This window comes from Mobula hypostoma, chromosome 5 (assembly GCF_963921235.1).
Source record: "Mobula hypostoma chromosome 5, sMobHyp1.1, whole genome shotgun sequence".
Taxonomy (NCBI): domain Eukaryota; kingdom Metazoa; phylum Chordata; class Chondrichthyes; order Myliobatiformes; family Myliobatidae; genus Mobula; species Mobula hypostoma.
The window spans coordinates 115,698,696-115,842,874 of NC_086101.1; the positions used below are offsets into that span (position 1 = coordinate 115,698,696).

General features: G+C 49.1%; 1 protein-coding gene across 1 annotated transcript; it reads right to left on the reverse strand.

The window, feature by feature from the left end:
- Positions 1-36,869: 36,869 nt before the first annotated feature.
- LOC134346950 (ephrin type-B receptor 3-like) lies at positions 36,870-104,213 on the reverse strand. The gene is made up of 16 exons (XM_063048843.1): positions 104,014-104,213; positions 72,048-72,112; positions 69,518-70,190; positions 61,226-61,381; positions 59,945-60,277; positions 59,229-59,356; positions 58,254-58,416; positions 55,501-55,600; positions 54,401-54,453; positions 53,253-53,372; positions 50,220-50,467; positions 49,226-49,441; positions 43,997-44,146; positions 42,921-43,114; positions 39,265-39,420; positions 36,870-38,655 (listed from the first exon to the last, which is right to left on the reverse strand). Exons 1-16 carry the CDS (start codon positions 104,063-104,065, stop codon positions 38,547-38,549), a joined length of 2,916 nt encoding a protein of 971 aa, XP_062904913.1. The 5' UTR covers positions 104,066-104,213; the 3' UTR covers positions 36,870-38,546.
- Between the last annotated feature and the right edge of the window lie 39,966 nt (positions 104,214-144,179).

Genomic DNA, 144,179 nt, shown 5'->3' on the forward strand with positions numbered 1-144,179 from the left:
GTCCTGTCCAGGGTAAAACTCTCCCTACCATCTGTCCTGTCCAGGGTAACACTCTCCCTACCATCTGTGCTGTCCAGGGTAACACTCTCCCTACCATCTGTCCTGTCCAGGGTAACACCCTCCCTACCATTTTGTCCTGTCCAGGGTAACACTCTCCCTACCATCTGTCCTGTCCAGGGTAACACTCTCCCTACCATCTGTCCTGTCCAGGGTAACACTCTCCCTACCATCTGTCCTGTCCAGGGTAACACTCTCCCTACCATCTGTCCTGTCCAGGGTAACACTCTCCAGCCATCTGTCCTGTCCAGGGTAACACTCTCCCTACCATCTGTCCTGTCCAGGGTAAAACAGTCCCAAACATCTGTCCTGTCCAGGGTAAAACCCTCCCTACCATCTGTTCCGTCCAGGGTAAAACTCTCCTACCATCTGTCCTGTCCAGGGTAACACCCTCCCTACCATCTGTCCTGTCCAGGGTAACACTCTCCCTACCATCTGTCCTGTCCAGGGTAAAACAGTCCCAACCATCTGTCCTGTCCAGGGTAACACCCTCCCTACCATCTGTCCTGTCCAGGGTAACACCCTACTACCATCTGTCCTGTCCAGGGTAACACTCTCCCTACCATCTGTCCTGTCCAGGGTAACACTCTCCCTACCATCTGTCCTGTCCAGGGTAACACTCTCCCTACCATCTGTCCTGTCCAGGGTAAAACTCTCCCTACCATCTGTCCTGTCCAGGGTAACACTCTCCCTACCATCTGTCCTGTCCAGGGTAACACTCTCCCTACCATCTGTCCTGTCCAGGGTAACACTCTCCCTACCATCTGTCCTGTCCAGGGTAACACTCTCCCTACCATCTGTCCTGTCCAGGGTAACACTCTCCCTACCATCTGTCCTGTCCAGGGTAACACTCTCCCTACCATCTGTCCTGTCCAGGGTAACACTCTCCCTACCATCTGTCCTGTCCAGGGTAACACTCCCTACCATCTGTCCTGTCCAGGGTAACACTCTCCCTACCATCTGTCCTGTCCAGGGTAACACTCTCCCTACCATCTGTCCTGTCCAGGGTAACACTCTCCCTACCATCTGTCCTGTCCAGGGTAACACTCTCCCTACCATCTGTCCTGTCCAGGGTAACACTCTCCCTACCATCTGTCCTGTCCACGGTAACACTCTCCCTACCATGTGTCCTGTCCAGGCTAACATTCTCCCTACCATCTGTCCTGTCCAGGGTAACACCATGCTACCATCTGTCCTGTCCAGGCTAACACTCTCCCTACCATCTGTCCTGTCCAGGGTAAAACCCTCCAACCATCTGTCCTGTCCAGGGTAACACTCTCCCTACCATCTGTCCTGTCCAGGGTAAAACTCTCCCTACCATCTGTCCTGTCCAGGGTAACACCCTCCCTACCATCTGTCCTCTCCAGGGTAACACCCTACTACCACCTGTCCTGTCCAGGGTAACACTCTCCCTACCATCTGTCCTGTCCAGGGTAACACTCTCCCTACCATCTGTCCTGTCCAGGGTAAAACTCTCCCCACCATCTGTCCTGTCCAGGGTAACACTCTCCCTACCATCTGTCCTATCCAGGGTAACACTCTCCCCACCATCCGTCCTGTCCAGGGTAACACTCTCCCTACCATCTGTCCTGTCCAGGGTAACACTCTCCCTACCATCTGTCCTGTTCAGGGTAAAACTCTCCCCACCATCTGTCCTGTCCAGGGTAACACTCTCCCTACCATCTGTCCTGTCCAGGGTAACACTCTCCACACAATCTGTCCTGTCCAGGGTAACACTCTCCCTACCATCTGTCCTGTCCAGGGTAACACTCTCCCTACCATCTGTCCTGTCCAGGGTAACACTCTCCCTACCATCTGTCCTGTCCAGGGTAACACTCTCCCTACCATCTGTCCTGTCCAGGGTAACACTCTCCCTACCATCTGTCCTGTCCAGGGTAACACTCTCCCTACCATCTGTCATGTCCAGGGTAACACTCTCCCTACCATCTGTCCTGTCCAGGGTAACACTCTCCTACCATCTGTCCTGCCCAGGGTAACACTCTCCCTACCATCTGTCCTGTCCAGGGTAACACTCTCCCTACCATCTGTCCTGTCCAGGGTAACACTCTCCCTACCATCTGTCCTGTCCAGGGTAACACTCTCCCTACCATCTGTCCTGTCCAGGGTAACACTCACCTACCATCTGTCCTGTCCAGGGTAACACTCTCCCTACCATCTGTCCTGTCCAGGGTAACACTCTCCCTACCATCTGTCCTGTCCAGGGTAACACTCTCCCTACCATCTGTCCTGTCCAGGGTAACATTCTCCTACCATCCGTCTTGCAAAGAGTAACACTCTACTACCATCTGTCCAGTCCAGGGTAACACTCTCCCTACCATCTGTCCTGTCCAGGGTAACACTCTCCCTACCATCTGTCCTGTCCAGGGTAACACTCTCCTACCATCTGTCCTGTCCAGGGTAACACTCTCCCTACCATCTGTCCTGTCCAGGGTAACACTCTCCCTACCATCTGTCCTGTCCAGGGTAACACTCTCCCTACCATCTGTCCTGTATAGGGTAACACTCTCCCCACCATCTGTCCTGTCCAGGGTAACACTCTCCCTACCATCTGTCCTGTCCAGGGTAAAACTCTCCCTACCATCTGTCCTGTCCAGGGTAAAACTCTCCCAACCATCTGTCCTGTCCAGGGTAACACTCTCCCTACCATCTGTCCTGTCCAGGGTAACACCCTCCTACCATCTGTCCTGTCCAGGGTAACACTCTCCCTACCATCTGTCCTGTCCAGGGTAACACTCTCCCTACCATCTGTCCTGTCCAGGGTAAAACAGTCCCAACCATCTGTCCTGTCCAGGGTAACACCCTCCTACCATTTGTCCTCTCCAGGGTAACACCCTACTACCACCTGTCCTGTCCAGGGTAACACCCTCCCTACCATATGTCCCGTCCAGGGTAACACTCTCCCTACCATCTGTCCTGTCCAGGGTAACACTCTCCTACCATCTGTCCTGCCCAGGGTAACACTCTCCCCACCATCCGACCTGTACAGGGTAAAAATCTCCCTACAATCTGTCCTGTCCAGTGTAACACTCTCCTTACCATCTGTACTTTCCAGGCTAAATCTCCCCTACAATCTGTCCTGTTCAGGGAAAATCTCTCCCCACAACCTGCCCTGTCCAGGGTAACACTCGCCCTACCATCTGTCCTATCCAGGATAACACTCTCCCCACCATCCGTCCTGTCCAGGGTAACACTCTCCCTACCATCTGTCCTGTCCAGGGTAACACTCTCCCTACCATCTGTCCTGTCCAGGGTAACACTCTCCCTACCATCTGTCCTGTCCAGGGTAACACTCTCCCCACCATCTGTCCTGTCCAGGGTAACACTCTCCCTACCATCTGTCCTGTCCAGGGTAACACTCTCCCTACCATCTGTCCTGTCCAGGGTAACACTCTCCCTACCATCTGTCCTGTCCAGGGTAACACTCTGCTACCATCTGTCCTGTCCAGGCTAACACTCTCCCTACCATCTGTCCTGTCCAGGGTAAAACTCTCCCCACCATCTGTCCTGTCCAGGGTAACACTCTCCCTACCATCTGTCCTGTCCAGGGTAACACTCTCCCTACCATCTGTCCTGTCCAGGGTAACACTCTCCTACCATCTGTCCTGTCCAGGCTAACACTATTCCTACCATCTGTCCTGTCCAGGGTAACACTCTCCCCACCATCTGTCCTGTCCAGGGTAACACTCTCCCTACCATCTGTCCTGTCCAGGGTAACACTCTCCCTACCATCTGTCCTGTCCAGGGTAACACTCTCCCTACCATCTGTCCTGTCCAGTGTAACACTCTCCTACCATCTGTCCTGTCCAGGCTAACACTATTCCTACCATCTGTCCTGTCCAGGGTAACACTCTCCCCATCATCCATCCTGTCCAGGGTAACACTTTCCCTACCATCTGTCCTGTACAGTGTAACACTCTCCTTACCATCTGTCCTTTCCAGGGTAACACTCTCCCTACAATCTGTCCTGTTAAATATAAAACAGTCCCCACCATCTGTCCTGTCCAGGGTAACACTCTGCTACCATTTGTCCTGTCCTGGCTAACACTATTCCTACGATCTGCCCTGTCCAGGGTAAAACTCTCCCCACTATCTGTCCTGTCCAGGGTAACACTCTCCCTACCATCTGTCCTGTCCAGGGTAACACTCTCCACACAATCTGTCCTGTCCAGGGTAACACTCTCCCTACCATCTGTCCTGTCCAGGGTAACACTCTCCCTACCATCTGTCCTGTCCAGGGTAACACTCTCCCCACCATCCGTCCTGTCCAGGGTAACACTTTCCCTACCAACTGTCCTGTCCAGTGTAACACGTTCCTTACCATCTGTCCTTTCCAGGGTAACACTCTCCCTACAATCTGTCCTGTTACGGAAAAAACTCTCCCCACCATCTCTCCTGTCCAGGTTAACATTCTCCCTACCATCTGTCCTATCCAGGGTAACACTCTCCCCACCAACCGGTCTGTCCAGGGTAACACTCTCCCTACCATCTGTCCTGTCCAGGGTAACACTCTCCCTACCATCTGTCCTGTCCAGGGTAACACTCTCCCTACCATCTGTCCTGTCCAGGGTAACACACTCCCTACCATCTGTCCTGTCCAGGGTAACACTCTCCCCACCATCTGTCCTGTCCAGGGTAACACTCTCCACACCATCTGTCCTGTCCAGGGTAACACTCTCCCTACCATCTGTCCTGTCCAGGGTAACACTCTCCCTACCATCTGTCCTGTCCAGGGTAACACTCTCCTACCATCTGTCCTGTCCAGGGTAACACTCTCCCTACCATCTGTCCTGTCCAGGCTAACACTCATACTACCATCTGTCCTGTCCAGGCTAACACTCTCCCTACAAACTGTCCTGTTCAGGATAAAACTCTCCCCACCATCTGTCCTTTCCAGGGTAACACTCTCCCCACAATCTGTCCTGTTCAGGATAAAACTCTCCCCACCATCTGTCCTGTCTAGCATAACACACTCCCTACCATCTGTCCTATCCAGGGTAACAATCTCCGTACCATCCGTCCTGTCCAGTGTAACACTCTCCTACCATCTGTCCTGTCCAGGCTAACAATATTCCTACCATCTGTCCTATCCAGGGTAACTCTCTCCCCACCATCCGTCCTGTCCAGGGTAACACTTTCCCTACCATCTGTCCTGTACAGTGTAACACTCTCCTTACCATCTGTCCTTTCCAGGGTAACACTCCCCTTACCATCTGTCCTGTTCAGGGTAACACTCTGCCTACCATCTGTCCTGTTCAGGGTAAAACTCTCCTTACCATCCGTCCTGTCCAGTGTAACACTCTCCTTACCATCTGTACTTTCCAGGGTAACACTCCCCCTACCATCTGTCCTTTCTAGGGTAACACTCTCCCTACCATCTGTCCTGTCCAGGGTAACACTCTGCTACCATTTGTCCTGTCCAGGCTAACACTATTCGTACGATCTGCCCTGTCCAGGGTAAAACTCTCCCCACCATCTGTCCTGTCCAGGGTAACACTCTCCCTACCATCTGTCCTGTCCAGGGTAACACTCTCCTACCATCTGTCCTGTCCAGGCTAACACTATTCCTACCATCTGTCCTGTCCAGGGTAACACTCTCCCCACCATCCGTCCTGTCCAGGGTAACACTCTCCCTACCATCTGTCCTGTCCAGTGTAACACTCTCCTACCATCTGTCCTGTCCAGGCTAACACTATTCCTACCATCGGTCCTGTGCAGGGTAACACTCTCCCCATCATCCGTCCTGTCCAGGGTAACACTTTCCCTACCATCTGTCCTGTACAGTGTAACACTCTCCTTACCATCTGTCCTTTCCAGGGTAACACTCTCCCTACAATCTGTCCTGTTAAAGATAAAACTCTCCCCACCATCTCTCCTGTCCAGGGTAACACTCTGCCTACCATCTGTCCTGTCCAGGGTAACACTCTGCTACCATTTGTCCTGTCCTGGCTAACACTATTCCTACGATCTGCCCTGTCCAGGGTAAAACTCTCCCCACCATCTGTCCTGTCCAGGGTAACACTCTCCCTACCATCTGTCCTGTCCAGGGTAACACTCTCCACACAATCCGTCCTGTCCAGGGTAACACTCTCCCTACCATCTGTCCTGTCCAGGGTAACACTCTCCCTACCATCTTTCCTATCCAGGGTAACACTCTCCCCACCATCCGTCCTGTCCAGGGTAACACTTTCCCTACCAACTGTCCTGTCCAGTGTAACACGTTCCTTACCATCTGTCCTTTCCAGGGTAACACTCTCCCTACAATCTGTCCTGTTAAGGATAAAACTCTCCCCACCATCTCTCCTGTCCAGGTTAACATTCTCCCTACCATCTGTCCTATCCAGGGTAACACTCTCCCCACCAACCGGTCTGTCCAGGGCAACACTCTCTCTACCATCTGTCCAGTCGAGGGTAACACTCTCCCTAACATCTGTCCTGTCCAGGGTAACACACTCCCTGCTATCTGTCCTGTCCAGGGTAACACTCTCCCCACCATCTGTCCAGTCCAGGGTAACACTCTCCACACAATCCTTCCTGTCCAGGGTAACACTCTCCCTACCATCTGTCCTCTCTAGGGTAACACTCTCCCTACCATCTGTCCTGTCCAGGGTAACATCCTCCTACTATCTGTCCTGTGAATGGTAACACTCTTCCTACCATCTGTCCTGTCCGGGGTAACACTCTCCCCACCATCTGTCCTGTCCAGGCTAACACTCATACTACCATCTGTCCTGTCCAGGGTAAAACCCTCCCTACCATCTGTTCCGTCCAGGGTAAAACTCTCCTTACCATCTGTCCTGTCCAGGGTAAAACTCTCCCTTCCATCTGTCCTGTCCATTGTAACACCCTCCTACCATCTGTCCTGTCCAGGGTTTCACCATGCTACCATATGTCCTGTCCAGGCTAACACTCTCCCTACCATCTGCCCTGTACAGGGTAAAACCCTCCAACCATCTGTCCTGTCCAGGGTAACACTCTCCCTAACATCTGTCCTGTCCAGGATAAAACAGTCCCAACCATCTGCCTGTCCAGGGTAACCCCCTCCTATCATTTGTCCTCTCCAGGGTAACACCCTACTACCACCTGTCCTGTCCAGGGTAACACCCTCCCTACCATATGTCCCGTCCAGGGTAACACTCTCCCTACCATCTGTCCTGACCAGGGTAAAACAGTCCCAACCATCTGCCTGTCCAGGGTAACCCCCTCCTACCATTTGTCCTCTCCAGGGTAACACCCTATTACCATCTGTCCTGTCCAGTGTAACAGTCTCCCTACCATCTGTCATGTCCAGGGTAAAACTCTCCCTACCATCTGTCCTGCCCAGGGTAACACTCTCCCTACCATCTGTCCTGTCCAGGGTAACACTCTCCCTACCATATGTCCTGTCCAGGGTAACACTCTCCCTACAATCTGTCCTGTCCAGGGTAAAACCCTCCAACCATCTGTCCTGTCCAGGGTAACACTCTCCGTACCATCTGTCCTGTCCAGGGTAAAACAGTCCCAACCATCTGTCCTGTCAGGCGTAACCCCCTCCTACCATTTGTCCTCTCCAGGGTAACACCCTACTACCACCTGTCCTGTCCAGGGTAACACCCTCCCTACCATATGTCACGTCCAGGGTAACACTCTCCGTACCATCTGTCCTGTCCAGGGTAAAACAGTCCCAACCATCTGTCCTGTCAGGCGTAACCCCCTCCTACCATTTGTCCTCTCCAGGGTAACACCCTATTACCACCTGTCCTGTCCAGTGTAACAGTCTCCCTACCATCTGTCATGTCCAGGGTAAAACTCTCCTACCATCTGTCCTGCCCAGGGTAACACTCTCCCTACCATCTGTCCTGTCCAGGGTAACACTCTCCCTACCATCTGTCATGTCCAGGGTAAACTCTCCCTACCATCTGTCCTGTCCAGGGTAAAACTCTCCCTACCATCTCTCCTGCCCAGGGTAAAACTCTCCCTACCATCTGTCCTGTCCAGGATAAAACTCTCCCTACCATCTGTACTCTCCAGGGTAACACCCTGCTACTATCTGTCCTGTCCAGTGTAACAGTCTCCCTACCATCAGTCCTGTCCAGGGTAACAGTCTCCCTACCACCTGTCCTTCCAGCATAATATAACTCCCAACCATCTGTCCTGTCCAGTGTAACACTCTTCCTACCATCTGTCCTGTCCAGGGTAACACTCTCCCTACCATCTGTCCTGTCCAGGGTAAAACCCTCCCTACCATCTGTTCCGTCCAGAGTAAAACTCTCTTTACCATCTGTCCTGTACAGGGTAAAACTCTCCCTACCATCTGTCCTGTCCAGGATAAAACTCTCCCTTCCATCTGTCCTGTCCAGTGTAACACCCTCCTACCATCTGTCCTGTCCAGGGTAACACCATGCTACCATCTGTCCTTTCCAGGGTCACACTCTCCCTACCATCTGTCCTGTCCTGGGTAAAACCCTCCAACCATTTGTCCAGTCCTGGGTAACCCTCTCCGTACCATCTGTCCTGTCCAGGGTAAAACAGTCCCAACCATCTGTCCTGTCAGGCGTAACCCCCTCCTACCATTTGTCCTCTCCAGGGTAACACCCTACTACCATCTGTCCTGTCCAGGGTAACACCCTCCCTACCATCTGTCCCGTCCAGTGTAACACTCTCCCTACCATCTGTCCTGTTAAGGATAAAACTCTCCCCACCATCTCTCCTGTCCAGGGTAACACTCTCCCTACCATCTGTCCTATCCAGGGTAACACTCTCCCCACCAACCGGTCTGTCCAGGGTAACACTCTCTCTACCATCTGTCCTGTCCAGGGTAACACTCTCCCTAACATCTGTCCTGTTCAGGGTAAAACTCTCCCCACCATCTATCCTGTCCAGGGTAACACACTCCCTACCATCTGTCCTGTCCAGGGTAACACTCTCCACACAATCCGTCCTGTCCAGGGTAACACTCTCCCTACCATCTGTCCTGTCTAGGGTAACACTCTCCCTACCACCTGTCCTGTCCAGGGTAACACCCTCCCTACCATCTGTCCTGTCCAGGGTAACACTCTCCCCACCATCTGTCCAGTCCAGGGTAACACTCTCCACACAATCCTTCCTGTCCAGGGTAACACTCTCCCTAACATCTGTCCTCTCTAGGGTAACACTCTCCCTACCATCTGTCCTGTCCAGGGTAACATCATCCTACTATCTGTCCTGTGAATGGTAACAATCTTCCTACCATCTGTCCTGTCCGGGGTAACACTCTCCCCACCATCTGTCCTGTCCAGGGTAACACTCTCACTAATATCAATCCTGTCCAGGCTAACACTCTCCCTACCATCTGTCTTGTCCAGGGTAACACTCACCTACCATCTGTCCTGTCCAGGGTAACACTCTCCCTAACATCTGTCCTGTCCAGGGAAACACCCTCCCTGCCATCTGTCCTGTCCAGGGTAAAACAGTCCCAACCATCTGCCTGTCCAGGGTAACCCCCTCCTACCATCTGTCCTCTCCAGGGTAACACCCTATTACCATCTGTCCTGTCCAGTGTAACACTCTCCCTACCATCTGTCATGTCCAGGGTAAAACTCTCCCTACCATCTGTCCTGTCCAGGATAACACTCTCCTACCATCTGTCCTGCCCAGGGTAACACTCTCCCTAACATCTGTCCTGTCCAGGGTAAACTCTCCCTACCATCTGTCCTGTCCTGTGTAATACTCTGCCTACCATCTGTCCTGTGCAGGGTAACACCCTCCTTATCATTTTGTCCTGTCCAGGGTAACACTCTACCTACCATCTGTCCTGTCCAGGGTAACACTCTCCCTACCATCTGTCCTGTCCAGGATAAAACAGTCCCAACCATCTGCCTGTCCAGGGTAACCCCCTCCTACCATTTGTCCTCCCCAGTGTAACACCCTACTACCATCTGTCCTGTCCAGGGTAACACCCTCCCTACCATCTGTCCCGTCCAGGGTAATACTCTCCCTACCATCTGTCCTGTCCAGGGTAAAACAGTCCCAACCATCTGCCTGTCCAGGGTAACCCCCTCCTACCATTTGTCCTCTCCAAGGTAACACCCTATTACTATCTGTCCTGTCCAGTGTAACACTCTCCCTACCATCTGTCATGTCCGGGGTAAAACTCTCCCTACCATCTGTCCTGTCCAGGATAACACTCTACTACCATCTGTCCTGCCCAGGGTAACACTCTCCCTAACATCTGTCCTGTCCAGGGTAAACTCTCCCTACCATCTGTCCTGTCCAGGGTAAAACTCTCCAGACCAGCTCTCCTGTCCAGCGTAAAACTCTCCTTATCATCTGTCCTGTCCAGGATAAAACTCTCCCTACCATCTGTACTACCCAGGGTAACACCCTCCTACTAACTGTCCTGTCCAGTGTAACAGTCTCCCTACCATCTGTCCTTCCAGCATAATATTCTCCCAAGCATCTGTCCTGTCCAGTGTAACACTCTCCCTGCCATTTCACCTGTCCAGGGTAACACTCTCCCTACCATCTGTCCTGTCCAGGGTAACACTCTCCCTACCATCTGTCCTGTCCAGGGTAACACTCTCCCTACCATCTGTCCTGTCCAGGGTAAAACTCTCCCTACCAGCTCTCCTGTCCAGGGTAAAACTCTCCTTACCATCTGTCCTGTCCAGGATAAAACTCTCCCTACCATCTGTACTCTCCAGGGTAACACCCTGCTACTATCTGTCCTGTCCAGTGTAACAGTCTCCCTACCATCAGTCCTGTCCAGGGTAACAGTCTCCCTACCACCTGTCCTTCCAGCATAATATAACTCCCAACCATCTGTCCTGTCCAGTGTAACACTCTTCCTAACATCTGTCCTGTCCAGCGTAACACTCTCCTACCATCTGTCCTGTCCAGGGTAAAACCCTCCCGACCATCTGTTCCGTCCAGGGTAACACTCTCCTTACCATCTGTCCTCTCAAGGGTAAAACTCTCCCGACCATCTGTCCTGTCCAGGATAAAACGCTCCCTTGCATCTGTCCTGTCCAGTGTAACACCCTCCTACCATCTATCCTGTCCAGGGTGACACCATGCTACAATCTGTCCTTTCCAGGCTCACACTCTCCCTACCATCTGTCCTGTCCTGGGTAAAACCCTCCAACCATTTGTCCAGTCCTGGGTAACCCTCTCCGTACCATCTGTCCTGTCCAGGGTAAAACAGTCCCTACCATCTGTCCTGTCCAGGGTAACCCCTTCCTACCATTTGTCCTCTCCAGGGTAACACCCTACTACCATCTGTCCTGTCCAGGGTAACACCCTCCCTACCATCTGTCCCGTCCAGTGTAACACTCTCCCTACCATCTGTCCTGTTAAGGATAAAACTCTCCCCACCATCTCTCCTGTCCAGGGTAACACTCTCCCTACCATCTGTCCTATCCAGGGTAACACTCTCCCCACCAACCGGTCTGTCCAGGGTAACACTCTCTCTACCATCTGTCCTGTCCAGGGTAACACTCTCCCTAACATCTGTCCTGTTCAGGGTAAAACTCTCCCCACCATCTATCCTGTCCAGGGTAACACACTCCCTACCATCTGTCCTGTCCAGGGTAACACTCTCCACACAATCCGTCCTGTCCAGGGTAACACTCTCCCTACCATCTGTCCTGTCTAGGGTAACACTCTCCCTACCACCTGTCCTGTCCAGGGTAACAACCTCCTACTATCTGTCCTGTCCAGGGTAACACTCTCCCCACCATCTGTCCAGTCCAGGGTAACACTCTCCACACAATCCTTCCTGTCCAGGGTAACACTCTCCCTAACATCTGTCCTCTCTAGGGTAACACTCTCCCTACCATCTGTCCTGTCCAGGGTAACATCATCCTACTATCTGTCCTGTGAATGGTAACAATCTTCCTACCATCTGTCCTGTCCGGGGTAACACTCTCCCCACCATCTGTCCTGTCCAGGGTAACACTCTCACTAATATCAATCCTGTCCAGGCTAACACTCTCCCTACCATCTGTCTTGTCCAGGGTAACACTCACCTACCATCTGTCCTGTCCAGGGTAACACTCTCCCTAACATCTGTCCTGTCCAGGGAAACACCCTCCCTGCCATCTGTCCTGTCCAGGGTAAAACAGTCCCAACCATCTGCCTGTCCAGGGTAACCCCCTCCTACCATCTGTCCTCTCCAGGGTAACACCCTATTACCATCTGTCCTGTCCAGTGTAACACTCTCCCTACCATCTGTCATGTCCAGGGTAAAACTCTCCCTACCATCTGTCCTGTCCAGGATAACACTCTCCTACCATCTGTCCTGCCCAGGGTAACACTCTCCCTAACATCTGTCCTGTCCAGGGTAAACTCTCCCTACCATCTGTCCTGTCCTGTGTAATACTCTGCCTACCATCTGTCCTGTGCAGGGTAACACCCTCCTTATCATTTTGTCCTGTCCAGGGTAACACTCATACCACCATCTGTCCTGTCCAGGGTAACACTCTCCCTACCATCTGTCCTGTCCAGGATAAAACAGTCCCAACCATCTGCCTGTCCAGGGTAACCCCCTCCTACCATTTGTCCTCCCCAGTGTAACACCCTACTACCATCTGTCCTGTCCAGGGTAACACCCTCCCTACCATCTGTCCCATCGAGGGTAATACTCTCCCTACCATCTGTCCTGTCCAGGGTAAAACAGTCCCAACCATCTGCCTGTCCAGGGTAACCCCCTCCTACCATTTGTCCTCTCCAAGGTAACACCCTATTACTATCTGTCCTGTCCAGTGTAACACTCTCCCTACCATCTGTCATGTCCGGGGTAAAACTCTCCCTACCATCTGTCCTGTCCAGGATAACACTCTACTACCATCTGTCCTGCCCAGGGTAACACTCTCCCTAACATCTGTCCTGTCCAGGGTAAACTCTCCCTACCATCTGTCCTGTCCAGGGTAAAACTCTCCAGACCAGCTCTCCTGTCCAGCGTAAAACTCTCCTTATCATCTGTCCTGTCCAGGATAAAACTCTCCCTACCATCTGTACTCTCCAGGGTAACACCCTCCTACTATCTGTCCTGTCCAGTGTAACAGTCTCCCTACCATCTGTCCTTCCAGCATAATATTCTCCCAAGCATCTGTCCTGTCAAGTGTAACACTCTCCCTGCCATCTGACCAGTCCAGGGTAACAATCTCCCTACCATCTGTCCTGTCCAGGGTAACTTTCTCCCTCTCCTCTGTCCTGTCCAGGGTAACACTCTACCTATCATCTGTCCTGTCCAGGGTAACACCCTTCCTACCATTTTGACCTGTCCAGGGTAACACTCTCCCTACAATCTGTCCTGTCCAGGGTAACACTCTCCCTACCATCTGTCCTTTCCAGGTTAAAATCCTCCCTACCATCTGTCCCGTCAAGGATAACACCATCCCTACCATCTGTTCTGTAAAGGGTAACACCCTCCTACTATCTGTCCTGTCCAGTGTACCACTGTCCCTACCATCAGTCCTGTCCAGGGTAACACTCTCCCTACCATCTGTCCTGTCTAGGGTAACACTCTCCCTACAATCTGTCCTGTCCAGGGTAAAACCCTCCCGACCATCTGTTCCGTCCAGGGTAAAACTCTCCCGACCATCTGTCCTGTCCAGGATAAAACGCTCCCTTGCATCTGTCCTGTCCAGTGTAACCCCCTCCTACCATCTATCCTGTCCAGGGTAACAGCATGCTACAATCTGTCCTGTCCAGGCTAACACTCTCCCTACCATCTGTCCTGTCCTGGGTGATACCCTCCAACCATCTGTCCAGTCCTGGGTAACACTCTCCGTACCATCTGTCCTGTCCAGGGTAAAACAGTCCCAACCATCTGCCCTGTCCAGGGTAACCCCTTCCTACCATTTGTCCTCTCCAGGGTAACACCCTACTACCATCTGTCCTGTCCAGGGTAACACCCTCCCTACCATCTGTCCCGTCCAGTGTAACACTCTCCCTACCATCTGTCCTGTCCAGTAAAACACCATCCTGCCATATGTCCTGTCCAGTGTAACACTCTCCCTACCATCTGTCATGTCCAGGGTAAAACTCTCCCTACCATCTGCCCTGTCCAGTGTAACACTCTCCTTACCATCTGTACTTTCCAGGGTAACACTCTCCCTACAATCTGTCCTGTTAAGGATAAAACTCTCCCCACCATCTCTCGCGTGCAGGGTAACACTCTCCCTACCATCTGTCCTATCCAGGGTAACACTCTCCCCACCAACCGGTCTGTCCAGGATAACACTCTCTGTCCCATCTGTCCTGTCCAGGGTAACACTCTCGCTAACATCTGTCCTGTTCAGGGTAAAACTCTCCCCACCATCTGTCCTGTCCAGGGTAACACACTCCCTACCATCTGTCCAGTCCAGGGTAACACTCTCCACACAATCCTTCCTGTCCAGGGTAACACTCTCCCTACCATCTGTCCTCTTTAGGGTAACACTCTCCCTACCATCTGTCCTGTCCAGGATAACATCCTCCTACCATCTGTCCTGTGAATGGTAACACTCTTCCTACCATCTGTCCTGTCCGGAGTAACACTCTCCCCACCATCCATCCTGCACAGGGTAACACTCTCCCTACCATCTGTCTTTTCCCGGGTAACACTCTCCCTACCATGGGTCTTGTTCAGGGTAAAACTCTTCCTACCATCTATCCTGTCCAGGCTAACACTCTCCCTACCATCTGTCTTGTCCAGGGTAACACTCTCCCTAACATCTGTCCTGTCCAGGGAAACACCCTCCCTACCTTTTTGTTCTGTCCAGGGTAACACTCTCCCTACCATCTGAACTGTCCAGGGTAACACTCTCCCTACCATCTGTCCTGTCCAGGGTAACACCCTCCCTATCATTTCGTCCTGTCCAGGGTAACAATCTCCCAACCATCTGTCCTGTCCAGGGTAACACTCTCCCTACCATTTGTCCTGTCCAGGGTAAAACCCTCCTGCCATCCGTCCTTTCCAGAGAAATACCCTCTTGTCAGCTGTCCTGTGAAGGCTTGGAAGTATTTTGTATGTTTCTCCATGATCACGCCTCTCTCTCGGAAGGGAAGGGGTTTCAGATTCTTTCCCATTCATGGAGCAACTTCGCCAATCAGGCTTTCTGTCTCGTATTGCAATCCTGATGTATGTTTAATGATCTGATCTGTATGAGCACTGCACAATGAGCTTTTCACTGTTTCTTGGTGCATGTGACAGTGTACCAGTGTGTGCAAACCAGTTCCTGTATTCAAAGATGCATTTTCTGTTTCACGTGTGCATTGACACCTGCAGTGAGATGCTTCATTTCAGGCAGCTGTGAAGCGTCACCACATTTCAGCACCAACATAGCATGCCCACAATTTACTAAGCCTAATCCCTATTTCTGTGTTCTCAGTTAGTTATATATTGATTGATTTATTGATTGACAAACACTGCCGAATAGGCACTTCTGGCCCTCGAGCCGTGCCACCCAGCAAACTCCGATTTAATCGAATGGAGAACAGTGGGTGTGCAGGAGTGAGATATACCAGCTAGTTGAGTGGTGTCACAGCATCAACCTTGCACTCAGTGTCAGTAAGACCAAAGCGATGTCTGTGGACTGCAGAAAGGGGAGGGTGAAGCACATGAACCAATCCTCATAGAGGGATCAGAAGTGGAGAGAGTGAGCAGTTTCAAGTTATTGGGTGTCAAGATCTCTGAGGATCTAACCCGGTCCCAACATATCGATGCAGTTATAAAGAAGGCGAGACAGTGGCTATATTTCATTGGGAGTTTGTGGAGATTTGGTTTGTCACTCAAAAACTTCTACAGATGTACCACGGAGAGCATTCTAACTGGTCCCAACACCATCTCGTATGGGGTTGGAGGTTGCTGCTGCACAGGATCGAAATAATATATAGAAAGTTGTCAAATTAGTCAGCTCCATCTTGGGTACTCGCCTCCATTGTATCCAAGAGATCTTCAAGGAGCAGTGTCTCAGAAAGGCAGCATCTACTATTAAGGAGCCCCATCACCCAGGACATGCCCTCTTCTCATGGTTACTGTCAGGAAGGAGGTACAGGATCAATCCTATTTGTGACAGATGTAATACCGAGCTGGCCACTTTGACTCATATGTATTGGTCTTGAATAAAGCTGGATAACTTTTGGAGAGATGTTTTTAAAATACTATCAGAAATTTTGGATCTGGATCTACAATCTAATTTGCTTAAGGCAATTTTTGGGATTATCCCATTGGAAGCAGGAAATATTCCTGTTTCCCCTCAATGTATAGTAGCCTTTTCCACTTTACTGGCTAGGAGAGCCATTTTATTGAAGTGGAAGGATTCTAATCCACCTACAGTCTTTTATTGGCTTTCCTCCATTTTGTCCTGTTTAAGTTTAGAGAAAATAAGAAGTCGGACATTTGATACATCCTTTAAATTTGAGGAAATCTGGCAACCTTTTATCCAATATTTTCATTTAATTTTAACTCTTTCAATCTTTTTTTTTCAAAGTTTTAGATTTGATCAGAAAGTCCTTTTTTTTGGTCGTATCCTCAAAATGGACTGCCAAGTTCCTTTTTTTTGTTTTTTTTTATATATAGTGTAGTAGGTTTTTTCCTCTTCATTTAAAACTCAATGTTTTTTCTTTTCTCTTCATTATCTGATAAGAGGAGAATTTCGATGATTTTAAGTTCCCCGGCCCCCACTGCTTTATTTTCACCATGGATGTCCAGTCCCTATATACTTCCATCCCCCACCAGGAAGATCTTAAAGCTCTCCGTTTCTATTTGGATTCCAGAGCTAACCAATTCCCCTCTACCACCACTCTGCTCCGTCTAGCGGAATTAGTCCTTACTCTTAATAATTTCTCCTTTGGCTCCTCCCACTTCCTCCAAACTAAAGGTGTAGCCATAGGTCCCAGCTATGCCTGCCTTTTTGTTGGCTTTGTGGAACAATCCATGTTCCAAGCCTATACTGGTATCTGTCCCCTACTTTTCCTTCGCTACATCAACGACTGCATTGGCGCTGCTTCCTGCACGCATGCTGAGCTCGTTGACTTTATTAACTTTGCCTCCAACTTTCACCCTGCCCTCAAGTTTATCTGGTCCATTTCCGACACTTCTCTCCCCTTTCTTGATCTTTCTATCTCTATCTCTGGAGACAGCTTATCTACTGATGTCTACTATAAACCCACGGACTCTCACAGCTACCTGGACTATTCCTCTTCTCACCCTGTCTCTTGCAAAAATGCCATCCCCTTCTCGCAATTCCTCCGTCTCCGCCGCATCTGCTCTCAGGATGAGGCTTTTCATTCCAGGACGAGGGAGATGTCCTCCTTTTTTAAAGAAAGGGGCTTCCCTTCCTCCACCATCAACTCTGCTCTCAAACACATCTCTCCCATTTCACGCACATCTGCTCTCACTCCATCCTCCTGCCGCCCCACTAGGAATAGAGTTCCCCTGGTCCTCACCTACCACCCCACCAGTCTCCGGGTCCAACATATTATTCTCCGTAACTTCCGCCACCTCCAACGGGATCTCACCACTAAGCACATCTTTCCCTCCCCCCCGCTTTCCACAAGGAACGCTCCCTACGCGACCCCCTTGTCCATTCGTTCCCCCCCACCCCTTCCCACCGATCTCCCTCCCGGCACTTATCCTTGTAAGCGGAACAAGTGCTACACATGGCCTTATACTTCCTCCCTCACCACCATTCAGGGCCCCAGACAGTCCTTCCAGATGAGGCAACACTTCACCTGTGAGTCGGCTGGGGTGATATACTGTGTCCAGTGCTCCCGATGTGGCCTTCTATACAGTATATTGGCGAGACCTGACGCAGGCTGGGAGACCATTTTGCTGAACACCTACGCTCTGTCCGCCAGAGAAAGCAGGATCTCCCAGTGGCCACACATTTTAATTCCACGTTCCATTCCCATTCTGACATGTCTATCCACGGCCTCCTCTACTGTCAAGATAAAGCCACACTCAGGTTGGAGGAACAACACCTTATATTCTGTCTGGGTAGCCTCCAACCTGATGGCATGAACATTGACTTCTCTAACTTCCGCTAATGCCCTCCACTTTGTACCCCATCTGTTATTTATTTATTTCTCTCTCTCTCTCTCTCTCTCTCTCTCTGTCCCTCTCACTATACCCCTTGCCCATCATCTGGGCTTCCCCCTCCCCCTTTCTTTCTCCCTAGGCCTCCTGTTCCATGATCCTCTCATATCTCTTTTGCCAATCACCTGTCCAGCTCTTGGCTCCATCCCTCCCCCTCCTGTCTTCTCCTATCATTTTGGATCTCCCCTCCCCCTCCCACTTTCAAATCTCTTTCTAGCTCTTCCTTCAGTTAGTCCTGACGAAGGGTCTCGGCCCAAAACGTCGACTGTACCTCTTCCTATAGATGCTGCCCGGCCTGCTGCTTTCACCAGCAATTTGTATGTGTGTTGCTTGAAATTCCAGCATCTGCAGATTTCCTCGTATGAGGAGAATTGCTATTTTCATTTTTTAATTATGTATTTTATACTAGTTTAACAATATCTATGATTTTGACAATGTCTATTTAATCTCAGTTTATATTGTTACTGATATATATATTTGAGATAATTCTCCTCTTGATTGTATTTACGCTCCTTTTAAATCAATAAAAAGATTAATAAAGAAGTACAGGAGCCTGAAGGCACACACTCTCAGTGATTCAGGAACATCTTCTTCCCCTCTGCCATCTGATTTCTGAATGGACATTGAACCCATGACTCTACCTCCCTTTTTTTATATTATTTCTGTTTTGGACTATTTTTAATTTAACTGTTTAATATACATGTATATACTTACCATAATTGATTTACATTTTTTTCCCTAAATTTTCAGGTATTGCATTGTACTACTGCTGCTAAGTTAACAAATTTCATGACGTGTTTCGGTGAAATTAAACCCGATTCTGATCCTGAACCCACGGGACAACTCACAATGACCAATTAACCAACCAACTGGTACATCTTTGGGAACTGGAGAACCTGGAGGAAACCCACACACAGGGAGAACTCCTTACAGGCAGTGCAGGAATGAAGTCTGGTCACTTGATACTGTAAAGCATCGAGCTAACCACTATGGTAATGTGGGAGGAAACAGCAGCACCCGGGGGAAACCCATGCAGTCATGGGGAGAACATACGAACAGCTTACAGGCAGTGGCGGGAGTTAAACCCTGCTCGCTGGCACTGTAAAGCATTATGCCAACCACTAGATTAGATTAGATTAGATTAGATTATGAGGTCACTCAGTCCTCGTTTATTGTCATTTAGTAATGCATGCATTAAGAAATGATACAATGTTCCTCCAGAATGTTATCACAGAAACACAGGACAAATCAAGACTAAAACTAACCAAACCACATAATTATAACATATAGTTACAACAGTGCAAAGCAATACTGTAATTTGATAAAGACCAGACCATGGGCATGGTAAAAAAAAAGTCTCACGTCCCGATAGACTCATCATCTCACCCAGACGGAAGCACCGCAAACTTGCCGATGCATTGGAAGCACCCGACTGCAGCCGATTCTGAGTCTGTCCAAAAACTTTGAGCCTCCGACCAGCCCTCCGACGCCGAGCACTGAGACCCATCTCTGCCGAGCGCTTCGACCCCATTCCGGCCGCCGAGCAACAAGCAAAGCCGAGGACTCGGGGCCTTCCCTTCCTGGAGATTCCGGATCAACACAGTATTTGCGGCAGCGAAGCAGGCATTTCAGAAGTTTCACCAGATGTTCCTCCGTGCTCTCATGTCTGTCTCCGTCAAATCAGGATTGTGCACGGCATCCTACTTGACAGATAACGCATATCATTCACCGGAGTGGTCGCTGCGCGCTGCGTCGCGCCGCCATCTTCTCCTCCTCCTACTATGCTACCATGCCACCCTTTTATCAGCGGTGTCCCTCTATCCAAAGTCCGTCCACAGACCTCGCTGAGGGTTCACTGGCAAGGTTGAGTGGGTGCTGAGGAATGTTAGCATTCACTTCATGAGGACTAGAATATAATAGTAAGGATGTAATGACGCAGATGCATACAGCAATGGTTCCACTGTACTGGGAACGGCAATCAGTTTTGAGCCCCTAATAGACAATAGGTGCAGGAGTAGGCCATTTGGCCCTTCGAGCCAGCACCGACATTCACTGCGATCATGGCTGATCATCCACAATCAGTACCCTGTTCCTGCCTTATCCCCGTATCCCTTGACTCCGCTATCATTAAGAGCTCCATCTAACTCTTTCTTGAAAGAATCCAGAGAATTGGTCTCCACTGCCTTCTGAGTCAGAGCATTCCACAGAACCACAACCCTCTGTGTGAAAAAGTTTTTCCTCAACTCTGTTCTAAATGGTCTACCCCTTATTCTTAACCTGTGGCCTCTGGTTCTGGACTCCCCCAACATCGGGAACATGTTTCCTGCCTCTAGCGTGTCCAATTCCTTAATAATCTTATATGTTTCAATCAGATCCCCTCTCATCCTTCTAAATTCCAGTGTATACAAGCCCAGTCACTCCAATCTTTCAACATATGACATTCCTGCCATCCCTGGTATTAACCCAGTGAAGCTACGCTGCACTCCCTCCATAGCAAGAATGTCCCTAATCTAAGAAAGGATGTGCTGGCATTGGAGAGGGTCCAGAGGAGGTTCACAAAACTAATCCAGGGAATTAAAGGGTTAATGTACGAGGAGCGTTTGATGGCTCTGGGTCTGTCCTTGCTGCAGTTTAAAAGAATGAGGTTGGGAACCTCATTGAAACCTATTGAATATTGAATGTGGATGTGGAGAGGATGTTTCCTATAGTGGGGGATTCTCAATGAACATTACCTCACTAGTTCTCTCTTTTTTGGCACTATTTATTTAATTTTTTTAGATATACTTATTATTGTAATTTATAGCTTTTTATTGTATGTTGTAATGTACTGCTGCCACAAAGCAACAAATTTCATGACATATGCCAATGATATTAAACCAGATTCTGATTCTGACCAGAGAGCACAGCCTCAGGATACAAGCACATCCTGGTCGCCCCACTACAGGAAGGATGTCGAGTCTTTGGAGAGGGTGCAGAGGAGGTTTACCAGGATGCTGCCTGGTTTAGAGGACATCTGCTATCAGGAGAGGCTGGATAAACTTGGGTTGGTTTTACTGGAGTGTCGGAGGCTGAGGGGAGATCTGACAGAGGTTTATAAGATTATGAGAAGAGTAGGTAGAGTGGACAGAGAGTATCTGTTTTCCAGGGTCGGAATGTCTAATACCAGGGGGCATGTATTGAAGGTCAGAGGGGGTAGGTTCAAGTGGGATGTGAGGGGTAAGTTTTTTTTTTACTCAGAGAGTGGTGGATGCCTGGAATGTGCTGCCTGGTATGGTGGGAGAGGAAAATATATGAGAGGCTTTTAAGAGACATTTGCATAGGCACATGGGTGTGAGGAAGATGGACAGATATGCACATTGTGTAGGCAGAAGGGATTAGTGTTTGGGTGTTTCTGATTTGCCTTTTAGTCAGTTCAGCACAACATTCTGGGCCAAATACCCTGCTCTTCTGTGCTGTACTCTTCCAGGTTCTATGTTCTTCAGAGAAGATGATGAGGAATTTCTGTATGAGTCTGTGGAATTTATTGCCACTGATGACTGTGGAGGCCAAGTCATTGGGTATATACAAAATGGAAGTTGAAAGGATCTTGACTAGTGAGGGCATCAAAGGATATGGGGAGAAGACAGGAGAGTGGGGTTGAGAGGGATAATAAATCAGGCTTGATGGAATGGCGGAGTAAACTCAATTGGCCAAATGGCCTAACTTTTCTCCTATGTCTTATGGTCTTAGAATCACAAAGACTAAGTGAGGAGGGGCTCGTGGGTTGTTGTGGTTGAGTTCACAATGAATAAACATCTGATGTAATTCAAACAGCCCGTGACAGGGACTGCTGGCCAGGGAATTCAAGTTCAGCGGCCGTACTGCCGGTATTTTGATGTGGTCCAGCCAAGGGAAATGCCAGATGAGCCACTTAAGGCCTGGAATGCATCACAGCCTTAACTCCAAATCACAGCCATTTCCCTGAGCAAACATTCGCAGCTGCCAACATCTGGTGCTCCGAGGAACTCCACTCCGGTTCGCTGCCTGAAGAGGCTCGGGAATAACGATCCACAGATGTTCCCAGCTTTCCCGGTGTCCCAATCCATGCTTCAGAATTCTTTCCCTTGAGACCAATTGTGAATTAGCACTCATTGGTACACTTGCTTCTGTCAGGAAATTCCAGGATACTTTAAGCAAGCGATAGCAGGCTCTAATGCTCCAGGATTTTAAGGGAACGTCAGGGGAGTTGAAAATAAAAAAAATTGTCGCATTGCTTTGAGGATTACATTCAGTTTTGGCTACCCTGTTGCAGGAAGACATCAGTAAACTGGAAAGAGTGCAGAGAAAATTTACAAGGATGTTGCCTGATCTCAAGATACAGTGCGTAGTGGTCAGCGTAATGCTATTACAACACCCACAACCTGCGGTCAATTCTGCCGCGATCTGTAAGGAGTTTGTATGCTCTCCCCATGACCTCATGGGGTTTCCTCCGGGTGCCCTGGTTTCCTCCCACTGCTCAAAGACGTACCGGTTGGTAGGTTAATTGGTCATTGTAAATTGTCCTGTGATTAGGCTAGGGTTAAACTGGGGGGGTGCTGGTCAGCGTGGCTCGAAGAGCTGGAAGGGCCTATTCTGTGCTGAGGGTGAGAGGGAAGGAGAGAGGGAGTGGGGGAGGAAGAGGGAGAGAGAGAAAGAGAGAGGGGGAGAGGGAGTGGGAATGGGAGAGGGAAAGGGAGAGAGGGAGAGGAAGTGGGAGAGGGAAAAGGAGAGAGGGAGAGGAAGTGAGAGAGGGAAAAGGAGAGAGGGAGAGGAAGTGGGAGACGGAAAGGGAGAGAGGGAGAGGAAGTGGGAGAGGGAAAGGGAGAGAGGGAGAGGAAGTGGGAGAGGGAAAAGGAGAGAGGGAGAGGAAGTGGGAGAGGGAAAAGGAGAGAGGGAGAGGAAGTGAGAGAGGGAGAGGAAGTGGGAGACGGAAAGGGAGAGAGGAAGAGGAAGTGGGAGACGGAAAGGGAGAGAGGGAGAGGAAGTGGGAGAGGGAAAGGGAGAGAGGGAGAGGAAGTGGGAGAGGGAAAAGGAGAGAGGGAGAGGAAGTGGGAGAGGGAAAAGGAGAGAGGGAGAGGAAGTGAGAGAGGGAGAGGAAGTGGGAGAGGGAAAAGGAGAGAGGGAGAGGAAGTGAGAGAGGGAGAGGAAGTGGGAGACGGAAAGGGAGAGAGGGAGAGGAAGTGGGAGAGGGAAAGGGAGAGAGGGAATGAGCGGGAGAAAGGAAGTGGCAGACGAATAATGAAGGGCACAGACCAGGTGAATACACTCAGTCTTTTACTCCAGGGTTGGGGAATCAAGAACTAGAAGGCATAGGTTTAAGGTGAGAGGGGAGCGATTAAAGAGAGATTAAAGAGATTTAAAGATTAGCTTGATTTGTCACACATACATCAAAACATAGAGTGAAATGTCTTATTTGCATCGAGGATGTGCTGAAGGTAGCCGCAAGCATCACAGAGCTTCTGGCACCAACATAGCATGTCCACAAGTCACTAACCCTAACTCGTACATCCTGGGAATGTGGAACCCCGAAGGAAACCCACGCGGTCATGAGGGAAACATACAAACTCCTTACAGACAGCGGCAGAAATTGAACACCAATCTTACAGCCGGTGCTGTAACGGTTACAAAGACCTTTTCCACTTCAAGGTGGTCAGTACATGGAGCTGGCAGAGACTTTGTGGGCCAAGTTTGCAGATGATACCAAGATAGGTAGAGGGCCAGGTAGTTTTGAGGAAGCAGGAATCTGCAGAAGGATTTAGGTAGATTAGGAAAATCGGAAAAGAAGTGGCAGATGGAATATAGAGTAGGGAAGTGTATGACCATGCACTTTGGTAGAAGGAATAAAGAAGTAGACTATTTTCTAAATGGGTGAAAATTCAGAAATCAGAGGCGCTGAGGAACTTGGGAGCCCTCGTGAAGGATGAGTCAGAGGTAATGAAGGTAAATGTTAGCATTCATTTCGAGAGAATATTAAAGCAAGGCTGTAACACTGAGACTATAAGGCACTGGTCAGACTGCACTTGGAGTATTGTGAGCAGTTTTGGGCCTTATTTCTAAGAAAGGATATGCTCACATTGGAGAGGGTCCAGAAAAGGTTTATGAGTATAACCCTGGGAATAAAAAGGGTTAACGTATGAGGAGATTCTTATGGCTGTGGACCTGTACTCGCTGGGGTTTAGAAGGATGAGAAGGGGATCTCATTGAAACCTATGAAATATTGAAAGCATGTTTGTGGAGAGGATGCTTTCTACAGTAGGGGAGACTAGGACCAGAGGACACAGCCTCAGAATAGAAGGATATCCATTTAGAACAGAGATGAGGAAAATTCTTTTAGCCAGAGAGTGGTGAATTTGTGGAATTCATTGCCACAATGACTATGGAGGCCAAGTGATTGGGTATATTTAAAGTGGAGGCTAATAGGTTCTTGATTAGTAAGGGTGGCAAAGGTTAAAGGAAGAAAGCAAGGGAATGGGGTTGAGAGGGATAATAAATCAGCCATGATGAAATGGCAGAGCAGACTTGATGGGCCGAATGGCCTAATTTTGTTCCTATGTCTTGTGGCCTTATAGTCTAACATTTAAAAGACATTTGGGTAAGTACAAGGATAGCAGAGATTTATAGGTATATGAGCCAAACGTTGAAAATGGGACTAGATTGGTCAGCATAGATGAGATGGGCTGAAGGGCCTGTTTCTGGGCTGTGTGACTCCATGACGCTACCAGGGAGGGTGAAATAAACTCTACCATGGCTTCAGCAGATAGGTGAGATTTGGGGAGGAGATGGGGAAAGGAATGAATGGGTTTCAAACCATCCTGTTGGCTTTTCTTCCCAGGAAACATCTTCCAGGCCGCGACCCACATCAGCTCCAGACATGAGGACCTCAGTCACGCTGAAGGAGAGTTTGAGAATCTCTTCGAAGGTCCCACGCCAGAGTAAGGGTGGGCATCACCCCCAAACCTCCACGGCCAATTTTATTCTATTGAGATACAGCACAGAATAGGCTCTTCCAGTCCTTCGAGCTGCACTGCAGACCAATCTCCCAAATTAATGCCAGTCTAAACACAGGACAATTTACAATGACCAATTAACCTCTGGACTGTGGGAGGAAACCTATATGGTCATGGGGGTGCGGGAAGGAATGTACAAACTCCTTACAGTCAGTGACAGGACACCCCCCCCCCGCCGGCAGGGTGTATCTGGAACTAAAGGGGGGGGTCACCATAAGGGGTCTGCCATTCAGGAGAGAGGTGGGAAGAAGTTTCCTCCCCCAGAAAGTGGGAGAGGTTTGGAATTCTCTGCTGGAGACTCGGTGAATTCAAGGCACGAGTTTGGGATGTTAAGGAGCTTGATGAAAATGGCACTGAGGTCAAAGATCAGCCAAGTATGAAAAGACCACCACCACTATCTCCTCCTCCTCAACCTCCTCCTCCTCTTCTTCTTCTTCTTGTTTCCAGTGTCCTCAGTAACGTGTGATGCTTGCTGATGTAATTAAGTTGGCGAAGGAGGCAGCCAATCAGCTGACCCCCACGGTGACCTAGAAGTACCTGTGGTGTGCCAAACACCCCTAGTTGGTGAGTGATGCCAATCTGTCATAGTTATAGAATCATAGCAGAAAGTCCCCTTCACTCTCTGTCACCTATGACTGTGCGGCTAAGTAGAGCTCCAGTACCATATTCAAGTTTGCTGATGACGCCATTCTTGTGGGCTGTATCAAAGGTGGTGATGAGTCAGCGTACAGGAGGGAGATTGAAAGTTTGACGGAATAGTGTCATAACAACAACCTCTCACTCAGTGTTAGCAACACCAGGGAACTGATCATAGACTTCGGGGGTTGGACACCAGAGGTCCATGAGCCAGTCCTCATCAGAGGATCAGAGGTGGAGAGGGTCAGCAGCTTTAATTTCCTGGGTGTCACTATTTCAGAGGACCTATCCTGGACACATAAGTGCAATTGCAAGGAAAGTACGGCAGCGCCTCTACTTCCTTAGGAGTTTGCAGAGTTTTGGCACGACATCTAAAACTTTGACAAACTTGTATTGACTGGCTGCATCATGGCCTGGTATGGAAACACCAATGCCCTTGAATGGAAAATTCTACTAAAAGTAGTGGATTCAGCGCAGTCCATCATGGGAAAAGCCCTCCCAACCATTGAGCAGATCTACATGAAACATTGCCATAGGAAAGCAGCATCCATCGTCAGAGATCCTCACCACCCAGGCCATGCTCTTTTCTTGCTGTTGCCATCAGGTAGAAGGTACAAGAGCCTCAGGACTCACACCACCAGGTTCAGGAACAGTTATTACCCCTCAACCATCAGGCTCTTGAACAAAAGGAGATAACTACACTCACTTGTCCATCCATTGAGTTGTTCCCACAAGTGATCTCACTTTAAGGACTTGATTAACATGGTAACGGGATCTGAAGTGGGAAGAGAAGTGTCAGTGGATGGAGCCACTTCCTCACAGTTCCAGAGATCCTGACTTCTGGTACTATGTGCTTGTGGGCTTGTGTGTTTGTGGAGGTTGCATGTTCTCCCTGTGACTGCATGGGTTTCTCCCACGTGCTCCAGTTTCCTCCCACATTCCAACAATGTGCATGGTCAGTGAGTCAACTGAATCTCCAAAGAAGGATATCTCTTTACTCCACTCTGTCTCTCTAAATCTCCTGCCTCACTCTTTCTCTTTTTTCTACCTCACTCTCTCTCATGCCTCCCTATCTGTCTCTCCTGTCTCACCTTCTCCTCTTCCAGGCCATCTTCAAGGAGTGATGCCTTAAAAAGACAGTGTCCATCATTACTTTCATTCCAGGATGTTGTAGTGCACTGTGCTGTTTCTACAGACGTACTGTGGAGAGCATTCTAACTGGCTGCATCACCATCTGGTATTGGTGGGGGGTGTGGGGGTCTACTGCACAGGATCGAAGTAAGCTGCAGAGCGTTGTAATCATAGTCAGCTCCATCAAGGGCACTAGCCTCCATAGTATTCAAGACATCTTCAAAGAGCGACGCCTCAAAACGGGGGCATCCATCATTAAGGACCCACATATGCCGGTGATATTAAACCTGAATCTGATTCTCTCTCTCTCTCTCTTCCCCTATCTTTACCCCCCCCCACCTCAATCTCTCTCCTGCCTGCTCTATTTCTCTCTCATCTTCCCCCTCCCTTTTCTACCTCATTCTCACTCCTGTTCCTCTCCTGCCTGTATCCCCCCCACCTCTTTCTCTACTCTCTCTCTGTTACCTCTGCCACCTCTCTGTCTTTGCCATGGAGGAGTCAGTGATGAAGATGAGCAGCTTGTAGGAACTGGTGGGCTGCCTGGTGTTGACAGGACCCAATGGCCTTACAAATGGAATGGTGATGGGAGTGTTGTTGGGAGTGAAATGACTGTGTGGCTAGGCACAGCTCAAATGCCATCTATAAATTTACTAACAACACAACTACCCTTGGTGGAATTTCAGATATGACAAGAGGGTGTCTAGGAATGAGAAATATCAGCTAGTTGAGTGGTTTCATAGCAACAACCTTGCACTTAATGTCAGTAAGACCAAAGGACTGATTGTGGATTTTAAAAAGGATAAGATGAGGGAACTCACACCAGTCCTTACAGACGGATTGGAAGTGGAGAGAGTGAGCAATTTCAAGTTCCTGTGTGTCAATATCTCTGAGGGTCTACCCTGGACCCAACGTATCAATGCGGCTACAAAGAAGACATGACAGTGACTGTATTACATTAGGAGTTTGAGGAGACTCCATAGGTCACCAAGGACACTCGAAAATTTCTACAGATGTACTGTGGAGAGCATTCTGATTGTCTACCTCACCGTCTGGTAGGGAGGGGTAGGGGCTACTGCAGAGGATTGAAATAAGCGGCAGAGAGTTCTGAACTTGGTCAGCTCCATCATGGCCACTAGCCTCCGTAGTGTCCAGGACATCTTCACGGAGCGATGCCTCAGAAAGACGGCGTCCATCATTAAGGCCCCCATCACCCAGGACATGCCCTCTTCTCATTGCTACCATCAGGGAGGAGGTACAGGAGCCTGAAGACACACACTCAGCGATTCAGGAACAGCTTCTTCCCCTCTGCCATCCAATCTCTGAATAAACATTGAACCCATGAACACTACCTCACTACTTTTTAATTTCTATTTTTGCACTACTTAGTTAATTTAATGTACTTATTTAATATACAGTTTAATATTATATACTTACTGTAATTCACATTTTCTCTATTATTATGCATTGCATTGTACTGCTGCCACAAAGACAACAAATTTCACAACATGTGCTGGTGATATTAAACCTGATTCTGATGGCATCATAGATGGTTAATGGTCAAAACAGACATGATGGGCCAAAGGGCCTGTTTCTTACACATGAGCTAGTGGTGGAAAATGGGGAGCAAGGGATTCTTCGGGAGAGGGAAGGCCGGCATAATTAAACGAGCCTTCAGATCAAAAGACGGGCTTATCCTGCCTATTGTGTGTGGGGCTTTCCCTGGCTGTGTGAGAGGAACAAGACTGACAGATCCCGTCAGTCACACATCTCTCTGTACCTCATCAATCACTCCTCGGCTCATACGTATTGAGATAAGCCACATTGTCTCATTATCACTAGAAGGGGGAATTAGAGAACAACGGTTGCTGTTATTAATAAGAGCACAACAGGCGTTCTTTGTGAGGAGAATGGGTTATTACAGCCTGCTTTTCAATCACTTTGGTTTTAGGCCTCAGGCACTGGCAACACCACTGACTAATTAAACACTGGGTAAAGTAGCTCTCTCCTACCTCGCTTTCTCTCCTGCCCCCTCTCTCTTTCTGTCTCTTCCCTACCTCTCTCTCTTTATATGTCTCTCCTACCATGCTTTCTCTCCTGCTCTCCTCTCATTCTCCCCACAACCCCCTACCTCATTCTTTCTCTCCATCTTTCTCTTGCTACGTCTCTCCTACCACACTTTCTCTCGTTTCCTTCTCACCTTCCCCACATCTCTCCCTCCTGCTCCCATCTCTCTCCCCTCCCTATCTCTCTCCCCTCTACCCCACTCTCTTCCCTGCTCCCCTCTCTCTCTCCCCATTTCTTTCTCTCTCTCTCTTCCCTACCTCTCTCACTCTTTCTCCCCACCTCTCTCTCTTGCTATCCCTCTTCCCTTCTTGCTATATCTTTCCCCTCTATTTCTCTCTTCTACCTCACTCTCTCCTGCTCCCCCTCTTTCTCCCCTACCTCTCTCTCATATATCTCTCCCCTCTATTTCTCTCTCTTCTCCTCCTCTCCCCAATTTACTTTCTCCCCCTCTCTATCTCTCTACCCCACTTGGTTTCTCTTTCTTTCTCTCTCACTCTCCTGCCTCACTCTTTCTCCCTTTCCTACCTCACTTTTCCTCATGCATTCCCATCTGCTGCCTGGCCTTATCCCCTTCTCCCCTACCTACCCATCTTGCTCTTTTCTACCTTGCTGTCTTTCCTGCCCCTCTCTTTCATCCCTGCCTCACTCTCTCTTCTGCCCCCTCTCTCTCTCCCACTACCTATTAAATGCTCTCAATGGCGAGAGTCTGAAGTAGCCTCTGACTATCATGTCCAGCTCCTGGCCTTTAAAAATGAGAAAATCGGCAGACCTACATCGAGTTCAGTGGTAACGGGCAACCCTTGCAACACCACTGACGCCAAATTGTATCTATCCCCTACCATTAACCAAGGGAGCCGACCACTTACAAAGGTTGGGAAGCCAGCTTTGGATTCATCAGCTCTGTGGAGATGGAGAGCCTGCTTTATGGGCAACAGCTGCCCTCCTTCGTACAGCCCTGCTTCATGTATCACATTAGACGATTAAATCACAATATCAATGATCAACCATGTTTATATAGATGCAACATAACGTCCCAACTCTCCTATGCTAAACCCAGACCTAGGGAGGCAACCATGACATCGCCACTGTGTCAATCTGTGCCGCCCTTTCCAGGGAACTATCAAACCCCCGTGAATCTCATCTGCCCTCTCTCTAAACCCCTTGCCTACATCCAGAAATGGTACAATACTCTAGCAGTGTGTGAACCAGTATTTTACAAACTTTCTTCATGACTTCTCGTTCCAATATCTTATTTATATATATAAGAATACAGAGTACAGGAAAAATATGTCAATTCATTAAACTAAATTGCATATAAAGACTCCTTACCCTATATTCGTACAAGTCAATTAGTTCGTAACATTGAAAAATAATTTTATTATATAAAAAAATCTAACCCACTACCAAGACCGAAGCTGATTAGTAGAAAGAAAACAGATTGTTAATCATCATCTGTGCTTTAACAGCAAATCAAAGGTTTTGAAAATAATTCAGAAAATGACTTCTTTACGACTGTACTCCCATTTTTAAAAATTCCTTAAATCCCAAGACCCTAACCACTTTTAATTAACCGTACACACATCCTCAGCCCTCAGTTATTTTAGAACCAGGAATTTAAATCTCCAGATTTAAAAAATTTAACTTTACTAGCAGCTGTGTGCGATTTGAATTCACGACCACTGCCCCTCAAGGTGATGAATCAGAAATGTGGCTACTATCGCCACATCCCTGAACGTGAGCAATTAAAATAACACTGGACAACAAGCATTTTGGATCTATGTCATGGATTTTGGGCTGCTGACCATGAAAATCACCAGGAAATTTCCCTTATCATGCACTATTTTTTGTAATCCTCTATATTTGTTATTTCAATTCATAATTCAAGTCAGAATAACTGATGCCAAGATTAAGAAAAGCATTTTTGGTGGTCCACTAATCAAACAGGTCCTCAATGACAGGCAATTCGAAGAACTTCTAGTGGGACCAGAGAAAATCACATGGAAGGCATTAAAGGATATTGTTGAAAAATTTCTTGGCAACTACAGAGCACCGAACTACGTGCAGCTGGTTGAGAACATGCTTCAAGCACACAAAACCATGACGTGCAACATGTCACTAAAGATTCATTTTCTGCATTCCCATTTAGATGTCTTCCCTGCAAATCTTGACTCTGTCAGTGACGAGCATGGTGAAAGGTTTCACCAGGACATTGCAGTCATGGAGAAAAGATACCAGGGCAACTGGAATCCATCAATGCTGGCTGATTGTTGTTGGACACTTAAGCGAGAAGCCTCAGACACTGAGTACAAATGAAAATCATCAACAAAATATTTTTATCCTAGTTGAACTATTGCAATGTGTAAGCACCATTATGCAATTAAACACATTATATTCAATAAAAGTTAATTTCTTTTTCACCAAATTTCTACATGATAAAAATAGCCTGAAATTATATTTGTGTTCAGCTTCAAGTGGTCTACCATAAACAACAAAACAAATTCTGAGCAAGCAACATTTTTGAAAAAACCTGTTGTCCAGTGTAATTTTAAAAATGCTTGCTCCCCCAGGCAATGGCTAGAGCAATGTGTAGAGGTACCTTAAAGGGGATGACAGGAGAGAGAGAAGGTCAACAAAGACTGACAGCTGGTCGTCCCGGTATCACCTGGGGCAACGCCTGTGGAGGGATAGAGTGGGACACAAGTCGCTGAGGAGGCCATTGTGCCCATTTTATTTGTTCTAGCCACTCGGGAAAGTTCTGACAGGGCCTGGTAGATACAATTGCGATGCTTGAGAGGGGTTAGGAGGGTTATGGGCCTAACGAGGGCAGCTGGGGTTAGCAAGAAAGATGCTGTTGTCGGCCAAAGGGCCTGTTTCTGTGTTGTACTGATCTATGACTAGGTTGGTAACACAGACATAGATCACCCACACGCATAACCTTTGAGGCAAGGGAACATAAGAATGAAAGAGCTAGGAGCTCTCCATTCAGCCCATCGAACCTGTTCCACGTTGAGTGTGAACACTTGGATCTCCTGGTTGCCAACCGTCTCCATTCCCACAGCCACACCAATCTGTCTGTCCTCGGCTTCCTCCACTGCCAGGATGAGGAACAGCACTGCACAATTCACCTAGCTGCTCCACAGCCCGACGGCGCTGACACTCAATTCTCCAGCTTCTGGTCACCCTTGTTACAAGTGCGTATATTCCCTTCTTCAATCCCCCTCCCCAACACTCTTTCCTACCTTTCCCATCCTCCTCAGTCCTCCTTGTGTCTTCCCCTTCCCCATCCCCATAACCCCTCCGCTACTACACCCTCATCCTTGTCCTTTTCCCCCATTGGTTCCACCCAACCACATCTCACACAATCCCCCCACCACCCCCCGCCCTGGTTTGGCTTCTCTCTCCCCTCAACTAGAGTAACTTCTGCTGGCCTACTGACCCATCCCCATGAACCAATCTCCTCCACCTCAGACACAACAACCCCTGGCTTCTCCGGTCTGAGCTAAAAAGCTCTCAGTAAACCTCTGCTCAGCCTTTTCAGGTCATTCTGCTCCTTCCTCAGGCAGGGAGCCAGAACTGGACACGATCTACCCTCATGGTCTGACTGATGTTCTGCATAACCTCCCTACTTTTGCTTCTATTCCTGAAGCCACATAAGAGCTGGTTATTGAACCGAGGAAGCAGGGAAGGATACACACCCCTGTCAATGGTGCCAAGGAGGAGATCGTCAAGAGCTTTGTCTCTATATGCAAATATCGCCAGCAACTTGTATTGGTCCAGCCACTGAGACGCTGTGACAAAGAAAGGCTCCACTTCCTCAGAAATCCAGCATGTCCACAACAACTCTCGCCTCTATAACAAATATTGGATAGTGAAGTGGAGATACGTCTCTACCAAATGAGGTGTAAGGTGCTCCTTCGCTCCGCAAGCCTGCAGGTCACCTTTGAGCAAGGTGTAGCACCTGCTTAGACCCTCGGATCAGGGTCATATGAAGCTGTGGGATCAGGTGGTGGATGGTCATACGAGCAGCCAGTGCACATCACAAGTCCTGGTTATGTGACCACTGACGCCAGGCAGACAATCTCTGGAGAGTATTGATCATGGCTGGGGTCATCCGTCTTGTAAAGACACTGCCCAGAAGAAGGCAATGGCAAACCACTTGGGTGGAATGGTAGCACCATGCCTTACCTTACCAGCGACCCGGTTTCAATTCCCATTGTTGCCTATAAGGAGCTTGTACGTTCCCCATGACCGTGTGCTCAGTCCAAAGACCTACCGAATGGTAGGTTAATTGGTCATTGTAAATTGTCCCATGATTAAATCGGGGAGGGATTGCTGGGTAGTGTGGCTTAAAGGGCCAGAAGGGTCTATTGCACCCTGTATGCAATGAATAAAACCAGTTCTGTAGAAAAATTAGGCAAGTACGATCATGGTCATAGATAGACCATGATCGCCCACATCGTGCGACATGGCACATACCATGCGTCAGTGTCTCTACTTCCTCGGGAGGCCGAGGAAATTTGGCAGTTCCCTGTGGACGCTTAATCATTTTTACCGACTCGCCACAGAAAGCATCCTATCGGGATGCATCACAGCTCAGAATGGCAACGGCTCTTCCCATGTCCGTAAGAAATAGCAGATTGTTGCGATCGCAGCTCAGCACATCACGAAAACCAGCTTCCCTCTCAGGACTCCATCCACACTGCCCTCTGACAACCGACACATCATGGATCCCTGCCTCCCTGGACATACCCTCCTCTCCACACACCCATCTAGGAGAGGATACAGATGTTTGGGAATGCAGGGACACCTTCTACCCTGCTGTTATCACAATCAAGTTTCATATCAGTGGCATATGTGGGTCCTTAATAATGGATGCCACCTTTTTGAGGCATCACTCCTTGAAGATGTCCTGGATACTACGGAGGCTAGTGGCCATGATGGAGCTGACTGAGTTCACAACTCTCTGCAGCTTATTTCGATCCTCTGCAGTAGCACCCCACCCCACTCCCCATACCAGACAGTGATGCAGCCAGTTAGAACGCTCTCCACGGTCCATCTGTAGAAATTTGCAAGTGGTTTTTGGAGACGTACCAAATCTCTTCAAACTCCTAATGAAATACAGCCGCTGTCGTGCCCTCTTTGTGGCTGCATTGATATATTGATATCAAGATTCTTGAATGGACCTCCCGTACACTAACAGAAACATTCTTGATCACCAATCTACCTCATAGCACTCTTATCTTTCTTTTCCTGCACTGCACATTCTTAGTAACTGTAACACAATATTCCGCATTCTTTTAATCACGGCGTTGTATTTATGTGTGGAATGATCTGTCTGCATGGCACCCAATCTAAATCTTCTCGCTCTATTGCAGGACAGGGACAGCAATAAACAAATTAACCCCTCCCTCTCCACTTCCAGGATTCGTGTACACACACACACCTACCATAAGATATAGGAGCAGAATTAGGCCATTTGGCCCATCGAGTCTGCTCCTCCATTTCATCAAGGCTGATCCAGTTTTCTTCTCAGCCCCAATCTCCTGCCCTCTCCCCGTATCCCTTCATGCCCTGATTAATTGAGAATCTATCAATCTCTGCCTTAAATGTGCCCAATGACTTGGCCTCCACTGGGAATGAATTCCACCAATTCACCTCTCTCTGGCCAAATAAATTTCTCCTCATCTCCATTCTAAATGGACGTCCCTCTACTTTGAGGCTGTCCTCTGGTCTTAGACTCCCCCACCACAGGAAGCATGCAGGGCACTCATGCATTTAAATTAGCTGACCTTTCCTATTCCTCCTTCATACCTCGACCCATTGGGGCAGGGGTAGAAGTGCTCCAGAAGACTAGTTCAATCCTGACAATGAAAGACCACACAAAGTGGATGCAATCTTTCACTGATTCTGCATGGTTATTATTCTAGAGATTTATTGAGTATGCCCACAAGAAAATGAATCTCAGGGCTGTATATGGTGACATATATGTACTCTGATAATAAATTTACTTTGAATTTTTCCAAGAGACAGAGAGAGTGCGAGTGCGTGTTTTGCACCTTCTCTCTGTGACCACAAGGGTTTTCCCCAAGTGCTATGGTTGCCTCTCACAGCCTAACAACCAGTGCTTTAACTGGCTACTGTAAATTGCACCCCCAGAGGCATTGGTGGGAACATGGAGAGAGAAAATACGATCAATGTGAATGGGAGACCGATGGCCAGCAGACTGGATTGGCCAAAGGGCCTCTGCCGTGGTCCACACCACCTCGGCACTTGCCCCTCTCCCCACGGGTGATGGCGTGTTGTCCTGTGCCCCACTCTGACCCTCTCCCCATGGGTGACAGAACGTTGTCCCGTGCCCCACTCCACATGGGTGATGGATTGTTGTCCTGTGACCCATGGTACCAATGGTACTGTGTGTGGGAGTACACATCACCGTCCCCAGTCCCACTGTAGCCCAGAGGCAGACAGGAACCCCTGGTGTCATCAAGGTAACAACGCCTCTCTGTTCAACAGAAACCAGGGTAGGATGAGGTGTTGTTGTGTCCCAACTACCCTCCACCCCTCTCACTCTCTCCTTCTCTCTTTCCCAATACTTTCTCCTCTCCTCCACTTCTCTCCCCAGACATTCCTTCCCCACCCCAATTTTCTCCTTCTCTCTTTACCATCTCTATCTTATCACTCCCCCTCCCTCACACATCTCTCCTCCAACTCCACATCTCTCATTCCCATCCACCCCAGCTCTTCTCCTCCCTTTCCCCATCCGTTTCCCCCTATCCACACCACCCTCTCTCCTTCCCCCCATCCACACCAACCCTCTCCTTCAGCGCCCTACGCCAACTCTCTACCTCGTTGCACCCTTATCTTCATTCCTTGCATTGCTCGTTCTCAGTAACTGGAACACAATATTCTGCATTCTTTTAATCATGATGTATTTATGTGTGGAATTGATCTGGCTGGATGGCACGCAATCTACTCGCTCTATCGCAGGACAGTGATAATAAACCAATTCACCCCTCCCTCTCCACTTCCAGGATTCGTGTGTGTACATGTACACACGTACAAAGAGAGAGGGCGAGCCAGGCTCCCTGTACATTTAAACTTCTGCCTTCCCTCTTCCTGTCTCGGCTCACTGGCGCGGTGGGTAGAGGTTGAAGCCCATGCCCCAATCTGAGCAGCTCTCCATGGCACTGACAGCACTGTGTGTGGGACAGTACATTAGACAAAGCCTCCCGGGGTGGGGCAACACTGCATCATCCCGAGACCCACTGTAGCCCAGAGGCAGACAGGAACCTCTCCTGTGGTGTCAGAGTAACAACACCTCTCTGTTCAATATAGACCAAGGTAGATCGAGGTGTGTCCCAACTACATTCCCTCTCCTTCTCCCTCTCCCAATACTTTCTCCTCTCCTCCAATTCTCTCCCAGGACATTCCTCGTCCATCTCACCAGTCTTCTTCTCTCTTTACCCTGTCTTAACCATCTTATCACTCCCCCTCGAACCCTCCCAAACCTCTTCTCCAACTCCCTTATGTCATTCACCCTCTCTCCTTCCCCTCCATCCCAAACTCCCCCCACTTTTCATTTCCCCGTCTCTTTTGCTACTCTAAGTCCCCCCTCTCCCCCCCACGCCAACCCTCTCCCCTTCTTTCCCTCTTCCATTCTCTCACCCTCCCTTCTCCGCTCCCATCTCACCCCTCACATCACCCAAGGTATGTGGACCGTGACCATCTCAGATCTTCTGCCCACAGCGCACAAGCTCCACCTCAACCCCCAAGGCCACCCACTTCCCCTCGGCTCTGTGCCTTTGACACCTAAGCTTTGAGAGTTAAAGACAAGAAGAAGTGAAAACCAGACACGACACAAGAAGTTAAAATAAACTTTAGAAGTTTAATGTCAAGAGGTGGTGTCACTATTACCCTTGGGGTACGATCCCTGGCAGGATTGCCACTACTAAGCTCCTGAGTGAGTAATCCAGGGGCATTAATAAGAGTGGCAGAGCAGGCCTCAGCTGCAGGTCTAGCTCTCCATCTCAAACAAGGTGGTGGATAGGGTGGGGGTCATACCAGACACAGAGAAAAGGCAATGGTGTTACACTGCATGTAGGCCAGGCTCTGAGGGAGATCTTAACCTGCCCCCCTGACGTTGTTGACACCTCCTCAGCACCACCCCCTCGTCTTTCCCACAGGGTCTCCTCACACCTCTCTTCCTCAACTGACCAATCAGCAAAGGAGCAGGATGTGTGATTCCAATTCAGAACACAACCCGCCCTCCCCTCCTCACCAAGCAAATCCCCGCTACCTCCAGGAGATGGAGGGGAGTCACCTCACCCAACACTGGACACCCCTGGGTGGTGGTTCAGATGTTTGATGGGGTGCGGTGCTCACCACAACGGGAGGGGTCCTGTTGAAGTGCCCCCAGGTTCTGAGAGTGAAACACATTTTTGGAAGTTCCTTCACATCCCCTCCCCCCAACCACCCTCTGTTGGCTCTTCCTCCCTTCTACTGACCACTCACTCACCCTCACCCACCTCCAACCCCAATTGGACTCTCCATCACTGGCAGGGCTTCACACTACTGCAAGGATGATTGAGCCCTTAGGGAGGGAGTTAGAGGAGTCGAGGGGGCAGCCGCCAGGAGGAGGCAAGCTGGCAAGGGGGTGAACAGGAGGGGTTGAGGGAGGAAGACAAGGTAGGGAGAGAATGGGTGCTGAGGGAGGGAAGGAGGTTGACAGAGGGAAGGTGGGGTTTGCTGGAGAAAGGCAAGGGAGGAAAGGAGGAATTGAAGGATGGCGGGAAGGGTGATTTTGAGGGAGGGCAAAGTGGGCAGAGAAGAATAGGGAGGAAAGGAAAGGGGAGAAAGACAGCTCGGGTAAGTGAAGAAAGGGAAATTTGACCCTATCCCTGGATTTTGGAGGCCTTGGAGTCTTGAATGAGGATCGTTTGACTGTGTCCATCGCTCACCCTTTCCACATCGTTACATTAAACATTATAAAGCAATACAAAAGTACAAAAGAGAACCAAGCTCGGAAGTGAGGTGGAGCCCAGTCTGTGTCAGCCAGTAGCGATTAATATTCAACTGTTTTTTTTTTTCTTATCTCCACTGGGGAAACCAGGCCGATCCCGAAACCGGGAGTCCACTGGTGCAGTTAAATTCGCTCATCTTCAATATGAAGACAACAGGCCAATTGGTCTCTCCATCCTGCGTGCAACTGTGCCCACTCCGGCCTCCTGAGGACATCTTTGCGCCTACGTGCCATTGATAGCGTGGGGAGGGGTCTCAGAATTCATTCTTCCTCCAGCAGCTCGGCCGAAGTCTCCCCTCCCCGGAAAAGGGAAGGGTCACGGGTCCAAGAGTTTCAGCGGTTGCCACAGGAACCGGGACTGCTTGTGGCGGAGGTGAAGCCGAGACCTCAAAGTGCAAACAATAAAGGCCAGAAGTCCGGGAGATCCTCGGCCAATGGGGAGAGGGGAAGGAGGGTGAAGGGGTTTGCAAGGGAGAGCGGGCGTCCAAAGGGTGCATCGCCCCACCCACCCCCTCAGTCATCCTCCACCCTTGTTCCTCAGCGGTGCCCGCAGCAGTCAGTTGTGGGCAGAGGCTGGCGGCCTCGCCTGTTTCAACATTGCCTGGATGCTGGAGAGAATCTTCTTCTGGTGCCCAGCTGCAGTGACTCCAATTCGCAGCAGATCTCTGTGGGGGAATCAAACTTCCATCAGCGATACAGGCATCTCCTCTCCTCCCATCATCTTACACCCCTCCTCTTCTCCTTCCCTGCCTTCCTCCCCTCCCCCATCGTCCTCTCCCATTCCCTCCCTCCCTATCCTCCTCCCCCTTCTCTCCCCATCCCTCCCTCCTACCCCTCCCCATCCTCCTCCCATCCCCTCATTCAGTCCCACTCTGCTCCTCTCTTCCCCACTTCCCCTCCTCTCTCCTCCATTGTTTTGCTCCCTCCCCTCCTTTTCCTCCTCTCCCTCACCCCTCCCTTCCCCATCCCGTCCTCTCCACCCTTCTCTCTTCATCTTTCTCTCCTTCCTCTTATCCTCTCCCTCTTCCTTCACATCTCCCCTCTCCTCCCTCCTACTCAATCGCCCCCCTCTTCTCCTCCTTCCTGTCCCCTCCGCTCCACCCTCGCTGAGTCCCTGCTCCTGGGCACTGCACAGTCCTCACTGAGGGTCGGGAACAGCTTGGAGCCGACCCAACGTGCCTCGGACACCGACAAAACCCTGACTCCCCCATGCCACTGAGCCATACCTTCCCCTCTTTCCACCCCATCCCCACCCCTCTCGAGAGGTGACCTACTCTGCTGAAATCTGGGCAATGAGGTCGAAGGTTGTGAAGCCAGCGTTGACAAAGTTCTCCTCGTACCGGCCCATCTTTATGGCCCTCAGCCACTCGCCGACGCTGGAGAAGGCAGTGTAGTGAGGACTACCGCGGTCCAGGAGTGGCTGGGAGAGTCTGCGGAGAGAGCGCGGCATCCGTTACTAGCTGTGGCAAACGCCAGTGTCCCAACGCCACCCTCGCCCTATCCGGCATCATTCACCTCAGTCACTCCCTCAGGAAAACGCTTTGCGGCCGCCACCTGTGACAGCCTCACAATCACCAATGACAACCCTGCACGTTTGGTTCTGACGTTGGTCGACAACTGAAATGTGTACAAGGCTGCAGCCTCTATCCACTCATCAGAGGGGGCTGCTCCTTTCCTTACGGTTGCATTTTAGCCCCACCCTCTTCATATTTGGTCATCCAGTACAGAGGTGGGGGCAACAGGGGGTTGGGGGGAGGATGTCCTATTAATCCTGCTCCTGGGGCTGGCGGTTAGCTCTCTGTGGTTCCTAGAGATGGGCAATGAAGGGTTCGGCCCAGGCCGACTGCCTGGTAATTTTCTGGGGTGGGGGAGGTGTCCATATATGGATAACCCCGAAGAAAGAACACAGTGTCCATGGGATCCATGAAGGTGTTCTAGGACTGTTGGGCACCACGGGAGGCATATATCATATTAGATGAGCAGATGAGAGGGCGCACAGGAGCGAGATATACCAGCTGGTTGAGTGGTTTAATAGCAACACCTTGCACTCAACGTCAGTAAGACCAAAGAACTGATTGTGGACTTCAGAAAGGGTAAGACGAGGGAACACATCAATCCTCATAGAAGGGTCGAAGAGTGGAGAGAGTGAGCAGTTTCCAGTTCCGGGGTGTCAATATCTCCGAGGATCTAACCTGGATCCTGCTTATCAATGCAGCTACGTTTCATCAGCAGTTTGAGGAGATTTGGTATGTCTCCAGAAACACACGCAATTTTCTACAGATGTACCGTGGAGAGCATTCTAACTGGCTGCATCACCATCTGGTGTGGGGGGGGGGGGGGGTTGCAGCTACTGCACAGGATCAAAATAAGCTGCAGAGAGCTGTAAACTCAGTCAGCTCCATCATGGGCGCCAGCCTCCGTAGTGTCCAGGACATCTTCAAGGAGCAATGCCTCAGAAAGGCGGCGTCCATCGTTAAAGACCCCCATTTCCCAGGACATGCCCTCTTCTCATTGTTACCATCAGGGAGGAGGTACAGAAGCCTGAAGGCTCACACTCAATGATTCAGGAACAACTTCTTCCCCTCGGCCATTGGATTTCTAAATGGACATTGAACTCATGAACACTACTTCACTACTTTTCTTTAATTTCTATTCTGCAGTACCTATTTAACTATCTAATATATATAGTTAATATAATTCATATCTTTTCCCTCTATTATGTATTACATTGCACTGCTGCTGCAAAGACAACAAATTTCACAACATATGTCGGTGACATTAAACCTGATTCTGAACACGTAGTTTCATCTGTGCTAGTCACTGTTATTGCCACTAACATTTTTGTTGCACATTACAGTAACGTAGAAGTTGAAATTAATCTATATTTATAAGAAAAAATGCCTCAAACCTCCTTCGTGGAGGGGGGGAGCTACCTCGTGAGAAGGTTGGCGTAAAGCCTCATTAATTCTTTCAGCTCTCTGGGATCTGAGAACCTCGAGGCAGGGCTGTCATTGATTTGAGGAGACGTGTTATGTCACCACAGTTTTCTACAGATAGACTGCGGAGAGCATCAATGGCTGGGGCAGGGCACTGCACCGGATCAGGAAAAGCTGCAGAAAGTTGCAAACGTTGGCTTTGCGGGAGGAGCCGGGGAGTGGTAGCAGATGGTTGCCTCTCTGACTGGAGGCCTGTGACTAGTGGAGTGTCTCAGGGGCCGGTGCTGGGTCCTTTGTAGTTTGTCATCTATATCAGCGATCTGGATGGTAACGTGGTTAACGGGATCAAGTTTGCGGATGGCGTCAAGATTGGGGGTGCAGTGGACAGCGAGGAAGACTACCAAAGCTTGCAGAGGGATCTGCACAGGCTGGGAAAGTGGGCTGAAAAACGGAAGGTGGAATTTAATGCATCAAGGGCGAGGTGTTGCACATCATTAGGACCAACCAGGGCCGGCCTTACACAGGGAGTAGTAGGGCATTGAGGAGTGCAGTGGAACAGAGTTAGGAAAACAGACCAGCAACGTCCTTGTAAATTTTCTCTGTACTCTTTGAATATTATTTACATCGTTCCTGTCGGTCAGTGACTAAAAACTGTACACAATACTCCGAATCAGACCTCACCAACATCTTATACAACTTCAACGTAACATCCCATCTCCTGTACTCAATACCTTGAGTTATGAAGGCCAAGTGCCAAAAGCTTTCTTTACAACCCTACCTACCTGCGACGCCACTTTCAATGAATTATGGACCTGTATTCCCACAGTGATTCAGCATAGAAAAGGCCCTTTGGGACAATCCGGCCAGCAAGCCACTGATATAACCCTACTCTAATTGCAGGACCATTTACAATGACCAATTAACACACCTTTGGACTCTGGGAGGAAACCAGAGCACCCGGAGGAAACCCACGCAGTCATGGGGAGAACGTACAAACTCCTTACAGGCAGTGGCAGGATTTGAACCCGGGTGAACCCGGGTCACCGGTACTGTAAAGCGTCGTGCTCACCACTACGCTACCACTCCGCCCCACATAGGCAAATAGATGAAAGAAAAATGGAGGGAAGGCATTAGACCAGCAGTCCCCAACCACCGGGCCGCGAGGAAACAATATGATTTGTCGATATGAAACAATATGAGTCAGCTGCACCTTTCCTCATTGGTTGGGGACCCCTGCGTTAGACTGTAGTGTAGTGGTACAGTACCGGATTCAATTCCCACTGTTCCCTGTAAGGAGTTTGTACATTCTCCCTGTGACCACATGGGTTTCCTCCGGGTGCTCCGGTTTCCTCCCGCAGTCTAAGACGAGTGGTCAGTAGGTTAACTGGTCATTGCAAATTGTCCTGTGATTAGGGCGAGGGTTAAATCCGGGCACTGCTGGGAGTTGCAGCCAGAAGGGCTTTTTCCGTGCTACATCTCAATAAAAGGTCAGCACTACATTATGGACTGACGAAGCTCTGCTGAGCTGTATCGTTTTACGAAAGGTCAGCCAATCGGCCCCTTCAACCTAGCCCCATCACTCTGACTATACCCCTAAACCTCAACTCCTTTCCTTTCCCAAATTCGTCCTCAAATTCACACATTTAACCCCCTCAAACACGAGGAAATCTGCAGATGCTGGAAATTCAAGCAACACACACAAATGCTGGTGGAACGCGGCAGGCCAGATAGCATCCATGATGGATGCTGTCTGGCCTGCTGCGTTCCACCAGCATTTTGTGTGTGACATTTAGCCCCCTCCTCTTTAATGGATACCCAAGTGGAAACTCTTCCACCCAAAAGATGTCGTATATGGAACAGGCTGCCAAGGAAGTGTTTGAGGCAAGTACATTAGTATTGATCAGCACTTAAGATAGGCACATGAGGAAATGGGACTACTTTAGACAGTCCTATGAGCCTGCCAGTGTACGACTCCTAGCAGAGGCGGGACTCACGTTCCTAACTCCCGGGTCACGATCTTCAGGCTGGCGGGGTTGCGGATGAGCTTGTCCAGGGCGCTGACGATCTGGACGAAGCGCGGCCTGGTGTTGCGGTCCTTCTGCCAGCAGTCCAGCATCAGCTGGTGCAGGGAGGCAGGGCAGTCTGTGGGCGGCGGCAGCCGGTAGTCCTGCTCGATGGCGTTGATCACCTGGGGGAGGGGGAGCGACAATGGTGAGGACACAGACCCCGTTCCCTCAGACACCCTCACACCAGTTTCTCGGCGCCTGCCCCTCTCCACGTATCCACCACCCCTGAATGTTGACGACCACTCCTGTGAGGTATTTCAGACAGACCTTTAGCCAGCGTATATACCCAGCAAGTAAGGACAGCAAATTCTGATTCTTTCACGGGCATTAGTGAAACAGGCAGGTTTTTAACCACAATTCACTCATTTTTGTGACCACCACCGTGATTGTTTTCTCCCCTTGGAATAAACCGTGAGCAGCACAGTGGCAAAGTGGGTACAGCCACTGACTCAGAGCTCCCAGGGGCCAAGTCCAATTCCGACCTCCGGCGCTGGGCGCGTCCGCGTGCATACGTGTGAGAATATGCATTGTGCACTTGCGCATGTGTACCTGCATGTGTTTCTACGTGCATATGCGCATGCACGTGCGTGTCTCACTGTGTGCATCTCTCTCTCTCTGTGCGCATCTCTGCCCACGTGTCTGCGCGTCTCCACGTACCGAGTTTGCTCATTCTCCCTGCGACCGCATGGGTTTCTGCCCCGGGTGCACTGTTTTCCTCCCATAAGACGACGACATGTAGGGTCGTTGGGGTAACTGCCCCCCTCCCTGCAGCGTGTGGGTGAGGAGTGAAATCTGGGGAGGGTCTATGGGAATGTGGGGACAGTAAGATCGGATGGGTAGTAATAAGTGGCTGATGGTCGACACCGACTCAGTGGGCCGAATGGCTGCTTTCTGTGATTCTATGACAGAGCAGAGTCGGGGTGCAACCTTCCCCATTAACAGCTCCAGAAGCCAAATCGGGAATTGTCCCAGACTGCTCGAGCGCACAGTATGGCAGTACTTACGTCCTGGTTGGACATGTCCCAGTAGGGTCTCTCGCCGAACGACATCACCTCCCACATGACAATGCCATAACTCCACACGTCGCTCGCCGTGGTGAACTTGCGGAAGGCGATGGCTTCGGGAGCCGTCCAGCGGATCGGAATCTTTCCGCCCTGTGGCCGAGAGGGGAAGTGGTCAGTCCGGGTGAAGGGAAGAGGAGGATGGAGAAACATGGGAAGAGTAGGAAGAGGGAGAGGCTGTTCAGCCCCTATTCCATACTATCCCCGTTGATCCTCAATATCATGTTCCCGCTTCATCCCCACACATCTTCCATGTCTGAACAGGAAGAAATCGTCTAGTCCTTGCTGACCAAGATTTCCATCTACACTAATATTCTACAACATTCCCAAAGACTGTACCATTCACTGTAAAATCTCCTAAATAGTTCCTTTCAATCTTCTTCACTCAGTTTCACGCACCCCATCACTGAAATGTCCCACAACCTATGGACTCACTTTTAAGGATTCTTCATTTCATGTTCTTGATATTTATTGCTTATTTATTATTCCTCCAAGAGGACCACAGCTTTGCTGTGGTTTGAAGGCTTGCGTGCCTCAATGATCCGGAGAGCTATATTGGCTGGAGTTAGGGCTTCATGCTTTGGCTCTTGGTAGGGTCACCCCTGCCAAACAGGCCAAAGGGTCTTGGCTTCCACAAGGTCACCCCGCCTTGGAGTGAGAAAATTTCTGCTAATCCTCATCCTAGATCTTGGACCTGTGACTCCTGGTTCCAGATCTCCCACCCGAGGGAAACACTGTCCCACACACCCTGTCTGTCCAATCCAGACAGAACTCCGTACCCTTCCACTAGATCTGCTTCTCATTCATCTAAACCTCAGCGAACATGGGCCTGATTCCTCCAATCCCTCACGTTGTACTTTAATGATCTGGATTATGGGAATTGATGGCTTTGTGACCAAGCTTGTAGATAGGTGGAGGGGAAGTAGTGTTAAGGAAGCAGGGAGACTTCAGAAGAACTTGGACAGGATGGGAGAAAGGAGTGGCAGATGGAATACAGGATAGAAAACTGTGCAATTATTCTCTTTGGAACGAAGAGTGAAGATGCAACTATTTTCTAAACAGAAAGAGAACTGGAGGTGCAAAGGAAGTCCTTGTGTAGGACTCCTGAAAGGTTAACTTGTAGGTTGAATTGGTAGTAAGGAAGGCAAATGCATTCCATTTCAAGAGGACTAGAATATAAAAGCAAAGATGTAATGCTGAAGCTTAATAAGGCGTTGGTCGGACCACATCTGGAGTACTGTGAGCAATTTTGGGCCCCATATCGGAGGAAGAACATGCTGGCATTGGACAGGGTCCAGAGGAGGTTTACAAGAATAACTGCAGTGATGAAAGGGTTAACATAAGAGGAGTATTTGACATCTATAGGCCTCTATTCACTGAAGTTTAAAAGAACGAGAGGGTTCTCTTTGAAATCTAATGAACTTTGAAAGGTCTGGATTAAGTGAACCTGGAGAGGTTGTTTCCAGGAGTGGGAAAGTCTAGGATCCAAGGGCATAACCTCACAATGAAAGGATGTCCCTTTAGAACGAAGATGAGAAGGAACTTATTTCAGAGGGTGGCGAATCCATGGAATTCATTGCTACAAAGGGCTGTTAAAAGGCCAAGTTACTGGGTGTTTTTATGGCAAAGACTGATAGGTTCTTGATTGATAAGGGTATCAAAGATCATGGGGTGAAAGAAAGAGAATGGGGTTGAGAGGGATAATAAGTCAGCCATTGTCGAACGGTACAGACTTGATAGGCCAAACGTCCTTTTTCTCCTCCTATGTCATGCACGTTAGGCCCCTAATTCAGGGAGCAGTCTGGTGAATCTTCACTATGCCTCTTCCATGGAAAGTGCGTCACTCCCTGCGTGATGAGATTAAATCTGCAGTCAAACGCTCCAGATGTGGTCATGCCAAGGCTCTGTTTAACTGCAGCCAGACATCCTTGAAACTGGAATTGGTTGATTGAGGTACAGTGGCGAAACGTGGCTTTGCTTACCATCCATACAGATCTTATCATCACACACGTCATCATCATGAGCCGTGTCGTGGGACCTGACTGATCACAGTCTTTCCATGACCATGATTGTTCTTGGTTAATTTTTCCCCAGTAGAAGTGGTTTGTCATTGCCTTCTTCTGGGCTGACCCGAGCCATTATCAATACTCTTCAGAGATTGTCTGCCTGGTGTCAGTGGTCACATAACCAGGACTTGTGATATGCACTGACTGCTCATACAACCACCCACCAGCAGCTCCCATGGCTTCACATGACCCTGATCGGTGGGGGGGGGGGGGGGAGCTAATCAGGTGCTACAGCTTGCCCAAGGCGACCTGCCATCTTGCAGAGGGAATGAGCGCCCTACACCTCCATTGGTGGAGACATATCTCCACCCTACCACCCTATCACATCATCACATCAAGGAAAAGCGATGAGAAAGGGAAAATTCTTGCTCCTGTAACTTAAAGCCTCTTGAATTGAGGGCCAATATACCATCTGCTTCTTAACTGCTTGCTATCTTGGTATGTTATGTTTGCTCTGAGAGACTGAGCACCAGGTTTCCTAAACCATCCTCATGCCATAATAAACCGCCATTCTGTCTCCCTAACAAAGTGGTGATCTCCAGCTTAAACTGTATCTGCCACATATCTGCCCACTCAGGCAGCTTGTCTAAGACATGAGGTAATAAGAGCAGAAGTAGGCCACTCGGCTCACCTGCCCAAGGCTTTGTCTTCGGTGTCAGCTCCCAGTCGCTCTCTCTCCTCTAATCTTCCAAACATTAATCGCCCTTCACCTGCAGCCACTTCCACCCGCCTAGCCCCCACAATTCTCCAGGGAAGAGATCGAAGATTCAACATCCTCAGCAGGAAATCCAAATTCCAAGGCACTAACATCTTGAACAACTTGTCTTAGGCCCAACATATAGAAGTATGGGCATGACTAGCCCAGTGGTATTTATACCCCCATAGTCCATCCCTCCTGATTGGATGAGCACTAACCAATCAGGTTTCTGCTCTCCCACCTTGCTTACAATTGAATTCCAGTTCTTACTTAGAACGAGACCTTTGTCTTTGTGGAAATTCCTTTCATCTTGTATTATTTCAATGGCTTCCTTCACCAGATGGTCCCAAAAGCCACTGGCCCGGCACAGTAGTTCTGTGCCGTCAAAGTCAACCCTGTGGCCATTGCGAATTCAGTGTTCTGCTACCGCTGATTTCTCTGGGTAACCCAAACAGATACACCTCCTGTGCTCCTCGATGCGAGTTTCCACTGTGCATCTCATCTGGCTGACATACGCTGCTCCACATTCACAGAGAATCCTGTAAAGGCTAGCCAGCCTGAATCCCAGGTCATCTTTGACCCACCTAGGATGTGACTTGAGCTTGCTATTTTCTTACTACTTTGTTTAAGTGTGCGAAAACTATTTTGGAGCCAGAGAGTCTCCCTGAGGAAATAAGACAATACACGACGTTCCAACAGAATGGCTACAAGGTGAAGGAAATCAAAAGGGCTGACAGAGAAACCAGGAAACATAACAAGAGGAGAAACCCGTCACTACCGCCTGCCTTCCCAATATTTCCATGGTTTCTGGAAGGATCGCCAGGATCCTGAAGTAATACGGGATTCATATCATCCACAAACCCATAAGGAAGCTCAAGTCACAGCGTATTCAACTGTGAACAAGGTGGGAGAGCAGTAACTTAAGCTGGGTGTATAAATACCACCAGCCTAGACATGCCCAGGCTACATCCCTGAAGATGGCAGAGTTTGTCATCGAAACAAGTTATAATTGATACCTATATCCGACTGGAAACCAGAGAAGAGCTTATTCATAACAAACCAATTGTTTGGAATCAAATGACCTTGCCTGGTACCTCAGGTCTGGGTGTGCCTGCATCACCGCGCCACCCCAGCTGTCTCTGGCACTCCTCTGCCACCTGTCTCACACCCCTCTCGCCTTCCAACCCACCCTCACCATTCCTGACATATACCAGAGTTACAAACTCGCTCTCCACTCTACACTGTCAAATACAGTACTGTGCAAAGGTCTTAGGCACCCTAGCTATATGTACAAATGCCCAAGACTTTTGCACGGTACTTCAGTCATAATGAAGCAACATCAGTGCGTCTAGTTTCTTAGCAGCTTAAGAACATTTGGCAAGTCACCCACTACACTGTGACAAGCTTCTACAGATGTACTGTGGGACGTATCTGACCGGTTGCATCAAATCCAATGCACAGGAAGCGAAGAGGCCGTAGAGAGGAGTGGACACGGCCAGGTCCACCACGGGCACAGCCCTCCCCACTACTGACTGCACCTACAGGAGGCACTGCCCCAAGAAGGTGGCACCTTCCAAAGATTCCCACAACTTCTCAGGCAGGAGGTACAGAAGCCTGAAGTCCCACACCACTCAGCTCAGAAAACAGCTACTTTTATCAGGTTCTTGAGTGAGCTGCACAACCCTAACCCTACCTTAGCAACAGAACACATGGGCCTCTGGCACTGCCACGGGCTTCTTTCCGAATCTGCTTTTGTCACAGCTCCTTGCTCTACTGATATTTTTTACTGTCCCCCCACTCCCTTGCTTAAGTCATGCATAAATTGTATATAGATTATGTTCTGCGCTATCTGTAGGGGTTTGTGATGCTGCTGCAAGCACGTTCTCCATTGTAGATAAACTTGAGATAGACCTACTTCCTCACAAATCACAATCCCACTCAGAGTTGGGTTGTCAGCAGGCTTTGAAAGGCAACGTTCTGTCCCCTCATCCGGCCATTGGGGTACAATTTGAAAATCAGGGCTGGGGGGGGGTGCGGTTGCTCACTTTGGTAACACTCTTAACATTACCTGACACACCAGCAAAGTCCCACAAGAGGCAGAGAGGTCAATGGTGGGGAGGGGGGAGGGGAGACAGTAGGGTGGTGGGATGGAGAATAGGGAGAAGAGTGGAGACGTAAGGAAATGTGACAGGGAGGAAAGGGGGTGAATGGCAGGAGGTACAGGGGCGGGGGAGGGAGAGTCTGGAGGAGAGGCGAGATGGGGAGGGAGGGAGGAGGGAGAGGAGATGAACTGAAGCAGCGAGGGTTTGAGAGGTAAGCTGGGAGTCGGGATGGTGGGGAGAAGTCAGTAAGGGTAACGGGAGGGGAAGTAGACCACAGGGAGACTGGGACAGGGAACAAGAGCCTTACCAGGGAGCTGGTGTAGGTCGGGTCTGAGGAGTTCTCCTCCAGGAAGCGGGACAGGCCGAAGTCAGACACCTTACACACCAAGTTGCTGTTAACCAGAATGTTGCGGGCAGCCAGGTCTCGGTGCACGTAACTCATGTCTGACAGGTATTTCATTCCCGAGGCGATTCCCCGCAGCATGCCCACCAGCTGGATGGGGGTAAATTGCCCGTCGTTCAGCTGTGAGGGGGAGAAACAGGCATAGAAACACATTACAAAACAAGACCAGGGCTCAAGCTACAAGTGGGAACACGGCTCACTAAATCACACGCATGCCCCAGCCTACACTGAACATCTGGATATCTACGGATGTGATCCATGAGCATGATCCTGTCTACATAGAACATCTGTATACCTGCAGACAAGGACTAGACACAAGGCCCAGTCTACAAGAAGCAATTAATAACCACACACAAGACTCTGTACCATAGAACATCTGGATATTTACAGATGTTACAGAACAGGACCAGGCCTCGGGTTACAGATGGGTGGGTACACACACCCAATATCCCAGGGTGGCCAGTTCGAGACCCACCTTCGATCCTGCGACTCACTCACACAAGACCCAGCGTGCACTAGATATCTACAGATGCGATCCTCACACAAGATCCGACTTACATCAAACACCTGGATACCAGCAGATGTGAACCACACCAGATCCTCTCTATCTCCAGACATGAAACAGAACAGCTCTGTCTCTGGTCAACAGTTTATACTGCTCCCACACCCCAGCCTTGAGCCTGGTGGGTGATTACCTTTAGATCAGGTTGCTTGGTTTGGGATGGAGCTCTTACGAGTCTTTCTGTTTTACCAGGTGAGGGTGGACACAGAACTGCACAAGCAGGAGCCCAGACTGCACTGGCCCTCCACCTCCAGACTGAGGTTCCCAACTCTGGATTGGCCACAGTTGGCCACCAGGCCCCGCTCAGCCTGACGGTGCAGGGACTGGCTAACTCACCCGTAGGAAGGAATCGAGTGCGCCATTCTCCATAAACTCCGTGATGATCATCACCGGGCAGCTGCTGGTCACCACGCCCTCCAGGTGGATGATGTTGGGGTGGTCGAACTGGCCCATGATGCTCGCCTCGCTCAAAAAGTCCCGTCTCTGCTTGTCCGTGTAGCCGCCTTTCAACGTCTTGATTGCCACGTAGATCTCTCTCTTGCTCGGAACCTTCAGGCGGCCTCGGCACACCTCTCCGAACTCGCCTGCAATGACGAGACTGGTCAAACTCCCACCTCGCAACAAAGGCCACTTGGCCCCTCACACCCCCTGCTAGCTCTCCATACGAGCTCCACTACTTCTCCCATAGCTCTCTCTCCCCCTGTAGCCCCACCTTCTAATATTCACTCAGGAGGGAGACAGGGAGAGAGCTCTCCAACCTATCATGACATTCCTTGACAGCGTGCCTCAGAATGTAACTGATCATATCCAGGCCCCCAGGCCCACCTTCCACTTGCCTATTGACCAATCAACTGCCTGGGCACAGTTCTGGTCGGAACACACTTTTTAGCAAGGGCAAGAGAAGTTGCAGGAAAGGACAACGCCTGGACTGGAGGGCTTGGGTAGGTTAGGCTCTGGCTGTTTTCGCAGGAGTGAAGGAGGTTGAGGGGTAACATTCCAGGATTGAAAAGCTCATCACATGAGGAGCGATTGACTTTAGGCACAGATAACTGACGAGAAATAAGCAGTAAGACAATTCAGAACTGTTTTACACACTGTAGTTTCAAGCATTCAGGTTTGGAGATGCCAGTAACAGCCAGGATTTCAAATGAAACCATTTCACTACTTCAACAAATTAGGAAATATGAAGTTTGAAGGTATTGATAATAATCTTGAATATTACAATAAAAATTAAGATTTGGAGGATGCAATCGTTAAAAGCCTGATAAGAAGGCAGGCTGTTATCTACACCGGGTGTCTGTGCTGATTTTGTTCATTTACAGTCAAACTAAAAACATGTCCTCCAAGAGGGTCACCACTTTGTCTTGGTTTGGAGGCCAGTATGCCTCTATGACCCAGACAGCCACGTTGGCTGGAGTCAGGGCTTTATGCTTTGGCACTTGGCAGGGTCACCTATACCAAACAGGTCAAAGGGTAGAGGCCAGACCAAGAGTGGCCCACTGGTCCTCCAGGTTCGGGGGTTCAGCTCAGGGCTAAAAAAACAAAATTGTTACGGAAAGAGCCATGAAGAATCCTTCTACATCTGAGTGTGATGGTACTCTGGAGCCTCCACCTGGGACTGGCATGACTGACAGAAAACAGAGGGGAAGCCGCTGACACGATGAATGAAGCTGTGAACATCGCCAGAGATGGAGGACCTTCACTGCTGCCTTAAGCACCAGCGGCGTAATGGGAAGTAAGTAAACGAACATCACAGCGTACTCTAGACGAATTCTTCCATCAATACTATTGGGAACTAATACACAGTTTTGTGTTACTGCAGCAGTACTGGCAGTGCTGCAATTTGTTCCATATTTCATTTAAGTACATAATTTGTTACCAAGTTAAATGGTAGTTTGTCCTTTATATACCTTTTCAACTATTTCCATGAAACTTTGGCTAATTGGGACAGCCTCTTAATTGGGCCGAAATGTACTGGTCCCAACGTACCTGAATTCACTGTACTCTAGAAAATAAAGAACCTTGTCTCGGGTCATCCTGAGCAGAGGAATCTCTGACCTATGTGCTGTTCCCAGGGGCACACAGTGAGCATTAGCCGCCGCTGCCAAAAGATCAACAGCTCGCTGATAGACCCACATTGGCCAGTCCAGTGTAAGGAGATGTCAGTCAGGGAACGTTGCCGACTGGCACATTCCAGGGTGTGGAGGTGCATGCTGAGGGATGCATAATGGGGAAAGAATCGCAGCCTCGGGTCCTGTTACCACTGAACACCGAGGGACTGGACGCTGTCCCTCAAACACCTCATGAGTGCAACGATGATGGCAGTGATTCACTGAAGCAAGGGATAGAAAAGTTTTATCTATCTCTGATAAACAACGATAAAACAGAGTTACAAAACTCTGGTTTGGCCACATCTGGAGTATTACGTACAGTTCTGGTTTCCCCACTATATGCTGGGCACGTGGCCAAGTGGTTAAGGCGTTCGTCTAGTTACCTCAAGGTCGCTAGTTCAAGCCTCAGCTGTGGCAGCGTGCTTGTGCCCTTGAGCAAGGCACTTATTCACACATTGCTCTAGTGTCTGTGCGAGGACACAGACTTCCAATATGCGCTTTGTAAGGCATGAAAATGCCTGACGCAGGCTTCTCATGGTCTGAGTCGATGTTCCCTCCCTCCCTCCCACTATAGGAGGGATGTTGAGACTTTGAAGAGGGTGCAGAAGAGTTTACCCAGGATGCTGCCCAGTTTAGAGGGCATGTGCAGTCACAAGAGGCTGAATAAACTTGAGTTGCTGTCTCTGGAGCGCCTGAGGCTGAGGGGGATCTGATAGAGGTTTACAAGATTATGAGAGGCATAGATAGAGTAGACAGAGAGCATCTGTTTCCCAGGGTAGAAATATCAAATACCAGAGGGCATGCATTGAAGCTAGGAAGAGTTAGGTTCAAAGGGGGATGTGAGGGGCAAGTTTTTTTTTTACTCAGAGAGTGGCGGATGGCTGGAATGCGCTGCCTGGTATGGTGGTAGAGGTAAATACATTACAGGTTTTTAAGAGACGTTTGGATAGGCACATGGATGTAAGGAAGATGGAGGGATATGGACATAGTGTAGGGAGAAGGGATTAGCATTTGGGTGGTTTTGATTTGCTTTTTAGCTGGTTCAGCACAACATTGTGGGCTGAATGGCCTGTTCCCGTGTGGTACGGTTTTATATTCTAGATGTGCATAAGGAATAAAGTATTTAATTGACATATATAAAAATAAGCAAGTGCCTGATGACTCTGTTCATTCGTAGACACAAACATGCACACAAGAGAATCCGCCCACCTGACACCAACGCGGATCAAGCCACTGGCACAGAGCGGTCTTCACTCACCAGCGCCTATGACTTCTTCGATCTTCACGTAGGACACGTCGATCTCCTTGGCAAATTCACGGACAGCCTCGTTGGGATCCTCATAGGTGAAGGGGTCAATGTAAACCTTGATGCCCGGAGCTGATGTGGAGTGAAGGGAGAAGTTACCAGGAGACAGGTCACAGAGTGGCACGCGTTGCTTCTCCATTTGATTGGTTTACTGCACCCCCTTCCAGCCAATGAGGGGAGGCTTTCATCAATGGGTCCCACTGAGGATGAGAACCCTTGTCCACCTCATGACATGGTCAATGGCTGCAAAGGGCTCACTTCTCCCTCTGGCCCTGGGTTTCAGTCTAGTCCGACTCCAGTTCAAGAGGTTGTCTAAACAAGACCCCAGAGCACAGTAAGGGCTTTAGCCCATGATCTCTGATCCAAGAGCTTCACTCTAGACAAGTCCCAGCACAAAAGCTTTATTCTAGAATTCCCATCCCCAAAAGAGCCTGGATTCAGATCTCCCATACCAAGACTCCAACCCATCCACCTTGACTTGGAATCCCAACTCACAGGTACCGATATTCTAAACCATAGGCTTTGATCTAGAACCACCAACCCAAAGGACATCAATCTAGAATACCTAACCCTTTGGGATAACCCAAAGATACCAAACCTCCCAGGGCCCCAATCTAGAACCACCAACCCAAGGAACATCCAACCAAAAGATACTAGTCTTCGAACCCAAGTCCCAATCTAGAACCACCAAGCCAAGGGACACCAATCCAATGATACCACTCTTCCAATCCAAGGGCACCGATCTAGAACCCCAGCCCAAGGAAGGTCTATCTAGAACACTGAACTCACAATCTTGAATCGAACACCCCCCCCCCCCCCCGGACCAAGTACCTTGATCTAGAGCATCCAAGTCAACACTCCTGATCTAGAAGCCCAACAAGAGATCTCGGCCAAAAGACCCCAGGATCAAGAACACCGATCTAGACACCCACTCCAGCGTAGTTTGCTGGGAATGAGTATGGACAGTCACAGGGCCACAGCAGGTAAATGGTACCCATTTGGAGAGTAGCCCACAGATCTCACTGCTAAGAGGCTTCTTCCCACCCTTTCCTATCCACACCCCACCCCTCCCAGAAGCTCTGAAATCTCGGTGTTCTTACCAGCTGTCGGGGGCATCTTCTCTGAGTAATTTGGGTCCCGCTTCCGTTGCTTTCTGTTGGGAGAGGAGAGGTTGAAGGTTTGGAGAGGATAAACTTTCAGAGCTTGGAACACAGGCCACTGAGGGGTGGCAGGCAGGGGGTTGGTGGGGGGAGAGAAGAGTGATAGGTGAGTGTGATGCAGGTGACGGGACACACGTGCAGATGGGGCTGATAGCTGCTTCAATGCTGTCCCCCAGAGGTAACCTTAATACCAACACAAAAGTACTAGAATCTTCACAGTGCATAGAGCCACTGCCTCCCTGCTACAGGGACGTGGGTTCCATCCTGATCTCTGGCACCGTATGTGTGCCCTGCAGTAAATGGCATGGGTGGGTGGCAGCACAGATCAAGAGGGAATATGAGTGGCGAGAATGGGATTGGCCTGTGAGCCAGCATAGATTCAATAGGCCAAACAACCTTCCATCCCGTGAGGAACCACGGAAATCTCAGTCTGTTCGCACTGGACTGAAGGATCAAGGCATTAAATTTACCAGGAGTATAGACTGGGGTTAGTCTGCAAGAAACTTTACCCCTGTATCAGCGATAGTTAAAATTAGAGTACATGGATTTTGGGTTGGGGTGGTAGAGATATAGAGGGGGTCAGACGGGGACTTTTCTCACTCAGAGGGGTGAGTACCACACTGACAGAGAGAGTGGTGGAAACAGAGACACCGATGATGTTTAAGAAGAGTCTAGATGAGCTCTTGAATCACCCAGGGATGGATGCCTACAGGCCGTTTGCCAGGAGATAGAGTTACCATAGGTAGGTACCCATGGGTCAATATGGATTTGTGGACCGAATGGCCATTTCCATGCAGTGCAACTCCATGACCCTCCTCCAGCTCGCTCCGGCCACTGGTTCCTGATTCCTCCCTACAGTCAGACATGGGTTCACTCTGCAGCTTCTCTGCCGAAACCACCCCACATTTAAAAACACTCACAAAGTCCAGCCCCCCTCCCTCAGCCATTCTGGTCAGCCAGCCGTCACTCTCGGACGGGATGGGTGGGTTTCCCCTCCGGGACTGGTCGAATGCCAGGGGAGCCCCTGCACCTGACTGTACCTGAAACAGACCACGGCCACCACGGCAAGCACCAGCAGGACAAAGATGGCAGAGGCAGAACTGGTGATGAGGAACAGCTCTTCCCGGCGACTGGAGGTCTCTGCAAAACAAGACCAGGGGCTCAGCACCGGCTGATCTCCGGACAGGTCGGACGGTTGAGGGTTCCGAGGGTTGGGGAGGTTGGCAAACGGAGTGATCAGTTTAATTTTACTTTATTGAGATACAGTGTAGAATAGGCCCTTCTGGCCTTCTGAGCCGCATCACCCAGCAATGCCCTGATTTAATCCTAGCCTAATCACCGGACATCACCGGCCGGTGGTGCAGTGGCAGCCACGGCCGCACTGGACTTCGAGGCGAGAGGTCCCGGGTTTGAACCCGGCCGGCTCTTTGCACACTCGTGCTGGGTTGAGCATCGAGCTAGCAACTCGGCCTCGTAAAGAACAGATAACGTGCTAAAGAAACGGCAAGCTTGCCGCCCGATGTGCCACAAGACACGGAGAGGAACAACAACAACAATCATGGGACAATTTACAACCACCAATCAACCTACCAACCAGTACGTTGTTGGACTGTGGGAGGAAACTGAAGCACCCGGAGGAAACCCACGCTGTCATGGGGAGAACGTACAAACTTCTCACAGGCAGCGACAGGAATTGAACCCGGGTCGCCAGTACAGTAAAGCGTTGTGCTCACCACTACGCTACCAAAGAAGGGTACAATGGTAGCATAGCAGTTCGCGTGACTATTATAGCTCGGAGCGGAGTTCAGAGTTCAATTCCGGCGTCATTCTGTAAGGAGTCTCTGTACATCCTCCCCATGGAATGCATCGATTTTCTCCAGGAGCTCCAGTATCCTCCCACAGTCCAACAATGTACCTGGTAGGTTAACTGGTCATTGCAAATTGTCAGAATTAGATTAGGGTTAGATCAGGGTAGTCGGGAGTTGTGGGGCAACGCGGCTCAAAGGGCTAACCAAAGCTATCGCGGGTAAACACAGGAGCCCTGTAGTTCATGGTAAGATCCCACAGCCTGAACGAATAATACTCTAACTATTCTAATACTTGAGAATGAACCTTTCCGATGGCCTGTCCTGGGACCATCACATACACTCAGTGGCCACTTTATTAGGTACACCTGTGGACCTGCTCGTTAATGGAAATATCCAATCAGCCAATCACGTGGGAGCAACTCAATGCATAAAAGCATGCAGACATGGTCAAGAGGTTCAGTTGTTATCCAAACCAAACATCAGAATGCGGAAGAAATGTGATCTAAGTGCCTTTCACTATGGAATGGATTGTTGGTGCCAGATGGGGTGGTGTGAGTATCTTAGAAGCTGTTTTCTCTGGGATTTCCACACAGAGTCTCTAAAACAGGGGTTCCCAACATGGGGTCCACACACCCCTTGGTTAATGGCAAGGCTCCATGGCATAAAAAAGGTTGGGAACCCCTACTCTAGAGTTTACAAAGAATGGCACAGAAAAATAATCCAGTGAGCGACAGTTCTGTGGGCGAAAATGCCTTGTTAATGAGAGAGGTCAGAGGAGAAGTGCCAGACTGGTACAAGCTGACAGAAAGGCGACAATAGCTTAAATAACCACACGTTACAACAGCGGTGTGCAAAAAAGCATCTCTGAGCGCACAACGCATCAAACTTTGAAGTGGGTGCAGCAGCATCAGCAGAAGATGGCGTGGTAGCGTAGCGGTGAGCACAACACTTTACAGTACCGGTGACCCGGGTTCAATTCCTGCCGCTGCCTGTAAGGAGTTTGGACGTGACCGCGTGGGTTTCCTCCAAGTGCTCCGGTTTCCTCCCACAGTCCAAAGACATACCAGTTAGTAGGTTAATTGGTCATTGTAAATTGTCCTGTGATGAGGCTAGGGTTAAATAGGGGGACTGCAGGGCGAAGCAGCTCGAAGAGCCTTTTCCACACAGTATCTCAATAAATAAATAAGACCATGAACATACACTTTGTGAGGTACAGGAGCTATCTAATAAAATGGCCACTGAGTGTAGATGTAATTGTGGAAAAAGTCATGCCAGCTCCTCTACTTTCTCAAAAGCTTAAGTAGATTTGGCATACACCAAACTTCTTCCCTGACCTGTCACAGAATGGCCTGGTACAGCAATTCCAACCCACAGGTGCGCAAGCCCTCCCCATCACTGACAGCATCTACAGAAGGCAGCGGCGTCCATCATCAGAAATCCATACCATCTGGGTCAGGCTCGCTTCTCGCTGCTGCCATCAGGCAGGAGGTCTCACACCACCGGCTTCAGCAACAGCGATGTCCCTACAACCATCTGGTTGCTGCACAACCCTAACCCTACCTTGGCAATAGAACACTATGGACCACTCCCATGGTCTCTGATTGTGTGTGCGTGTTTTTAAATTGTTTTGCTTTACAGTTTTTTTTTAAATTGTCTTGTAGGATTTTATGTGAAATTTACGTCTGTAACTATGCGCCTGCATGCTGTTACAAGGTTTTCTATTGTCCCTGTACCTCATCATAAATGTTCACATCACAATATATTCCACTTGACCTATCTTTCCCCCGACCTAACTTCCCTGGTATATTTACAACTGACCAAAGCAATGAAAAGCGCATGTTCTCAACGTCCATGCAATTTCATCTGATTTAAAAATAAATATTTAATTCCTGGAGGCCCTAGGGAAACTCCCAAGAGAATACCAAAAGAGGGAGGATGAGGAGCTAGGGGCCTATACTGGACTCAAGCCTGGGGCTTTCCTGTACCTGTGCCCAGGGTCAAGAAGCTTTTCTTTCTGCTGAACCTCCCGTAGCCTGCTTCTGTTCTTGCCCGGACCTGCACCACGTAGACAACCCCGCTCTTCAGTCCATCTATCGCCAGGAAGTTGGTGGAGCTATTGACGTGGGAGGCACTGGATTCATTCTTCTCCTGTGGAAGGACAGGGAGTAACAGGGTCAGATTCGCGAGCTAGGGTGTCAAAACGGTCATCCTGTATCCCTGTTGCCCCTCTCCACGCCTCCTGTAGAGTCCACAGAACATGGAGGCTCTGGTGCATTGTTGGGGAAGACGGTAGCCATCTTGTGCTCCACCCATGGAAGTCAAACCCATCTGTGGGAGAGGTTAGTCAGGGGACCCAGGAATCCCCCATGCTTCACAAAAACACACACCCCGGAAAGCGAGGACAGAAGGGGCTCCTTTTAGTATTTCACAGCCCATCAGACAGCATGGTACTCCATGCAGTACCAGGAGTAGCAGTGTGGAACTAGACAGCCTGCCACAAAGGCCAGGATCTGATCCCCAAACAAAACCTTCTCAGTCTTGGAATGTCCTTCCTCTCGGCCCACCTTGCTCCCTATCCCTCTCCCTCCACCTCCCCTCTGCTACCTCCCCCTTTCTCTCCTTTTCCCTTCTTCCCTTCCATTTTCACCCACTCTCTCTGACCCTCCCTATGCTCCTGCCTACCTTACTCTCCCCTGCTATCTTCCACTACTTTCCCCCCCTTAACTTCCCTCCTTCCTCTTCTGTCTCTTTAACTTTCTCTCCTTCCCTCTCCCCTCTCCTTCTTACCCTCCCTTCTCCTCCTCTCCACCCTTCAACTCCACGCTTCCTTCAACACCCCCTCGATCTTACTCACCCTAACTCTGTCCCTCCATTCCTCCCCTAAATCCCTTACTCCTCCTTCCCCCGCACACGAAACCGCTGACACCCAGAGCCACCTTCGGAACACAGAGAACACGTACCTTCTCGTAGTACTTGACCTCATAGCCGAGGACGTGTGCATGGAGATCGGAGGGGACGGGCCAGTGCAGGGTGATGCTGTTCTTGGTCACAGTAGTCTGCTCAATCTTGTTGATGGCCAGCGGGTGGTCTGTGGGGGGAAGTGGTTGCCACTATCACACAACAGTCCGGGTCACAGATCTGACTGCCCAGTGCAAACTGGACCAACCCTCCAAAACAAGGTCCCACCATGTGAAGCCCTTTGTAAGAGTGAAGGGGTGGTGCAGAGAATGGGTATTGGGGGGGGGGGGGAGATAGAGAGAAAAGGTGGGGGAGAAAGAGAGAGATGGGGAGCGAAAAGGGAGGGAGAGAGAATGGGGGGAGAAAGTGAATGGGGCAAAGGGGAGAAAATGAGAGAGAAGGAGAATGAGAGGAAGGGGGAGACACACACACTACAGTGGGGAAGAGAGACAGAGAGGGTGAGAGGCAGAGAAACTGAGGGAGTGGGGGAGAGATGAGAGAGGGACACGGACACACACACACACACACACACACACACACACACACAGCGGGTGAGGGACACAGAGACAATCTGGGTGAGAGAGACACAGAATAGGAACAGAGGGGGTGAAAGAGTAAACTAATATGAAGACCGGTCGATAAAGAACCCCCATCCTGTGTATACCAAGAAACTATCCCCCTCCACCCCCCACCCCCACCCCATTCCCAGCATACTCACCATCCTGACTGGTGGTGACGTTGATGGTGGTAGAGTGCGGCGGGTACCCACTCCGGCTAGACACCCCGTTGAATGCCTGCACCTCGAAGGTGTAGCTGGTGTGGGGCCAGAGCCCGGTGACTACCACCCACCGCTGCTTGAACCCGCTCTGGCTGGGGGAGAAGCTGACGTCATCGGCGCATGGGGTGGGTGGAGCCCCCTCCTGTAACTGGCGGCACAGCACCCCGTAAGTCAGGTCATTCCTCCCGCCCGCGTCCAGCGGCTCACTCCACGTCAGCATGACCATGGTGTCGTTCACCGTCGACCGCACGTCCCGCGGCCTCGTTGGGATGGCTGGACAAGCACAAGGAAGAGCAATGGGTAAAAGCAGGGAAGTGTGCACCGTAACCAACAGCAACACACTTGACTACAACCCTCCCCAAACACAAAGCTCATGGGATCATTTCTACCCCATTCTCTCCTTGGCAAGGCTGCCTTGCAGAGACGAGCTCTGAGCCGACTGCTCTCCCCGTTTCCTATCTGTACCTCAGTTACCCTGTAAGCTCATGTCATTGGTGGAAACAGACATAATTCACAATCACCGACGTTCAGGGGCTGGTCTGACATGATGACGTAATTACGTGAAGTTCAGTTAACACACTTTGTGCTCAGTGTTTTGATTACAATAAATGAGTCATTACAGTTTTCCTTCAACATTAAACACCACACACCATTTTATTTGCAAAAACCTACAATCCCTAGGGACATGAGCTCAAGACATCCACACTCTCACTCACAATCCCTAGAGACAAGAGTTCGTGGCATTCTCTCTCATTCCCTCCCTCCCTCCATAAAAACATAAACAGGAGCAGGAGTTGGTCACCCGGCCCGTTGAGTCCGCTCCGCCATTCAACAGGATCAGAGTGGATCTGGCCGCGGATTCAGCTCCGCCTGCCTGCTGTTCCCCATAACCCTCAATTCCTCTGCTATGAGGAGATCCATCTAACTTCCGTCGTCTTCATTTATTGAGTTAGCCTCTACTGTTTCCCTGGCAAAGAATTCCACAGATTCATTACTCTCTGGGAAAAGCAATTTCTCCTGAGCTCCCTCTTAAATCTATTCCTCCAAATCTTATGACTGTGAACACCAGTTCCACTCTCACTTACCAGTGGAAACAACCTTCCTGCCCCTATCTCCCCTAACAATTCCAGAAGTTAATACATTTCTTCAAGATTCCTTCTCACAATTTTGAATTCCAGCCTGGTTTCGGGCCCTCGGCTTCAAGGATCGAGGGAGACTTACTGGTGCACGGCATCTCGGGCTGCTCGTTCTGGGCTCGGTAGTGCCCCCGCAGGCAAGTGCAGAAGGTGGCACCCTGGCCAGTGGCCTGGCTATTCCGCGGACAGAGGCTGCACGAGTCTGCGCCTTGGTTGCCCTTGAACCTGCCTGAAGGACAAGCTGGAAGAAAAGGTGGGGGAGGGGAGAAAAAAAAGAAGCAAGAGTTAAATCATTCAGAATCTAGAAAGTTCTCCTTCACTGCCTCAGTAAGAGGACAATTTGCAAGTGTCCAACACAGTTAATACAGCTCCAATAACCCAAGTTGTTTTAGGGAATCATTATCAGACCATTGGATTCAGGAACAGAATCAGGCCGACAGGCTCATCGAGTCTGTTTGGTCACCCAACCATGGCTGTTTCTTTTCAACCCCATTTTCCTGCCTTCTCCTTGTAACCCTGAAACCCCCTTACCAATCAGGAACCCGTCAATCTCTGCCTTGGCGACGGCATGGTAGTGTAGTGGTGAGCACGACGCTTTACAGTACCGGTGACCCGGGTTCAATTCCCACCGCTACCTTATCCCTGTCACTGCGTGGGTTTCCTCCGGGTGCTCCAATTTCCTCCCACAGTCCAAAGACATACCGGTTGGTAAGTTACGGTTCATTGTAACTTGTCCAGTGACTAGGCTAGGATTAAATCAGGGGACGCTGGGCGGCATGGCTCAGAGGGCCGGTAGGTCTTATTCCGCGCTGTATCTCAATTAATAAATATACCCAATGACTTGGCCTCCACAGCCGTCTGTGTCAATGAATTCCACAGATTCACCACCCTCTAGCGAAAGAAATCCCTCATCTCTGCTGCAAATGGACGTTCCTTTATTCTGAGGCCGTGCCCTTGGATCCTAGACTCTCCCACTGATGGTGACACCCTCTCCATTTCCACTCTAACTGAGCTTAACCAGGGGTTTCCAACCTGGGGTCAACGGGCCACTTGCTTAAGGGTATTGGTCCATGGCATTAAAAGGGTTGGGGACCCCTGCATTAGGTTTCAATAAGATTCCTTCCTGCACCCCCCCCCCCCGCCCCCCAAAACCCTTTTCAGAACTCCAAGTACAGGACCAGAGAATCAGAATGTAGAACAGTTCAGCAAAGTACGGGCCCTGCGGAGAGTCTGTGGAAACTGTTGCCATAGAGACCATGTCATACAGCGTATTTAAGGCAGAGATTGATAAGCTCCTTCTCTAAGAGGACCATAACCTTGTCGTAGGGCTTGGAGGCTTGTGTGCCTCAATGACCCGGAGAGCGACGTTGGCTGGAGTCAGAGCTTTAAGCTTTGACTTCTGCTTGGGTCACCTATGCCAAACAGGTCAAAGGTCAGAGGCCAGACTAAGAGTGGTCCATCGGTCCTCCAGGTTCAGGGGTTCGGCTCAGGGCTAACAACTCTGACTGGTAAAACAAAATTGTTACAGAAAGAGCAATGAAGAATCCTTCTATACCTGAGTGTGACTGAGGACCCTGAACCACACCTGGGGCACAATGGAGAAGATGGCCAAGGCAGACAGAGATGGAAGAACCTCATTGCTGCCTGAACGCTAGCGGTGTAGTGGGCAGTAAGTTGATTGGTTCCTGATCAGTCCGGGGGGGGCGGGGGGGAAGCGTAGTTTCAAGTTACGGGAGAAAGGGTTTGGGGGAAAAATATCAGCTGGGATTGAAAAGCATCATATGGTCTTCAGTGAACTGCTGAGGCCCATACACAAGGCAAAGCCAATTTCTAAACAACAGTGAGGCCTTAGAAGCCTTGCCCAAGGGTTCTGGCAGCTTAAATTCCCTGATACCTGAGAAGCTGACACAGCTGAAAATGATCTCAAATAAATTATAATAAATTCCCTTAAAGTGTTGTAAATTAATCAAAAGCATTCTGACTAAAATAATCTTAAAAGCACAAATTATTTTAGTGCACACTTCAGATGGATAACACCAAGAGTTCCGTATCGGACTCCCGTCACTAGAGCTGCAACTTCACCTTCTGCGCCACTCTGCAAGTCCCTCAGTTTCACCCCTTTCCGGAGGCTTCTATGCTTTGTTGAGGACACCTCCTGCCCTTCCACTCAATTACTCTGTATGGCTTTGGCCCCGTATCCCTGGATAACGCCTGGATGTGGGTAGTGTGATCTTAGCTTACAGGACGGAAGAAAATTCCATCCACCTACCTCGCCCACCCTCCCAGCCGCAGGTCATGGGACGTTTGGTGTTAACAGGCAGCTCCTGACACTCAAAGGTTCCTCATCGCTGCAGTGAGAGAGATAGTGGGGCATTCTGCTCGAAGTCTCCCTCCCCTTCTCCCTCTCTTTTTCCTCACCTCTCCCCATCGCCCCTTTCATCCTCCTCTCTCTCTCTCTCTCCCCCCCCCTCCTCTGCCCTTAAATCTGGGCTGTAAAAAATTTCCCCTCCATCTCTCACTCTCTCCCCTTTCCACCTCTCCCTTCTCACCCCTTGCCTTCTCTATCTCTCCCCAACTTCCCGTTCACCCGCTCCTACCTACCTCACACTCCCCTTTTCACTCTCCTCCCTCACCCTTAAATCTAAAAGTTTCCCCTCCATCTCTCCCACCTTCCTAATCACCCCCTCATCTGCCCTCCCCCCACCATCCTCCCCCTCCCCATTCACTCTCCCCCCCTCACATTTCAACCCCCCCCATCCTTCAATCTGCACATTAAAAGTACCCTCCAACTTCCACAATCTCCAAGCTCCCCCATCCTTGCACTGAAGGCTGTCTGGCACATGACACAGAAACACTGTTTTCTTTCACCCCCCCCCCCCTTGCAGAACTAAAAACCCACATCACTCTCGACTGCCTGGGGCCTTTTCATCTTTACTTCCAGCTGAAGGAACGCAATTTCCTTGCAGTGGAAGGGGAGGGGGTGTGTGGGGGAATCAACACAGAAGCAATGGGCCTGCATAGGCTTCAGTGTCAACCCACAGCCCCTTGGCAACCCCTCCTGTCTGACAAGATTTCCCTTCCATCCTCCGGGCTCAGTTTTGGTCTGGGAGTGTGGAAAGGCAACGCGCACTCAAGAGAAAAGGAGGAATTCAGCATCCATCGCTCCCCAGACCGATGGGAGGCCTCTGACTGACTCCACCCCCCACCATCACCACCAGTCCTTGCTCCCTCCACAGGGATCCGTCGGAACAGAAGTCTGCGAGACGAATAAATCTCCTTTTTTATTGTTCAGCAGTCTGAAGCTCGCTGTGTGAAGCAATTAGACCCGGATCTCCCCCCACCCCCGCACCACCAGCCTCACTCTTCACCAGCAAGCAGCACTAATTGTTTTGGGCAACGGGCCTCGGACTTTTAGGGAGGGAGCGAGGCGGGAGAAATGAGCAAATCAACGAGGACAAATTGGAGGCAAGTTCAACCACTGTCACAATGCGGTTAACGTTAACAGCGGGAGGAGAATAGCAGAATTCAAAAGGAGATGGAAAGGGGGTTCTGGGGGTCCCATTTTAAATTTCTTCAGTGGCACAGAGCTCCAGAGCTGGGTTCAATCCCCAACCCGTATATGTGTGTCTGTGTGTGTGTAGTGAGAGACAGAGTCAGAGAAAGAGAGACAGACCGAGACCCAGATTCAGTTCTGTGTGTCCGTGTAGTGAGAGACAGTCCCGGAAAGAGAGACACAGACAGAGAGCTGGGTTCAATCCTAAACCTGTATATATGCGTGTGTGTGTCTCTGTGTAGAGATAGAGCGCGAGAGAGATATAGATATAGAGACAGACAGAGCTGGGTTCAATCCTCAACCCTGTGTGTGGTGTGTCTGTCTAAGTGTAGTGAGAGACAGACAGAGAGGGGGACGGGGAGACAGAAGGGGCGAAGGCAGGCGAGAGCAAGAGAGACAGAAGCAGCGGGTGCGAGAGAGGACGAGAGAGAACAAGAGTGAGAACAAGAGTGGGCACGAGAGTGAGTGAGTGAGAGAGGGAGAGAACGAAAGCGGGCGTGAGAGCAAGAGAGAGAAAACGAGAGCGAGAGAGAGAGAGAACGAACGAGAACGGGCGCGAGAGCGAGAAAATGACAGAGGATCTTCCCTTTTCTCACACCCACCAGCCCCCCCCCTCACCCCGGCTCTACAGGATCTGAGTCAATGGCAATGTGGGATAAAAGAAATAGGATTACTGTGAGCAGGTGTTGACTGAAGGTCAGGACAGTGTCACTGGGCTGAAGGGCCCCTTTCTATCTAATACCTCTCGGTGACCTGTTGCAGCAGTAGGGCCTTTGCTTTGGGATTGGCTGCTCAGCACGGAGGATTGAAAATGGAGGGCGAATATTCCTGGGACATCGATAACCCGAATAGACATCAGGTGAAGAGGTGTGCCAGGCACGAAGGGCAAGCAAGTTCACCATAACAAAGACGCTCTCCCCTCCACCGTTCCTCTTTGTGAAGTATGGATTAAAACGAGGAGACAGTAACCATGGAAATCCCCTCTCAATCAGTGGCTACGTTGGGTTGGCACTGGGCCCCCGCAGTGTAATAGGTTAATTGGTTATTGTAATTGATCCTGTTAGGCGTTGGGGTGAAGATGTGTCTCCACCAAAGGAGGTGTGAGGTGCTTTTTCTCTGCTAGCCTGCCGGTCACCCTTGGACAAGGTGCAGCACCTGCTGAGCCCCCCTCACCCCTCCCACCCCCGATCAGGGTCATGTGAAGCCACAGGAGCAGGTGGTGGATGCTCGATGAGCACATCACAAGTCCTGGTTATGTGACCACTGACGCCAGGCAGACAATTTCTGAAGAGTATTGGTAATGGCTGGGGTCACCCATCATGTAAAGACACTGCCCAGAAAACTATTAACATAACTCTTAAATGATAAATGATAAATCAATTTATCAATTGAATCAGAATAGGTTATTAATGTCACATGTACTAAGGTACAATGAAGAGCTTGACTTGCATACTGTCCATACAGATTAGGTCATTACACAGTGTCTTCAGGCAGTACAATAACAGATTGCAGAAAGACAGTGGAGTGCAGCCACACAGAAGGTACAATGAGAGAGATTGTGAGGTAATGAGTTCATCTTTATTTATTTAGAGATACAGCACAGTACCAGCCCCTCCCGGCCCGACGAGCTCGTACTGCACAGTTACACCTGTGTGCCCAGTGGCCTACTAAGCTATACGCCTTTGAGATGAGAGGGGAGACCGCAGCATACAAAAGGAGACCCATGCCGCCATGGGGAGAGCATACAAACTGGTGGTACAGAGACATGATCCATGGTCGCTGATCTCCGGGACACCGCAGAGGTTCCGGCGCTGGCAAGCACAAAGGTAGGCACAAAAATTTTTAGAAGCATGATTCTCTTCTGATAACTCCACAAACATATTGAAATAGACGCCATCTCTGAACCCCTAAGAGCCAAAGAAGTGCGAACCAATGGAATTCAAAGGTCAAATAAAGGAGTAGCCAATCAGGACCAAGGCAAGCGAACGTGAGCACTCCCGAAGAGAAACACCAACAACTGCACACTGAGGATGTCATCTCGACCGGTGATGAAACTACTCTGGCTGTAAAGCCCTCCCAACCACTAAGCACACCGACGTGAAACACTGTTGCAGGAAAGCAGCATCCATCATCAGAAATCCCCAACACCCAGTGCTTTTTTCTCACTGCTGCCATCAGGTAGAAGGAACAAGATCCTCAGGACTCTCACCACCAGGTTCAAGAACAGTTACCAACTATCAACTATCAGGCTCTTGAACAAAAGGGGATAACTACACTCACTTGTCCATCCATTGAGATATTTCCACTGCCAATGATCTCACTTTAAGGACTCTTTATCTCATTATCTCATGTTCTCGTTGTTTATTGCTATTTATTTATATTTGCATTTGCACAGTTTGTTGTCTTCTGCACAGTGCTTTGGATTTCCAGTATCTGCAGATCTTCGCATGTTTGTGTCACTTTAAGGTCTCTTTATCTCACATTCTCATTATTTACTGCTATTTATTTATATTTGCATTTGCACAGTTTGTTGTCTTCTGCACTCTGGTTGATCTTTCATTGATCCTGTTATAGTTACTATTCTATAGATTTGCTGTGTATGCCCGCAGGAAAATGAATCTCAGGGTTGTGTAGGGGGACATATGATAATAAAATTTACTTTGGACTTTGAAGAAACAGCAGGGAGTTGTGTACATGGATCAGCACATCATGGAAACCAGCCTCCCCACTGTGTAATGATCTGATCTGTATGACCAGCTTTTCACTGTATCCCAATACATCCTTCAATAATAAACCCATTCCAATTCAAGGTGAGTTTTTCATTGCCCCTCTGCACACGTCAAGAAAGTTTAGTTGTGCCTTTTCACACCTTCCGACTGAGATTTGCTTCCAGTAGGATCATGTGACAAATGTTTCCTGTGGCTCAACAGTCAGGGAAAACAGAAAACACAGTTGTCTGCCCAACCCAGCCCCTCAGGCTCAGTCTCTGAGTCAGTGCGGCAGAGACAAAGTGGCTGCTTTGGGCCTCTCGTCTAGTCGAACCCAGCTAGTCACCGTCTGCTAATCCCCGACAACAGGCGATGACTTCAGAAACAGAAAAACAGAACAAGACCCATCCTGCTTTCCCTTCCAGCTCCCCTCGTCTTTCCCAGAAACCTGCCAACAGTTGGGATTACCAACAATGGAGGTGATGCGAGACGAGTGAGGGGGCTTGCTGCCAAGGCAACGGATTCTTACCCCGCCACTCCTGGTTCAGCCGCCAACCCTCAATGGTGGCTCGCAACCCCTTCCTTCTCTTCTTCATCACACGGACATCTCCCTCTCCTCCCACTCATTCCCATCTCCGAGATCACTTTTGTAATAGAGTTCAGACCGAGGAAATTCCACCCCCACCCCCAATCTTCAAGCTAGTCCTTCTGGTTCCATCCTCACCTTCCCTCGTACCAGTTCCTTCAACTCCCTCCCCTCGGACCCTTATCAACCTCCCTCAACTCCCTCCCTACCTTCAATTGCTCCAAATCCCTCATCGTCCCCCTCCTCCCCCCACCTACTCAAACCAAAACGCTCCAATTACTGTTCCTCACACTTCCTTTAAATCAATCATTCCAAAGTCCTCCACAACATTCCAAACAAATCCCTTTTGACTCCTTCCCACAGTTCCCTCAAACCAACTTGCTCCAACCAATCCCTCCAATACCCCTCTCAGCTGGCTCAAATAAATCCCTCAATTCCCTAACTCCAATTCCCTCCCCCAACTTTCCAACTCCCAATTCCTTCACTCCCTACAACTAATCCCTCCAACTACCTTGCTCTTCCCTCAAAGCAGCCCCTCCAATGGCTGCCTCAACTTCCTCAAAAATCACTCCAACTCCCTCCACCTTCTGTCACTCACCACCTTCCTCCAACCAATCTTTTCTACTCCCTTGCTTTTCCCTGAAACTGATCCCTCACAAGTCCTGAGCATCACACACAAGATGCTGAAGGAACTCAGCAGGCCAGGCAGTATCTATGGGAAAGAGTGAACAGTCGATGTTTCGGGCCGAGACCCTTCATCAGGACTGGAAAGGAAGGGGTGAAGTCAGAACAAGAAGATGGTTGGGGGGCGGGGGAAAAGGGCAGAAGGAGAACAAGGTGGCAAGTGATAGGTGAAACCAGCAGAAGGGGGGAGAGTGAAGTAAAGAGCTGGCAAGTTAATTGGTGAGAGATAAAGGGCTGGAGAAGGGATAATCTGATAGGAGAGGACAGAACACCATGGAAGGGGGAGGAGCACCAGAGAGAGGTGATGGGCAGGCAAGGAGGAAAGGTGAGGGGGGGAAACAGGGATGGGGAATGGTAAGTGGGGGCATTACTGGAAGTTTGAGAAATCAATGTTCATGCCATCAGGTTGGAAGCTACCCAGGCGTTGCTCCACCAACTTGAGTGTGGCCTCATATTGACAGTAGGGGAAGCCATGGACTGACATGTCCAAAGCCTCCTCACTTTCCTCCAACTAATCCCTGCAGCACCCTCCCCCTTCCCTCAGATCAATTCCCTCAACTTTCCCCCAATCCCTCCAACTCCTCCAGTTCTCTCACCTCACTCAACCCGACTCACTTCCCAGCCTCCTCCAACAAGTCCATCCAACTCCTTCCCCCTGCTTCTCCACTGTCAAACCAACTCTCTCCAAATGTCTCGCGCATCCCTCAAAGACATTCCTCCAAAGGCCTCCTCCGCTTCACCCAACCAATCTCTCCAACTTCCTACAACAAATCCCTCCAAACTCTCGACGACCCCATCCAGCCACCCTAACTCCTCCAAACCCCTCTCCCTCCAGCGACCCCTCACCTCTGCAGGCCGTGTTCTTCTCAGCAGGCTGGTAGCCGGGTGCGCAGGTACAGGCCCCCACCGCCACCATCCACTCTCCATTGCTGTTGCAGTGGTACTTGAGGGGGATGGAGACCTCGACGGCGTTAGGGACGCAGGTGCCAGGCGCCACGGCCAGCGAGGTGTGCTCGGCGCCTGTCACCGTCTCGGCGAAGGAGGCGAAGTTGACGACGGTGGGCGAGCACTTCTTGTAGAAGACGCGGACGGAGAGGAGGGCCATGCAAGCCCCCTGGTCCTGGAAGGCCAGGTAGAACCCCCTGGCTGTCAGCGGGCCCAGGCTGACCGTCTTGGTGTTGGCCCGGCCGTTCTGCTTGTTGGGGAAGGTCGACTCGGCCGCCACCGTGTCCACCTTCACGTAGGGGTTCTCCATCCAGGCCGGCCAGCGCGAGGTGGCCGAGTCGCTATCTGACTCGAAGTAGTAAAGATTGAAGGTCTCCTTGCAGGAGCCGCGGACGTTGGGGATGGTGGCGCAGTCCCTCACAGTGAACTTCAGCTCCACGTAGACCCGCTGAGCGCTGCGTCGGGGGATGTAGGTGGTGCGCAGCCAGTTGTTCTGACCTGGCTCGAAGACCCGGCAGATCTGGTAGGTGCGAACCGTGTTCATCTCGTCATCCCTGCCGCTCACCTCCTCCCACTGCAAGGGGCAGAAGCAGAGGGTGGTGAGACTCCCACCCAGCATCTGACACACATCCCCAGCACAAGGTATGCAGGATGGGTAGAGGGGACCCAGAGACTCCCTGTCGACATCTAGCCCCATCCCCCAACACAAGACATGCAGGGTGGGGTGGAAGATAGATCCACACTCCCCGCCAACCTCTATTCACAATCCTGATCACAATCCCAACACAAGACAAGGAAGGTGGGTTGGGGGGCGGAGGGGGAGGAGAGGGGATGGAGATGGGACCCAGAGGTTCCCTGCCAACATCTAGCCCATGTTCCCAACACAAGACGAGCACAGTGAAAAGAGGTTGGGCTGGGGGGTGGTGGGGAAAGAGAGATGACCCACTGCCAACAGCACGGCAATGGTAGCGTACAGGTTAGCACAACGCTTTACAGTACAGGCACCCAGGCTTCAATTCCCACTGCTGTCTGTAAGGAGTTTGTACGTTCTCCCCATGACTGCATGGGTTTCCTCTGGGTGCTCTGGTTTCCTCCCACAGTCCAAAGGCATACCAGCTGGTAGGTTAATTGGTCATTGTGAATTGTCCCGTGATTAGGATAGGGTTAAATCAGGGGCTTGCTAGACAGCTCGGTTCAAAGGGCTGAAGGAATGGATGGAGAGATAGATAAATGGGATAGTAGCCCCAGAGGGGCAGACGCTGGGGTTGGGGGCTGGGGGGAGATAAATCCCCCACCAACATCTGTCCCATATCTCCAACAGTGCACGTCATTGGGATGTGAGAGAGAACTGGAGCACATGGGGAGAAAACATACGTAGTTACAGGAAGAATGTGCAGACCGCACGCACGCACACGCGCACACACACACACACACACACACACACACACACGCGTACACGAATTTCTTTAGCCAGAGGGAGGTGAATCTGAGGAATTCATTGCCTGTGGAGACCATGTCATTGGGTATACTTAAGGCAGTGGTTCATAAGCTTCAAGACCCTGGCCGCAATACTTGCTTGTGCAATGGATCCTTGACTTCCTCACGATATTAATTGCTTATTTATTTATTATTATTGTTTGTTGCCTTCTGCACGCTGGTTGAACGCCCGAGTTGGGCGGTCTTTCATTGATCCTGTTATGATTATTATTCTATTTTGAACTTATTGAGTATGCCTGCAGAAAATGAATCTCAAGATTGTATATGGTGACGTATATGTACTTCAATAATAAATTACCGAAGGTTCTTCATTAGTCAGGGCGTCAAAGGTTACAGGAGAATGGCAGTGAGAGGGATAATATATCAGTCACGATGGGATGATGGACCAGATTCAATGGGCTGAATGGCCTATTTCAGCTCCTACATCTTATGGACGGCCCCACAGCTGGCAAATGGGTTTTAGTGCAGGTAGGTAGAAGGGATAGCAGGGACATACTGAAGCAGACTCAATGGGCCGAATGACAGAATCCTGCTCCTATGTCTTGTAGTCTCTCTCTCTCTCTCACACACACACACACAAACACACACACACACACACACAAACAGCGCCAGGGTTTAGAATGAAAACCGGATCTCTAGAGCCGTAAGCCAGCGGGTTCTACCCACTGCATCACTGCGCCCACCCAATTTCTACCCTGGTAGAAACCCTCAACATCCTCCCGAACCAACCTGAGGCTCAGCTCAGAGTTTCACCCCTCCACAAGACCCCGGCAAACACTGTGCGGAAACATCTCCACAGTAGCGGTCACTGGTACTGTGTGGCAAGGACCCAGCCTCCGTGGGCTCTCCATTACCTCCCTGCGTACACCCAACCTCTCAACCACAAGGGAAGCCTTGAAGGTGGCACAGGGGTTCAGGACTTCAGAACTCTTACCCCTGATTCCGGATAAACCGTCCACTTCAGATCTGCTGTCTCCAACCGCGTGTTCATCAACATTTCTGCAAACACAGCGGGGTGGGGAGGAAAGAAAGAAACAGGTTTTCAGCATGTTTTGGGCTTGTTCTCTCAATATGTTTGCCAGCATTTTTTTAATATAAAAAACACATCCACAGGTGCCCTGGGACTGAGCAGGCCGTGGGATTGGAGTCCCACAGCAGCCAGAGAGGGGAGGAAGAGCAGGGCACGGGTACTGTCCCGAAGGCATGACAGTGTTGGGAGTCTCTCATGACAGTCCAGGACCTCACGAGCTCGGAGTCTGCTCGGGTACGAAGTGGTGGCTCTTCGCCTCCTCCCTGTGGTCTCTCAGGGTCAGGCGAGTCCGTGATTCAACTGCAAAGTGGCCGGTTACCAGCCCAACAGCGTCCCCACCACTACAGCCTGGGTGTGAGTCCATCTGCCTGTGTCTGCGTTGGGTGTGAACCCTCTGAATGGAGGAGAAAGGAGGGAGGGAGAGGAGAGAGTGGTCTTCAGGTTGAGAGGGAAGCGAGGGGGCCATAGTGAGTGAGGGGAGACAAGGGGGGTGTGTGGAGCGAGAGGTGAGCGTGGGGTAGGAGGGCCAAAGTGAGTGAGGGGAGGCAAGGGGGGTGTGTGGAGCGAGAGTGAGCGCGGGGTGGGAGGGCCAGAGTGAGGGGGGGGTGGAAGGGCCGGAGTGAGGGGGGGAGAGAGGGTGGGAGGGCCGAAGTGAGGGGGGGGGGAGAGGGTGGGAGGGCCGGAGTGAGGGGGGGGGTGGAAGGGCCGGAGTGACGGGGGGAGGGGGTGGGAGGGCCAGAGTGAGGGGGGGGAGAGGGTGAGAGGGCCGGAGTGAGTGGGGGAGAGAGGGTGGGAGCGGGGAGTGAGGGGGGGGAGGGCCAGAGTGAGGGGATGGGAGGGGTGGGAGGGCTGGAGTGAGGGGGGGAGGGCCGGAGTGATGGTGGCGGAGCAAGATGGAATCCTGGAGCAGTGGGATAGGCAGACACCGACCTGGATTCAGTTTAACCAAGCTGTCTGCGGCTCCCACTAAGCATGCATGCTTGTGGGATGAGACGGACTCTAATTCCCCGCAGGAACGTGTCGGGACACGAGCAGAGCAGGATCAGCAGCTACTCAGCAAAGGAAATTCAGGAAATTTCTGCAAACCCTCTGGATCGGGCACATAACTCCTTATGTTTATGACATTACAAGATTTTAAGATTTTGTGCCAACACAAGAGAGCCTGCAGACACTGGAAATCCATAGCAACACACACAAAATGCTGGAGGAACCCAGCAGGTCAGGCAGCAGCTGTGGAAAAGAGTAAACAGTTGATGTTTTGGGCCAAGACCCTCCGTCAGGACTGAGAAGGAAGGGGGAAGATGGCAGAATAAAAAGGTGGGGGGAGGGGAAGGAGGCTAGCTGGAAGGTGACAGGTGAGGCCAGGTCGGTGGGTGGGAAAGGTCAAGGGCTGGAGAAGAAAGAATCTGATGGGAGAGGAGAGTGGACCATAGGGGGAGGGGATCCAGGTGAGAAGTGAAAGCTCAGAGTGGGGAATAGAGGAGGGGGATGGGAAATGTGTCCACTGGAAGGAGAAATCGATATTCATGCCATCTGGTTGGAGGCTACCCAGACAGAATACAAACTGTTGCTCCTCCACCAAGGGAGGCCGTACCTTAACACAAGAGGAGACCGTGGATAGGAGGTTGAGGGGTGACTTTAGGATTCAGCCATTGAACCCACCCCCTTTACTACTTAGTTTAAAACCCCACCCACAGTACGATCTTGACCCCAGTGTGGTTCGGTTGGAGCCCGTCCCATTGGAGTAGCTCCCTCCTTCCCCAATACTGGTGTCAGGAATTCAAAACCACCTCTCCCGCACCGACCTTTCAGCCTGCGGATCATGAGGGTGGTAGGCAGACACCTGACGGGCCAAATGTCCTGTTTATTCAATGTGCACAAGTCTGAGGTAAAAGGATTAAACAGTGGAATAATTTCTGCGAGCGAGGTTATAAAAAGACTGAACCAAATTCCAGTAAAACTGTTTCAGTCTGGCAGGGGAGTATTGTGTCCACGTCTTGGCGGCCGGCCACAGGAAGGATGTCAAGGCAGAGGGTGTGGAGGAAGCTTGCTGGATCCGTTTAAGGGCCGAAGTTTATAAGGAGCAGTTTGAATTGTTCTACTTGGCCTAGAGGTCAAGAGGGAGTGAATGCAAGAGGACTTGCGGATGGGTCAGCGAGAGGTCGGTGGGGGGGGGCTGAAATGCCAGCGCCCCCCCTCCCAAAATCCTGGAGAGATACAGCACAGAAAAGACCCTTCAGCTGAGGCCATGTCAACTGCCAAATACCAAACACAGATTTACACCCATCAAACTGCATTCTGCCCAGGTTACACCAAGTTCTCCACCTCACACCCCCCCCAGTTCTGCCCTTCACCAGCACACACGAGGGGCAATAAACCTACCAACCTCAAATACCATCAGGATGAGAAACCTACCGACCCCAAATACCATCAGGATGAGAAACCTACCGACCCCAAATGCCATCAGGATGTTAAACCTACCGACCCCAAATAGGAGGGTGTGGGAGGAGACCGGAGCTCGTCCCCACCAGTACTGTACCCCAGTGTTACACAGTGACAGACCCATCCCCACCAGTACTGTACCCATGTTATACAGTGACAGACTCGTCCCCACCAGTACCGTACCCCAGTGTTATACAGTGGCAGACGCATCCCCACCAGTACTGTACCCCAGTGTCATACAGTGACAGACCCGTCCCCACCAGTACCATACCCTGGTGTAATACATTGACAGACCCGTCCCCACCAGTACTGTACCCGTGTTATACAGTGACAGACCCATCCCCACCAGTACCGTACCCTGGTGTAATACATTGACAGACCCGTCCCCACCAGTACTGTACCCGTGTTATACAGTGACAGACCCGTCCCCACCAGTACTGTACCCCAGTGTTATACAGTGACAGACCCGTCCCCACCAGTACTGTACCCGTGTTATACAGTGACAGACCCATCCCCACCAGTACCGTACCCTGGTGTAATACATTGACAGACCCGTACCCTGGTGTTATACAGAGACTGTACTGTACCCCGGAGTAATACAGAGACAGACCAGTACCATACCCCAGTGTTATACAGTGACAGATCCATCCCCACTAGTACCGTACCCCAGTGTAATACAGTGACAGACCCATCCCCACCAGTACGTACCCCAGTGTAATACAGTGACAGACCCATACCCTGGTGTTATACAGAGACGGTACTGTACTCCGGTGTTATACAATGACAGACCCGTACCACCAGTACCATACCCCAGTGTTATACAGTGACGGTACAGTATCCTGGTGTTATACAGTGGTGACGGTACCATACCCTGGAGTAATACAGAGACAGACCCGTACCCAGCATTTAAAGGTGTTCTGCTGGTTCTCTGATAGGAAAGGTGTGGGGTGACATGGGCCAGCTGGATTTTCATACGTAGATATGCAAGTCAGCATGGACAAGGTGCAGAAGGTGGTCCTGACTTCACTGCACGATTGTTTCACCTTGTTGTTGGAATCGTAGACACAAAGACAGGATCTCCTTCTGCACCTTATCCATGTTGACTTGCATACCTATGTACGCAAATCCCAACTGGCCCAAGCAACACACATCAAAGTTGCTGGTGAACGCAGCAGGCCAGGCAGCATCTCTAGGAAGAGGTACAGTCGACGTTTCAGGCCAAGACCCTTCGTCAGGACCAACTGGCCCACGTCAGCCCACAGCGTTCCTATCGGAGAACCTGCAGAACACCTTTAAACATGGTAACTGTATCTATCACCACCACCTCCTCCGATGGCTTGTTCTTCACTCCCTGTCTGGAGAAACTTTACCCTCTAAAGTTAAACCTGTACCCTCTGGTTCTTTGAGAGGTTAAAAAAGACCCCAGCTCTCTCCCCATCCATGTTCCTCAGTATTTTGCAAGGTCAACAGTCAGCCTTTTGCATTCCTGTGCAAGTGAATGCAGCATTGTTCCAGGTTCTTCTGATTCTAATCACAGCAATACCGCTTCTCAAATCAGTGAACCCAATCTACTCAAGGTACTCGAGATGTGAACACACTAGCCAGGTACAGCTGCGACAGTATTACCTACTTCTGTTGTCCAAACCTGTTGTAACACGCCGTAAGCCTTCCCAAGCATTAAGTGTGAGGAGTTGTAAAGGTTAGATGGAACCAATGCATCAGAGGAGGGAGGGATAAATTGGCCAATAAAATGAGTCTTAAGGTTGTCATAGCCAAGGGAGTTAGTGGGGATCAGCTCCCACTCCCTATTAAATGCTCCCAATGGCTGCACCTCAAACAGTCTCTAACAACCAAGTCCAACTCCTGGCCTTCACATGTGGCTTAGCTACCAAATCCCGGCTGAACTGTTTCTACTGACAGGAGAATGGGCAAAGGCAGGTTACTAGAGCCTTAAAACCAGTCGCTTCGGGCAGATGGAGGCTTGTCAGTTGCGGTTCGCAGCTCACCTGGGAGAAGGAAAACTCTGATCTCAAATCTCCACTTGTGGCTATACCCACTCACAGGGAAGGCTTTGGGAGTAAACCCCTAGGGAAAAATACAGAGCTGAAGTTCCTAAGGCAGTCCTACGTTGAGTTCAATGCTGACTGGCAACTCCTGCGATGTCGCTGGTGCCAAACAGTATCGGTCTCTGCCGTTCCTTTGGGTTCCTCAAATGTGTGGAGAGGGGGAGCTTCCTACATGAGCAACAGCTTGCTCTCCGTATCGCACTGACCTGGCTTGTGTATCGAGACAGATAGGATGCAACGTCCGTGGTGGGCCCTGACCAACAGAGGCCAAAGAGGGGGTCAGACTGGGAGCTGGAAAGGCTGTTCTGGGGGAGAAGCGATGTCGTGCAACAGAATTCTGACCCGATTCACATTGGTCAGTCCTTCCTACGTCTGGCAGGAGTCAGTATACCACGTATATTAGAAGTGGAGTGTTTGCAGACCCTGTTCGACTATCTGCAATGGTTCTCTCAGGTGATACCATGTCTTAGTTTGGAAAAAAAATCAGAAGTCGAACTTTTGATCCTCGATTTGACTTTGAGAAAAGGTGAGGCTCTTTTACCTGCTACTATCATCTGATTTCAGTTAATTAAGATGGTCCCCTTCTGATTCTTGGGTAAATGGATTTGGTTGGCGGATTGATATCTTTTTTTATGGAAGCTTGTATGGCATATAGCTCGGGTTTGTGCTCCAAATGGCTTTTTTTTCCTTGTCTTTTTTTGTTAGCTGGGTTTTTTTTTTGTTTTAGTTAGTAGGGGTTCTTTTTTCCAAAAATAATAGCTTTAACATTTTGCTTTTTTTTAATTATTATTATTGATATACAGTTTAGCTTGGTTAATAGTTTGACTCTTATTATACATATTGATATACTGACTTGATTATTTCAATGTTTTTTTTGTTGTCGATTTTCAATAATAATTAATAAAAAGATTTTAAAATGAAAATGAGTATCTGAATGGTTGCTCAAGTTCTGGTGCTCTTCAGCACTGTGCTCCTGATCTGTCAGTCAGTACAGGATGGATCTCCAGGCCATTGATGGGTCCATGCCTACTGCCTGTCCCTCTCCCGTGCATGGCAGAGTGTCCTCGGAGTAGCAGCACGTAATCTTCATGGGCCCAGTTGGGAATTCCGGGAACAGTAGGTACTGCAGGGGCTTGAATGCTTTTTGGGTAATAGACAAGGTATTTTAATTTGAAAATGTAAACAGTTTTGTGATTATTGGATGTACTTTCATTTCTGATTTGGATTTTGTATGTTTGTTAAAACAGGATTTACAGCGGGCAGCCACAAAGGCTGGTGCCTGTCCCGGGCGAGCGGCGGACACAGTCCTCCAGCATTCAGTGAAATACTCTGTGGCAAGTCAGCGCCAACATCTAAGCGGTTCGTAATCAGCCACTCTGCCAACCTGGCACGGCTCTGTGTTTAACTTTTCTGCTGGTCGCTCCTCTTATCCTTCCCTTTGTTGACAGATCTGAATGAATATCCGCAGTTATCGCATTGCTTTCCCTCCTGCTCTGATACTGTTATCTGGCACGTTAACCACTCCCTCGTTTCTCCTGCGCTCCCACACTCAGTCAACCACGCACTGCACGCCGCAGCCATTCCCAGCACAGCGCCTGGGAACTTTCCACACTCACTCCAACACAAGCCTGCGATTTTCCAGCCCGTGCCAGTAGTGGTCACGTTCATAGAGTCACGGAAAAGTACAGCACAGAAACAGGCCTTTCTGCCCATCTAGTCCATGCCAAAACATTTAAACTGCTTACTCCCACAGCCCTCCATTCCCCTACCGTGTACCTGTCCAAACTTCCCTTCCACGCTGAAATCAAGCGTGAGTGCGCCATTTGCACTGGCAGCTCGTCCCCCACACTCACTACCCTCTGAGTGATGAAGTTTCCCCCCATGTTCCCCTTAAACTTTTCACCTTTCACCCTTAAACCATGACCTCTGGTTGTAAGCCCACCCAGCCTCAGTGGAAAAAGTCTGCTTGCATTTACCCTATCTATACCCCTCATAGTTTTGAATGCCTCTTCTCAATTCTCTCCACAATTTCCTGAGTTCCAAGGAATAAAGTCCTAACCTCTCCATGTAACTCAAGTCTTTCAGTTCCAGCAAGAGCCATGTAAGCTTACAAAGTTCCCGGACTATCAGGCAGGGATCTGTTCTGCATATTGCAGGTTCGAATCCCAACAGGTTCCAGAAATGTGGGGGTTAACTTAGGAGGAGAGACTGATTTGTCTGTACAAGACTCACTGAATTCAGAAGAATGAGAGAGGGATCAAACAGTACTGTGTAAAAGTTTATATATGTGTTTGTAACCTGATTGTGATAGGGGTCTCTATTGTAGTCTGAGAGTGGGAACGGGGCAGGGAGTGGGGAATCATAATTGGGAAAAGGGGAAGGGAGTGGGGAGAGAGGAGGGAGCGGAAGTAGCTGAGAGACACTCTGTAATAAACCAATTGTTTGGAATCACATGACCTTGCCTGTGTCTTGTGGCTGCGTGTGCTTGCACCTGTGCCAACCCCACCCCTAGCACTCCTTCTCTGCCACCTGTCACACACCCTTCTTGCTGCTAGCAACAATAAAAAAAACTACAGGAACCAAAGTGGCCCACATACATACTTCAGGGAGCCCTTTTTTTTTTGGTGAGGAAGGCAAACGTGATGTTAGCATTCTTTTCAAGAAGACAAGAATATAAAAACAAGGATGTTATGTTGAGGCCTTATAAATCACTGGTGAGGCCTCATCTGGAGTTTTGTGAGCAGTTTTGTGCCCCTTATCTAAGAAAGGATGTGCTGACATTGGAAAGATTTCAAAGGAGATTCACAAAAAGTGATTCCAGGATTGAAAGAATTCTCACTTGAGGAGTGTTTGATGGCTCTGGACCTGTACTCACTGGAATTCAGAAGAACGAGGGGTGCCCTCATTGAAACCTATCGGATGTTGAAAGGTCTCATTACAGCAGATAGGGAGGATGTTTCCTACGGTGGGGGAGTCTAAGACCAGAGGACACAGCCTCAGAATAGAGGGGCGTCATTTTAGGATGGAGATGAGGAGGAATTTCTTTAGCCCGAGAGGGCGAATCTGTGGAATTTGTTGCCACAGGTGGTTGTGGAGGCCAAGTCACTGGGTACTTTTAAGGCAGAGGTTAATAGGTTCTTGATCAGTAAGGGCATGAAGGGATATGGGGAGAAGGCAGGAGACTGGGGCTGAGAGGGAAAATGGATCAGCCATGATGAAATGGCAGAACAGGCTCTATGGGGCAAATGGCCCAATTCTGCTCCTATACCTTATGGTCTAAAAGTTTGTATTTCATGTATCTTTGTGTAAACAAAAATCAAATATTTACAAGACAGTGAACATACTCAAATCAAAATATCACAAAGAGAGAATGTGCAGATGCTGGAAATCTAAGCAACACACACAAAATGCTAGAGGAACTCAGCAGGCCAGGCATCATCAACGGAAAGAGTCCAGTCGACGTTTCGGGCTGAGACCCTTCAGCAGAACTGGAGAAAAAAAAAAGATGAGGTGTAAATTTAAAAGGTGGGGAGGAAGAAACACAAGGTGATAGGTGAAACAGGGGGATGAAGTAAAGAGCTGGGATGTTGATTGGTCAAAGAGATACAGGGCTGGAGAAGGGGGGGATCTAATATGACAGGACAGAAGGTTCTGGAAGAAAGTAAAGGGGGAGGAGCACCAGAGGGAGGTGATGGGAGGCAAGGAGATACAGAGAGGGAGGGAAAAGGGGATGGGGGATGGTGAAGGGCGGGGGGCACATTACCAGAAGTTTAAGAAATCTATGTATTAGGTTGGAGGAAATCCATGACCTCCCCTACTGTCGCGGTGAGGCCACACTCAGGTTGGAGGAACAACACCTTGTATTCGGTCTGCGTAACCTCCAGTCTGATGGCATGAACATCGATTTCTCAAATTTCCGGTAATGCCCCCCACTTCACCATTCCCCACCCCCCTTTAGATTTTAGAACTGGCTTATATATATTGTTTTTATTGAATACATTATTGATTCACTATGTTGAATTCTAAAGAAGCAAAGGTTGTGAAGTAAAAATGAACTGCGAGTTCATTTAAAGCAGAATGGCTTAATGAAACAGTAGACACTGCTACGCCAAAAGCTCATGAGGTCAGGAACGTGCAGCTAGGAGAAATATTTATGTACAATACAGGAACTGGTGTTACCTGCGTGTACTGTTGTGATGTAAAAGTCATGATTAAAGTAACTATCTAGATATTTTAATCAACTAGTTTTGTAATTTTATTTTTGTTTGACCATTTCGAACAATTTTAATAACGTGAAAAGATTGATATTTTTACATAGTCCATGAGAAATCAGACTCATTGATGTGTATTATTTTATTTCTTTTAAACAATGAACAACGAACTGGACTTGGGAGTTTATTATCCTTAGACTATTTTCAGGTTTGCTTCCATTTAAAAACTCAGTGCGCATATGCTGTTGTGACCGGGCAAAAAACTGCACAGCACAAGGTTTTTGTGCACACTGGTCATTACAAATTAGAGGGACCGTTGCATGGAGGCAGCGAGGCAGCAGGCCCATTGTCGAGAGTGAGGAAGAACTGAGGTTCAATTGACGTAAGCACCAGGCCGAATCAGAAAGGCCAGGTACAGGCTGAATCGAGACAGCATGGTCCAGTTCACAGATCATATTGAAGCGACTGAACCCAATGCTTGGATGGCAATTTAGGCGCCGGGCCAAATTGAAAAGGCCAGGGTGTCGGGACCCAAGGTGAGGATCGGGCTGGTTCAGCTCACTGCTCCACTCTGTGCAGAACTAAGGGTCTGGGGATTTCAATTTAGAGCGATATTTGATTGAATTTATTGTCTGCATGATTTGTTTCTTATCTCTCTGCACACTGTGTGCTTGACTGTCTTTTTTAAAAATGGGTCCTTTTGGGTTTCTTTGTTTCATGGCTGCCTGTTAGAAGAATCTCAAAGTCATATAATGTATAGACTGATAATAAATGTACTTTGAACTTTGATGAAATGGCAGAGCAGACTCAATGGGTCAGATGGCCTAATTCTGCTCTTATACCTTAAGGTTTAAAAACTGCACACAACAAGACAGACAAAGAACTCATTCAAAAGACTAAACAGAGCAAACAACAAAATAATGATTAACAAATAAGCAATAAATATCAAGAACATGAGGTGAAGAGAGGGTATTCACAGCCACTTTCACATCCTTTCAAATTTGTGACCCACTTGTCGTGCAAGACGATAATTCAAAGCGAAGCCAAGGGTTTGACTGTCTGAAGTGCAACAGGATGCCCGAGAGATAGGGATTCAGGATCGACTGGGAAAGTTGTGACAGCACTTAGCAATGGTGAGTGCCTTTTGAGAAGCAGTTCATCAACAAGAGGCTTTAGGGAAATGAACGGTCATTCCTATCCACTCCAAACAAAGAAAAAACTTCAAAAGTGAATTTATTATCGGAGTGCATATATGTCACCACATACAACCCTGAGATTCATTTTCCTGCAGGCATACTCAACAAATCGACAGAATAGTGACTGTAACAGGATCAATGAAAGATCAACCAGAGCACAGAAGACAACAAACTGTGCAAATACAAAAAGAACTAATAACGAAAAATAAATAAACAAGAAATATCAAGAACATGAGATGAAGAGTCCTTGAAAATGAGTCCATTGGCTGTGGGAACACTTCAATGATGGGGGAAGATGAAGTTGAGTGGTTATCCTCTTTGGTTCAAGAGCCTGATGGTTGAGGGGTAGTAACTGTTCTTGAACCTGGTGGTGTGGGTCCTGAGGCTCCTGTACTTTCTACCTGATGGCAGTCATGAGAAAAGAGCATGGCCTGGGTGGTGGGGAGCTCTGATGATAGATGCTGCTTTCCTGCGACAGCGTTTCATGTAGATGTGCTCAATAGTGGGGAGGGCTTTACTAGTTATGGACTAGGTAGTATCCACTATTTTTTGTAGGATTTTCTGTTCAAGGGCATTGGTGTTTCCATGCCCTGCTGTAATGCAGCCAGTCAATACACTTTCCACCACACAGCTACAGAAGTTTGTCAAAGTTTTTAGATGTCACGCTGAATCTCCGCAAATTCCTTAGGAAGTACCGGCGACGTGCAATTGCACTTACATGCTGAGTCAGGAAAATTATTATTCAGAAATATTTCTGTAGAAAAGCTTTGGCCAAGGCAAGTTTGAGTCTCTTCTTGGGATCTGACATGGAGAGGGTGCTCAGTAGGGACACAACCCTCCGATTTTAGGAGGTTCCCCACCTCTTGTAGCAATGCACAGCATTATCTCAGCTGACAGGGGTTACCAACATCAGCACAGAGAAGCATTCAGCAGCTGATCAACCCAGGGTGCCCTGCACCAGGTAGAGACACCTGTAGGAAAATCAACTACAGCTCCTCACTCATTAACTGAACTGTTACTGATAATGCCAGTGATTTACAGAAACAGACTGGTCCCCACCATAACTATACCCTAGTGTTACAGTGACAGACCCATCCCCACCAGTACTGTACCCCAGTGTTATACAGTCACAGACCCATCCCCACCGGTACCGTACCCCAGTGTTATACAGTCACAGACCCATCCCCACCGGTACCGTACCCCAGTGTTATACAGTCACAGACCCATCCCCACCGGTACCGTACCCCAGTGTTATACAGTCGCAGACCCATCCCCACCAGTACTGTACCCCAGTGTTATACAGCGACAGACCAATCCCCACCAGTACTGTACCCTGATGTTATAGAGTGACAGACCCATCCCCACCAGTACCCTACCCCAGATACAAATGACACATATGCTTTGACGCACACGTGAAAAGTAAGATTTCAATCGTGACTCTAATCACCTTCAGAGACAATGCTGGCATCTTGAACCAGGAATCGTGCCAAGATGAGGCCACCCTCAGGGTGGAGGAGCATCATCTTGTATTCTGTCCAGGTAGGCTCCAATCTGCTGGCATGAATATCCATTTCTCCTTCTGCTAAAGAAAATCCATCTCCCTACCCTCTGGCTTCTTACTTCTTTCTCACCTAACACTTCCCCCTGGGTCCCCTCCTCCTTCCTTTTTGCCTACGGTCCACTCTCCCCTCCTATCAGATTCTTTCTTCTCCTGCCCTTGACCTCTCCCTCCCACTTGGCTCCCACTTCCAGCTTTCCTCCTTCCCCAACCCACACCTTTTTATTCTGGAGTCTTCCCCCTCCTTTCCAGTCCTGAAGGTCTCGGCCCAAAATGTCGACTGTTTATTCATTTCCATAGATGCTGCTTGACCTGCTGAGTTCCTCCAGCATTTTGTGTGTGTTGCTCTGGATTTCCAGCATCTGCAGAATTTCTATTTTGTTCTGGGTCTGCTTTACTGAAGCATTCTGGCATTGGGATGAAATCCCTTGCCTTTGGCGAATGATCAGCGGGGTGACTTTGTGCTTGCTCATGAACTTCTGTGAGAACCAAACATCGCGGCTGTTCATATCACAGCCACCATTAACGACAGTGTTAATCCATCGCTTGTAAACATTGACTCAAACTGCACATTATCAGGCCCGCATTCAACTTCAGGGCAGTTACTCTACAGATATTGTAAACATTATTAGCCCTGACAAAGATACGGTCAGTTACCCTATCACTGAATAAACACTGTTTCCCTGAGACTGAGAGAATGTACTGTTCTCATCCCGACTCTGTGACTCTTCCCACCATCTACGAGGCAGAGCCAGGAGTGTAACAGAACATTCCCCCCTTGCCTGGCTAAGTGCGGCTCCAATAATTCTCAGAAAGTTCAACATGACCACCTCCAACAGGACCACAATCTTGAAGCAGGGTTTGGAGGCTTTTGTGCCTCAATGACCCCGACAGCTATGTTGGCTGGAGTCAGGGCTTTATGCTTTGGCTCTTGGTAGGGTCACCCATGTCAAAAAGGTCAAAGGGTAGAGGCCAGACCAAGAGTGGCCCACCGGTCCTCCAGGTTTGGGAGTTCAGCTCAGGGCTTAATAAGCCTGACTGGTGAAACAAAATTGTTATGGAAACAGCAATGAAGAATCCTTCTACATCTCAGTAGTCTTGAGTCTCCACCTGAGAGGAAGCTACTGACACAATGAAGGAAGCCCTGAACACCACCAGAGATACAGGACCTTTGCTGCTGCCCGAAACACCAGTGGCGTAATGGGCTGTAAGTCCACACAACCAGGGTCAAGACAGCCTGCTCAACCCCATTAAACAGCCTAAATGCTCTCCCTCCCTCCACCACTGGCCACAGCATATTCACCATCTACAGAAGGAACAGCCACAGATGAAAGGTCTGGAAAGAGTGGATGTGAATAAAGAGAATGGTTTCGACAGTAGGAGATTCACAGAACACTACAGCACTGAAACAGGTCCTTTGGCCCATCTAATCCATGCTAGTCCCATTGACCTGCACCTGGACCTCAGCCCTCCATACTCCTCCCTCCCATCCCATCCATGTACGTACTTGTCCAACCTTCTCTTAAATGTGGAAATCAAACCCACGTCCACACTCGCACATCTTTAACCTATGACCTCACCTAACATTAGTGGGGGGGAAAGTCCGTTTGCATTCACCCTATCATTCGTTCATTACATGCCAGAAAACATGATGTAGGCTATCGTGGTCTTTCCCTGACCATGTTTGTCCCTGACAAATTTAACGGCAGAAATGGTTTGCCATTGCCACCTTCTGGGCAGTGTCTTTACCAGACGGGTGACCCCAGCCATTATCAATACTCTTCAGAGATTGTCTACCTGGTGCCAGTGGTCGTATAACCAGAACTTGTGATCTGCACCAGCTTCTCATACGACCATCCACCACCTGCTCGCATGGCTTCACATCATCCTGATCAGGGCTAAGCAGGCGCTACTCCTTGCCCAAGAGTGACTTGCAGGCTAGCGGAAGGAAGGAGCACCTTACACCTCCTTTGGTAGAGGCATATCTCCACCCCAACACCCAACTCTAACTTTGCCCCTCACAATTTTGTATACCTCTATTGAATCTCGCCCCCCCCCACCGAGTCTAGGATCTGAGGGCACAGCCTCAGAATAAAGGAATGTCTCTGTAGAAATGAGGAGTGGGAATTTTTCAACCGGAGGTTGACACATTTCCATGGAAGGCCGTGGAAGTCAAATCATTGTACAGAGACTGACAGGTTCCTGATTGGTGGGTTTAAGGGGTCAAGTGGGAGAATGACTGTGGTTGAAAGGTGGATGAGCCAGGCAACCTAATTCTGACCCCATATGTCTTGCCTTGAAACTCCATGCACTTACCCTCCAAACTTCAGTGGGACAGTACCTTCACCAGAAAGACTGGAGGCTTCTGCTCAGCAAACCCTTCCCCACCCACCTTCTCTAGGGGCTCTCGGGGATGCACATTAAATGCCTGCACCGTACATATCCGGCGTTTGAATACACCCAGTGGCCACTTTATTAGGTACACTTGCTCTTATGCAAGTATCTAAGTCTTGGTCTGTCCTGTGTTTTGTGATATCACACCGGAGGAAATATTGTATCATTTCTTAATGCATGCATTACTAAATGACAATAAAAGAGGACTGCATGTCTTCATAATCTAAAAAAGTATCTAATCAGCCAATCATGTGGCAGCAATTCATTGCATAAAAGCATGCAGACATAGTCAAGAGGTTCAGTTGTTGTTCAGACCAAACATCAGAATGGGGACAAAATGTGACCCAAGTGACTTTGACCGTGGAATGATTGCTGGTGCCATCCGGCGTGGTCTTAACGTCTCAGAAACTGGTAATCTGGGATTTTCACGCACAACAGTCTCTCGAGTTTACAGGGAATGGTGCGAAAACCAAAAAGGAAAAATCCAGTGATGGGCAGTCCTGTGGGCAAAAACACCTTGTCAATGAGAGAGGTCAGAGGGGAATGGCCAGACTGGTTCAAGCTGACAGGAAGACGACAGTAACTCAAATAACCACACGTTACAACAGTTGTATACAGAAGAGCATCTCTGAACGCACAACATGTTGAACCTTGAAATGGATGTGCTACAGCAGCAGAAGACATAAACATACACTCAGCAGCCAATTTATTAGGTACCTGCTATACCTCTATAGCACCATGAAACACAAGAACAGAATTGGGCCATTCAGCCCATCAAGTCTGCTCCGCTATTCAATCATGGCTGATTTATTTGCTCACCCAACCCCATTCTTGCAACTTCTCCCTGTAACCTTTGACGCCCTGACTAATCAAGAGCCCATCTACCTCCATTTTAAAAATACCCAACAAGTTGGCCCCCACAGCCGTCTACAGCAATGAATTCCAGGTTCCAGTCCTGTACCTAATAAAGTGGCTACTGAGCGCAAAAAAAATGCAGCGTGTTACACAGCTTAAAGCAGTCAGATTTCATTCCCATATCTGCTACAGAGCAGCGTGAAGATTAGACACAGAACAAGCCCACGTCACCAAAACCTTTGAAGTTCATTCCTAAATTCAGTCTTCAGAACAAGAGATATATTGTAATCCCGTGTTTGGCTTGAGCACTCCCCGCTCCTTAATCGTCAATTCTTATCAGTTCGGAGTAACTGATACGCTTTGATGTTTCTTTTTCTTTGTGTACAGAGTCATACTTTTTTTGGTGTATAGTTTCACAATAATACCAGAGAGTTCATTCCCCCCCACCCAAATGCATCACTTGAAACCACACAGGTTGTTTGCACGTCTATCTAGTTACTCTCCAAAGCAGCTATCACCAGTTGAACACACCCACTCCCAAATGATGGGCAAGCCACTCTTCAAAGTTCCCTCCACTGTAGGAGAGAGTCCCAATTTCCCACCGCCCTCCCGTGTGCGGTGCAACAACAAAAAGATTGCTGGAAGATCGCAGCCAGTCAGGCGGCATCTACAGAGAGAGGAGTTTCTCTGTTTGCCTTTAAACCCCCCTCTCCCGAGAGGACAGGGCGTTTCCCCTCTCATGGCGTCAGGAATTCCCCTCACAGAGGATGGAGAGATCTGGATTTCTCTATCTTCAGGGAATTGTGGTGTTTGAATCACTACATCACACTACATGGATGGATGGATGGATGGATGGACCCATTTCCATCCAACCCCACCCGCCCCGTTTCATTCTTCCCATATTCCCATCAACTACTCGACCCCCTTCCCCAAGATTTTACCCTTAACCCCCTTCCCCACATACACACTGGGCAGCAATTAAGCCACCGACCCACAAATTATTGGGATGAGAGAAGAACCTGGAGAACATAGAACAGTACAGCACAGGAACAGGCCATTCAGCCCACAATGTTGTGCTGAACCAACTAGAAAGCAAATCAAAAACACCCAAGCACTAATCCCTCCTACCTACACCATGTCCATATCCCTCCATCTTCCTCACATGCATGTGCTTGTCCAAACGTCTCTAAAAAGCCTCTGCAGCATACACAAAATGCGGCCTGGCCTGCTGAGTTCCTTCAGAATTTTGCATGTGTTGCTTCGATTTCCAACATCTGCAGATTTTCTCTTGTTTGGGACCTTAAGAGTCTCTAATGTATTTGCCTCTGGCACCATGCCATGGAGCACATTCCTGGCATCCACCACTCTGAGTTAAAAAAAAATCCCTCACATCCAACTTAAACCTATTCCCTATGACCTTCATGTCTACCCTGGGAAACAGATACCCTCTGTCCACTCTATCGATGCCTCTCATAATCTTATAAACCTCTATCAGATCTCCCCTCAACCTCCGCAGCTCCAGAGAAAGCAGCCCAAGTTTATCCAGCCTCTCATGATAGCACATGCCCTCTAAACCAGACAGCATCCTGATAAACCTCTCCTACACCATCTCCAAAGCCTCAACAGCCTTCAACCGAGGGCAAAGCCCACACATTCCCACAGGAAGAACATATAATATGCACACATGCACACACCCAATTTTGACATCATCTGTAAGGAGTTTGTACATTATCCCCGTGACCGCATGGGTTTCCTCATGTCCTGCGGTTTCCTCCCACAATCCAAAGGCGTACCAATTAGTAGGTTAATTGATCATTGCAAATTGCCCTGCGATTAGGCTAGGATTAAATCAGGGGTTGCTGGGCAGCACGGCTCAAAGGGCTGCTGTATCCCACTAAATATCAAATAACTACACACTCAGTGGGTGTTGGGGTGGAGAAACGTCTCTACCAAAGGAGGTGTAAAGGTCTCCTTCCCCCCACTGGCCTGCAAATCACCCTTGGGCAAGGTGTAGCACCTGCTTGGCCCTTCGATCAGGGTCACGTGAAGCCATGGGAGCAGGTGGTGGACGCTCATACGAGCAGCTGGTGCGTATCACAAGTCCTGGTTACATGACCACTGACGCCAGGCAGACAGTCTCTGAAGTGTATTGATAATGGCTGGGGTCACCTGTCTTGTAAAGACACTGCCCAGGAGATGACAATGGCAAACCACTTCTGTAGAAAAATTTGCCAAAGACAATCATGGTCGTGGATAGATCATATAACGAACGACATATTGAGTGGCGGAGGTCAGTATTGATCCCATGTCTCCAACTCTGTGAGGCAGCAATTCCATGTATTTATTGTGCTATAGCACAGTGGTTAACGAGGAGATCACAGATTTTTCAAAGATTGGGGAATTGAGGGTGGTATGGGACAGGGTCAGAGGAAGAATGAGGCCAGGGGTAGATCATCCGTTCATGATTGCACTGAGTACCAGGGCAGGATTAAGTGCCTCAGTGTGCCATTCTTGCTCCTGCACTGTGTGTTCTTAGAAGCTTTTAACCAGGTTTGTCCTGCAAGCTGGTGGTGCAGAACGTGCTTCGCGACCACATTGCCCACTAGAAAGATAATGAGGCACAGAACAGATGCTGAGGACTCCTCCCCCCCCCCCCTTGTGCAGGTAGTTTTGTGGTTATGGTACCTCGCCCCCAATTCACTAAGGTAGCAGGTTCAAATCCCGCTGTGACCAATTAGGCATCCAAACCCATCCAAAGCAGTTAATTCCCCGCGAGGCCAGAGTGATCGAAGCCTTTGATGTGGTGACCCTCCTTAGTAATTAGACAGAAAATTACGGGAAAAATCTGTTTCAAGGTGGTGGGGAGGAAGAAAACAGAGCAGAAGTTACGACTTGGGCAATCGAGAGAGGGCAATTCCTCCATTTCTTTCTCTTTCCCTCACTCCTCATCAGGAGAACCTTACCCCGGCACACTCCAGACAGTTCACATGACCAGGCCCAGGAGACAGGACCTTTCTCCAGCTCTTTGCCAATATACCTGGAACTAAATAAAAGTTCCCGAGCCGGGTGTACAAGGTGTATTAGATATAACGCCCCCCCCCCCACCCCCCGGTCACCACTCCACCACACTGATCCACTCTCAGTTCCAGGAAGCTCTGGATACCCCTGGAAAGGGCAGGAGGATCGCTCTGCATGTCTGCGAATTCCACCAGGTTGATATCGGAGGCCGGCTTGCTCAGGAGAGATTTCACTGATCTCTGACACCACCCTGAACCCAAGCCATGATCTTCAGAAATCCAGACTCCAGTTACTCCCATGACCTTTCCAGCCTCAGGGATGTTCGCGGGCGAAATTTACCCTACAGGGCGGCCATTTGGCCCATCAGATGCATGCTGGACAAAGTGAGGCCCTTCATGGGTGGTCACAAAAGTCACTGTCAAGAAGTTACCACAGTGATTGTGGGAAGGGGAACATCAGCTCCCCCTCGATCAACACCCCTCAAAAGGTTAATAACTTATTTGTGGTAGATGGGATCTTGCTGTGCATCCCCCACCCACCCTCGGCTTTACAACTAGGAACGAGTTCGAAGGATGCTTCTTGGGTGATGCAGCAACACGAGTACCTTTCCCCAAAGCGTGTGCCTTCCCTCGACCATTGCGGGACACCCCAGAATTGAGGCTGGCGCTATCAAAATGCAAGTCCAACTGATGTAATCAATGCAAAGGGTGAGAAACTTGGGCGAACAGATTAACCAGACTGAATCACCGATATTCCCCTCCCTCACTACTTTTTGATATGCTAGGCTTGTACCTAAACACAAGAAAATCTACAGGCAGTGGAAATCCAGAGCAACACACACAAAATGCTGGAGGAACTAAGCAGGTCAGACAGCATCTGTGAAAATGAATAAACAGTCGACATTTGGGGCCAAGACCCTTCTTCAGGACTGGAAAGGAAGGGGGAAGGATGCCAGCCCAGAGGGGTGACCAGGGAAAGAGGGTCTCACTGAACTCCCAAAGGCAAGATTTAAACTTCTTCAGGGTAGGCATCCCTCCAAGAGTCTTCACAGTGGAGTAGCAAATCGTAAACATGAGAAAATCTACAGATGCTAGAAATCCAAAAGCAACACAGAAAAAATGCTGGAGAAACTCAGCAGATCAAGCAGCCTCTATTGAAATGAATAAACATTCGACAATTCCATAGGACTGTAACATATAGGAGCAGAATTAGGCCATTTGACCCATCAAGTCTGCTCTAATATTTCATCATGGCTGATCCTTTTTCCCTTTTAGCCCCAATCTCCTTCCTTCTCCCCGGAACCCATAAGATACAGGAGCAGAATTAGGCCAATTGGCCCATCAATTCTACTCTACCATTTCATCATGGCTGATCCATTTTCCTGAAAAGGATTTCGGGCCAAGGGCTTTCTTCATGCTCTGTTCAAAAGCCTCTTGGAAACCCATTGTACTTGGCTTCATCACCACCTCTGGCAGCACCTCCCACTGTGCACAACTGTTTAAGATAATTAAATAGCTCCCTAGTACAATAAGATAGATTCTTGACCTCACAATCTACCTCATTATGATCTTGCACCTTATTGTTTACCTGCACCGCACTCTTTCTGTAGCTGTTACACTTTATTCTGCATTGTTATTATTTTACCTTATTTTACCTCAAGGTATTTATTATAAAAGTCATCGCTGCCATTATTATGTGCCATGTCATATGACATGGGCCATCAAGGTCTTCCCATGACTGTGATTGTCCTTGGCAAATTTTCTTTCTGCAAAAGTGGTTTGCCATCGCCTGCTTCTGGGCAGTGACTTTAGAAGACGGGCGACCCCAGTATTACCAACACTCGTCAGAGATTGTCTACCTGGTGTCAGTGGTTGCGTAACCAGGACTTGTGATCTGCACCAGCCACTCATACGACCATCCGCCACCTGCTCCTATGGCTTCACGTGACCTTGATCAGAGGGTGGCGGGGGGGGGGGGATAATCAGGTGCTACACCTAGCCCAAGGGTGACCTGCAGGCCAGCGGAGGGAAGAAGCACCTTACACCTCCTTTGGTAGAGACACATCTCCACCCCAACACCCCACTATCAAAGTATGTATGATGTACAACCTTCAGATTCGTCTCCTTACAAAGAAAAGAAACCCAATAGGACCCATTAAAAAGACCACCAGAGACAAAGGAGACCAAAAAAAACAAACTGCAAATAATAAAAGTAAGCAAATAACATGCAGAGCTGAAGTTCACAAAAATGAGCCCACAGCCGTGATGCTGATCATCATGAAGGTGGATCTAGGAGATGAGCCACAGCCTCAGCTCACTGCAGAGATGAGTAAATCTCTGTCCTGAACACTGGCCCATCCCTCTCCTTTGGCCCCGACACCCTGACCTTTTCAATCCAGCCTGGCGCTTAAATCTGCCAAACATTGGGTCATTCCTCACTCTTGGAGCCCAGCCCTGCGACTTCGTTCCGCCAGCACCCGAACTTTCCAATTCAGTTTAAAACATTCAAACCGCCTCAACTCTGCCTGTGTGTTATGATCTGATCTGTATGAACAGCATGCAAGACAAGCTTTTCACTGTGTCTCAGTACCTGGGCCAATGATCCCAAAATTCCTTTAAACTTTTCCCCTCTTCTTAAACCTACACCCTCTACTAAAAGAGAATTTGACCGTAACGTCCTAGATCCTGAGGAAACTTGGTACAGTGAGTGTGGAGAGAATGAGGGTCACCATTAACAACAAGAGGTTGTAAGTTTAAGACAATTGACTCAGGATTCTCCATGGGCAATAGTGTTCCTCAAAGATCAGCAGGAGTGTCTTCGAATATTTCAGGTATTGCTTTATTACTGTCACAGAAACTGAGACATACAGTGAAAAGCATTTCTTTGCACTCTATCCAGACACACAATTCCATACAGTACTGTGCAAAAGTCTTAGGCAGATACTGTATACATAGCTAGGGTGCCTAAGACTTTTACACAGTACCGTATTTGTCAACGTGGAGCCGAGAGTGAGTTTGTAAATCTGGCAGGAGCAAAGTATGTTGGGAATGGCGGGAGTGGAGCGCTGTGGGAGGGGTATGGGACAGGTGGCAGAGCAGGTGCAAACACACCCAGCCCTGAGATACCAGGCAAGGTCATTTGATTCCAAACAATTGGTTTATTGATCATTTACAGAATGTCTCTCTGGTGCTTCCTGCTCCCTCCCCTCTCCATTCCCCCTTTCCCAACCACGATTCCCCTCTCCCGGCCCTCTTCCCACTCTCAGTCCACAATAGAGACCCATATCAGAATCAGGTTTATCATCACTCACGTCAGGAAATTTTTTTTGCAGCAGCAGCAGTACAGTGCAATATGTAAAATTACCACAGTACTGTGCAATAGACCAAGACTTTTACAGAATACCATTTATATACGCCGTGCCTGTAAAAAATATTCACCCCCCCCCAGATGTTTTCATGTTTTATTGTTTTACAACATTGAATCACCATGGATTTCATTTGGCTTTATTCGACACTGATCAACAGAAAAAGACTCTTCCGTGTCAAAGTGAAAACAGGTCTCTACAAAATGATCAAAATTAATTAGAATATAAACACAAAATAATTGATTGCATAAGTATTCACCTCCTTCAAGTCAGTATTTAATAGATGCACCTTTGGCAGCAATTACAGCCTTGAGTCTGTGTGGACAGGTCTCTATCAGCTTTGCACATCTGGACACTGCAGTTTTTCACCTTTCTTCTTTACAAAACTGCTCAAGCTCTATCAGATTGCATGGGGATCGTGAGTGAACAGCCCTTTTCCAGTCCAGCCACAAATTATCAGTTGGATTGAGGCCTGGATTCTAACGGCCACTCCAGGACATTAACTTTGTTGTTTTTAAGCCTGTGCAGGTTTGGCTTTACGCTTGGAGTCATTGTCTTGCTGGAAAACAAATCTTCTCCCAAGTCGCAGTTCTCTTGCGGATTGCATCAGGTTTTCTTCCAGGATTTCGCTGTATTTTGCTGCATTTATTTTACCCTCTACCTTCACAAGCCTTCCAGGGTCTGCTGCAGTGAAGCATCCCCACAGCATGATGCAGCCACCACCATGCTTCACGGTAGGGATGGTGTGTTTTTGATGATGTGCAGTGTTTGGCTTACACCAAACATAGTGTTTAGTCTGATCAGACCATGGAACCTTCTAGCCAAGATTTTGTGTGAGTTTTTTTTCGACACTGGCTTTCTCTTTGCCACTCTCTCATAAAGCTGTGACTGGTGAAGCACCCAGGCAACAGTTGTTGTATGCACAGTCTCTCCCATCTCAGCCACTGAAGCTTGTAACTCCTCCAGAGTTGTCACAGGTCTCTTGGTGGCCTCTCTTACTAGTCCCCTTCTTGCACTGTCACTCAGTTTTTGAGGATGGCCTGCTCTAGGCAGATTTACAGCTGTGCCAAATTCAGGATACTAACTCACCAGCAGTTGGACCTTCCAGTTACAGGTGTATTTTTACTACAATCAATTGAAACACCTTGACTGCACATGGTGATCTCCATTTAACCAAGTATGTGACTTCTAAAACCAACTGGTTTTGATTTTGTGTGTCATATTAAAGGGGGTGATACTTATGCAACAATAATTTTGTGTTTTATATTTGTAATTAATTTAGATCACTTTGTAGAGACCTGTTTTCACTTTGACACAAAATAGTCTTTTTCCCATATGGGACCGCCCTTGTCCCGTATTTTCCCCGCTAAGGTAGAGCGTTCCTATGAAACCTTTTGTGCCGAAATGGTGTAAAGCGAAGAAGCAATTACCATTAATTTATATGGGAAAAATTTGAACGTTCCCAGACCCAAAATATAACCTACCAAATCATACCAAATAACACATAAAACCAAAAATAAATAACACTAACATATAGTCAAAGCAGGAATGATATGATAAATACACAGCCTAAATAAAGTAGAAATAACGTATGTACAGTATAGTCGGGAAGATGAAGGCAAACCCGATTTGTGGGGAGAAAAAAAATCGGCACGTACACGCATGCACACACAGGTGCCCGCGCAAGGCTTCATGGTCATGATAGTCTTTCCTGGGGTAAAGTGTCCCGGGATTTGACTGCTACTTTTGTCCCTTATTTGGGAGTGAGAAAGTTGGTAACCCTAACTGTAAAAGACATGTTGAGGTGAGTTTAATCCTATTTGAACACCCCCACCCCCCGCCACCCGGTCAGCAAGAATATTGTCAATATTAAACTGGTCCGCGGTTCAAAAAAGGTTGGGGACCCTTGCTGTACACCTTCACTAAACTGCCTCTTCTGCTTTAACATCTGCCCTTAAATGAGGAGACCAGGAGCAGCATGGCAGCACAGAGGCTTGCATAATGGTTTACGTCACCGGTGACTGGGGTTCAATTCCCATCACTGCCTGTCAGGAGTCTTATACTTTCACTCCCTGTGACCACGTGGCTTCTGCCCACATACATCGCAAAGACATACAGGTTAGCAAGTTATGGGCCTGCTACGTTGGAGGGATTGCAACACTTGCAGGCTGCCCCCAGTACATCCATGGACTGTGCTGGTTGTTGATGCAAATGACAATTTCTCTATGTTTTGATGTACGTGTGATAAATAAAGCCAACCTCTTATCTGTCCTTAAATGACCATGCTCTCTTCTCACTTCTACCATCAGGAAGGAGGTACAGGAGCATTAAGTCCCAGACCACCAGGTTCAGGAACTATTATTACCCATGTGGATAATTTCACTCACCTCAACTCTAAACTGATTTCACAGACACACTTTCAAGACTCTACAAATTCATTTTCTCAAGTATTTTTAAATTTTAATTTGCACTATTTGTCTTATTTTTCACATTAGATATTTGTCAGTCATGAATTCTATTGTATTTCTTCATTTTCCTGCAAATGACATCAGCCTCTTGAACTAGTGGGGATAACTTCACTCACCCACTGAAATGTTCCACAACCAACGAACACAGTTTCAAGGACTCTTCACCTCTTGTTCTCGATATTTATTGCTTACTTCTTTATTATTACTTCTTTTCTTTTGGTATTTGCAAGGTTTGTCATCTTCTGCACACTGGTTGAAAGCCCAGTTGGTGCGGTCTTTCACTGAGTTTATTATGGTTATTATAATATTATGGATTTATTGATTATGTCCACAAGAAAATTAATCTCCGGATCGCACATGTTCTTTGATAATTCACTTTGTCAGGTATTTAGGTACAGCTGCTTATTAATGCAACTATCTAATCAGCCATTCACATGGCAACAGTTGGTCTAACCAAACATCAGAATGGAGAAGAAACGTAAATGACTCTGACCATGGAACGATTGTTGGGATCAGGGCAGCCTGAATATCTCAGAGTCTACTGATCTCCTGGGATTTTCACACATACAACAGTCTGAAGAGTTTACAGAGAATGGTGCGGAAAAAAAAAAGAGTGGCAGTTCTGTGGGCGAAAGCAACTTGTTAATGAGAGAGGTCAGAGGAGAATGGCCAGACTGGTTTAAGCTGACAGGAAGGAGACAGCAGCTCAATAATCACACACATTACCACAGTGCTGTGCAAAAGAGCATCTCCGAACGTAGAACACATTGAACCTTGAAGTGGATGGGGGCTACGACCAAAGACCACACAGGGTTCCAGTGTGGCCACTGAGTGCACACGTTGAAAATAAATTCACTGCAAGTTAAACAAGGGGATCATTACTGTACACAGAGCTCTAGATGCGGTCCCGACAACACCTCAGAACCGCAGCGTGACCTTTTACATACAGTACGAATCCCCTCACAATGAGAAACATTCTGTTCAATTTCCTAATTACACTCAGTTCATCCAGAAACTCTTTGTAATATGACATTAGAACACTCAGATCTCTCTGCGTCTCACAGCTCTTTAATCTCACTTAGATAATCATCTTTTGTTTATTTCTCCCTTAAAATTCGACCACTTTATACTTTCCCCATGTCATACTTCACTTGACAGTACTTACCCACTCACTTAACCTATCTATACCCTCCCCTCCCCCTCGTCGTCTCCTTATCACCCCATCACTATTTTACTTTCCTACTTATCTTTGTGGTGTGCCCCAGCTGAGCAACTGGTGCACATCACAAGTCCTGGTCGTGCAACCACTGATCTATCCTAAACTAATTGGAACAATATTCCATTTTGAATATTGTTTCCAGTTCTAGTTACCCTGCTGTAGGAATTTGGAGGCAGGGTGGAGATACGTCTCTACCAAAGGAGCTGTAAGACGCTCCTTCCCTCCACTAGCCTGCAAGTCACCCTTGGGCAATTCAACACTGCCCTCAAATTTACCTGGTCCATTTCCAACACCTCCCTCTCCTTTCTCGACCTCACTGTCTCTATCTTATCCGCGGACTCTCACAGTTACCTGGACTATACCTTGTCCCACCCTGTTACCCGTAAAAACACCACCCCCTTCTCTCAGTTCCTCCATCTCCACCACATCTGCACTCAGGATGAGACTTTGCATTCTAGAACGAAGGAGATGTTCCCCTTTTTTCAAAGAAAGGGGCTACCCTTCCTCCACCATCAACGCTGCCCTCAAACGAGTCTCTTCCATTTCATGCATGTCTGCTCTTACCCCGTTCTCCCTCCACTCTGCCACTCAGCCAGGGATAGGCCTCATGTCCTCATCTACCACCCCACCAGCCTCAGAGTCCAGCACATAATTTTCCGAAACTTCCGCCATCTCCAACGGGAACCCACCACCAAGCACAACTTTCCATCCCCCTCTCCCACTTTCTGCTTTCCACAGGGATCGCTCCCTATGTGACTCCCTTGTCCATTCATCCCTCCCCACTGATCTCCTTCCTGGTGCTTATCCTTGCAAGGGGAACAAGTGCCACACCTGCCCCTACACCTCCTCCCTCACCACCATTCAGGGCCCCAAACAGTCCTTCCAGGTGAGACGACACTTCACCTGTGAGTCTGTTGGAGTCATATACCACGTTCGATGCTCCCGGTGTGGCCTCCTGTATATCGGTGAGACCCAACGTAGAGTGGGAGACCACTTCACCAAAAGCAGGATCTCTCAGTGGTCACCCATTTTAATTCCACTTCCCATTCCTATTCCGATATGTCAGTCCATGGTCTCCTCTACTGTCGCGATGAGGCCACACTCAGGTTGGAGGAATAACACCTTATAGTCTGTTTTGGTAGCTTTCAAGCTAATGGCATGAACGATTTCTCAAACTTCCAGTAATGCCCCCCCCCCAACTTCACCATTCCCCATCCCCTTTTCCCTCTCTCACCTATTACTTATCTGCCCATCGCCTCCCTCTGGTGCTCCTCCCCCCCTTTTCTTTCTTCCATGGCCTTGTCTCTTTCACCAACCAACTTTCCAGCTCTATACTTCATCCTTCCCCCTCCAGGTTTCACCTGTCACCTTGTGTTTCTCTCTCCCCTCCCTCCATCTTTTAAATCTACTCCTCAGCTTTTTTTCCTCCAGTGGTGCAGAAGGTCTTCGGCCCAAATCGTCGACTGTACTCTTTTCCTAGATGCTGCCTGGCCTGCTGAGTTCCTCTAGCATTTTGTGTGTGTTGTTCGGGCAAGGTGTAGCAGCTGGTCATCTCCCCCACCCCACCAACCAGGGTCACGTGAAACCACGGGGGCAGGCGGTGGATGGTCGTATGAGCAGCTGGTGCATATCACAAGTCCTGGTTATGTGACCACTGACGCCAGGCAGACAATCTCTGAAGGGTATTGATAATGGCTGGGGTCACCCATCTTGTAAAGACACTGCCCAGGAGAAAGCGATGGCAAACCGCTACAGTAGAAAATATTGCCAAGAACAATTGTGGTCACGGAAAGACAACGGTCACCCACGTCATACGACACGGTACATAGTAATGATGATGCTGCTGGTAGAAAGATGCCATTTAAGATAGAGTATGTGCAGAAAAGATTCACAAAGATTTTTCCTGGATTCACAGGGCTGAGTTATAGAGAGATATCAGGGTTTATTCCTCACAGCGTAGCAGACTGATGGGTGATCTTACAGAGGTGTACAAGATCATGTGGGGTACCGTGCTGCCTTTTTCCCCAGGGTTGGGAATCAAGACCTCGAGGACACAGGTTTAAGGTAAGGGACTGAATAGGAACAAGCTTCACTCACATCAACACAGAACTGATTCCACAACCTATGGACTCACTTCCAAGGTCTTAACAACTGTTATTCGTTTATTATTGTTTTATGTGTTGTATTTGCACAACTTGTTTTTTGCACAATGGTTCTTTGTCAGTCTTTGCGTGTAGTCTTTCAGTGACTGTATTGTCTTTATTTGCTCTACTGTGAATGCCTGTAACAAAATGATCTCAGGGTAGCATATGTTGACATACATTACTTTTGAACTTAAGATGATCCACAGGTATTTAGACCTGTGATGGTCTTGGGAGTTCTGGAGTTTGTGAAAAAGCCAACATCAGGACACCCAAGGTGCCACTTTTTTTTTAGCAGTGGGCAAACCACTACCATAACCATGTCTCTGGCCTTTGCATCCCCTGCTAATAACGGAGGTTCCCAATCCCCAGGAACTCCTCGTCACTCTGGGAATTCTCTACCTGCCACATTAGATCCATCAAGACCCCAACCAAGTTTCCCCATCACAAAGCCCAGCCTCCAATCTACACTTCTCACTGCCTCGGGTGACGGAGGAGGCTCTCAGCTCTGCACCAGTATTCACAAACTCTTCCCACCCCTCCACCCCCATCTCCCGTCCACCAGGTGACTTTTAGCACGTTTCCTCCCCCCACCCCCAGAGCAATAGTCAGACAAATTCAGCGTGTGCCAGCTGCTGCTCACTAACTTTTACCGAGGAGCATGGCAACTCCCCTACCTGTAACAACAGAGTTGCGGACGTGTCTCAGCGCGTCATGGAAGCCAGCCTCTGCCAATACTTCTCGCTGCCTTATTAAAACAGCTAGCCACCCTGGACCTCCCCCCCAACACACACACACACACACACACACACACACACAAACCTGAAACAAAAATGTACCACCAGGTTCAAGGACAACTTCTGTCCCGCTGTTACAAGACAATTGAACAGTCCCCTAGTACGGTAACATGTTCTCTTGACCTCAATCTCCATCGCAGTGTCCTGTGAACCTTATCGTCTGCCTACTCTGCAACTATGAACTTTATTCTGTACTGGGTCTTGAGGAAGGGTTCCGGATCTGTTCTGGAACTATCACACAAGCACAATTGCAAAGAAAGGATGGCAGAGCCTCTACTTCCTTGGGAGTCTGCAGAGATACGGCATGACATCTAAAATCACGACAGATGTGCAAGGGAGTGTTTATTGATTGGCTGCACTGCACCTTACTTATGGAAAAATTAACACTCTCAAATGGAAAATCCTACCCAGTACATCACGGCTAAAACCCTCCCAACCACTGAGCACATCTCATGAAACACTGTCGTAGGAAAGCAGCAGCCATCAGAGATCCCCACCACACAGGCTATTCTCTCTTCTGACTGCTGCCATCAGGTAGAAAGTCTAAGAGCCTCAGGACTCACACCACTTGGTTCAAGAACAGTTACTACCCCTCAACCATCAGGCTGTTGAAAAAAAGGGGATAACTACACTCACCTGCCCAATCATTCAAATGCCCCCACAACCACTGAGAAGGGTCTCAGCCCAAAACACTGACTGGTTGTTCATTTTCATAGATGCTGCTTGACCTGCTGAGTTCCTCCAGCATTTTGTGTGTGTTGCTTTGGATTTCCAACATCTGCAGATCTTCTCATGTTTGTGTCCCTTTAAGGACTCTTTATGCTCTCATTATTCATTGCTATTTATTTATATTTGCCTTTGCACAATTTGTTATCTTCTGCACTCTGGTTGATCTTTCATTGATCCTGTTATAGTTACTATTCTATAGATTTGCTGAGTACGCCCACAGCAAAATCAATCTCAGGGTTGTATATGGTGACATATATGTACTTTCATAATAAAATTTACTTTGAACATCAACTGTTTATTTCCCTCCATAGATGCTGACTGACCAGCCAAAATCCTCCAGTATTGTGTGTCTGTGTGTGTTGCTCTGTTGTTGGTTTTCCCTTGTACTACCTCTATCTGCAGATGTGGTGAAATTATCTGTATTAAAAGAAAGATTTTCACTGCACCTACGACAATTTATCACCCAAGGTGTTCCACAATGAAGACTACTCGCCCTTCAGAGGCAGGAGATCCTGCAGATACTGGAGATCTTAAGCAACGCACACAAAGTGTGTGACAAACTGAGAAGGTTTACTCCTCTCCATGGATGCTGCCTGGACTGCTGAGTTCCTTCAGCATTCTGGAGGAGCTTGGCAGGGTTACTCAGATTCTGATTTAATATCACTGACAAATGTCATGAAATTTATTGTCTTTGCAGTACAATGTTAATAAATAATAGAGAAAAAACTGAATTAAAGGTAAATGAAATAGTGCAAAAATAGAAATAAAAAAGTGAGGTAGTGTTCATGGATTCAATATCCATTCAGAAATCAGATGGCAGAGGGGAAGGCAAAAAGAGAAAATCTTCTTGAAGTACGGTCTGGGCTGAAACGTCAATAGCTTACTCTGTTCCATAGATGCTGCCTGGCCTGCTGAGTTCCTCCAGGTAGGGGTAGGGTTGTGTCTGTGTCTGTGTGTATGTGTGTCAGAGGGGCAGAAGTTGTTCATGAATTGTTGAGAGTGTGTCTTCAGGCTTCTGTACGTCCTCCCTGACGGTAGCAATGAGAAGAGGGCACGACCTGGGCCTTGGGGGTCCTTAATGATGGATGCCGCCTTTTTGAGGCATCCGCTCCTCGAAGCTGTCCAGGATACTACAGAGGCCAGTGCCCACGATAGAGCTGACTGTTACAACTCTCTGCAGCTTACTTTGACCCTGTGCATCCCTCTCCACAGACACTGTCTGTCCTGCCGAGTTGCGTGTGTGTGTGTGTGTGTGTGTGTGTGTTGCTCTCTCATCGACCAGCATCCCCGCGGCAATGTACAAACCCGACAATCAACAACTCCTGCCATCTCCTCGACTCGTTTTAAGTAAAGCCGGAACGGATCACAGCCACTTGGACGCTCGTTTGCCCCCACAAGCTTTCCCCAGAGATCTCGCTCCGATGACTCCCAGTCTCCCTCTCCAAGGCCCTATGCATGGTTCCTTTGTGAGGGTTAATCCCACGCTCTCTCCTCGGGAAATTCCTATTAAAGCTGCTCCCACCCCCTTCTCTTTCAAGAAACGCGTCACAACTACTCGCAGTACACGGACAAAAACACGCAAAAATGCTCTTCCTTTCCCCCCTCCCCTCTGGGTATTTTGTCAATTGTCTTAAAGCTGCATCGGTTTACGGAATAGCCCCCACCCCCCCAAAAAAAACCCTTGCACTGCAAGAAAATTCTGCTCGTTTAATTCTGCCCCTCAGGATCCAGGACATTGGTAAATAATTTTTCTCTCTCCAATAGACACACACTCACGAAAAAGTCACACACACAGGGGAAGGAAGCAGGGAAAACAATGAGTTAGGTTTTTTTTTCCCTGTTTTCTGTTTTTCCTTTAGCGGGGAGAGGCTCGCTCTCCAGAAGGTACAGCCGGCTGACTCAGAAGTGTTTTACCGACTCAGATTACAATGGCATCAGGGAGCCAAGGAGAAAACATAAACTCTCAGCACCCCATCCCAACTTAATGGATGCCAGTCCGAATAGCTCTGTGCTTTTGGGGAGGGTTGTGTTGAGAGAAAGGACACCTCCCCCCTTACTCCTCTGCTTCCCTATCCCCTCAATGATACACAAACTTTCCCCAGACCCCCGCTCCCCAACACACCCTGCTCAACACCATACCAGTCGGATTTCAACCCAAACTCTCGCCATTTCAGAATCAGATTTAAAACACTGGCATACGTCGTTAAACCTGTTGTTTTGCAGCAGCGGTACATTTCAACACACAACAGTAACAAAAACGATAACATTACAATATATACTTAACATTTTTTTAAGAGAGCAAAAAAAATCTCTCCTCCCCTAAACACCAGCAGCTTCCTGTTTCCCAAATTCCTTTCACCAAATAACTTCTTACTCCACTCTCTCTCTCATGATGCCTCCCCATCATCTCCAGCACAGACCCATCCAACACCCAGTGGGCAAAAGACCACCCAGACCCCCAGCTCTGGCAGGGCAGCGTTAGCTGCCGGTTCCCCCCCTCTCTGTCCCCCCCCCCCAGTGCACCTGAACTTGTCCCCAGTCCAATCCGCACCTCCTCAGGTGTCTGCCTCTGACCAGCCATTCCAGAGCAGAAACCCCTTCTCCACACCTCAACCACCTTTTGCCCCCACCTCGCGTCTTTCTGTTCCCCCCACTGTCTCCCGCTTCTCCACCCTCTCTAAAGACTCCTGTCTCCTTCTCCCCAGCTTCTCAAGAAATTACCCAACTCCTTGTGTCCCACGACAGTCCTGTCCCATTTCCCTCCTTCTGATCCACCTACAACCCCCTCTTCGGCCTCGGTAATTCCTGTCGCCTCTGAAGCTTCACCATCTCCTTTCCCGTAACCACCCAAATCCAAATGCAGCCCACAATCTGCTGATCCCGTCCGCCTCTCTACAACCCCGAACCTTCCAAACATGACAATCTCTGCCCTCTAAACCTTCTCTCCTGCTCTCCTCCCCTCGCTTCTCTAGACTGACAATCCTTTTCCCACTCCCCTCTCTACTCCCTGCCCGTACCCTCTTCTCTCCTGCACCCTCCACTGGGCCCTCAACACTGACAATCTCTTCCCCTCTCTGCACCCCTCTGTACCCTCAGCTCCCTTGTCTAACCTCTACGCGTCACCACACTGACAACGCTCCCCTTTCTATTCTCTCGCTGTACCTTCTCCTCTCCAACCCCTTCTCTACACTCTTCTGTCTCTATGCTTTCTCTTCTCTCTTGTACCCCCTCCCCGCTCTAATCCACTCCCTACTCCCCTCCTAACTCTTGTACACCGCTCCCTACCCTCCTCTCGCCAATACCGTTACACCCCAGCCCAGCCCTCTCCCGACGCGAACCGCTCCGGCCGGAGTTACGCCACGGATCCCAGGACACGGCTGAGGGGGGTGGGGGAGATTTTTTCCTCGGATACCTTCCAACGCCATCGCGGCGGGCAGCAAGCAGCACAGCAGCCAGGGACCCATCGCGGCCGGTGCGCCGCTCCCGAAGTCAGCGCATAGCAAACAAAAATCCGGCGTAAACCTCTCCCGCCCGCTCTCACTCCGCACAAACTTTCCTCCCGTCCGCACAAAACTTGCCAGCGTCTCGGACTAAAAGTGGCTCCCAGGCGCCCGGGACCCCACCTCCGTCTCCGGATCCGCCCCTCCATCCTCCCATTGGCTGTCTGCTCTAGCCCCCGGGAGTGTTCTGCTGGTTTCGTTGGTTTAACACTCTGTCAATCCACGCCGATTGATAGCCCCAGATATTTAACCCTGTGAAAACTTGTCAACTTTTCCTCCAAGAAAATGTGAACTAAAGCAAGCGTTTGCAATCATTGATGAGATTTTCATGTTGGCAATATTTCACATTCGCAGAACTGACATTTTTTTAGTCAGGAAAATTTGATTCTTTTTTACAATTATGAAACGTCTATTTTTTGTCTAATTTTCCAATCAACTTTTTTTTGTGTGTGCGATCGTGTCCGGCAGATTTACGGGAGAGTGGAACGCCGGTGCATTGCAGGTCTGTCTCTCTCTGCAAAATTCCAATTTTAATCGTCTGCGGGTCTCGTTAAATCTGTTCCTCAATTCCTTCCGCGCACCTAATACGCGTTTTTGTTCTTCTTGCACATGGCGAATCCGCCTCAAACCTGCACACAGACGCACACACAAAAAGGATCTTTTTACAGCGTTCACACCTCTAGCTACAAGCGACGGAATCTCGGCAGTGATATCACCCAGTCCGCGCGATGCCATCGCCCCCTGGCGGCGGGGGAGTCATTGCAGGAAGAGAAATGGAGATGGACTCGGGCAGTGAGATCCTGAAGAAGGGTCTCGACCGGAAACGTCGCTGTTCCATAGATGCTGCCTGACCTGCTGAGTTCCTCCAGTATTTTGTGTGTGTTTCTTTGCATTTCCAGCATCTGGAGATCTTCTCGTGTTGGCAATAAGATCCTGTCACATTCCCTGCTCCTACAGCTCCGGCCGGGCGTGGGGGTGGGGGACATTTAACGATGAACACCGCCGTTATGAGGCATCGCTCCTTAAAGATGTCCTGGATACTACGGAGGCTGGTGCCCATGATGGAGCTGTCTGAGTTTACAGCTCTGCAGCTGATTTAGTAGCACCACCCCCATACCATATGGTGATGTAGCCAGTTAGAATGATCTCCACAGTGCATCTGTAGAAATTTGCGAGTGTCTTTGATGACATACCGAATCTCGTCAAACTGCAAATAAAATATAGCCCCTGACTTGCCTTCTTTGTAGCTGCATCGATATGTTGAGCCCAGGTTAGATCCCCAGAGATATTGACACCTAGGAACTTGAAATTGCTCACCCTTTCCACTTTCGATCCCTGTATGAGGACTGGTGTGTGTTCCCTCATCTTACCCTTTCCGAAGTCCACAATCCGTTCCCTGGTCTTACTGATGTAGACTGCAAGATTGTTGCTGTGACATCACTCATCTAGCTGGTATATCTCGCTCCTGTTCACCCTCTCATCACCATCCGAAATTCTGCCAAAAATAGTTGTATCGTCAGCAAATTTTTCGATGGCATTTCAGCTGTGCCTGACTGCATTGTCATAGGTGTACAGAGAGTAGAGCAGTGGGCTAAGCACACATCCCTGAGGTGTACCAGGTTGCTTGTTCAAGATTCAAGATTGCTTTTTGTCATTCTTCAGTACGAGTTTAAATGGAAACAAAATTATCATTTCTCCGGATCTGATCCTCCAAGACGACCACTAACTTGTTGGAGGGATTGGAGGCTTTTGTGCCTCGATGACCCGAAGAGCCATGTTGGCTGGAGTCAGGGCTTTATGCTTCAGCTTTGGTAGGGTCACCCATGCCAAACAGTTCAAAGGGAGAGGCCAGACTAAGAGTGGTCCACCGGTCCTCCAGGTTCAGGGGTTCAGCTCAGGGTTAACAACCCTGACTGGTAAAACAAAATTGTTACTGGAACAGCAATGAAGAATCCTTCTACATCTGGGTGCTACGGTATTCCTGAGTCTCCACCCGGGACTTGCATGACTGACAGTGGTGAAAACCGAGAGGAAGCCACGGACATGATGAAGGAAGCCCTGGACACCACCAGAGATGGAGGAGCTTCACCACTGCCCTAAATGCCAGCGGCGAAAAGGGCCATTGTTGTGTTGTCGTTCAGATGCAATATAGCATTAAAACTCAATAATCATATAAACACAACAAATGGAAATATAAAAGCAATCCACTAAAATACAGTGTACTAGTTTTATAAACACAGTTGTTGTTTTGCAACAAAACATTAAAATTACAATAACCTGCAGAGGATGAATAACGAGATAATGTCACAGGTTCAGAAATCTGATGGCAGAGAGGCAGATGTTGTTTCAGATTCATTAAGTGTGGGTCCTCAGGCTCCGAAGCAACAATGAAAGCACGACAGCAAGTGTATTTCATTCGGAGTTTGAGAGACTTGGTGTGTCACAAAAGACCCTCACAAATTTCTACAGATGTACCACGGAGAGCATTCTAACTGTCTGCATCACCGTCTGGAGGAGGAGGTCACTGCATAGGATCGAAAGAAGCTGCAGAGAGTTGTAAAATTAGTCAGCTCCATCATGGGCACCATCCAGGACATCTTCAAGGAGAGATGCCTCAATCAGGCAGCATCCATCATTGAGGACCCCATCACCCAGGACCTGCCCTCTCCGCATTGTTACCATCAGGGAGGGGGTACAGGAGCCTGAAGACAAACACTCAGTGATTCCATAAACACTACCTCATTACTTTTTTATTTCTATTTTTGCACTACTAATTTAATTCAACTATTTAATGTAAATATACTTCCTGTAATTCATGTTTTTTCTGTTATTATTTATTGCAAAGACAATGAATTTCACGACATATGTCGATGATATTAATTCTGATTCTAATTCCTGTATCTCCTCCCTAATGATAGGAGGGCGTGTCCCAGATGGTTGGGGGGGGGTCCTTAACAATGGATGCTGCCTTCCCGAGGCATCGCTACATGAAGATGTCCTTGGTGGTGGGAGGGTTGAGTCTACAAGCCTCTGCAGCCCTGTGCCACCCTGTGCAGTGGAGCCCCCAGACCAGGGGTGAAGCAACTAGTGCTCTAAGCAAAGACGTGTTATCCCTGGGGAAGGTCCAGGCGAGGTTAGCAGGAGCAATCCTGGGAGTGAAAGCGATAATGTATGAGGAGAGTATGATGTCCTGTACCCAATGGAGTTCAGGAGGACGAGGGGGTTTCACTGCGGGAAGACTGATCTCAGGGTTGTATACTGCATACGTACTTCCATAATAAATGTACTTTGGATCTTGAATCTGAATCTTGACTACTGCGTGTGTGTCTGTGCATGTGTGTAGAAAATTTGATATATTCCATGTACAATGAGGCCACTCAATCCATCAAGTTGATGCCAGCCCATCAAGCAACCCCACCAATCATATTTTATTTTCCTGTAATCCTCAAAACTGCTGCCAGATTCCACTTCTCACCCCATGGTAGGGGGATAATTTACCCACCTGCCCCTGCCCCCCACGTCGCTGGGATGTCAGAGGAGATCAGAGTAACTGGGGGATCCCACACGGTCACAGGGACAGCATGCAAACCACACACGCACACTCACACACAGACACGCACACTCACACACATATAGACACACACTCACACATACAGACACACACAGACACACAGACACACACAGACACACAGACACACAACCCACACTCACACATTGACACACAGAGACACACACACACTCACACAGACACACACACACTCACAGGCACACACACACACACACACACACACTCACACAGACACACACACACTCACAGGCACACACACACACACGCACACTCACACACAGACACGCACACTCACACATACAGACACACAGACACACAACCCACACTCACACACTGACACACAGAGACACACACACACTCACACAGACACACACACACTCACAGGCACACACACACACACACACACAAACAGACTCACACACAGACAAACACACACACTCACACAGTGCCGGAGGTCAAGATTGATCCCAGGTCTCTGGAGTATGAGGCAGTGTCTCTACCCACTGTATCAATTGTGCTGTTGGGACTGATTTCCCTCCCAGTGGAATCGCCGGCTGGAAACATCCCTGCAGAGACTGGTAGAGAATCGCCACACAGACACCAGATGATTTATTTATTTATCTATCTATCTACCTACCTATTTATTTGGTCAGTTCATTAATTAGTAGGTTACTTAGAGAACAGGCCTTTTCAGCCCTCTGAGCTGCACCTCCCAGCCTAATCACAAACAATTTACAATGACCGATTAATCTACCAACCGGTACGTCTTTGGACTGTGGGAGGAAACCAGAGCACCCGGAGGAAACCCATGCATTCTATTGGGAGGACGTACAGACAGCGTCGGAATCGAACTCCGAGCTCTGACTGTAATAGTGCCGCGCTAACCACTAGGCTCCCGTGGTGCCCGGCATTTGTCAACGCTGGCCCCGTCCCGCACTCCCCCGCGGCAGATGGATGTACTCCGGCCTCACCGTCCGCTCTCGTGGGCCAGCTCAGTCCTATTGTGTGTTTCCAAGATTATCATTGTTTCTTCTCTTCCTGTTTCGGCTGTGGGTGGGAGTCCCGGGGGATCGTGGACGGGAAGCGAGAGCACGGCAGCATGACCCCTGTGCATTGTGTTGCCGATGGTTTTGCTGAGCGCGGTTATTTAGTCAGCACCACCTCTTTGCCCTCTGACTGTTTCTCAGGGTGATACTGCCGGGTCTCGGGGACAAGACCAGCCTGTTTCCCTTCGGCAGTCGCTCCCAGATTCAAACTCCCTCCGCTGAGTACTCTGGGTCTAAAGGCAGTGCTTTTTCCCACTGATTCTATTGTATTGCTTTGTATCTACTGTGAATGCCCGCAAGAAAATTAATCCCAGTGTAGTATATGGTGACGTATACTCTCAAGTCCTGAGCAAAAGTCTTAGGCACATATTCATAGCTAGGGTACCTAAGATGTTTGCACAGTACTATAGTCATTTAATGTATTGTATTGTACTGCTACCGTAAAGAAAAGCAAATTTCATGACAAATGTGAGTGATGATAAACCTGATTCTGATCTGGGTCTCTATTGTGGACTGAGAGTGGGAAAGGGGACAGGGAGAGGGGAATCATGCATTCACCCTATCTATATCCCTCATCATTTTGTATCCCTCTATAAAATTTCCCCTCCTTCTCCTGCGCTCTAGGGAATAAACATATCCTCTTCAACGTTCCTTGGTAACTCAGGTCCCCAAGTCCTGGCACCGTCCGTGTAAGTTTTCTCCGCGCTCTCTCAAGCTTATTGCTATCCTTCCTGTGGGTTATTACAGACAATTAAAGACCGCCTGCTGATTTATAGATACTGCTCTCAAGGGAGGTCAATGCAGGAATATATGACTGCTCTTGTAACTTAATCACTTCAGCCCATTCCACTTGCTGAAGGAAACACCAAAGAACTGATTAGAAGATCGAAGAGTAAAGCACAGGAGCAAGCCATTTGGCCCACAGTGTTGTGCTGTACCAGCTAAAAAGGAAATCCAAAACACCCAAACACTAATCCCTCCTACCCACACCATATCCCTATTCCTCCATCTTCCTCATACTCATGTACCTATCCAAACATCTCTTAAAAGCCTGTAATGTTTTTGCCTCTACCACCACACCAGGCAGCACATTCCAGCATCCACTACCCTCTGAGTAAAAAAAAATTCCTCACATACCCCTTGAACCTCCCCCCTCTCACCTTCAGTATGCCCTCTGGTATTAGACATTTCTACCCTGGGAAACAGACACTCTCTGACCACTCTCTCTGTTTCTTAGAATCTTCTAAACCTCTATCAGATCTCCCTTCAGCCTCCAGCATTCCAGAGAAAACAACCCAAGATTTTCCAGCCTCTTGCACTCTAAACCAGGCAGCATCCTGGTAAACCTCTTCTGCAACTTCTCCAACCTTAACAGCCTCCCTATAGGAGACTGACCAGAATTGTATACTGTACAATACTCCGGATGAAGGGGAAGGTGGGAGAACACATGCCAGTCCTCAGTGAAGTTCAGCAGTGAAAAAGCTGAACAGCTTCAAGATCCTGTGTGAAAACATCTCAGAGGATTTATCCTTCTCATGGTATGCACCCAAAAATGCCAGCCTCTGGGGTTTAGACGCTCCAGTTCTCTGGAGTAAGGAGAGCTGGCACAGTCTCTTTAAGGATTCTGGCCCTCTCCGCTAATTGGTGGACATGTTTTGGCACCAAGATTTAGATATTTAAAGAGCACCTTTTTTTTCATGTTCGGTGCTCAATCATCAGCTCAACTTTGGCACGGTCTGCAGTTCCTGTCTCGTTTGGATTCTCGTCCAGCCTCATCACGCTCTCGTCTAGCATCTAGTCAAGAACCAAGTTCTCATCTCAGTCTTGAGACATGTCTTGGATCTAGTCTCAGATACTGTATTCCAGCACTTACCATCATTGCCTAGCCTCCCGTCACAATCCTGGGCCCAACTTACTGACGCAACCCTGAACGAGGGGTCGGCACAGCCCCAACAGATGCTGTATATCGAGAGCAACGCACACAAAATACTGGAGGAGCTCAGCCTCTATAGAAATGAATCAACAGTCAACGTTTCAGGCAATGACCTATCACCAGTTCTAATGAAGGGTCCCGGCTCGAAACGTCGACTGTTGATAGGTATGGCCAGCGGTTATACTTCGTTAGGAGTCCGAGGGGATTTGATACGTCACCTAAGACTTGTGGAGAGCTCCAAAGCACGGGATTGTTAGAGGCTGCAGAGGGTTGTAAAGGCAGTCAGCTCCATCACAGACACAACCCTCCCCATCATCAAACACAGCATTAAAAGGCAATGCCTCCAGCTGCTGGCATCCATCACTAAGGACCTCACCTCTGGAGACATCCCTTCTTCTCATTGCTACCATCAGGGAGGAGGTACAGGAGACTGAAGACACACACTCAATGTTTTACGAACAGTTTCCCCCCCCCCCCCGCACCACCAGATTTCTGAATGGTCCATGAACACTACCTCACTCTTCCTCGGTTGAATTATTTATTTATTTTAAGGAGGCGTGACTGACCATGGCGACAGCAGTTTTTGAAGAGCCAGGCAACTTCTTCAGCTTATTTTTCTTTGCTTTTGCCTCTCTTTTCTTTTCAAAGAGGTTGGGGTTCTGTCGGAGTTCGTGATGTACAGTTCGAACTATGGTTCTTCACAAGTGGTGGCCCTTCACTGTCTCCAGGAACGGCCTGGACGACAAGAGTCCTCAGGGAGCACTCTTGTAGATGACCCAGTTCCTCACCGATTTCGCCAGCTGAGGCGTTGTAGGATGCTGAAACATTGGGACAGCAGGTGGTGGGTGCTGCTGTTGGGAGAAGGCCCCTGTACTCAAAAGATCTCTCCCTTTTGATGGTGAATGACAGCCTGTCGGTCCTCGAGTCAGGAGAATTGGAGAAGCAACATGCACAATTGTGACACACACACACAACGCTGGAGGAACTCAGCAGGTCAGGCAGCACCTATGGAAATGAATGAACAGTCAATGTTTTGGGACAAACCCCTTCATCAGGATTGGAAAAAGAAATGAGAAGTCAGAGTAAGGAGGTGGGTGGAGGGGAGGGTGGTAGATGATGGGTGGAACCTGGAGAGGGAGAGTGGTGAAGTAAGGAGCTGGGAAAGAGCTCATAGCATCAGAACAGTGAGTTGCTGGTCTCCACTCTCGTTGTTTCAGGAGAGAACTCTCTCTCTTGATGGAGAGAGAGAGCCTAAATGAGATACTGAAGTACTGGGTTAAAATGATACTGGAGAGGTAGTAATGGGGGGGGAGGGGGGCGCAAGGAAATGGTGGATGAACTGAGTAAGTATTTTGCATCAGTCTTCACTGTGAAAGACACTAGCAGTATGGTGCAAGTTCCAAATGTCTGAAGTCACAAAGTGTGTGAAGCTGCCATTACAAGAGGGAAGGTTCTTGGGAAACTGAAAGGTCTGAAGATAGATAAGTCACCTGGACCAGATGGACTACACTCCAAAGGTTCTGAAAGAGGTAGCTAAAGAGATTGTGGAGGCATTAGTAATGATTTTTCAAGAATCACTAAATTGTGGAATTGTTCTGGAAGACTGGAAAATTGCAAATGTCACTCCACTCTTCAAGAAGGAAGAGAGGAAGAAGAAAGGAAACAATAGGTCAGTTAGCCTGACTCCAGTGGTTGGGAAGATGTTGGAGTTGACTATTAAGGATGAGGTCTCAGGGTACTTGGTAAAATAGGCTGTAGTCAGCATAGTTTCCTCAAGGGAAAATCTTGCCTGACAAATCTGTTGGAATTCTTTGAAGAAATAACAAGCAGGTCAGACTAAGGAGAATCAGTTGATGGTGTGTACTTGGGTTTTCAGAAGGCCTTTGACAAGTTGCGACATGTGAGACTGCTTAACAAGCTACGAGCCCATGATATTACAGGAAAAATTCTAGCTTGGATGAAGCAGTGGCTGACTGGCAGAAGGCAAAGAGTAGGAATAAAGAGAGCTTTTTCTGATTAGCTGCTGGTGACTGGTGGTGTTCCACAGGGGTCTGTGTTGGGACCAATTCTTTTTACATTATATGTGAATCATTTGGATGATGGAATTGATGGCTTTGTTGCAAAGTTTGCAGACGATATGAAGGTAGGTGGAGAGGCAGGTAGTTTTGAGGAAGTAGAGAGGCTACAGAAGGACTTAGATTAGGAGAATGGACAAAGAAGTGGCAGATGGGATATAGTGTCGGGAAGTGTATGTTCATGCATTTCAGAATGGAGAGAAAATACAAAAAACTGAGCTGCAAAGGGGCCTGGAAGTCTTTGCACAGGGTTCTCTAAAGGTCAATTTGCAGGTTGAATCAGTGATGAGGAAGGCAAAAACAATGCTAACATTCATTTTAAGAGGACTAGAATATAAAAGCAAGGATGCAATGTTGAGACTTTATAAATCACTGGTGGGGCCTCACTTGGAGTATTGTGAGCAGTTTTGGGCCCCTTATCTAAAAAGGATGTACTGAAACTGGAAAAGGTCAAATGAGGTTCGCGAAAATTATTCCACGATTGAAAGGCTTGTCAGTTAAAGAGCGTTTGATGGCTCTGGGCCAGAATTCACTAGAATTCAGAAGAATCAGGAGTAACCTCACTGAAACCAATCGAATGATGAAAGAAAACAACAGGAATTCTGCAGATGCTGGAAATTCAAGCAACATACATCAAAGTTGCTGGTGAACGCAGCAGGCCAAGCAGCATCTATAGGAAGAGGCGCAGTCGACGTTTCAGGCCGAGACCCTTCGTCAGGACTAACTGAAGGAAGAGTGAGTAAGGGATTTGAAAGCTGGAGGGGGAGGGGGTGATGAAAGACGTCGATAGTGTGGGTGTTGGAGAGGATGTTTCCTATGATGGACACAGCCTCAGAATAGAGGGGTGTCCTTTTGGAACGGAGATGAGGAGAAATTTCTTTAGGCAGAGAGTGGTGAATCTGTGGAATTCTTTGCCACAGGTGGCTGTGGAGGCGAAGTCTGTATGTATATTTAAGGCAGTGATTGATAGATTCTTGATTAGTCAGGACATGAGGGGATACGGGGAGAAGGCAGGAGATTGGGGCTGAGAGGACAATTGGATCAGCCATGATGAAACAGTGGAGCAGACTCGATGAGACAAATGGCCTTATGCTGCTCCTGTGTCTTATGGTCTCATGTTTATGGGCTATAGTTTTTGATGAACTTTACATCAAGGTCTCTCTGGGGGCTTTTGCTATTTCTTTCATGGTGGGGTGTGGGGGGGAAGTGTCGATGTTTCTGCTGGTGGGGTGTGTGTGGGGGTCGATGCTTCTGCTGGTGGGGTGTGGGGGGTCGATGCTTCTGCTGGTGGGGTATGGGGGGTCGATGCTTCTGTTGGTGGGGTGTGGGGGGGTCAGTGCTTCTGCTGGTGGGGTGTGGAGGGGTCGGAGTTTCTGCTGGTGGGGTGTGGGGGGGTCGATGTTTCTGCTGATGGGATAGGGGTCGGTGTTTCTGCTGGTGGGGTGTGGGGGGGTCGATGCTTCTGCTGGTGGGGTGTGGGGGGGTCAGTGCTTCTGCTGGTGGGGTGTGGAGGGGTCGGAGTTTCTGCTGGTGGGGTGTGGGGGGGTCAGTGCTTCTGCTGGTGGGGTGTGGAGGGGTCGGAGTTTCTGCTGGTGGGGTGTGGGGGGGTCGATGTTTCTGCTGATGGGATAGGGGTCGGTGTTTCTGCTGGTGGGGTGTGGGGGGGTCGATGCTTCTGCTGGTGGGGTGTGGGGGGGTCAGTGCTTCTGCTGGTGGGGTGTGGGGGGGTCGATGTTTCTGCTGATGGGATAGGGGTCGGTGTTTCTGCTGGTGGGGTGTGGGGAGGGTCGGTGTTTCTGCTGGTGGGGTGTGGGGGGGTCGATGGTTCTGCATGTGGGGTCTGGGGGGAGTCGGTGTTTCTGCTGGCGGGGTGTGAGGGGGTCGATGCTTCTGCTGGTGGGGTGTGGGGGGTCGATGTTTCTGCTGATGGGATAGGGGTCGGTGTTTCTGCTGGTGGGGTGTGGGGGGGTTGATGCTTCTGCTGGTGGGGTGTGGGGGGGTCGATGTTTCTGCTGATGGGATAGGGGTCGGTGTTTCTGCTGGTGGGGTGTGGGGGGGTCGATGCTTCTGCTGGTGGGGTGTGGGGGGGTCGGAGTTTCTGCTGGTGGGGTGTGGGGGGGTCGATGTTTCTGCTGATGGGATAGGGGTCGGTGTTTCTGCTGGTGGGGTGTGGGGAGGGTCGGTGTTTCTGCTGGTGGGGTGTGGGGGGGTCGATGGTTCTGCATGTGGGGTCTGGGGGGAGTCGGTGTTTCTGCTGGCGGGGTGTGAGGGGGTCGATGCTTCTGCTGGTGGGGTGTGGGGGGTCGATGCTTCTGCTGGTGGGGTGTGGGGGGTCGATGTTTCTGCTGATGGGATAGGGGTCGGTGTTTCTGCTGGTGGGGTGTGGGGGGGTTGATGCTTCTGCTGGTGGGGTGTGGGGGGGGTCGGTGCTTCTGCTGGTGGGGTGTGGGGAGGGTCGGTGCTTCTGGTGGTGGGGTGTGGGGGGTCGATGCTTCTGCTGGTGGGGTGTGGGGGTCGATGTTTCTGCTGATGGGATAGGGGTCGGTGTTTCTGCTGGTGGGGTGTGGGGGGGTCGATGCTTCTGCTGGTGGGGTGTGGGGAGGGTCGGTGCTTCTGGTGGGGTGTGAAGAGGGTTGGTGTTTCTGCTGGTGGGGTGTGGGGGGTCGATGGTTCTGCCTGTGGGGTCTGGGGGGAGTCGGTGTTTCTGCTGGCGGGGTGTGAGGAGGTCGATGCTTCTGCTGGTGGGGTGTGGGGGGTCGATGCTTCTGCTGGTGGGGTGTGGGGGGGTCGGTGTTTCTGCTGGTGGGGTGTGTGGGGTCGATGCTTCTGCTGGTGGGGTGTGGGAAGGGTCGGTGTTTCTGCTGGTGGGGTGTGGGGGGGTCGATGCTTCTGCTGGTGGGGTGTGGGGGGGTCGATGCTTCTGCTGGTGGGGTGTGGGGGGTCAATGCTTCTGCTGGTGGGGTGTGTGGGGTCGATGCTTCTGCTGGTGGGGTGTGGGGAGGGTCGGTGTTTCTGCTGGTGGGGTGTGGGGGGTCGATGGTTCTGCCTTTGGGGTCTGGGGGAGTCGGTGTTTCTGCTGCTGCTTGTGTGTGGGAGGGGGAGGGGGACTTTGGGGGTTCTGAAGTTTCTATCATTCATTTTATGGGGTCCTTGTTTCATGGATGTCTGTGTGTATATTTCAGATATTAAATTGAACCTTTTTGAACCATTGCAATAATTTTTAAGCAATTTTTGTAGTATTTTTGAAGTAACCTTTGTAGTAATTTGTTAATGTCTTGCACTGTACTGCTGCCACAAAAATAACAAACTTCACAGCATAGGTCAATGATAATAGATCTGATTTTGGAAGGGAGCACAAAGAAACAGGAGCAGGAGGAGGCCATTCGGCCCCTCAAGACTGTCCCGTTCCATGATCTGCCCCAGGCCTCATCTCCACTCTCATATAGTTTACTTGTCACCCTAGCAACGCCCTCCCTCCACCAATCATTCAAATATTTATATATTTATCTATCCTATTGATCTGGCCTTCATCGTCTTCTGGGGCAGGGATGATCATAAGTTCAAAGTTCAAAGTAAATTTATTATCTCTGTCACCACATAAAACACTAAGATTCGTTTGCTTGCAGGCATTCAGAGAAAATACAAAGAAACAACAAAAACAAGCAAAACAATGATAATAAATAATTAGCAATTGAGTTTGAGTTTCCAGTTTAAGATGGCTCTTCTGAAGATGTGCGACAGTTCCCTGCTAAATCATAATGCGAGGGTTTCGACTAGAAACATTACTTGCAGCATCTTTGCTGAAGCAAATTGCGGAGGACTATCGCCGCAGACAGCAAGGAGGCAGGTGGGGGCGACGCTGGTTCGGGATATGAGCCACGCTGGAGCGTTGCCAGGTGGCGCGTGTTTCAGTCGGGTTTGCAAACGGAGTTCGCATGGCTACCGGAGATGGAGTGAGCGGTCTGGGGAGGAGTCTACGTAGGAAAGTTTCGATGCCCGTCCACCTAACCCGGGCAGGAGGTCAGATCCAGTCGCTCCAAATACCGAGCTGATTTGGTGAGATTGAGAATGGCTTTGGGCGGACAGGCCCAGGCAGATTGGGGTGCCTGGATCTGGCTCCTGGACCACAGCACCACTCGGTGCTTGGACAGTTTAAACATCAACCCAGATAGACTAGATTGTCGGGTACAGAGACGGGGCGTATACAGTCAGTGGCCACTTCATTAGCTACCTCCTGTACTTAATGAAGTGGTCACTGAGAGTATGTTCCTGGTCTTCCGTTGCTGTAGCCCATCCACGTCAAGGTTTGACATATTGTGCATTCAGAGATGCTCCTCTGCACACCACGGTTGTAAAACGTGGTTATTTGAGTTACTGTCACCTTCCTGTCAGCTTGAACCAGTCTGGCCATTCTCCTCTGACCTCTCTCATTAACAAGGCTTTTCACTGGTTATCTTCTTGGATTTTCGTACCATTTTATGTAAATTCTGGAGAGCATTGTGCGTGAAAACCCCAGATCAGCAGTTTCTAAAATCCTCGAACCTCCCCGTCTGAAACCAACTATTAATCCATGGTCAAAGTCACTTAGATCACATTTCTTCCCCATTCTGATATTTGGTCTGGACAAAACTGAACCTCTTGACCATGTCTGCATGTTTTTATACATTGTGTTGCTGCCATGTGATTGGCTGATTAGATATTTGCTGAATGAGCAGGTGTACAGGTGGACCAAATGAGGTGGCCACCAAGCATAACTCCACATATATAAGTTCATACACGCGATATAAACCGAAACGCTCACATTCACACACACACACACACACACACACACACACACACACACACACACACTCTCCTGAACAGTTTGGACAAACTTTGCGGAGTTCCCTGGCACCTGGGGTACAGTCACACACCACAGGTTCAGTGTGATTACAGATGAGTCCGTAACCACATTCCTACTCCCCCTCTGCAGCCCCCTCGCCCCTCAGCAGGCAGCTTACATCTGATTTCAACATGACTGGGACAGAAAGGAGAGAAGGAAATCAGGGCACAAGAAGGTCTGGGCCTCCTCTCATAGAACACAGAATATAGAACATTACAGGCTCTTTGGCCCACAATATGGTGCTAACATAATCTACTCTAAGATCAATCTAACCCATCCCTCCATTTTTCTATCATCCATATGATTATCTGAGAATTTCTAAATGTCCTTAATGTATCTGCCTCTACCACCACCCCTGGCAGGACATTCTGGGCACCCTCTGTATTAAAAATATTACCTCTACTGTCAAAGTAACCCGCACAAAACGCTGGAGGAACTCAGCAGGTCAGACATCAACTATGGAAAAGAATAGATTGTCGACGTTTCAGGCCGAGACCCTTCTCCAGGACTGAGAAGGAAGGGGGAAGATGCCAGAATGAAAAGGTTGGGGGGGGTGGAAGGGGAAACTGGGAGGTGACAGGTGAAGCCAGGTGGGTGGGAAAGGTCAAGGGCTGGAGAGGAAGGAATCTGATAGGAGAGGAGAGTGGACCATAGGAGAAAAGGAAGGAGGAGGGGACCCAGGGGGGAGGTAATAGGCAGGTGAGAAGAGGTAAAATGTCAAAGTGGGGAATAGTCGAAGGGGGGGGGGTTGGGGAATTTGTTTACCAGGAGGAGAAATCAGGTTGGGGACTACCCAGACGGAATATAATGTGTTGCTCTTCCACCCTGAAGGTGGCCTCATCTTGGCGTGAGAGGAGGCCACGGACTGACGCGTCAGAATGGGACTGGGAATGGGAATTAAAATGCTTGGGCACCGGGAAGTCCCACTTGTGGTGGATGCTGCAGAGGTGCTCACAAAGTGGTCCACCGATTTTCGATGGGTCTCACCGAGGTAGGGGAGTGTCTCCCCCCCCCCATACTTTCCTCCAATCACCTTAAAATTATGCCCTGCTGTATTAGCCCTTTACGCCCTACGAGAAGGTCTCTTGATCGATGTCTCTATCATCTTGTACACCTCCTTCAAGTCACCTCTCATCCTGCTTCACTCCAGAGAGAAAAGCCCTAGCTCACTCAACCTATCCTCATAAGACATGTTCTCTCATCCAGTCAGTCTTTGTATTTATCCGGGTTCAAGGGATTCAGAATACATTTACTAAAAAAGTATGTATAAATTATACAGTTTTGGGATTTGTCTGCTTACAGGCAGCCACAAAGCAAGAAATCTGAAAGAACCCAGTTAAAACAAAGACCAACACCCGGTGCGCAGAGAAAGAGACAGGAACACAAATCATGGAAACAATAGAAGCAAGCAACAGCGTTCCAAATTGAGTCCTTAGACCCAAATCCCCGGAGCAGCCCAGAGTAGGCCAGAAGCCTCAGTCTCAGTTCATCATACTATCAGGGCAAGTCACCCCAAAGCTCGCAGACACAAAGCACAGAAGCCGGGGCAGTCTCACAGCCTCAACGCCGTGGAGAGAGGAGTGAACGTCACAGGAGAGTGAGGGAAATTGACCTGACCTCCTACTCTGGTCTTGGCACCCCGCCTTTCCAGTCTATCTGGGCCGGTGTTTAAATTGTCCAGACACCGGGCCGTGCTGCGCATTAGGACCTGGTTCCCACCGCAGCGATACGCTCTGGGCCTAAACCTTGCTGCCAAGCCTGAACCTGTCCTCGACCCCTCCAAATCGGCTCAGCGCTTACAGTGACCCAACCTCACACCCAGGTTAGTTGGACGAGTATGGAAACTCCTCTGATACACTCCTCCTCTCTGAATCGCTCACTCCAACTCCATCTTGAACACATTCAGCGTCAACGTCGCGATGCACCTGCACGGCTTATCCGTCCCATCAGCTCCACCTACACTCTCCTCTCCCTTGTTTGTGGTGATAGTTTACCACAATTTACTTCAGAAAGGGTGTAATTAATTATGTTTTCTAGTCAAATTTCTTGCCTTTTGAACCACCAGTCAGTTGTCACTCACCTTCAGTGGCGCCATCTTAAACCGGACTTGCAGTTTGTCTTCTTCTGCACATTCTTTGTTCAGTCTTTGTCTGAGTGTTGTTTTTCACTGATTCTATTGTATTATGATGTTGCAATGTTCACCGAGCTTGACAATTAGCTTGTAGACATTTCATCACCAGTCGAGGTGACATACTCAATGCACAGTTATTGGTGTTTCTCCCTGGGAGTGCTCGCATTTATATAGTCACCTGTTCGCTTGCCTCAGTCCTGATTGGCTACCCCTTCAGTTGACCTTTGAATTCTATTGGCTCACATTTCTTTGGCTCTTAGGGGTTTGTAGATGCCGTCGATTTCGGTATGTTTGTCTATGGAGTTGTCAGAAGAGAGCCATGCTTCAAAAAATTCTTGTCCCTGCTTCGTGTTTCCCTGCGCCAGAACCTCCACTATGTCTCAGTTATCGTGGTGTCCCTCTCGGTCTTCATGTGCTGAGATCAGTGACAGTGGATCGTATCTCTGTACCACCAGTTTGTGTTGAGAGTTTACGTCCTGCCTGCCCGATGTAGATCTTGCTGCAGTCTCCACAGGTGGTCCTGTACACCACTTTGCTTTTGTCGGTTGCTTTGGTCTCGAGAAAAGCTTCAACCCCAGCTGACAATATTCGCCACCGATTTATTTACTTATTGAGATACAGCACGAAATAGGTCTGTCTGGCCCTTTGAGCTATTCCGCCCAGCAATCCCCAGATTTAATCACAGGACAATTTACAATGACCAATTAACCAGCAATCCCCCGATTTAATCCCAGCCCAATCACAGGACAATTTACAATGACCAATTAACCTACCGACCGATACATCTTTGGTCTGTGGGAGGAAACTAGAGCACCCGGAGGAAACACACACACGATCACAGGGAGGACGTACAAACTCCTTACAGGCAGCAGTGGTGATTGAACCCGGGTTACCGGTACTGTAAAGTGTGATGCCAACAACGATGCTATTTCGCCATCTCTCTGTTGTGTTTCTTTGTCCTACTGTGAATGCCCGCAAGAAAATAAACCTCAGGGTCGCATATGGTGAGATACACCGTACGTACTTTAATAATAAATTTATTTTGAACTTTGAATGTAAATGTGAGTGAGTGTGCATGTCTCTGTATGTAAGTGTGAGTCCGTTTCTGTACAACTGTGTGTGTGTGTGTGTGTGTGTCTGTGTCTGTGTCTGTGTATGCGCGCACACGCATGTAAGTAGGGATGTGTAAGTCTATTTCTGTACAAGTACATATGCGTCACAAACAAAAGGGATTCTGCAGATGCTGGAAATCCAGAGTGACACACACAAAATGCTGGAGGAACTCAGCAGGTCAGGCAGCATCTGTGGAGATGAATAAACAGTCGACGTTTCTGGCCGAGACCCTTCTCCAGGCCCCTGTACGTGTGTGTGTGTGAGACCTTCCTGTGCACCAGCCTATCACATGGTCTCTGCCTCACACTGGCCGCCCATGCAGAGTGACGTTGTAGTTCCAGGATGGTGGAACAGCAGGGCTTCTTCCCGTATAGCGGGAACACTGCCCAGATAGCGCTCTCAGAGTCAGGTATGGGCCCTGTGCCTGTCTCCAGCCTAAAAATACCACAGGCGGCCTCACCTATTTCCTTGATAACTTCCGCACTGTTGGCCTGCCCTGTTCCAGCCCAGGCAGTGGCTGTAGTCTCGAGTAATTCAACGCGCTGTCATACAAGGGGAGGGGCATTACAGCTGGGGACAGGAACATTCAGTGAATGATCTGCTCTCGGAGGACAGAATGAGATAGGGGGCAGGAGGGGTGACTCGCTGAAAACGTACGCGGAGGATGAGGCAAGCTCTGGATCTCCCTACAGACCCCTGCACGACTCTGAGGTTGGCTCCCCACCAGTCTATTAGGGTCCCAGAACTCTGGGGTTCCTGAAGTTTAACAGGTCCTTTCACCCAGAAGGACTTCTCTCCCCTCAAAGGCTGTGCATGATCAGCAGAGTGTAGTACTGACAATACCCCTGTGGCTGTAAGCGGGGCCTGAAGGGAGCCTGGGTTGGTGAAGGAGTTTCTGAACCACTGCGTGTGTGTGTGTGTGTGTGTGTGTGTGTGTGTGTGTGTGTGTGTGTGTGTGTGTGTGTGTGTGAGAGAGGGTGAGTACCTTCCATTATCCCTCCAGTCTTGCGATATCCAGTAGTCTATTGAACTCAGAGACGCAGTCACCAACTCATCCCATGCTAATCCTGTTCCATTCCCCCCCCTCCCTCAGACTCCACCCTTCACCCCACACCCCAGGGGGCAATTCTCAACAGCCGATTACCCCTCCAACCCCGCACGTCGCTGACCAGGGAGACGTCCTCTCCCTGCACTCGGAATCCCTTACCGTAAATGCCAATACACTGTAAATACACAACCAAACCCTCATCGAGGCACTGCTGGGGTCACAGCGTCACAGGGCAGGAATCAGGATGCCGGAGGAACTCAGCAGGTCAGGCTGCTTCTGTGGAGCGAAACAGAAAGACATTTTGGGTTAGGACCCCTTCAACTAGACAGGAATAGTGACAGAGGCTGGGAGGTGATGGGTGGATCCAGGTGAGGAGGGGTGATGGACAGATGGAGGAGGGGAGAGTGGGAATAGTGACAGAGGCTGGGAGGTGATGGGTGGATCCAGGTGAGGAGGGGTGATAGGCAGATGGAGGAGGGGAGAGTGAGAATAGTGACAGAGGCTGGGAGGTGATGGGTGGATCCAGGTGAGGAGGGGAGAAGGGCAGATGGAGGGAGGGGATAGTGGGAATAGTGACAGAGACTGGGAGGTGATGGGTGGATCCAGGTGAGGAGGGGAGATGGAGGAGGGGAGAGTGGGAATAGTGACAGAGGCTGGGAGGTGATGGGTGGATCCAGGTGGAGAGGGGTGATGAACAGATGGAGGAGGGGAGAGTGGGAATAGTGACAGAGGCTGGGAGGTGATGGGTGGATCCAGGTGAGGAGGGGTGATGGACAGATGGAGGGGGGGAGAGTGGGAATAGTGACAGAGGCTGGGAGGTGATGGGTGGATCCGGGTGAGGAGGGGTGATGGACAGATGGAGGAGGGGAGAGAGGGAATAGTAACCGAGGCTGGGAGGTGATGGGTGGATCCAGGTGAAGAGAGGAGACAGACAGATGGAGGAGGGGAGAGTGGGAATAGTGACAGAGGCTGGGAGGTGATGGGTGGATCCAGGAGACAAAGAACTGCAGACGGTGGGATCTGAAAGGAGAAGAAGGTGGAGAATGGAAGCTGATAACGGAGGTGGAGGGAGCCAATGGGAGCAGTTTGGGAGGGACCCAGTGGGAGGAGTCTGTGGGTGTCTGGTCATTCCCTCTCACAGATGCTGCCTGACCCACTGACCCTCTGGCACATTCTGGTTCCAGCGTCAGCAGTCTTCTGTGTCATCACAGACCTACATAGCACAGAAACAGGCCCTTCAGCCCATCTCATCCATGCTGACCAGACCTCTCCACCCCAATATTGTGTTGAATTAAGTAATCGAGGTAAACAAATTAACCTAAGGTAATCCTTCTGTCTACACAATGTCCTGTACATGCCAGGCACCCACCATTTTCTGTTTATATAAAAAAACTTGCCCCATACACCTTTGAACAATCTCCATTCAGCTCTGGTGTTTAACATTCCGACCCTGGGAAAAAGATACGGACTGTCTACCCTATCCATGTGTCACATAATCTCATAAAGCTCTATTAGGTTGCTCATCAGCAGAGGAGACAACCCCCATTTGTCCAGCCTCTCCTTATATAAGGCACCGGTGAGACCACACGGAGTATTGTGTGCAGTTTTGGGCTCCATATTTTCGAAAGGATATACTGACATTGGAGAGGACTCAGAGAAGATCCTCGAGAATGATTCCAGGAGCAAAAGGGTTACCGTATGAGGAACGTCTGGCAGCTCTTGGGTTGTATTCCCTGGAGATCAGGAGAATGAGGGGGGATCTCATAGAAATATTCCGAACGTTAAAAGGCCTGAACAGATTAGATATGGTGAATTTATTTCCCATGGTAGATGATTCTAGGACAAGACGGCACGACTTCAGGATTGAAGGACGTCCATTTTAGATCAGAGATGCGGAGAAATTATTTTAGTCAGAGGGTGGTAAATCTGTGGAATTTGTTGCTATGAGTGGCTGTGGAAGCCAAGTCATCGGGTGCATTTAAGGCAGAGGTAGATAGGTTCTTGATAAGCCAGGGCATCAAAGGGAATGGGGAGAAGGCAGGAGAGTGGGGATGACTGGAAGAATTGGATCAGCCCATGATGGAATGGTGGAGCAGTCTCGATGGGCTGAATGGCCTGTTTCTGCTCCTATATCTTATGGTCTTATAGTTCATACCCTCTAATCCAGGCAGCCCTCAGACTGTGAATCTCTGCAAGTGCGTTGGAGAAGCGGAGGCCCCAGTGTCTGTGAGACCACGACTGACCACTGAAGGCTGAAGGCTGGAGAAGGCTGTCCCGGGGTTAGAGGGAGGACTGTGGGTTTGGGAGCGATGGGGCTTGTATCATTGTTGTCGCTTTGTCACTTGGTACACTCCGTTCGGCGGTGTTCTGTGTTGTTCTGCCGAGCAACGCTATGTTGGTGCCAGAATGCGTGGCAATGCTTGCGGTCTGCCCTCCGTACACCCTTGGGTGCAAAGATCCAAAGGCTCATTTTAGTATTGAAGTACATATGCAGAATACATCCCTGACACTCGTCTTCTCCAGGCAGCCACAGAACAGAAAAACCATGGTGGTCCTTAAAGAAAAAAAATCAAACCCACCCCCCACACAAAAAAATAAAAAGAAACAAAAACCCCCAAACCCCCAACTACCCCCCAACACAAAAACTAACATATCGCCCACAAGGAAAAAATTCGGTAACATCCTCCATGAGCATCAAGGACAGCGACACTCAGACACAGGCCTACCATAGAGAGCAACACAGTGGCACATCCTTCTGTAGAGAGCGACACAGTGGCACGTCCTGCCATAGAGAGCAGCACAGTGGCATGTCCTGCCATAGAGAGCAACACAGTGGCATGTCCTGCCATAGAGAGCAACACAGTGGCACGTCCTTCTGTAGAGAGTGACACAGTGGCATGTCCTTCTGTAGAGAGCAACACAGTGGCACGTCCTTCCATAGAGAGCAACACAGTGGCATATCCTTCTGTAGAGAGCAACACAGTGGCATGTCCTTCCATAGAGAGCAACACAGTGGCACGTCCTTCTGTAGAGAGCAACACAGTGGCACGTCCTTCTGTAGAGAGTGACACAGTGGCATGTCCTGCCATAGAGAGCAACACAGTGGCACGTCCTGCCATAGAGAGCAACACAGTGGCACGTCCTTCTGTAGAGAGCAACACAGTGGCACGTCCTTCTGTAGAGAGCAACACAGTGGCACATCCTTCTGTAGAGAGCAACACAGTGGCATGTCCTTCCATAGAGAGCAACACAGTGGCACGTCCTTCTGTAGAGAGTGACACAGTGGCATGTCCTGCCATAGAGAGCAACACAGTGGCATGTCCTTCTGTAGAGAGCAACACAGTGGCACGTCCTTCTGTAGAGAGCAACACAGTGGCATGTCCTTCCATAGAGAGCAACACAGTGGCACGTCCTTCTGTAGAGAGTGACACAGTGGCATGTCCTGCCATAGAGAGCAACACAGTGGCACGTCCTGCCATAGAGAGCAACACAGTGGCACGTCCTTCTGTAGAGAGTGACACAGTGGCACGTCCTTCTGTAGAGAGCAACACAGTGGCATGTCCTTCTGTAGAGAGCAACACAGTGGCACGTCCTTCTGTAAAGAGCAACACAGTGGCATGTCCTGCCATAGAGAGCAACACAGTGGCATGTCCTTCCATAGAGAGCAACACAGTGGCATGTCCTGCCATAGAGAGCAACACAGTGGCATGTCCTTCCATAGAGAGCAACACAGTGGCATGTCCTGCCATAGAGAGCAACACAGTGGCACGTCCTTCTGTAGAGAGCAACACAGTGGCATGTCCTTCCATAGAGAGCAACACAGTGGCATGTCCTTCCATAGAGAGTAACACAGTGGCACGTCCTTCTGTAGAGAGCAACACAGTGGCACGTCCTTCTGTAGAGAGCAACGCAGTGGCATGTCCTGCCATAGAGAGCAACACAGTGGCATGTCCTTCTGTAGGGAGCAACACAGTGGCACGTCCTTCTGTAGAGAGTAACACAGTGGCACGTCCTTCCATAGAGAGTAGCACAGTGGCACGTCCCTCTGTAGAGAGCAACACAGTGGCATGTCCTTCTGTAGAGAGCAACACAGTGGCACGCCCTTCTGTAGAGAGCAACACAGTGGCACGTCCTTCTGTAGAGAGCAACGCAGTGGCATGTCCTGCCATAGAGAGCAACACAGTGGCATGTCCTTCTGTAGAGAGTAACACAGTGGCACGTCCTTCTGTAGAGAGCAACACAGTGGCACGTCCTTCCATAGAGAGCAACACAGTGGCATGTCCTTCTGTAGAGAGCAACACAGTGGCATGTCCTTCCATAGAGAGCAACGCAGTGGCACGTCCTTCTGTAGAGAGTAACACAGTGGCACGTCCTGCCATAGAGAGCAACACAGTGGCACGTCCTTCTGTAGAGAGCAACACAGTGGCATGTCCTTCTGTAGAGAGCAACACAGTGGCATGTCCTGCCATAGAGAGCAACACAGTGGCATGTCCTTCCATAGAGAGCAACACAGTGGCACGTCCTTCTGTAGAGAGCAACACAGTGGCATGTCCTTCCATAGAGAGCAACACAGTGGCACGTCCTTCCATAGAGAGCAACACAGTGGCATGTCCTTCTGTAGAGAGCAACACAGTGGCACGTCCTTCCATAGAGAGCAACACAGTGGCACGTCCTTCTGTAGAGAGTGACACAGTGGCATGTCCTGCCATAGAGAGCAACACAGTGGCACGTCCTGCCATAGAGAGCAACACAGTGGCACGTCCTTCTGTAGAGAGCAACACAGTGGCATGTCCTTCTGTAGAGAGCAACACAGTGGCATGTCCTGCCATAGAGAGCAACACAGTGGCACGTCCTTCTGTAGAGAGCAACACAGTGGCATGTCCTTCTGTAGAGAGCAACACAGTGGCATGTCCTGCCATAGAGAGCAACACAGTGGCACGTCCTTCTGTAGAGAGCAACACAGTGGCACGTCCTTCTGTAGAGAGCAACACAGTGGCACGTCCTTCTGCAGAGAGTGACACAGTGGCATGTCCTGCCATAGAGAGCAACACAGTGGCATGTCCTTCTGTAGAGAGCAACACAGTGGCACGTCCTTCTGTAGAGAGCAACACAGTGGCATGTCCTTCCATAGAGAGCAACACAGTGGCACGTCCTTCTGTAGAGAGTGACACAGTGGCATGTCCTGCCATAGAGAGCAACACAGTGGCACGTCCTGCCATAGAGAGCAACACAGTGGCACGTCCTTCTGTAGAGAGTGACACAGTGGCACGTCCTTCTGTAGAGAGCAACACAGTGGCATGTCCTTCTGTAGAGAGCAACACAGTGGCATGTCCTTCTGTAAAGAGCAACACAGTGGCATGTCCTGCCATAGAGAGCAACACAGTGGCATGTCCTTCCATAGAGAGCAACACAGTGGCATGTCCTGCCATAGAGAGCAACACAGTGGCATGTCCTTCCATAGAGAGCAACACAGTGGCATGTCCTGCCATAGAGAGCAACACAGTGGCATGTCCTTCCATAGAGAGCAACACAGTGGCATGTCCTTCCATAGAGAGTAACACAGTGGCACGTCCTTCTGTAGAGAGTGACACAGTGGCATGTCCTGCCATAGAGAGCAACACAGTGGCATGTCCTTCCATAGAGAGCAACACAGTGGCATGTCCTGCCATAGAGAGCAACACAGTGGCATGTCCTTCCATAGAGAGCAACACAGTGGCATGTCCTGCCATAGAGAGCAACACAGTGGCACGTCCTTCTGTAGAGAGCAACACAGTGGCATGTCCTTCCATAGAGAGCAACACAGTGGCATGTCCTTCCATAGAGAGTAACACAGTGGCACGTCCTTCTGTAGAGAGCAACACAGTGGCACGTCCTTCTGTAGAGAGCAACGCAGTGGCATGTCCTGCCATAGAGAGCAACACAGTGGCATGTCCTTCTGTAGGGAGCAACACAGTGGCACGTCCTTCTGTAGAGAGTAACACAGTGGCACGTCCTTCCATAGAGAGTAGCACAGTGGCACATCCCTCTGTAGAGAGCAACACAGTGGCATGTCCTTCTGTAGAGAGCAACACAGTGGCACGCCCTTCTGTAGAGAGCAACACAGTGGCACGTCCTTCTGTAGAGAGCAACGCAGTGGCATGTCCTGCCATAGAGAGCAACACAGTGGCATGTCCTTCTGTAGAGAGTAACACAGTGGCACGTCCTTCTGTAGAGAGCAACACAGTGGCATGTCCTTCCATAGAGAGCAACACAGTGGCATGTCCTTCCATAGAGAGTAACACAGTGGCACGTCCTTCTGTAGAGAGCAACGCAGTGGCACGTCCTTCTGTAGAGAGTAACACAGTGGCACGTCCTGCCATAGAGAGCAACACAGTGGCACGTCCTTCTGTAGAGAGCAACACAGTGGCATGTCCTTCTGTAGAGAGCAACACAGTGGCATGTCCTGCCATAGAGAGCAACACAGTGGCATGTCCTTCCATAGAGAGCAACACAGTGGCACGTCCTTCTGTAGAGAGCAACACAGTGGCATGTCCTTCCATAGAGAGCAACACAGTGGCACGTCCTTCCATAGAGAGCAACACAGTGGCATGTCCTTCCATAGAGAGCAACACAGTGGCACGTCCTTCCATAGAGAGCAACACAGTGGCATGTCCTGCCATAGGGAGCAACACAGTGGCACGTCCTGCCATAGAGAGTAACACAGAGGCACGTCCTTCTGTAGAGAGTGACACAGTGGCATGTCCTTCTGTAGAGAGCAACACAGTGGCACGTCCTTCCATAGAGAGCAACACAGTGGCATGTCCTTCTGTAGAGAGCAACACAGTGGCATGTCCTTCCATAGAGAGCAACACAGTGGCACGTCCTTCTGTAGAGAGTGACACAGTGGCATGTCCTGCCATAGAGAGCAACACAGTGGCACGTCCTGCCATAGAGAGCAACACAGTGGCACGTCCTTCTGTAGAGAGCAACACAGTGGCATGTCCTTCTGTAGAGAGCAACACAGTGGCATGTCCTGCCATAGAGAGCAACACAGTGGCACGTCCTTCTGTAGAGAGCAACACAGTGGCATGTCCTTCTGTAGAGAGCAACACAGTGGCATGTCCTGCCATAGAGAGCAACACAGTGGCACGTCCTTCTGTAGAGAGCAACACAGTGGCACGTCCTTCTGTAGAGAGCGACACAGTGGCACGTCCTTCTGCAGAGAGTGACACAGTGGCATGTCCTGCCATAGAGAGCAACACAGTGGCATGTCCTTCTGTAGAGAGCAACACAGTGGCACGTCCTTCTGTAGAGAGCAACACAGTGGCATGTCCTTCCATAGAGAGCAACACAGTGGCACGTCCTTCTGTAGAGAGTGACACAGTGGCATGTCCTGCCATAGAGAGCAACACAGTGGCACGTCCTGCCATAGAGAGCAACACAGTGGCACGTCCTTCTGTAGAGAGTGACACAGTGGCACGTCCTTCTGTAGAGAGCAACACAGTGGCATGTCCTTCTGTAGAGAGCAACACAGTGGCATGTCCTTCTGTAAAGAGCAACACAGTGGCATGTCCTGCCATAGAGAGCAACACAGTGGCATGTCCTTCCATAGAGAGCAACACAGTGGCATGTCCTGCCATAGAGAGCAACACAGTGGCATGTCCTTCCATAGAGAGCAACACAGTGGCATGTCCTTCCATAGAGAGTAACACAGTGGCACGTCCTTCTGTAGAGAGCAACACAGTGGCACGTCCTTCTGTAGAGAGCAACGCAGTGGCATGTCCTGCCATAGAGAGCAACACAGTGGCATGTCCTTCTGTAGAGAGCAACACAGTGGCACGTCCTTCCATAGAGAGTAGCACAGTGGCACGTCCCTCTGTAGAGAGCAACACAGTGGCATGTCCTTCTGTAGAGAGCAACACAGTGGCACGTCCTTCTGTAGAGAGCAACACAGTGGCACGTCCTTCTGTAGAGAGCAACGCAGTGGCATGTCCTGCCATAGAGAGCAACACAGTGGCATGTCCTTCTGTAGAGAGCAACACAGTGGCACGTCCTTCTGTAGAGAGCAACGCAGTGGCATGTCCTGCCATAGAGAGCAACACAGTGGCATGTCCTTCTGTAGAGAGCAACACAGTGGCACGTCCTTCTGTAGAGAGCAACACAGTGGCATGTCCTTCCATAGAGAGCAACACAGTGGCATGTCCTTCCATAGAGAGTAACACAGTGGCACGTCCTTCTGTAGAGAGCAACGCAGTGGCACGTCCTTCTGTAGAGAGTAACACAGTGGCACGTCCTGCCATAGAGAGCAACACAGTGGCACGTCCTTCTGTAGAGAGCAACACAGTGGCATGTCCTGCCATAGAGAGCAACACAGTGGCACGTCCTTCTGTAGAGAGCAACACAGTGGCATGTCCTTCTGTAGAGAGCAACACAGTGGCATGTCCTGCCATAGAGAGCAACACAGTGGCATGTCCTTCCATAGAGAGCAACACAGTGGCACGTCCTTCTGTAGAGAGCAACACAGTGGCATGTCCTTCCATAGAGAGCAACACAGTGGCACGTCCTTCCATAGAGAGCAACACAGTGGCATGTCCTTCCATAGAGAGCAACACAGTGGCACGTCCTTCTGTAGAGAGCAACACAGTGGCACGTCCTTCCGTAGAGAGCAACACAGTGGCATGTCCTGCCATAGAGAGCAACACAGTGGCATGTCCTTCCATAGAGAGCAACACAGTGGCACGTCCTTCCGTAGAGAGCAACACAGTGGCACGTCCTTCCATAGAGAGCAACACAGTGGCACGTCTTTCTGTAGAGAGCAACACAGTGGCATCTCCTTCTGTAGCGAGTAACACAGTGGCACGTCCTTCCGTAGAGAGCAACACAGTGGCATGTCCTGCCATAGAGAGCAACACAGTGGCACGTCCTTCTGTAGAGGGCAACACAGTGGCACGTCCTTCTGTAGAGGGCAACACAGTGGCATGTCCTGCCATAGAGAGCAACACAGTGGCACGTCTTTCTGTAGAGAGCAACACAGTGGCATGTCCTTCTGTAGAGAGCAACACAGTAGCACGTCCTTCCATAGAGAGCAACACAGTGGCACGTCCTTCCATAGAGAGCAACACAGTGGCATGTCCTTCTGTAGAGAGCAACACAGTGGCATGTCCTTCCATAGAGAGCAACACAGTGGCATGTCCTTCCATAGAGAGTAACACAGTGGCACGTCCTTCTGTAGAGAGCAACGCAGTGGCATGTCCTTCCATAGAGAGCAACACAGTGGCACGTCCTTCTGTAGAGAGCAACACAGTGGCACGTCCTTCCGTAGAGAGCAACATAGTGGCATGTCCTGCCATAGAGAGCAACACAGTGGCATGTCCTTCCATAGAGAGCAACACAGTGGCACGTCCTTCCGTAGGGAGCAACACAGTGGCACGTCCTTCCATAGAGAGCAACACAGTGGCACGTCTTTCTGTAGAGAGCAACACAGTGGCATCTCCTTCTGTAGCGAGTAACACAGTGGCACGTCCTTCCGTAGAGAGCAACACAGTGGCATGTCCTGCCATAGAGAGCAACACAGTGGCACGTCCTTCTGTAGAGGGCAACACAGTGGCACGTCCTTCTGTAGAGGGCAACACAGTGGCATGTCCTGCCATAGAGAGCAACACAGTGGCACGTCTTTCTGTAGAGAGCAACACAGTGGCATGTCCTTCTGTAGAGAGCAACACAGTAGCACGTCCTTCCATAGAGAGCAACACAGTGGCACATCCTTCCATAGAGAGCAACACAGTGGCATGTCCTTCTGTAGAGAGCAACACAGTGGCATGTCCTTCTGTAGAGAGCAACACAGTGGCACGTCCTTCCGTAGAGAGCGACACAGTGGCATGTCCTGCCATAGAGAGCAACACAGTGGCATGTCCTGCCATAGAGAGCAACACAGTGGCATGTCCTTCTGTAGAGAGCAACACAGTGGCGCAGCCTTCTGTAGAGGGTGACCATAAAAAATGTATTTTACTGCATGTTTCAATGTGTACATCATAAATCAACCTGAATCAGAATAAATCTAAACCTCTTTTGCACCCTGTCCAAAGCCTCCACATATATTGGTAGTTACAGTATTGCTTATTAATTTATTGGTTATTATTTATTACTTTTTGTATTGGCACAGTTTGTTGTCTTTTGCACTCTGGTTGGACACTTTAGTTGGGGCGGTCTGTCATTGATTCTACAGATTTATTGAATTTGACCACAAGAAAATGAATCTTCAGAAAGGATGCGATGAGGGAAAACACCCCAGTCCTCATCGAGGGATCAGAATTGGAAAGAGTGAGCGAGTTCAAGTTCTTGGCTGTCAATATCTGAGGATCTAACCTGGTCCCAACGTACTGACACAGCTACGAAGAAGGCATGACAGCAGCTCTATTCCATTCGCAGTTTGAGGAAATTTGGTTTGTCACCAAAGACACTTACAAACTTCTGCAGATGTACTGAGAAGAGAATTCTAACCAGCTGCATCACTATCTGGTGTGGTGATGGGGGATGCTGGGGTTGAAAGGGGATGTCACTGCACAGGATGGAAATAAGCTGCAGAGAGTTGTAAACTCAGTCAGCTCCATCAAGGGCACTGGCCTCCGTAGTATCCAGGACATCTTCACGGAGCGATGCCTCACAAAGACAGCGTCCATCATTAAGGCCCCCATCACCCAGGACACACCCTCTTCTCATTGTTACCATCAGGGAGGAGGTACAGGGGCATGAAGACACACACTCAGTGATTCAGGAACAGCTTCTTCCCCTCGGCCATCCGATTTCTGAATGGACATTGAACCCACGAACACTACCTCACTACTTTTTTTTATTTCTAACTTAATTTAACTATTTTAAATATGTATGTTTACTGTAATTCACAGTTTTTTTCTGTTATTGTGTATTGCATTGTACTGCTGTGGCAAAGACAACAAATTCCTCTATATATTGTATGCCGGTGATATTAAACCTGATTCTGATTCTGATCTCAGGGCTGTATATGGTGACCTATATGTACTTTGATAGTAAAATTTACTTTGAACTTTAAATATTGTTCCTACAACGAGGTAACCAGAACTGAACAATACTCCAGATGCAGCCTAACCAGAGCTTTATAAAGCTGCAACGTAACTTCCTGACTCTCGAACTCAATGCCTTGACTAATGAAACAAGTGTAGCACACAGCATCTTTACCATTGTATGAACCTGTGTAGCCAGCTGTGAGCATGGACTCAAAGATCCCTCTGTACATCAACACTGTAAGGATCTAGCCATTAAGAGCCTTAGATTACCTGAACATAGAAGAGTAAAGCACAGGAGCAGACCATTCAGCCCACAATGTTGTGCTGTACCAGCTAAAAAACAAATCAAAAAACCCCTAACGCTAATCCCTCCTACCTACAACATGTCCATATCCATCCACCTTCCTCACATCCCTGTGCCTGAAGCACCCTGGTTTCCTTGGCTGCGTAAGTCCAGGGAGCACAACCTCTGGCCCCACCAAACTCGTGAGATTGAGCCACGCTTGACCCCCCCCAGTCCTCAGTCTGTGTGGATGCTGTGTCATTTGCTGCCCTGTTACAAATTAATACTACAAAATAACAGACAGCACATTGCATACGACTAAAGGAATTATATTTATGAATCTTAATTAAAGGGTTACTAAAGAATAACAAAAAGAAAAGGGCCCATTCTAATCAAACAGTCAAATGTGAACAGGTTGGAGCTGATCTTGAACTTCACTGTCACTCACACGCTGGGTCCTCGGTCAATGTGAAAGCACACACCACCTTCCGAACGTCGCTCGCAATCCATCTCGAACAAACGGGTCTCTCACCGGATCGTATGCTATGACCAGTTCTCCCCAGCGTCTTCTCTCTCCATCTCCCCTCGAACAAAAGGCCCAAGACCTACCTCACCAGAGAAACCTTAATCCAACCATCCTAATTGGATGGCACACATTTCTCTCCATCTCTTATCTTCAACAGTAACCCAAACAAGTTGAAAACAGAACAGTCTGCTCGTACAGAACTGCCAAAATGAAATACATACAGCATAACCGTAAAAATATGAACCAGGGCATTAAATGCCAATCCAAAAGCCTCTTAAAAGCCTCTAATATATTTGCCTCTACCACTGTACCAGGCAGCACATTCCAGGCATCGACCACAGTCTGAGTAAAAAACTTATCCCTCACATCCCCTTTGAACCGACCCCCTCTCACCTTCAATGCATGTCCTCTGGTATTAAATATTTCTACCCTGGGAAACAGATACTCTCTGTCCACTCTCTCTATGCCTCTCATAATCTTGTAAATATCTATCAGATCTCTCCTCAGCCTTCAGTGCTCTAGAGAAAACAACCCAAGTTTATCCAGCCTCTCTGAATAAGACATGCTCTCTAAACCAGGCAGCATCCTGGTAAACCTCTCCTGCACCCTCTCCAAAGCCTCAACATCGTCCCTACAGCAGGGTGACCAGAAATGTGTGCAATACTCCAGATGTGGCCTAACCAGAGTTTTATAAAGTTGCAACATAACCTCCTGACTTTTGAACTCAATGCCTCAACTGATAAAAGCAAGCATTCCATAATCCTTCTTAACCACCCTATCGACCTGTGTAGCCACTTTCAATGAGATATGAACTTGGACCCCAAGGCCTCCTTGCTCAGCAACACCGTCAAGGTTCTGCCCATAACAGTGTACTGTCTCCTTGCATTTGCCCCACCAGGTTGCAACACTGCACTTCTATTCGGTTTCAACTCCATCTGCCATCTTATTGCCCATATCTGCAACTGATCTATATCATGCTGTATTCTTTAAAAGTCTTCTACACTATCCACAACTCCATCAAGTATCCATAAATTTACTAACCTACCCTTTACATTTCATCTCCCAAACTGGAGCCCTGCGCGCAGCTCTCCGGTGAAAATGATATCATTTCTGTTAAACAGGGGCCGTGGACAATTCTGATTTGATGGAGACAGACATGAAAGCACAGAGGAACATCTGGAGAAATTTCTGAAACGCCGGCTCGCTGCCGCTGCCACTGGGCGATCGAGAATCTCCAGAGGGAAGGCCCCTAAATCCCCGGCTTTGCCTGCTGCTGGCGACCGAGGTTGAGGTCGAATTGTTCGGATAGAGATGGTGCTTGGTACTCGGTGTCGGAGGGCTGATCGGAGGCTCAAAGTTTTCGGACGACCCAGAGTCGGACTGTGGTCGGGCATGGCAGGGAGAGTTTTTCTTTCTTCTCCCGTCTGCATGAGATGTGGGACTTCTCCAGAGACTTTGAACTTTTTTACTGTGCTTCATCAAGTTATGGTATTGTTGCACTGTTGTAACTATATGTTATAATTATGTGGTTTTTGTTAGTTTTTCAGCCTTGGTCTGTCCTGTGTTTTGTGATATCACACCAGAGGAATATTGTATCATTTCTTAATGCATGCATTACTAAATGACAATAAAAGAGGACTGCGTGTCCTCACAATCCAATTCTAATTTGGTAGGGTTCAATTCATCTGCCACTTCTCTGCCGATATTTGCAATTAATCTGCTCTGAGTATCCCCTATACATAATAAATTGGCTACTGAGCATATATCCATGGTCTTCTGCTGCTGCAGCCCGTCCACTTCAAGGTTCAATGTGTTGTGCCTTCAGTCATGTTCTTCTGCACACCACTGTTGTAACACATGGTTATTTGAGTTACTGGCACTTTCCTGTCAATTTAAACCAGCCTGGGCATTCTCCTCCTATCTTTCTTGTTAACAAGGCGTTTTCGTCCACAGAATTGCCACTCACTGGATTTTTTTGTCTTTCACACCATTCTCTATAAACCCTAGAGACTGTTGTGCATGAAAATCCCAGAGATGAGCAGCTTCTGAGATACTCAGGCCACCCCAGCTGGCACCAACAATTATTCCATGGTCAAAGTCACTTAGATCACATTCCTTCCCCATTCGAATGTTTGGTCTGAACAACAACTGAACCTCTTAACCATGTCTTCATGTATTTGTGCATTGAGTTGCTGCCACATGATTGGCTGATTAGATATTTGCATTATCTCGCATATGTATAGGTGTACCTAATAAAGTAGCCACTAGGTGTACATCCCACTGTATCCTTTGGCAAACTCTGACACTCTCCAGAACACCACCTGTCTCTGTCCAAAATTCAAAGTTCAAAGTAAATTTTATTATCTAAGTACATATATGTCACCATATTCAACCTTGAGATTTATTTTCCTGTGGGCATCCTCAGCAAATCTATAGAATAGTAACTATAACAGGATCAGTGAAAGATCAACCAGAGTGCAGAAGACAACAAACTGCAAATGCAAATATAAATAAATAGCAATAAATAATGAGAACATGAAATAACAAGACAAAGAGTCCTTAAAGTGAGATCATTGGTTGTGGGAACATCTCAATAGATGGCCAAGTGAGTGTAGTTATCCTCTTTGGTTCAAGAGCCTGACGGTTGAGGGGTAGTAACTGTTCCTGATCCTGGTGGTGTGAGTCCTGAGGCTCCCGTACTTTCTTCCTGATGGCAGCAGAGAGAAGAGAGCGTGTCCTGGTGGTAGGGGTCCTGATGATAGATGTTGCTTTCCCACAACAGTGTTTCATGTAGACGTGCTCAATGGTTTGGAGAGCTTTACCTGTGCTATACTGGGCCGAATCCATTACTTTTGCAGGATTTTATGTTCAAAGGTATTGCTGTTTCCATACCAGGCTGTGATGCAGCCAGTCAATACACTCTCCACCACACATCTATAGAATTCGTAAAAGTTTCAGACGTCACGGTGAATCTCTGCAGACTCCTGAGGAGGTAGAGGTGCTGTCGTGCCTTCTTCACAATTGCACTTCCATGCTGGGTCCAGGACAGGTCCTCTGAGGTAGTGACTCCCTGGAATTTAAAGTTACTGACCCTCTCCATGTCTGCGATAGAGGTACAGTCAGTATCTGTCAGAGTTACATTCTCCCCACCATCACCCCACCTATCCCCACAGACCGGCTGAAGGATCTCTACCTGAAATGTTAACTTTTTATTCCTCTCCATAGATGCTGCCTGACATGCTGAGTTCCTCCAGCACTCTGTCTAAATCTCTCATTTATGGAGATAGAATTCTGTTGTATCCGTGTGTGTGTGTGTGTTTCTGTGTGTGTGTGTGTATGTGCTGAGTGTGTGTTGTGTGGGAATGTGTTCTGTGTGTGTGTGTGTGTGTTGGGTGCATGTGTGTATGTGTGGTATGTGTGTGGTGTGTGTGTATGTGGGAATGTGTTGTGTGCGAGTATGTTTGTGCTGTGTGTGTGGTGTGTGTTTATGTGTGTAGTGTATTACTCACACACACTTTCATTAAGTTAAATGTATAAATCAATTTGAACAAAAGTAGCAACACACATCAAAGTTGCTGGTGAACGCAGCAGGCCAGGCAGCATCTCTAGGAAGAGGTACAGTCGACGTTTCGGGCCGAAACCCTTCGTCAGGACTTCCTAGAGATGCTGCCTGGCCTGCTGCGTTCACCAGCAACTTTGATGTGTGTTGCTTGAATTTCCAGCATCTGCAGAATTCCTCGTGTTTGCGTGATCAAAAGTAGAATGTGTTCGCCACACACACAAAACAGACATATTACCCAAACATGATTAAGACGGATTTCATTGCTTTTGCATCGCGTAGTCAATGAGTTTTGTGTGAATCTTCTTCCTTGAGCTGGAATCGAACCCAGGATAAGGGAAGAAAGGGAACGACTCCTGAACAGCGGGGCCGGGGGCGGTGCGTGCACAATGACAAGAGCCGGCTACACTGGGTGGGGGATTTCAAACAACAGAAACCATCAGACAGCGTCCGTGGGGAACAGGTTCGAACTTTACTAAGTTGATGCTGCGAAGTACCCACTGAGCTACGGGAATGGGACAACTTTGGAATATCAGTCAGCCAGGCGTCATCTTACTCTAATGATCAGTGTATCAGCCGCACTGATATATACGCCACTGGAGAACACGCGCACTGTACTACCTTTAAAATACGCCTGGTTTCTGAGTTTCATTTCGTGTCTGACAGGTTTAATCGCGGCCTCACGGAGGTGTCTGCTGGCGGGAGCTGGAGCTCTGCTGCCCCCTACTGGCAGCGATTGTTATTGCGGATGTGTTAACAGCCCGGGGCCTCCGACCTTGGGAAATTATGTGCAGGAAAACCATAAGATAAAGGAGCAGAATAACCCTTCATGTCCTGACCAGTCAAAGATTTATCAACTCTGCCTTAAATAACAAATTCCACAGATTCACCACCCTCTGGCTAAAGATATTCCTCCTCATCTCTGTTCTCACTGAGCATCCCTCTATCCCGACAGGTCTGACCAGGTCCTTGTAAAGCCTCAGCTCTACACCCTTGCTTTCATATTCTGGTCATGCTGGGAGTTTCGCACCACTCTGTTTTCTCAGTCCTCCACCCATAAAACACATTATGTTGGTGTCACACTGAATCCTCCACAGCATCAGGCCTGAACAAACCTGGAATTTGTTCTTTATGGTCAAATGCAACAAGATTCCATTCAATTCCTACTCAAAGAGTGGAGTATGAGCTGCTCTTGAACCTGCTGGTAGGCTTTCGTATCTCCTGCCCGATGGGAGGGAAGGTCCAGGGCTGGTGGGGTCTTTGATTACACTGGCTGCTTTACTGAGCTAATGGGAAGTGTAGAGGTGAGACTGGTTCCCGGGATGTGTTGAGGTGTGTCCAAAACTCTCTGCGGTCCCTTGCCATCACGGGCAGAGCAATTGTCATACCAGGCTGTGTTGCATCCAGTTAGGATCCTTTCTATGCTGTGTCGATAATGGTGAGGACATTTTTTTAGCCTCCTGAGGAAGTAGAGGCATCAGTGAGTTTCCTTGTCTGAGGTGTCAATGTGGTTAACATAGGAGGTGATATTCACACCTGGGAATTTGGTGTATCTCCCCCCTGGGGTGGAGATTTGTCTTTACCAAAGGAGGTTGCTCTCCCTCTCTCCACTAGCCTGCAGGTCACCCTTGGGCAAGGTGTAGCACCTGCTTGGCCCTTCGATCTGGGTCATGTGAAGCCATGGGAGCAGGTGGTGGATGGTCGTATGAGCAGCTGGTGCACATCACAAGACCTGGTCACGTGGCCATTGACGCCAGGCAGACAATCCCTGAAGAGTATTGATAATGGCTGGGGTCACCTGTCTTGTAAAGACACTGCCCAGAAGAAGGCAATGGCAAACCACTTCTGTAGAAAAATTTGCCAGGAACAATCATGGTCATGGAAAGACCATGATCACCCACATCATACAACTCTTTAAGAAGGGAGGAAGGCAAAAGAAAGGAAATGATAGGCCAGTAAGCCTAACCTCAGTGGTTGGGAAATGTTGGAGTCTATTATTAAGGATGAGATTTCAAGGTACTTGGAGACAAATGATAAGTAAGTGAAAGTCAGCATGGTTTCTGTGAAGGGAAATCTTGCCTGACAGATCTGTTAAAGAGTTCTTCGAGGAAGCAACAAGCAGGGTGGACAAAAGAGAGGTAGTGGATGTTATTTGGATTTTCAGAAGGCATTTGTTAAGGTGCCACACATGAGGCTGCTTAACAAGATAACATCTTACGAAGTTACAGGTAAGATACTGGCGTAGATAGAGGAGTGGCTGACAGGCAGGAGGCAGAAAGGGGGAATAAAGGGGATGTTTTCTGGTTGACTGCTGGTGACTAGTGGAGCTCCTCAGGGGTCTGTATTGGGACCACTACTTTTCATATAGTTTGTCAATGATTTAGATAATGGAATTGATGGCTTTGTGGCAAAGTTTGCAGATAATACAAAGATAGGTGGAGGGGTAGGTAGTGCTGAGGAAGCAATGTGATTGCAGCAGGACTTGGACAAATTGGAAGAATGGGCAAAAAGGTGGCAGATGGAATACAGTGTTGGGAAGTGTATGAAAGTGCATTTTGGTAAAAGGAACAATAGTGTGGACTATTATCTAAATGGGGAAAAGGTTCAAATGTCATAGATGCAGAGGGACTTAGGAGTCCTCGTGCAAGGCTCCCAGAGGTTGATTTACAGGTTGAGTCTGTGGTAAAGAAAGCAAATTCAATTTTGGCATTTATTTCAAGGGGAAAAAATATAAAAGCAAGGAGATAATGCTGAAGCTTTATAGGACAACAGTTAGGCTGCACTTGGAGTATTGTCTCAGAAAGGTTGCGTTGTCATTGGAGTGAGTCCAGAGAAGGCTCATGAGGGTGATTCTGGAAATGAAGGGGTTAACATATGAGGAAGGTTTGGCAGCTTTGGGCCTGTACTCACTGGAATTTAGAAGACTGTGGGGGAAATTTCTTTTACACCTACTGAATGTTGAAAGGACTAGATAGGGTGGATGTGGAGAGGATGCTTCCTAAGGTGGGGGTAGCCAGAACTAGAGGGCCCAACCTCAAAATTGAGGAGCGACCTTTTAGAACAAAGGTAAGGAAGAATTTTTTTCGCCAAGGAGTAGTAAATCTGTGGAATGCTCTGCTACAGACTGCAGTGGAGACCAAGTCCATTGGTATATTTAAGGCAGAAGTTAATAATTTGTGATTGGTCAGGGCATCAAAGGAGATGGCGAGAAGGCGTATGGGGTTGAGTGGGATCTGGGATCAGCCATGACGGAATGGCAGAGCCGACTCGATGGGCTAAATGGCCTAATTCTGCTCCTATGTCTTATGGTCTAACGTGGCACATAGAATGAATGAAATTCAACCACCATTCCTCCAACCCTATTTCAAGTGATCTACAGTCAGTGGCCACCTTATTAGATACCTCCTGTATCTGATAAAATGGTGACTGAGTTCATGGTCTTCTGTTGCTAAGCCCATCCTCTTCCAGGTTTGATGTGTTGTGCGTGCAGAGATGCTCTTCTGCACACCATGGTTGTAACACGTGCTTATTTGAGTTACTGTCAACTTCTTGTCAGTTTGAACCAGACTGGCCATTCTCTTTATTTCAATTCCTAAAGTGCAAATCCTCTTGCCTTTGACAACGACCCGTATGGGAGGCTGGTCAAGGAGGTTCAGTCACTCGGCATTCAGGATCAGGTAGTAAACTGGATTAGGCATTAGCTTCACAGGAGAAGCCAGGGAGTGCTAGTAGATGGTTGCCTGACTGAAGGCCTGTGACTAGTGGTGGCTGCAGGGATCGGTGTTGGGTCCTCTGTTGTTTGTCATCTGTATCAATGATAATGTGGTTAACTGGATCAGCAAATTTGTGGATAACACCAAGACTGGGGGTGTAGTGGACAGCGAGGAGCTTGCAGTGGGATCTGGACCAGCTGGAAAAATGGGGTGAAAAATGGCAGATGAAATTTAATGCAGACAAGTGTGAGATGTTGTACTTTGGTAGGACCAGCCAGGGTAGGTCTCACACAGTAAACAGTAGCGCACAGAGGAGTGTGGTAGAACAAAGGGATCTAGGAATACAGATCCATAATTCCTCGAAAGTGGTGTCACAGGTACACAGAGTTGTAAAGAAAGCTTTTGGCGCATTGACCTTCATAAATCAAACTACTGAGTACAGGAAGTTGGATGTTATGTTGAAATTATATAAGACATTGTGAGGTCTAATTTGTAGTGTTGTGTGCAGTTTTGGTCACCTACCTACAGGAAAGATATAAATAAGATTGAAAGAGTACAGAGAAAATTTACAAGGATCTTGCCGGGACTTGAGGACCTGAGTTATAAGGAAAGGTTGAAAAGGTTAGGACTTCATTCTCTGGAATGTAGAAGACTGAGGGGAGATTTGACAGAGGTATACCAAACTATGAGGGGTATAGATGGGGTAAGTGCAAGCAGGCTTTTTCTACTGAGGTTGGGTGAGACTGCAACCAGAGGTCATGGGTTAAGGGTGAAAGGTGGAAAGTTTAAGGGGAGCATGAGAGGGAACTCCTTCACTCAGAGGGAGGTGAGAGTGAAGGACGAGCTGCCAGTGGAAGTGGTGCCTGTGGGTTTGATTACAATATTTAAGAGAAATTTGTTTAGGTACATGGATGGGAGAAGTATAGGGGCTATGGTCCAGATTCAGGTCAATGGGACTAGGCAGATTAATAGTTTGGCACAGCCTAGATGGGTCGAATGACTTGTTTCTGTGTTGTACTGTTCTATGGCTCTCTCATTTGTCCAGGTTAAACTCTGTCTGTCATTTCTCCGCCACTATTTGCAACTGAACTGTAACTCTCTGTATACTTTTGCAATCTTCTAAACCAGGGGTTCCTAACCTTTTTTATGCTATGGACCCCTACCATTGACTGAGGAGTCGGTAGATTCCAGGTTGGGAACACCAGTTCTATACCATCCACAACACTACCAAACTTTGTATTGCCTGTGATAGAAATACAAGTCAGAGGTACATTCTATCTCTGCCTCTTCACCAGCCTCCGTCCCCACCCTCATGACAGTCCTGATAAAAGACGCTGGCCCAAACCATCAACTGTTTATTCCTCTCCATAGGCGCTGCCAGACCTGCAGAGTTCCTCTTGCACTCACCTATCACCTCATGAGCCTCTGAACCCAACACATCATCCTCCACAACTTCTGCCATCTCCAAAGGGATCCTACCACCCCACTTTCCAAAGGGATCTCTCCCTCCGTGATTCTCTTGTCCATTAGTCCCCACTAATCTCCCAGCCTGGGACTTACCCCTGCGAGTGGGCTGAGTGCTATACCTACCCATTCTCCTCCTCCCTCACCTCCATTCAAGGCCCCAAACATCCATTCCAGGAGACGCAACACTTCACCTGCAAATCTGCTGGGGTTGTCTATTGTGTCTAGGGCACCCAACGCTGCCTCCTCGACATTGGCCCAGCTGGTGGTCAAACGTTTTAATTATGTTTCCCATCTCTGTTCCGACATGTAGGTCCATGGCCTCCTCTTGTGCCAAGAATAGACTACTGTACCTTCAGGGTGGAGGAGCAACAGCCATATTCTGTCTGGGTACCCTACATGCTGATGGCATGAGTCACAATTTCTCCTTAGGGTTCAAAAAAATCCCTCCCCCATCCCCTTTTCCTCACTTTGGCCTCTTACCTCTTATCACCTCTCCTCGGGTCCCCTCCTCCTTCCCCTTCTCCCGTAGTCCACTCTCCTCTCCTTTCAGATTCCTTCCATCTCCAGCCCTGGACCTTTCCCACCCACCGGGCTTCATCGGTCACCTTCCCCTCCCCCAGTCTTTTTATTCTGGCATCTAAATCCTGATGAAGGGTCTCGGCCCAAAACATTGAACATTCCCACCACGAACACAATTCACTGTTGAGTTTGTTTCGTGATGTCAGTCAGTTCATCGGCTTTTGTGTGAAGCTTCTTCCCTGAGCCGGAACCGAACTCGCGCTGCCGGTCTGCGGAACTGCAGAGAACGACTCGCGAACAGCGGGGGCGGGGGCGGGAGCGGTGCGCGTGCACGATACGATGCCGGGCCCCGCCACACTACTGGGGGGAGGGGTTTGAAACAACAAAAACCATCAGGCGGCGCCCGTGGGGAAACAATGTCATATTGGTGAAATGAAGTATCCACTGAGCTAAAGCTGACGGCGACTGAAACACCACAACTTCTGTATATAAAGATAAACTACGTCAGCTCGCCCTCTACCGTACTGATTAGTGTATAAACTGCACAGACATGTAAGCACTACCGTCTTACTTGTAGAGAAGATAAGCTTCTTCTCCACTTCACCAGGGCGAGGTTAAGTATTTGGAAGATTGTTTCTTTCTGGTCTTGTTCATTCACCTTTATCTGTTCTGGCACAGTAACCCATCCCTCAACGTCAGCAAGATGAAGGAATTGGTTGTCGACTTCAGAAGGAGTAGCAGACCACACAACCCCATTTACATCAGTGGTGCGCAGGTAGAACTGGTTGAAAGCTTTAAGTTCCTCGGGGTCAATATCATAAATGACCTGACTTGGTCCAACCAAGCAGAGTCCACTGCCAAGAAGGCCCACCAGCGCCTTTACTTCCTCAGAAAGCTAAAGAAATTTGGCCTGTCCCCTAAAACCCTCACAAATTTTTATAGATGCACCGTAGAAAGCATTCTTCTAGGGTGCATCACAACCTGGTATGGAAGTTGTCCTGTCCAAGACTGGAAGAAGCTGCAGAAGATCGTGAACACAGCCCAGCACATCACACAAACCAATCTTCCGTCCTTGGACTCACATTACACCGCACGCTGTCAGAGCAGTGCTGCCAGGATAATCAAGGACACGACCCACCCAGCCAACGCACTTTTTGTCCCTCTTCCCTCCAGGAGAATGTTCAGGAGCTTGAA

Excerpts from the sequence above, each read along its gene's own strand:
- LOC134346950 (XM_063048843.1), bottom strand. The coding sequence starts at position 104,065 with ATGGGTCCCTGGCTGCTGTGCTGCTTGCTGCCCGCCGCGATGGCGTTG. Across the intron at positions 70,191-72,047 it reads CGGTTTATCCGGAATCAGGG|TGGGAGGAGGTGAGCGGCAG; the intron begins GTAAGAGTTCTG and ends TGCCCCTTGCAG. Across the intron at positions 60,278-61,225 it reads GCCCGAGATGCCGTGCACCA|CCATCCCAACGAGGCCGCGG; the intron begins GTAAGTCTCCCT and ends GTGCTTGTCCAG.